General features: G+C 41.4%; 2 protein-coding genes across 2 annotated transcripts; both read left to right on the forward strand.

The window, feature by feature from the left end:
- The first annotated feature begins 15,400 nt into the window (after positions 1 to 15,400).
- Positions 15,401 to 87,493, forward strand: LOC145397475 (cytochrome P450 2L1-like). Its single transcript, XM_080270529.1, has 10 exons — positions 15,401 to 15,493; positions 25,334 to 25,433; positions 26,498 to 26,631; positions 45,977 to 46,195; positions 68,753 to 68,952; positions 72,578 to 72,695; positions 73,882 to 74,062; positions 77,990 to 78,107; positions 83,151 to 83,295; positions 87,291 to 87,493. The coding sequence occupies exons 1-10, from the start codon at positions 15,412 to 15,414 to the stop codon at positions 87,491 to 87,493; spliced, it is 1,500 nt and encodes a 499-aa protein (XP_080126655.1). The 5' UTR covers positions 15,401 to 15,411.
- Positions 87,494 to 130,424: 42,931 nt separating this feature from the next.
- LOC145397476 (cytochrome P450 2L1-like) lies at positions 130,425 to 141,762 on the forward strand. The gene is made up of 8 exons (XM_080270530.1): positions 130,425 to 130,551; positions 131,898 to 132,116; positions 133,154 to 133,353; positions 134,260 to 134,377; positions 135,541 to 135,721; positions 135,909 to 136,026; positions 136,742 to 136,847; positions 141,560 to 141,762. Exons 1-8 carry the CDS (start codon positions 130,425 to 130,427, stop codon positions 141,760 to 141,762), a joined length of 1,272 nt encoding a protein of 423 aa, XP_080126656.1.
- Positions 141,763 to 144,179: the final 2,417 nt, after the last annotated feature.

The following is a 144,179-nucleotide window of genomic DNA, read 5'->3' on the forward strand; positions in this document are numbered from 1 at the left end:
GCATGGACCTTGCATGAGGGGAACAAGTCAAGAGTGAGAGCAGTGGAAATGAGTTACTTGAGAGGAGCATATGGAGTGACATGGAGGGACAAGTTGACGAATGAGGAAGTGAAAGAACGTTGTGGGGTGGATGTGGATGAAGTTGAGAAGATTAGGAGAAAATTAATATACTGAGGTGGTTTGGACATGTGGAGAGAATGGGGAATGAAAGACTGACTAAGAGGGTGTATGTAGGTGAGGTGGAGGGAGGGAGAGGGAGGGGATGACCGAGGATGAGGTGGAGGGATGGAGCTGAGAGGTATATGAGGGAGGGGAGAGTGAGTTAAGGGGAGGGTAGTCAAATGGTGGGTGACAGAGCGACTTGGAGGCGTTTTGTCTGCGGCCACCCTTTGCGGAATTAGGGCGTCGGGTTATAGATAGATAGATAGACAGACAACTATTGTCTCTTTCTCATGCACCGTTCTTCCTCTCTCTCCAGACTACCGTACCTGGAGGCAGTGATTCATGAGGTGCACCATATTGTCTCTCTGGTCCCTTTGGCCGTCGCCCACGCCGCCTCTGCAGACATCATGCTGGACGGGTACGTCATTCCCAAGGTTAGTGACCGTGATTCGAGTCCATGAGACCCGTATTCTAGGAGGCTCCATAGTAGTCTTCCTAAGCGATTTATCATGCTTATTATGCCTTCAACACTGTACTGTACTGTATGCTGTTTATAATATTTCAGTATTGCAGCATTAACACAGAAGTGGATATTGAGGCGTTGTGTACAAAATAAACAAGAAACACGTGTTGCGAATATCCGGAGCCACTTAGAATAGCCAGGAAGATTATTAAAAAGAATAAGAAAAATATAAACAATTCATATAGTTGTTATGGAGAAAATAAGGAAAAATCTTTGAATATACACAATATCCACATTATTATTATTATTATTATTATTAACAGCCATGATAACGATGCTGGTACTGTTTTCACTTTGTGTTAGTGTGTGTGTGTGTGTGTGTGTGTGTGTGTGTGTGTGTGTGTGTGTGTGTGTGTGTGTGTGTGTGTGTGTGTGTGAGTGAGTCTGTTAGCACGATAACTTAGCAACCGCTCAAAATATCATCACAAAATTTTACATGTGTGTACTAGGGATGAAAATCTCGGACGAGTTCGAAATTGGTGAAGGTAGGTCATGGTCAAGGTCATATTCCGAGCTACGCTAGATATGTGTCGGCTTGCGGCTGGTATGATTCCCTCATTGGAGGGGAATCTAATTCTTCTTCTTCTACTTCTTCTTCTTCTTCTTCTTCTTATTATTATCATCATCATCATCATCATCATCATCATCATCATCATCATCATCATCATCATCATCATCATCATTATTATTATTATTATTATTATTATTATTATTTTATTATTATTTTTATTATTATGATTATGATTATTATTATTATTCTTACCAAGGCACAATCGTTGTTCCTCACTTTGAGTTCTGCCACAAAAACACTATGTTCTGGGACCAACCAAACGAATTCAACCCAGACCACTTCCTCAACCCAGACGGCTCATTTAACAACAGGAAGGAGGGGTTTCTGCCATTTGGAATTGGTATGTTGATGATAAGGAAAGAAAAGGCAAAGAAAAATAATAGTCATCATTATCATCGTCATCATCATCACTTACTATTATTGACATTATGCTATTTTTACTTTAACTTTGCCAGATTCTTTTTTCATATTTTTCCAGCTTATTTCTTGTAGTGTTTGTGAGCCCGGAAGTGCAGCAGTGTGTGGATGAATGGAAGGAGGTGTCATCGAGACTGATGTCGGTGAAAGCGAAATTTGAACGTGAGTTGTGGGTGTTTGTGAGTGCATATGGGCCTGGTAGTGAAAGGGATGAAGAAGAGAGGGGGTCTTTCTGGAACGATGTTGATGAGTGTCTGCAGACTTTTGGAGCGAATGTGAATCTGTTAATGATAGGAGAACTGAATGCTAGAGTGGGAAATATAACAGTTGAAGGTGTAGTTGGTATGCATGGTGTGCCTGGAAGAAATGAAAATGGGAAACGAATGATAGGGATGTGTGTTAAGAGAGAGATGGTGACTGGAAATACCTTGATTGAGAAGAAAGATAGAAGTATACATGCGTGAGACAGGAGGATGCAAGGGTTGTTGATAGAGCACTGATGAACTATGTGGTTGTGTCCAGGAATGTAGGAGGAAGATTGTTCGACGTGAGAGTTTTGGGAGGGGAGGGTGTAGGTAGGTGGAGGGAAAGTTGAGAGAAGGTAAGAGATGGGTAAGAGCTAGGAGAGTTAGGTGTGGCAGGGAGATTTTGGAAGTGAGTGAGTTGTGTAAAGGAGAGAAAATGATAGCATCAGGAGAAATTGAAAGATGAGTGGAACGCTTTGAAAGATCAGGAAAATAGCAGTGTGGAGGAGGAATGGCAGTTGTTTAAGAGTGCTGTGGTGGGGCATGAGAAAGATGTGTGTAGTGTGAGACGGGTGGATGGTGGTGAAAGAAAGGGAAGTGAATGGTGGTGCGAGGATGTAAGAATGGCTGTGGCTGAGAAGGAAGTGCATATGAAGTGTGGCTGCAGAGGAAGGATGAGGTGTCATATGAGAGGCATAAGGAAAAGAGGAATAGGGCGAGAAGGGCTGCGTGTGATGCTAAAGTGACAACAGATAAGAGGTGGGGTAGGCTGTTGACGGAGAATTTTCAACAGAATAAGAAAATATTTTGGAAGGAGGTGAAAAGGGTGCGAAAAGGAAAGTCTGGGAAGGAAGAGCAAGGAAAAGGAGAGGATGGAAGATTTTCATTGAGATGGATGCAGTTGTGGTATGTGGGGGCACTCACCATCCACTCACTCGATGTAGTGCTGCTGTTGGGTGTCTGCCCTTTCCTCTCCTCCATCCCGCTTTCCTTCCATCGTCTTCCGCCTTCCTTTCCTTCATTCTTTCCATGTCCTTCTGCCTGCGGGTAACTTTACACTTCCTCTTCTGTCTTTCTTTCCTTCATTTTTTCCTCTTCCTTCTGCCTGTGGGTGCCTCTACACTGAGTAACAAGCCAAATGGTTTCTTGTACACCAGGAAACCATTTACTACACTGGGTGGTAACCATATAACCATTATGGCACTCCAATCGGACTGAACTGGTGAAGGTTTATATCCAAGGGATGGTTGGGGTTGATTGCTCATATAATGCCACTCAGGGATGAGTTAGGCCAGTCACTCTTATCTTAAATGTCGGGGCCGACTGCCTAGCCCCGGGCTCCTACTCACCTCATGGGGCAATGTAGGATTGGATGAGGGATGGATGGATGCATGGATGCAGTTAGGGAGAGATGGGCAGAGTATTTTGAATGATTGTTAAATGCAGAGGAGGAAAGGAGGCTGAGATTGTGGCAGATGGAATGGTGCAAGGAATAAATTTGTTGGGAGAGCTAAATGATTCTTTGATCACGATGGAGGAAATGCAGGAGGTAGTAAAGATGAAAACAGGGAAAGCTGGAGGTATGGATGGGTGTGCTATGGAATGTCTGAGAGGTGATGGAATGACTATTGTTGAGTGGTTAGTATGACTGTTGAATGTGTGTTTTGTGAGAGGTATGGTGCCAGTTGACTGGGCAAGTGCTTGTGTGGCTCTGTTGTATAAAGGTAAGGGTGATAAGAATGAATGTACTAGCTTCAGAGGTATAAGTCTCTTGAGTGTTGTAGGTACGGTGTATGGTAGTATGCTAATTAAAAAAGTTAGAGGGTACAGAGGGAGTGATTGGTGATGAGCAGTGTGGCTTTAGGAGAGGGAGGCGATGCGTGGATCAGGTGTTTGCTGATAGACAGGTGTGTGAAAAGTAGCCAAAGGTAAAGGTGAGTTTTGGGAGTTCATGGATTTAGAGAAAACATATGATAGAATTGATGGGGAGGCTTTGAAGATTGTATGAACTTGATGGTAGGTTGCTAAAAGGAATGAAAAGTTTTTATGTAAATAGTAGAGCATGTGTAAGAGTGGGAAATTCGGTGAGTGATCGGTTTCCCGTGAGAGAGGGGCTGCAGCAGGGATGTGTGATGTTGCCATGGTTGTTTAATATTTATATGGATGATGTTGTAAGAGCCGTGAATGAAAGAGTGTTAGGTGGAGGTTTGAGTTTGGTGAATGTTGATGGTAGTGAGTGGAATATGAATCAGCTGCTGTTTGCGGACGGTACTGCACAGGTGGCTGATTCAGAGGAGAGATTGAGAAAGTTGGTAGAGGAGTTTGGAAAGGTGTGTGAAAGGAGGAAATTGAGAATAAATGAGAATAAGAGTAAAGTGATGAAGTGCATGAGGTTGGTAGATGGTAGGGGGATGAACATAGTTTTGAATGGTGAGTTGCTTGAGGAGGTAGTGTTTTAAATATTCAAGATCACATGTTGCTGTGGATGGAGGAATAGATGCAAAAATGAAGTTTAGAGTGAATGAAGTACGAAAGGTGATGGAAGGAATGAAGAAAGTGTTTAGATGTTGCTCACTTAGAATGGATGTAAAATGGAAGCTGTATAAGGGTGTTGTGGTACCGACTGTGTCATATGGGGCTGAAACATGGCGTATGAGTGTAGCAGAGAGGAAAAGTTTGACTCTAATGGAGATGAGGTGTCTGGGGAGTATGTGTGGAGTGACACATATGGATTGAATGAGAAATCATGAAGTGCGAAGGAGAACTAGAGTTGTGCGGGAGTTGGTTGATCAAGTTGAGCAGAGGGTGTTGCGATGGTTTGGGCATATGGAGAGAATGGGTGATGAGTGACTGGTGAAAAAGATAACTGGATCGGATGTGATAGGTGTAAGGCTGAGAGGAAGACCACGAATATGATGGATGGACATTATGAAGAGAGCGTTGGATGCGAGAGGGATGTCAGTTGAGCAAGGAAGAGTGATAAAAATGACTGGAGAGAGATTGTGAATGAACAAATGATGAGGCAGCCCTGAGGCGATTTTCTCCTGCATTTGGTTTGATCAACCGATCAGGTCAGGTGCAGGTAAGGGGATGGGTCCATTATGATGTGGCAGGGCTAAACCAGCTCTGTTGTCTGGCCCTGCTGTAGATGTCGATGACAGCGCTGCACAGTTGACCCTCGTACGGTGTGGTGCGGTGACGATCTGTCCCATCTCCCCTTGGGGTTCAGATCCGAATGAATGTGTTTGTGTGGATGAGTAAATTGGGAGTGTGACTTCCTGTCTCGGCTACCTACCTTTCTTAGGGCAAGCAGCCTAGGTATATATCCCATTGGATTCCAGGGGTGCTGGGCGAGGCGTGGCACTGGGTGGGTACTAAGCGTACCGACCTCCGCATATCGGCTCATAGTCGCAAAGCTCATAGGTCCCTACCCGGGGGTTCCCTACTTTATAAGGACTTGAAGAATCCCAATTCTGTCCAATATTCCGGACACTGGGCTCCAATGGGTTAGAAATCTTGTAGTTCAGAGGCTAGACAATGCTATGATTCTCCTTTCTTGCCACAGCACTTCTTCATGATTAACATCCTCTTATGCTAATCTTATGTTATAACTCAGCATTCATGATGGAAGATGGGATATTTTTGGCCCGGGTAGAGTGAAAGGGTTATAGTCTTATCATTCAGTATCATTATTCTGGCTATTTTTCCAGTCCACACCAGGTCTTATTCCAGTCCCCACCAGCTCTTATTACAGTCCATACCAGGTCTTATTCCATCCCCCACCAGCTCTTACTCAAGTCCAAACAAGCTATTATTCCACTAAAAACCAGCTCCTATTCCACTACACACCAGCTCTTATTCCAGCCCAAAGCAGCTCTTATTCCGGCCCACACCAGCTCTTACTCCAGTCCGTGCCTGTTTTTACTCCAGTCTTTATTACAGCTTATATTCAAGCCTTCACCAGCTCTTATTTCAGCCCACACCAGCTCTTATTCCACCCCAGACCAGCTCTTATTCCAGCCCACACCAGCCCTTATTCCAGCTCATACCAGGCCTTCTTCCAGCCAACAGAAGCTCTTATTCCAGCGAACACCAGTTCTTATTCCAGCCCACAACAGCTCTTATTCCAGCGAACACCAGTTCTTATTCCAGCCCACAACAGCTCTTATTACAGTCCGTACCAGCTCTTATTCCAGTCCATACCATCCCTTATAGCAACCCAAATCAGCTATTATTCCAGGCAACACCAGCTCTTATTCCAGTCCTCACCAGCTCCTTCTCCAGTCCACTCCAGTTATTATTCCAGCCCACATCAGCTTTTAGTCCAGCCCACACCAGCTCATATTCCAGCCCCCACCACCCATTATTCCAGTCCACTCCAGCACCTATCCCAGCCCACAACAGCTGTATTTCCAGCCTTTATTCCAGCTCTTTTTCGAGCCCACACCAGATCATATTCCAGCCCACACCAACTTTTATTCCAGTCCACACCAGTTTTTTTTTCCTGTCCTTATTCCACATCTTGTTACAGCCCACACCAGCTCTTATTCCAACCCACACAAGCCCTTATTCCATCCCACAATAGCTCTTATTCCAGCCTTATTCCAGCCCACACCAGCTCTTATTCAAGCCCTACCTGTTTTTATTCCAGTCCTTTTTCCAGCTCCTTTTCCAGCCTACATCAGCTCTTATTCCAGCCCACACCAGTTCGTATTCCAGCCAAGACCAGCTCTTATTCCAGCCCATACAAAGTCTTATTCCAGCTCACACCAGGTTTTGTTCCAGCTCACACCAACTCTTATTCCAGTCCACACCAGCTTTTATTCCGGCTCACACAAACTCTTATTCCAGTCCATACCAGCTCCTATTCCAGTCCACACAATCCCATTAGAGCCCACATCAATTCTTATCCCAGTCCACAGCAGCTCTTATTGTAGCCCACACCAGCTCTTATTCCAGTCCGCACCAGCTCTTCCTCCAGTCCATACCATCAGTTTTTCCAGGACATATAAGCTCTTATTCCAGGCGACACCAGCTGTTATTCCAGTCCACATCAGCTCTTACTCCCTCCCACACCAGTTCTTATTCCAGCCCACACCAGCTCTTATTCCAGCCCACACCAGCTCTTTTTCCAGCCCTCACAAACTCTAATTCCAGTCTATATCGGCACCTATTCCATCCCATGCCAGATCTTTTTTCCTGCTCTTAGTCCAGTGCTTATTTTAGCCCACACCAGCTCATATTCCAGCCCACACTCAGTCTTCTTCCAGTCCACACAAGCTTTTTCTAGTCGCTATTCCACCTCTTTTTACGGCCCACACCAGTTCCACTTCCAATCCACAGCAGCTCTTATTCCATCCCCTACCATGTTCTTATTCAAGCCCACACCAGCTCTTATTCAAGCCCATACATGTTTTCGTTCCAGTCCTTATTCAAGCTCCTATTTCAGCCTACACCAGCTCTTATTCCGGCCCACAACAGCTCTTACTCCAGCCAAGACCAGCTCTTATTCCAGCCCACACCATCCCTTATTCCAGCAGACACGAGCTCTTATTCAAGCCCACACAAGATCTTACTCCAGGCCACACCAGCTCTTTTTCCAGCCAACACCAGGTCTTATTCCAGCCCATACCAGCATTACCTCCAGCATTCACCAGCAATTATTCCAGCCCACATAAACTCTTATTCCAGTCCACATCAGTTTATTCCAGCCGACATCATCTCTTTTTCCTGTTTGCACCAGCTATTATTCCAGCTCACACCAGCTGTTATTCCAGTCCACACGAACACTTATTCCAGCCCACGTGAGCTCTTATTCCAGTCCACACCATCCCTTATTCCAATGCACATCAGCTCTTATTCCAGCCCACACAGGTTCTTTTTCCAGCTCACACAGGTACTTATTCCAGCCCACACCACTTCCTTTTCCAGCACTTTTTACAGCTCTTATTCCAGCCTACACCAGCTTATTTTCCAGCCCACACCAGCTCTTATTCCAGCCCACACAGGGTCTTCTTCCGGCCCACACCAGTACTTCTTCCAGCTCACACCAGTTCCTTTCCCAGCACTTTTTTCAGCTCTTATTCCAACCCACACCAGCTCATATTCCAGCCCACACCAACTATTACTCCAATCCACACAAATATTTCTCTAATCCTTATTCCATCTCTTGTTATAGCCCACACAAGCTCCTATCCCAGCCAACACCAGCTCCTTCTATAGTACACACCATCTCCTATTCCAGCCCAGACCAGCTCCTATTCAAACCCACACCAGCTGTTATTCAAGTCCATGCCAGTTCATATTCCATTCCACACCAGTCCTTCTTCCAGTCCACACCAGCTCTTTTTCCAGCCTACACCAGCTCTTATTCCAGCCCACACCAGTTTTTATTCCATCCCATGCCAGCTCTCGTTACAGCTCACGCCAGCTCTTATTCCAGCCCACACCAGCTCTTCTTCCAGTCAACACCAGCTCTTCTTCCAGCCTACACCAGATCTTCTTCCAGCCCACACCAGCTCTTCTTCCAGCCCACACCAGTCTAACTCCAGTGAACACCAGCTCTTATTCCAGCTCACACCAGCTCTTTTTCCAGCCCACACCAGAACTTATTTTGGCCCACACCAGCTCCTTTTCCAGTACTTATTCCAGGTGTTATGACAGCCCACACCAGTTCATATTGCAGCCCACACCAAATTTTATTCCAATCCTTATTCCAGCTCTTGTTATAGCCCACTCCAGCTCCTATCCCAGCCAACACCATCTCTCACTCCTGCATGAATCAGCTTTTAATGCAGCACACACCCGCTCTTATTTCAGCCCACACCAGCTGTTATTCCAGCCCACACCAGTCCTTATTCCATTCCACACCAGCTCTCACTCCAGCCCACATCAGCTCTTATTCCAGCCCACACCAGCTCTTATTCCAGACCACACCAGTACTTGTTCCAACCCACACCAGCTCATATTCCTGTCCACATCAGCTCTAATTCGAGCTGACACTAGTTCTTATTCCAATCCACAATCAGCTCTTTTTCCAGTCCATGTCAGCTCTTATTCCAATCCACACCAGCTCTTATTCCAGTCCACACCAGCTCCTATTCCAGTCCATATTAGCTCGCATTCCAGCCACACGAACTCTTATTCCAGCTCACACAAACCCATATTCCAACCCACACCAGGGCTTATTCCCGCTCACACCGGCACTAATTCCAGCCCACACAAGCTCTTATTCAACCCTTTATTCTGCCTCTTATTACTGCCCACACCAGTTCTTATTCCACCTCATTTCCACCTTTTATTGTCCACACCAGCTGTTATTCCACCCCATTTCCACCTTTTATTGTCCACATCAGCTCTTACTTCACCTCTTATTTTACTAATTATTGCAGCCCACACCAGCTCATTCCAGTCCATAGCAGCTCTTATTCCAGCTCACAGAGGCTCTTATTCCAGTCCACAGCAGCCCTTATTCCATCCCACACCAGGTCTTATTCCACCCATCATTCCAGCCTTTATTCTAACCCCTAGCCCAGTCCACACCATCTCTTGTTCCAGTCGTCATTAGTTCTTATTGCAGCTCACATCAGCTCTTTTTCCATTCCACACCAACTCTTATTCAAGTCCACACCAGCACATATTCCAGTCGACACCAGCCCTTATTCCAGTGCACACCAGCTCGTATTCCAGCCCACTGCAACTCATATTCCAGCCCAAACCAGCTCTTATTCCAGTGCTCACCAATCATTATTGCAGTCCCTAATCCCGTTCTTATTCCACCCCACACCAAATCTTTTTCCAGCCCATGCCAGTTATTATCCCAGCCCACGCAAGCTCTTATTCTAGCCCAAACCATGTCTTATTCCAGCCCACCCCAGCTTTGATTCCAACCCACACCATCCCCTATTCCTGGACACACCAGCTCTTTTTCAGTCTAAACCAACTCTTATTCTAATCCACACCAGCTTTTGTTCCAGCCCTTTTTCTAGTTCTTATTTAACCCCACACCAACTCCTATTCCGGTCTACACCAGCTCTTATTCCAGTCCACACCAGCTCTTATTCCAGCCCACACCAGCTCTTATTCCAGCCCAAACCAGGTCTTTTTCCAGCCCACCCCAGCTCTTACTCCAACCCACACCATCCCCTATTCCAGGACACACCAGCTTTTTTTCAGTCTAAACCAACTCTTATTCTAATCCACACCAGCTTTTGTTCCAGCCCTTTTTCTAGTTCTTATTTAACCCCACACCAACTCCTATTCCGGTCTACAACAGCTCTTATTCCAATCCACACCAGCTCTTATTCTAGTCCACAGCAGTTCTTATTCCAGCACACACCAGCTCTTTTTTCAGTCCTTTCCAGCTCTTAATCCAGTCCACACCAGCTCTTATTCAAGCCAACACCGTGCTTATTCCAGCCCACACCAGCTCTTATTGGAGCCCACAACAGTTCTTATTCCACCCCATATTTCACCTATTATTCCATCTCTCACCAGCTCTTATTCCACCCCTTATTCCACCTCTTATTCCAGTCCACACCAGCTCTTATTCCATACCCTTTATTAAACCTCTTATTCCAGTCCACACCACCTCTTTTTCCAGCCCACACAAGCTCCTGTTCCATCCAACACCAGTGCTTTTTCCAGCCCACACCAGCACACTATTCTAGTCCACACCAGCTCTTATTCTAGCCCACACCAGGTCTTATTCCAGCCCACACCAGCTTTTATTCCAGTTCACACCAGCTCATATTCCAGCCCACACAGGCTCCTTTTCCAGCCCACACCAGCACTTATTCTAGCCTACACCAGTTCCTTTTCCTGCACTTATTCCAGCTCTAATTCCAGCCCACACCAGCTCATTTTCCAGCCCACACCACTCTTATTCCAGTCCACACCTTTTTTTTTCCAATCCTTATTCCACCTCTTGTTATAGCCCACACAAACTCCTATCTCAGCCAACACCATCTCTTACTCCAGCACACACCAGCTCTTATTCCAGTCCAGACTAGCTGTTATTCCAGTCCACACCAGTGCTTATTCCAGCCCACACCAGGTCTTATTCCAGCCCAAACCAGCTCTTTTTCCAGCCTACACTAGCTGTTATTCCAGCCCACACCAGTCCTTATTCCATTCCACACCAGCTCTTATTCCAGTCCACACCAGCTCCTATTCCAGTCCAGACTAGCTGTTATTCCAGTCCACACCAGTGCTTATTCCAGCCCACACCAGGTCTTATTCCAGCCCACACCAGCTCTTTTTCCAGCCTACACTAGCTGTTATTCCAGCCCACACCAGTCCTTATTCCATTCCACACCAGCTCTTATTCCAGTCCACACCAGCTCCTATTCCAGTCCACAGCAGCTCTTATTCCAGCCCACACTATTTCTACTTCCAGTGCACACCAACTCTAGTCCAAGCCCAAACCAGCTCTTATTACAGCCCACACCAGCTCTTATTCAAGTCCACATCAGCTCTAATACCAGCTGACATTAGTTCTTATTCCATTCCACACTAGCTCTTGTTCCTGTCCACACCAGCTCTTCTTCCAGTCCACACTAGCCTGTATTCCAGCCCACACCAACTCTTATTCCAGCCCACAGAAACCCATATTCCTGCCCACACCAGCGCTTATTCCAGCCGACACCAACACTTATTCCCGCCCACACCAGCTCTTATTCAACCCTTTATTCCACCTCTTTTTATTCCACTCCTTTTCCCACCTTTTTTTGTCCACACCAGCTCTTATTCCACCTCTTATTTCACTTCTCATTCCAGCCCACACCAGCTCATTCCAGTGCACAGCAGCTCTTATTCCAGCCCACACTAGCTCTTATTCCATCCCACACCAGCTCTTATTCTAACCCACAGCAGCTTATATTTCACCCATTATTCCAGCCACTTTTCCAACCCTTAGCCCAGCCCACACCATCTCTTGTTCCAGTCATCATTAGGTCTTACTCCAGCTCACATCAGCTCTTTTTCCATTCCACAGCAACTCGTAATCCAGTCCACCCCAGCACGTACTCCAGTCGACACAAGCTCTTATTCCAGTGCACACCAGCTCTTATTCCAACACACCCCAGCTCATATTCCAGCCCAAACCAGCTCTTTTTCGAGTCCACACCAATCATTGTTCCAGTCCTTATTCCCGTTCTTATTCCACCCCATACCAACAGTTTTTCCAGCCTACTCCAGTTTTTATTCCAGTCCATACAAGCTCTTATTCCAGCCCAAACCATGTCTTATTCCAGCCCACCCCAGCTCTTATTCCAACCCACACCATCCCCTATTCCAGGACACACCAGCTCTTTCTCCAGTCTAAACCAACTCTTATTCTAGTCCACACCAGCTTTTGTTCCAGCCCTTATTCTAGTTCTTATTTAACCCCACACCAACTCCTATTCCAGTCTACAACAGCTCTTATTCCAATTCACACTAGCTCTTATTCCAGCTGACATCAGCTCTTATTCCAGCCCACACCAGTGCTTAATCCAGCCCACACCAGCTCTTATTCCGCCCCTTTTTCCAGCCTCTGTTTCAGTCATTCATCCAGCCCACACCACGTCTTTCTCCATCCCACACTAGCTCATTTTCCAGCCCACACCAGCTCTTATTTCATTCTACACCAGACCTAATGCCACCCCTTATTCATCCTCATATTCTAGTCCACACCACCTCTTATTCCAGTCCACACAAGTTCCTATTCCAGCCTACACCAGCTCTTATTCCAGCCCACACCAGCTGTTATTTCAGTCCAAACAAGCCATCATTCCAGTCTACACCAGCTCTTATTCCAGTCCACACCAGCTTTTATTCCACCCCACACCAGCTCTTACTCCGGTCCACATCAGCTCTTATTCCACCTGTTATTCCAGCCTTTATTTCAACCCTACTTCCAACCACACGAGGTGTTATTCCAACCCACACCAGGTCTTATTACATCTCACACCAGTTCTTTTTCCAGCTCACACCATCTCTTATTCCTGCCCGCACCTTGTCTTATTCCAGCCCACACCAGCTCTTATTGCAGTCCACACCAGCTCCTAATCCACTCCACATTCCAGCTCACACCATCTCTTATTCCAGCTCTTATCCCAGCCCTTTATCCAGCTCTTTTTCCGTCCCATACCATCCCATATTCCAGCCCCTTCTCCCCAGGTCGTAGGGTGTTCCTGGGGGAGAGTTTGGCCAAGGTAGAGATCTTTGTGCTACTGACGGCTTTGCGCAGAATTTCACCTTCTCACCACCACAAGGAGAGACGCTGAAGACGGAGAGAGACCCTGATGTGTGTATGTGTGTGTGTGTGTGTGTGTGTGTGTGTGTGTGTGTGTGTGTGTGTGTGTGTGTGTGTGTGAGGGAGAGAGAGAATATGTGGGGGGTTTGGTTGTGGTTGTGGGTGTGAGTGCGAATGTGAGTGTGAGTGTGAGCGTGGGTGTGAGTGTGAGTGGGTGTGGGTGTGGGTGTGGGTGTAGGTGTGGGTGTGGGTGTGGATGTGGGTGTGGGTGTGTCTGTGAGAGAGAGAGAGAGAGAGAGAGAGAGAGAGAGAGAGAGAGAGAGAGAGAGAGAGAGAGAGAGAGAGAGAGAGAGAGAATAAAGAAAAGATCAGTTCCCAAGGCTGCATCACACACCTTGGATCCACATTCAGTGTGTAGTCACCTATACTCAGTATCCAATGAGGGAAGAAATAATTAAAAATCTAAGTTTAACACTATTTTATAACGTGGATTTTGTTTCATGTGGATTCTATTGCGATGCACGTAACTAAAAAATGGGATTTACTCATGCAAATATATAACTCTTCATATATCTTTTTATATCCGAATCTTTCTATCACTGTCTCTATATCTATATGTCTATTTATCTGTCTGTCTATCTATCCATTCGTGTCTCACATTAGTACTTATATATGGTAATATTAAATGATTTATCGTATGTTGATGTGTCTCATTAACCATCCTTTTATGTACCGTATCTCCATCTGCCTATCTGTGTACCCATCTATCTGTTTTTCCATCTGTCTATCTATTTTTCTTTATCTGTCCATCTCAGGATCCCTCTCACCATATGTATAACTGAGAAGTAAATTGTTAAACACTGAAGGTTAATCCTGTGTAAGTTTTTGCTGGGTCAAAAAGATGAGGAAATTGAGTTTCTGGAGCAATTAAAAACAAAGTTCTTTTTCTTTTTTTTTCTTTTTTTTACTCCAGTCAAAATTATGGATCAAGACCCGTATTCCCGTCGGCTTGTCGAGCTCCCTAGCACCTCTTCCTTAGCGATTAATTTTTGGATACAAGTTTGTAATATTAGTTTGTTATTTATGATGAGTATGGTGGTATTTGAATGATTTAAATGACAAGGATACTAAGGAGTAATTAGCAAAACAAATCGATTGGGAAGATGTGTTAGGGAGCTTCTTTAACCCATAAGAATACGAGCCCAATTCAGAAGTCAGGTTTGCCATATTGTTAAATATTAGAGGATACTCCTGCGGAAGATTTTGACGAGTTGAAAGATGTAAGAACTAAATTTTTGATGCATTTAAAAAAGATTACTTTCGCCCTAATCAGAGATATGAGCCAAGTCAGATATTAGGTGTTCCATTGCCTCATCCTTTGTGTGCTGCAGTAACTGCTGAGATGGACGCTGAGAGAAGAGAATGGAAAGGTGAAGGGTAGAATCATCAACATATGAGTGGATAGGGTTAGATGTACAGCTTAGAAGGTCATTGGTGAATAAAAGGCAGAGAGTTGGTGATAGGATAGAGCCCTGGGGAACACCACTATTGATAGCTCTAGGAGAAGAACGGTGGCCGTCTACAATAGCAGCTATAGAATGACCAGAAAGGAAGCTACTGTTGAATGCACAGACAGAAGGAGAGAAACCGTAAGAGGGCAGTTTCAAAATTAAAAAATTATGCCAGACTCGATCAAATGCCTTTGAGATGTCAAGTGCAATGACAAAACTTTCGCCAAAATCCCGAAAGGAAGATGACGAGGAGTCTGAAAGTAGGTGAGAAGATCACCAGTGGAGCGTCCCTGACGGAAACCATACTGACGATCAGGAAGAAGGTTGTCATTGGAATGATGCTTTAGGATATTCTTTTAAAGACTTTAAAATTATTTCTGAAGGCCTACTGTAAATGTTCTATACCACCTTGTTTTAATGTGTTTAGATATAATTATTCCTACTTCCTTACGTATATTTATTTAGAAATCAAGTGTTTCATTATACAGTGAACTACGCTCTATTTTCCACCCTGTTAACACTATCTTGGAGGGTACGAACCCCCCCACAGGTTCTGCCCCGGGATATCCCCAGCTGCCCCCTCCCATGCTCCCCTCAGCTCTGAAAGAATGATTGCGCGTGCGTGGAAAGGCGAGTCCAGCGTCCCGTGCACAGCATTCAGCACTCTTCGGTACAGCCGCGAGGAGAGAGAGAGAGAGAGAGAGAGACTCAAAGTGAAAGAGGGAGACGGAGAGAGAAGAGGCAAGATGGTGACCGAGTTCCTACTGTTAGTGTTAGTTTTCGTTTTCCTTCACCTTGCTTTTAAGAAACCATCGAGGCTGCCCCCAGGTAAGCGGTGACCATTCTAGGATCTTTTTTTTCTCTTTTTTTTGGGGGGGGGGGATGGATCAAAAAATTTCTCCCCCCCATTTTTTTAATTGCGAAAGCATCCAGGATCTGGTATGTTTGCTGTCCATTTCCATGTTTGCTGAGCTGTTTTTGCTGCAAGTTTTTAGATTTGTTGTGCTATTTTGGTTGTGTTTTAGTACTTGCTGTGCTGTTTTTTTTTTTTTTTTTTTTCATTTGCTGAACTATTTAGTTGTGTTTTTTACTTGATGAGATGTTTTGTTGTGTTTTTGCAGAGCCGTTTTTTTTTTTTTTTTTTTTTTGCTGAGGTGTTTTGTTGTGTTTTTTTATTTACTTGCTTGTGCTTTTTGTCTTGCTGAGTTTTTTTCTTTTTTTTGCTGAACTGCTTGGATTGTTTTTTAGATTTACTGAGATGTTTTGTTGTTGTTTTTTTTTATTTGATGAGCGGTTTTGGTTGTTTCTTGATTTCCTGAGCAGCTTTAGTTGTATATGGTGAGACTTCGGGACCATGACATTTGCAAGATTATGGCTGAGACTCAGGATGGCCATTCATCTCCCTACCATCATTTAATCTACAACTTTCAGTGTATAGAATGCTAATAATGGCAGTATCAATATCGTATCCCTTAACGGCGTAATATTCATTCTCATACTCAAGGCCTGACGCTCTTCACACCAGAACAGGACTCAAATTTCTCAGAGATCCCTCAATCTCGAAGACCTTGACCTTGTCTAGCGTGTTCTGTGTGTGTGTGTGTGTGTGTGTGTGTGTGTGTGTGTGTGTGTGTGTGTGTGTGTGTGTGTGTGTGTGTGTGTTTACCTTTAACTTCAATGTGTTCCTTCCTTTGTGATTCTAATTTCCCAACGCTTGTTATATTCTTGACATATCTCCATTGTACTTCTATATCTTCATTCTGCTTTCCTTCTCAGTTGTTTTCCCTATCATCATTCTGCGATCCTTTCTTCGTTGTTTTCCTATGTTCGCTATACTGCTGTGTTCCCATCCTTCACTGTGCTTCTTGGCTTTCACTGTACTATCCAGCTTTCACTGTATTTCTCGGCCTTCACTGTAATGCCACAGCTTTTACATGTATACACACTTACGTTCAGCAAGTCAGAGGTGAAACTGCTTATTATCCCACTAAATACAGTTAACACTTAGGGATTGTCAGTCACATTGGTCTATGGCCAGAGAAACATAGCAAGCCTATCTAAGCTCAGGAATATTAGCTAGCAGAGGAAAGCGACAAGTAGGAGAGATGTAATATTTGGGCAGCAGAGGAAAGTGACAAGTAGGAGAGATGTAATATTTGGGCAGCAGAGGAAAGTGACAAGTAGGAGAGATGTAATATTTGGGCAGCAGAGGAAAGTGACTATTAGAGAAGGTGACATATTAGGCAAACTTTTGTATCAGTGGAAAGAGAAACATACCAAGACTCAGCTTAGGAATATTAGCCAGAAAAGGAAAGTGACAAGTAGAAGGGCCGAAATATTAGGGCAGAGAAATAAACCAAGCCTCTCCCAGCTCATAAATATTAGCCAGCAGAGGAAAGTGACAAGTAGAAGAAGTGAAATACCAAGTCAGACAAACATACCAAGTCTCTCTCAGCTCATAAATATTAGTTAGCAGAGGAAAGTGACAAGTAGAAGAGGTGAAATATTAGGGCAGAGAAACATACTAAGCCTCTCTCATCTTAGGAGTATTAGCCAGCAGAGGAAAATGACAAGTAGAAGAGTGAAATATTAGGGCAGAGAAACATACCAAGCCTCTCTCAGTTCAGGAATATTAGCCAGCTACGTTAATGGCCAAATGTTGTCAGATTGGTTGGTAAATTTGACTAATAACCAAGGAGACTTTTTCCCAGCTCATAACCTCTTTCAATTCCATTAATGACCATATTTGTCAGACTGGAGGGTTAATTTGACTACAAACCAAGGAGGCTGAATCTTAGCCCATAACTAAGTCCTATCAAACTTCCCTCAGCTGATAACCAAGGCATGTATTCTCGTCGGGTAAGGAGGCTCCATAACACCTCTTCTTTAGCGATTTATTTATGAATACGTTTGGTTACTATCCTTCTGTACGTTGTTTATGCAGAGTATGCCGATATTAGAAGCATTTATATAACACGGGGGGGGGGGGACTGTAAAGTGTTATAAGCAAAGTAAATCACTTAAAGAAAGGTGTTAGGATGCTTCCTTACAAGATTACCGGCCCAATCCACTACAGGCTCCTATGACTCACATAACCGAGGAAAATAATCTATTTATCTATTTGTCTGTCTATAGCCAGACGCATCAATCACGTAAGGGGTGGAAACAAACAAATCGCCTCCATATCACCCTGTTCCCTTCCACTACGCTACCTTCTCTCCGACTCACACCCGCCCTCTCATATACCTCCTCATTCCATCCCTTCCTCTCATCCTTGATCTTCCCCTCCCTGTTCCCCTCTCCAACCCGTCCTTGGACTCTTCCCTCTCCCCCCCTCCACCGCACTCACATAAACTCTCCTCATTAGTTTCTCGCTCTCCATCCTCTCCACATGACCAAACCACCTCAGTGTAATTCTCCTAATGCTCTCTGTTAAATCCACATCCACACCACAACGTTCCTTCACTCCTGCTAATTTAACTAGAATAACAATTAGCGATTTAAACCATTAAATAAATACAGGAATGATGGCGTCACTGCACGGTGTGGAGAGCTAGCTTTTAAGGCCACATTCTTCCCCTAAAAGACAACAACATCGTGGAGAGTATTGCGGACAAATTGCAACGTAGGAAGGTCACTCATGGGTCTCAGGGAACGGGACTCCTATACTTTTTTACTCAAACTTGGCTTTAAGTTCCCATGTGCCCATCCTCATCTCGTAGACTGACGCTAGATTAAGATGCCAGTCACGAAGAAGTGCTGTAGAAAGCTTGTAGAGCGGTATTATTGTCTCCGCCACAGAGCTACGTGACGCAAGCTGCAAAAGGACGATAATCTGGGCCAAGTTAGAACGATAAAGGGACAGAGGATATCTAGAGTATGGTGTTAGCTCTATGTAAATAATTAAATGTAGGGAGAGAGAGAGAGAGAGAGAGAGAGAGAGAGAGAGAGATGGGGAGGGAGAAAGAGAGAATGTGTTTGTAGTGGATTTTATTTGTAAGTCTTTCTATCATGTGTGTGTGTGTGTGTGTGTGTGTGTGTGTGTGTGTGAGAGAGAGAGAGAGACGGGGGGGAGGGGGGAGTAACACAGTGATAAGGTAATCCCGTTGCCATGCCAACCCATCATCACGTGACATCCAAATCATCAGGTGAAGACGTAACACAATTGCATGTCCGCCTCGACCACACTGTTCTTGTTGTTGTTGTGCTTTTTGTTGTTATTGTGTCTGCTGTTGTTGTTCTTCTTCTTTGTTGTACCTGTCGCTGTTGCTATTGTTGTTGTTGTAGTTTTTTATTGTTCTTCTTCGTCTTCTTTTTCCTTTCCTTCTTCTCCTTCCTATTGCTATTATTATTATTATTATTATTATTATTATTATTATTATTATTATCATCATCATCACCACTACTACTACTACTACTGCTACTACTACTACTACTACTACTACTATCATTATTAGAGGAGTTTGGAAGGGTGTGTGAAAGGAGGAAATTGAAAGTAAATGAGAATAAGAGTAAAGTGATGAAGTGTACGAGGTTGATAGATGGTAGGGGGATGAATATAGTTTTGAATGGTGAGTTGCTTGAGGAGGTAGTGTTTTAAATATCTAGGGTCACATGTTGCTGTGGATGGAAGAATAGATGCAGAAGTGAAGTTTAGAATAAATGAAGTAGGAAAGGTGCTGGGAGGAATGAAAAAGTGTTTAAATGTCGTTCGCTTAGAATGGATGTAAAGAGAAGGCTGTATGAGGGTGTTGTGGTACCAACTGCGTTATATGGGGCTGAAACATGGAATATGGGTGTAGCAGAGAGGAAAAGTTTGAATGTAATGGAGATGAGGTGTCTGAGGAGTATGTGTGGAGTGACGCGTATGGATCGAGTGCGAAATGATGAGTGCGAAGGAGAACTGGAGTTGTTCGGAAGATGGCTGGTAGAGTTGAGCAGAGGGTGTTGCGATGGTTTGGGCATATGGAGAGAATGGATAATGAGCAATTAGTGAAAAAGATAACTAGATCTGATTTGAGAGGTATAAGGCTGAGAGGAAGACCACGAATAGGATGGATGGACAATGTGAAGAGAGCGCTGGATGCGAGAGGGATGTCTGTTGAGCAAGGAAGAGTGGCTGTGCATGACAGAAATAAATGGAGAGAAATTGTGAATGAATAAGTGATGACGCAGCCCTGAAGGGATATTCTCACGCATTTGGTCTGATCAGCTAGTCAGGTCAGGTGCGGGTAAGGGGATGGGTCTGTTATGATGTGGCAGGGGTAAACCAGTTCTGCTGTCGGGCCTTGCTGCGGATGTCACTGATTGCATTGCGCAGTTGACCCTTGTGCGGTGTGGTGCGGTGAGGATCTGTCCGTTCTCCCCTTTGGGGCTAAGATGTGAATGAATGTGTTTGAATGGATGAGTAAATGGGGAGTGTGTCGTCCTGTCTCGGCTACCTCCCTTTCCTTGGGGGAAGCAGCCTAGGTATATAGATAGATAGATAATTATTATTATTATTATTATTATTATTATTTTATTATTATTATTATCATTATTATTATTATTATTATTATTATTATTTTATTATTATTATTATTATTATTATTATTATTATTATTATTATTGATATTATTATTATCATCATCATCATCATCATTATCATTATCCGGACCTCCTTTCCCACCCAAGGGAAGGGTGAGGAGTAGCAATGTCCAGATAGCCCATATTTGCCCAATCCAATGGGACACGCTTCCATTCACTCATCATTCAAGCCCCCGGAATCGTAGCTCTTTCGGATACTCGAAAAGCATTCACCACCTTCTGTAGCTTCACATAAACCTATCAGATTGAGTCAATCCGGACGTTGCCACGTTAAAAAAGGGTGCCAAAATCCCTGATCATGCACTTCTCACAACATTCATCCAGCCAGCTCGACCTCTTGTCACTTCCCTAGCTTCACCGACTTCCAAACCTTTCTTTCTCACACACTCATCCACCATATCTCTCCACCTTCTCCATGGCTTGCCTCGCCTTCTCCCTCCTTCAAATTCGCTCAGATATACCTTTTTCACCACTCTTTTGTTATCCATTCTCTCCACATGACCATACCATCTCAGTACACACTCTTCGATTCTGGTGTCCACCGACTTCCTCACTCCACACCTTTCACGAATCGCATTATTTCGTATCCTAGTATAAACCCTCTGAACTCCACGTACATTCCTCAGCAGTCCCACCTCCACTGCTGTCACTCTTGACTTTTCATTTTCATGCCACACCACATGTTCAAGCTGCCACTAACACTCCCTCATGTAAAACTCGCGCAGCTGCAACACTCATGCCTCTGTTTCTTATCAAGGCCTTCATTGCACCAGCTAATTTTCTTCCTTGTGTTACTCTGCTTTCAACTTCTTTTGAACATTTTCCTCTCTTTTCTATCACTGTACTCAGGTATTTGAACTCTCTCACTAGCTCCAGTCTCTCTCCATTCACGTAACATCACATTGGGAGTCACCTTCTCTCTCAACAACCATTACTCTCAAGGCACGACGCTCACACACATCAGCAAAACTCTACACTAGCCTACCAAGTTCTTGTCCGGTACTTGCAAGCAGTACTGCATCATCAGCATACAACAAATTTTAGATATTTAATATTATTATTATTATTACTATTATTAATATTATTTTTCGTATTTTTATAGTTATTATTATTATTATTATTATTATTATTATTATTATTATTATTATTATTATTATTATTATTTTTATTATTATTATTATTATTATTATTATTATTATTACTCTCATGCGGTACCGTTGTGGTGTTACGTTTTAGCTCACTGTTTTTTCTTTACAATATGGAAAAAACCAAGAAGTATCAGAGGAAAATGGAGATAAAATTTTAAACATATGTGAAAACTCAAGGTCAGAAAAAAATGATAAATTACTGGATGTGACGGAAAGAGTGCGGGAAAATACTCTGAGATGTTTTGGCCTTGTGAAGAGGACGTTGACTGAGAGACTGACTAGGAGAGCATATGTGGTTGAGGTTAAGGGGAAGGGAGAGGGGGAGACCGAGGATGAGATGGAGCGGTGGGGTGGAGAGAGTGGGGAGCGAGAGACTGTGAATGAGGTGGAGAGGGAGACCAAGGATGATAAGAAGGATGGAATGGAGAGGATAGTGATTGAGCAACTGACTAGGAGAGTGTATATGAGTGAGGTTAAGGGGGGAGGGGAAAACCAGGATGAGATGGGGGAATGGAGTGGAGAGATATAAGTTGTGTGAGTTGGAGGTAGGGCATACAAATGGTAGAGGACAGGGCGGCGTGGAGGCGATCTGTCTGTGGCTACCCATTACTGGATTAATGAGTTTGGCTATAGATAGTTACATAGACAGACAGATAGATAGATAAATAGATACACACATAGATAGATCGGCAAAAAGACAATAGTACAGTTCTGCATCCATTACATAGCAATTCTTCGTGACTAGCACCATATGTTACTGTTAATCACTTGTTTCTATATTCAAGATACAGAGATGGCAGTTTTACAACTATACTCTGTTCACTGTGACTAGGCGTGGAACTGCTATCTTTCCATCTAGAATGCTGAGCCGTGACATCTAGGTCACATAAATGCATTCAAGAATGTGACCATAAATTCGATGTGGTAATTCTTCCGGGTGGTGATCCGCTTTGTGAGGCGACGTGAATCATGACTGGAATTTCAATGTGGTTGTCGGACGCTTGCTTCTCCCTGATCTGACCTCGGTCCGCATTCTCACTGGGTGCGGAGGGACCCTAACACCTCTTCCTTAGCGATATATTATTTGTTATTTGACCGGCTAATATTGTTTGTAGGTCATTTATGCAGAGTATGGCGATATTGGAAGGATTTTTGTAACACGGGAGAGGATAGCAATGTGTAATGAGCAAACCAAATCGCTTGGGAAAAAGTGCTTGGGAGCTTCCCTAACCGACGAGAATATGTACCCCTGACATCAACGCAGACATTACCGATATTTTTGTTGTTGTTGTTGTTGGTTGTTGTTTGTTGTTGTTGTTGCTGTTGTTGTTTGTTGTTGTTGTTGCTGTTGTTGTTTGTTGTTGTTGTTGCTGTTGTTGTTTGTTGTTGTTGTTGCTGTTGTTGTTTGTTGTTGTTGTTGCTGTTGTTGTTTGTTGTTGTTGTTGCTGTTGTTGTTTGTTGTTGTTGTTGCTGTTGTTGTTTGTTGTTGTTGTTTGTTGTTGTTTGTTGTTGTTGTTTGTTGTTGTTGTTTGTTGTTGTTGGTTGTTGTTGTTTGTTGTTGTTTGTTTTTGTTGTTGTTGTTTGTTGTTGTTTGTTTTTGTTGTTGTTGTTTGTTGTTTGTTTTTGTTGTTGTTTGTTTTTGTTGTTGTTTGTTTTTGTTGTTTGTTTTTGTTGTTTGTTGTTGTTGTTTGTTTTTGTTGTTTGTTGTTGTTGTTTGTTTTTGTTGTTTGTTGTTGTTGTTGTTGTTGTTTGTTTTTGTTGTTGTTTGTTTTTGTTGTTGTTTGTTGTTTATTGTTGTTGTTTGTTGTTGTTGTTGTTTGTTGTTGTTGTTGTTTGTTGTTGTTGTTTGTTGTTGTTGTTTGTTGTTGTTGTTTGTTGTTTGTTGTTGTTTGTTGTTGTTGTTGTTGTTGTTTGTTGTTGTTGTTGTTTGTTGTTGTTGTTTGTTGTTGTTTGTTGTTGTTGTTTGTTATTTGTTGTTTGTTGTTGTTGTTTGTTGTTGTTGTTTGTTGTGTGTTGTCGTTGTTTGTTGTTGTTGTTGTTTGTTGATGTTTGTTGTTTGTTGTTTATTGTTTGTTGTTGTTTGTTGTTGTTTTTGTTGTTGTTTGTTGTTGTTTGTTGTTTGTCGTTGTTTGTTGTTGTTTGTTGTTTGTTGATGTTTGTTGTGGTGGTTGTTTGTTGTTTTTGTTTTGTTTGTTGTTTTTTTGTTGCTGTTTGTTGTTTGTTGTTTGTTTTTGTTGTTGTATATCGTTCTTGTTTTTGTTGTTATTTGTTGTTTGTTGTCTTTTTTTGTTTTTGTTTTTTTTGTTCTTGTTCGTCTGTAGCGGGTTAATTATGAGTAAATATTAAATGTTACAGATCCACTTGGTGTTGAGGGTCGATGCAAACTGTAGAAGAGTTAGTGACTCTATTCGTAACACTTCTTTCCAGCTTGATGCGTACAGGACAGTCAGGTGTAATGAACAATATAAATAGCTTAGGAAATGGTGTTAGGGAGCCAGGAGGGTGCAGAGACAGCCTGCCCAGGTGGTATGACGAGTGAACAGGGAGTGGGGACCAACTGAGTTGGTAAAGTGTGTAAATGTTGGTCAGATCTTTAAATGTTGATCTCTCTCTCTCTCTCTCTCTCTCTCTCTCTCTCTCTCTCTCTCTTGCCAGACGCCATAATAACGAATGTTAGTCAAATCTGTAAATGTGTGTAAAATGTGTTGAGTAAATGATGCTACCACACACATCTGCTACATCCTCTAATGAAGTATGTAATGAATGAGCAGGAAATACTCATTTACATATACTATAATGACTTAGAATAAATAATTACTTGGATGGTAATAAGGAGTGCAACCAGTATATGTTGTTGCTGTTGTTGTTGTTACCTCCGCAGACGAAAGCTGGAGTAGAGTATGTATTCACCCTGCTTGTCTGTCTGTGCGCAAGATACCTCAAAAAGTTATCGATGGATTTGAATGAAGTTTTGTGGATATGTGGGTCTTGGGCCACGGAAGAGTTGATTGCATTTTGGTGATGATCGGAGTTGTGTGGTATAAATGTTGGAGGAGGCATCCGCTCTCTGAATGCGCTTACAGAACTTTGTTTATTTTTCTACTTTCAAATGTTCTTTCTAACGTCCAGCAAATCTGAGTAAATACTACTAGTTTCTTTTCCTAACTTAGTGATTTAACATCCTTTTTGCGGATTATTTCACGTAGTTCGTTGGCACATCAGAGCAACATTAAGGCTCTACATCCTTTCCACGGAACTTCTTCGTGACCTGCATCATCCTCTTTTGCTAATCTATTCCTACAACTCAGCATTCTAAATGGAGAGGTAGCAGTTTTAGGCCATGTTTAAAAAAAGTGAAATGTTGAGTAGCAAAAAAAAAAAAAAAAAGTCTGTGTGTGTGTGTGTGTGTGTGTGTGTGTGTGTGTGTGTGTGTGTGTGAGAGAGAGAGAGAGAGAGAGAGAGAGAGAGAGAGAGAGAGAGAGAGAGAGAGAGAGAGAGAGAGAGAGAGAGAGAGAGAGGCGAGGTCATTGAGTGTGACATCAGGGATACGAGACTGAATAGAAAGGTTGCTAGAGATCGAGCAGAGTGGAGAGCAGCCATGAGGTGACCAAGGTTGACTCACGCAAGTATGTAGGAGCCTTTATAAATGAACATTGATGATGATGATGATGATGATGATGACAGTACCAACTATTAAGTATCTATCATTAATGCTTCATATGGACATGGGGCTACAACAAAAATAATAACACCAACACCACCAACAACTACTACCACTACTACTCCTACTGCTACCAACACCATTATTTGGCTACTACACTTGTTACCACAACCACCACCACCACTACAACTACTATTACTACAACTACCACTACTACTACTACTACTGCTACTACTACTACTACTACTACTACTACTCGTCTCTCGCACACAGGCATCTGGGGTCTTCCTATACTGGGGAAGCTGCCAGACACCTCGACGTCTTTGGCCGAGCAGGTGAAGAAGCTGAGGCCAATTTACGGAGATATAATTACGTGAGTCGCTATACACCATCGTCTTCTTCCTCCTCGCCTTCTTCCTCTTCCTCTTCCTCGACATCGTCCTCTTCCTCATCCTCCTCGTCCTCTTTCTCTTCCTCTTCCTCCTCTTCCTGCCCGTCCTCCTCCTCGTCCTCGTTCTACTCTTCCTCCTATTTATCTATCTACCTATCTATCTATCAATCTATCTATCTACACCCATGGTAAAAAGCGTCTGAAAGACAGAAAGAAAGAAACAAACAAGAAAGAAAGAATATGAAAATAAAGAAAAAAACAATACAATTTAATCTCTCCACACAGCCGTTCATTCAACACTATCCTCTCCACACGGCTGGTTATTAAGTAGTTTCCTCTCTACGCAGCTGGCTATTAAGTAGTTTCCTCTCCACACAGCTGGTTATTAAGTAGTTTCCTCTCTACGCAGCTGGCTATTAAGTAGTTTCCTCTCCATACAGCTGGTTATTAAGTAGTTTCCTCTCCACACGGCTGGTTATTAAGTAGTTTCCTCTCTACGCAGCTGGCTATTAAGTACTTTCCTGTCCACAAAGCTGGTCATTCAGTTGCTTCCTCTCCACACAGCTGGTTATTAAGTAGTTTCCTCTCCACACAGCTGGTTATTAAGTAGTTTCCTCTCCACACAGCTTGTTATTAAGTAGTTTCCTCTCCACACAGCTGGTTATTAAGTAGTTTCCTCTCCACACAGCTGGTTATTAAGTAGTTTCCTCTCCACACAGCTGGTTATTAAGTAGTTTCCTCTCCACACAGCTGGTTATTAAGTAGTTTCCTCTCCACACAGCTGGTTATTAAGTAGTTTCCTCTCCACAAAGCTGGTCATTCAGTTGCCTCCTCTCTACACAGCTGGTCATTCAGTAGTTTCCGTTCCACACAGTTGGTCAATATGTAGTTTCTCTTCACAAAGCTGGTAATTCAAAAGTTTCCTATCCAATCACCTGGTCATCCAGTACTTTCCTTTTCACAGAAGGGGTCAGAGGTTTCCACTATACACAGCTGGGCAATGGTTTCCTCTCCTCACAGCTGGTCAATCACTCTGTCTCCCGCAGATGGCGCATGGGCAGTCGGGTCAATGTCTTCTTGTGCAACTATGAGGTCATCAAGAGAGCGATGGCAAAGCTGGAGTTGTCAGACAGGCCAGACTTGTATACCTACACTGCATTCAGCAGTGGCTCCATGTTGGGTGAGAGAGAGAGAGAGAGAGAGAGAGAGAGAGAGAGAGAGAGAGAGATTGTACCTGACATTTACTTACATTGAAGGGCATTTGCCATTTTTCTGAAGGCTAATTCTGTCTTCAGTTAATATAGTGTTGCCGATTTTTGTGTCGTCCACAAATTTAGAAATGAAGTTGTTTAGGCCAACATCTATGTCGTTAATATACATAATAAATAGGACTGGTCCCAACACCGATCCCTGAGGAACACCACTGGTCACTGGAGCCCAGTCTGACTCCACTCCATTTATAACGACTCGTTGCTTTCTCTCAACCAGCAACGTACCCACCTATGAATATTTCCGTCAGTGACAAGTGATCTCACTTTTGTCATTAGTTTATCATGCGGGCACTTTGTCAAAGTCTTTCTGGAAATCTAAGTAGATTATATCAACTGACCTGGTACAATCATTCATTTTAAAAAGTGTATCGCAAAACTCAATTAAATTTGTCACGCATGATCTCCGTGGTCTAAAGCCATGCTGGCTGTTCCTAATTACGTTATTAGTTTCTAGGACAGAGAGAGAGAGAGAGAGAGAGAGAGAGAGAGAGAGAGAGAGAGAGAGAGCAGCAAACAAACGGACAGACAGACAGGCAGATATATATATATATATATATATATATATATATATATATATATATATATATATATATAGAGAGAGAGAGAGAGAGAGAGAGAGAGAGAGAGAGAGAGAGAGAGAGAGAGAGAGAGAGAGCGGCAAACAAACGGACAGACAGACAGCAGACAGACAGGCAGATAGATAGACAGATAGATAGATAGATAGATAGAGACAGACAGACAGACAGACAGACAGACAGACAGACGACAGACAGACAGACAGAGACAGAGACAGACACACAGACAGACAGGTAGAGAGAGAGAGAGAGAGAGAGAGAGAGAGAGAGAGAGAGAGAGAGAGAGAGAGAGAGAGAGAGCGGCAAACAAACGGACAGACAGACAGACAGACAGACAGGAAGAAAGGTTGAAGGAGAGAGAGAGAGAGAGAGAGAGAGAGAGAGAGAGAGAGAGAGAGAGAGAGAGAGAGAGAGAGAGAGAGAGAGAGAGAGACAGAGACAGACAGACAGAGACAGACAGAGACAGAGAAACGGACAAGCTGACAGACAGGCAGACATACAAAGAAAGACAGAGAGAGAGAGAGAGAGAGAGAGAGAGAGAGAGAGAGACAGACAGACAGACAGAGACAGACAGAGACAGAGAAACGGACAAGCTGACAGACAGGCAGACATACAAAGAAAGACAGAGAGAGAGAGAGAGAGAGAGAGAGGGAGAGAGAGTTTTTATTCATCTCATGATTAGACACTTCTATTCACTCTTATCTAAATTACTACAGAATGGTCCAATGATACCTCTCTACCATAAACTTACTTGGCGGATTGTTCTGTGTTGCGAGGACGGCTTAGTATGCTTCTAAGAGACTGGGTGTGACGGTGGGGGTAGGAAATGAGTAAATGATGCAGGATAGACATCGATAACAGTCTGCTTGTGTGGGCGTGGGTGTGGCAGTTTGAGTAGGAAATGACTAAATATTTCAAGATAGACACTGATAATAGTCTGCTTGTGTGGGAGTGGGTGTGGCAGCGGGAGCAGGGAATAAATAAATGATGCAGGATACACATTGATAACAGCCTGCTGGTGTGGGCGTAGGTGTGGCGGCGGAAGTACTAAATGATTAAATGATGCAGGACAGACACTGATAACAGTCTGCTGGTTTGGGTGTGGGTGTGGCAATGGGAGTAGGAAACGAATAAATGATGCAGGATAGATACTGATAACACACTGCTGGTGTGGGCGTGGGTAAGGCGGTAGTAGCAGGAAATGAAATAATGATGCAGAAAAGAAACTGATAACAGTCTGCCGTTTTGGGCGTGGGTGTGGCAGTGGGGGTAGGAAATGAATAAATGATGTAGGACAGATACTGATAAGAGTGTGCTGGTGTGGGCGTTGGTGAGGCGGTAGAAGTGGAATATGAATAAGTGATGCAGGATAGACATTGATAACAGTCTGCTAGTGTTGGCGTGCGTGTGGAGGTGGGGATAGAAAAAGAAGAAATGATGCAGGATAGACAATCTGCTTGTCTGGGCGCACCCAGGAATTTTCTAAGGGAGGGGCGTAGTGAGGTGAGGTCAGGTAATCCGATAATTACCGGGAGGTCACATCCACGTTTAGAGTCAGAGAGCTGCTGGCTCATGTGTTACTTTTTGTTTGTACTTGCCAGTTTTTCATATTTTGCTGTTATCGAAGTAAATATATATAAATTTTTAAAGGACCCAGAGAGCAAGGAGGGGGGCCCAGGTCCTCCCCCTCCCCACCGGGTGCGCCCTATGGGAGTGGCAGCAGGAGCAGGAAATGAATAATTGATGCAGGATAAACATTGACAGTTGATTGAGCCGTCTCCACAACACACAAGACATCACCTGGCGAAGTGCAAGAGAGCATTACATACTGACACCCTCTAAGGTTAAGGAAGGTCCCAAACACGTATTCCTAAGCGGCATGTTTTGTTTATTATACCATACTGTCGGTCCCAGTGTTGCATAAATCATTCTAATATCGCCATACTCTGCACAGATAACGTACAAAAGGATATAAACCAACCGTATCCAAAAATAAACAGCGAAGGGAGAGGTGTTTGGGAGCTTCCTTAACGGACGAGAAGATGGAGCTTCATCTCCATCTGATTTATTAGACTTTCGGCTGTCTGATCCTTTTCCATAGCAGTTCTTCGTGTTAGCCTGATATATCAGTGTTAGTCAAATGTTACGATTCAGCATTCAAGATGGACAGTTTCAGTTTTAGGTCAAGTTAGTGTAAACATTACATATAACAGCAACATCCTCTAAGCTAAGCATCATCTTCAAAAGCACCATCGTGTGAGAGAATAATTTTTGCTTCGCCCTCTGCCAGTTTCAAGACTTGGGCATGGGACTGCACATACTTTCTCTCTACTGGATAAAATCTTTAGGAATCAACTAGCAAAAAGTAAAATATCATAAGCACATAGAAGAAAATGGTTGAGGAGACGAAGGGGTGTGACTCTCGATTCTTGTAGTAGGAGTTAAAGATGAATACAGGGAGTTTATCTTGATTTATTATTTTCAGAGAAAATCTTAAGTTGAGCAGTGTATGTATTACAGAGACTGAATACACTAAGTAAGTCTAGTTGGACCCCTCTTCTTGTTCACTCTCTCCACTACCTGTCGGTTCTAATGCTAGCCTCCTTCTGAGCTCTGCTTCCTAAATTCTGGTGTAGCAGGGGTCGTGTCACGTGTGTTACACTGTTGTTGGAATGTTCTAGAAACCTGTGTGTGAGTATGTGTGTATATGTGTGTATGATCACTAGGCATTGTTCGTATGCTATCTCGCTGACACACTACCTATATCATCCCCTGACTTGCTGCTTCCAGTGTATTGTCAACATTTCCTCAGTTACACTTGCAAGATCATTTCCCGTTCCCAGGCTTGCCTGGTGCTCTGTCTATTGCTACGACTCTAAGCTTTACTTTCCATCCTTATAACCATCTGACCGCGTTGGCCCAGAGTCATAAGCAAAAGAATGAACCACCTCAATATTGGTGTTCACTAGAACATGTAATTTTAAAGAGGTTCAGGGGAAAGAATATAAATATTTAACTTTCTTTAATAACAAAAAGAAATTTACGCCATCTACCATACTTAAAGATGAGAATTATGAAAACCCAAAACCCACTTAATATACAAAAGCCATTAAAATATTAACCTAAAATATTACAATCATGGCTTTCACTTAAAGCTAAAGGGAAAAAAAAAATAAATAAATAAAGATAAAGAAATTGGAACTGCAGTATGAATTCTGGTTCACTATAATTCCGAGCTTATGAAATACAGTATAAAATAAAATTACCACCCACAGCCGACCAAAAGGAGACAAATGCTTAACAATTACAATTACAATAATTGTCTCCAACCGTTATACATTACCAGTACAAGTTATCCACAGCAACACACTTCTCTCTTATCTATCAAACCTCTATTGGTAGACAAAAGATTCCGAAACACCAGGCTGGAGATGGATTAAACAGGTGGAGTGACCTAACCCCGGCAGTAGATCTGAGTCAACTCTCAAGCCTAAGGTTTTCCCAGACTAGGTAAACTCGGACTGGGGATTCATACAAATTCAGTCTCCATGGAGTCGAGGCCTCAGCCAATATTCTGTGCACTAATAATTAATGAAGCTTCGAGGCAGCAGATGGTGAAGAAAGGGACGAAAATACACTTCCTGGGGTTCAAAGTTTCGGCGTCGTTCTCAGGGTTTCAGGAAATAGCTATTCCCGAATCATCCAGGCCAGACCGTAACACTATCTATCTATTTATCTATCTATCTATCAAGTTTTCTATAATTAATTGTATTTATAATATGGAGTCCTAACATTGCTCAGTCACGCGCTGGAGGTCCTCCGACAGTAATTATCATTGACATAAGCTAATCTATTAGTACATAATATTGATAATAATATTGTATACATATAATCTTCATAGTAAATTGCAATGATCTAGCAATATTACATTTTAAACAAGTTGTATACATATTTGAATAAATGCACTAAAGGTAAACTATTTAACTGTAATACAGTATGTACATGGGTTATTATAGTGAAATGCATACATGCAAGAAAAAAAAAAGATTAAAATTAAGATTATGGTAAGAGTTATTAATATTTCATTTAAAGATAATGCTACTGGTGTGCCATACTTCTATATCATGGGCCATTCTTCTTTGTATTTTTTTGTTATATATATATATATATATATATATATATATATATATATATATATATATATATATATATATATATATATATATATTAATTAATACTATGTACAAAATATGTACACTTCATTCAGGGGGGTTAACTTGGATGTTAACTCTACCCCCACTAAATACTGACTCCAAATTTGCAATTCTTGCATGCATTCTGTGCATTGCGAACAGCAGTACTGCAAATACAATGCAGAAGATTATAAAGACAGTAGGTGCTGGGCTATACACATAATATGGGTTGAACATACTCAAACTCAAATCTTCCCAGGGCTTCATTGTTTCATTGATCAGTTGCATAGTTTCAAACTTAGGTGAAGTCAACTTAATACTTGTGCTCATGTTTAAGTCCATATCAGGCAGTGGGTGGAAATGTTTGTGTGTATGATTGAGAATGGCGTAGTGATTGATGGTGGATAAAGTGGACATGGATGGTGTAAATACCGCACAGTAGTCTGGTGCTATGTATAATCCTGAAGCTGAAGTATGAGATGGTGGTATATCTGGACAGACTATGTAAACTGATGTGTTATGAGTGAAATAAAAAAACTGTGAGTGTCCGATGCGTTGATGGTGTACAAGTTTATCTGGAGGAAAAGTGAAGTTGCAATGATTATGAATATTGTCATTTCTGATGATAGCCATTTCACAAGGGACTATCAGTAGGCTGAAACGTGAAAATGTACGCAGGACAAAGATGAACAGCAAGTAAGAATGTGCGTCACTTTCGTTCAATCGTTGATTCACTTGCAAAAGTGACAGTGTTCCGTCTCTTGGAGACCATGATGAGTTCGGTGTCTGTGTTGATGTTGATGATGACCAAAGTGTTGTTATTTTTAGAGGGGAAGGGGTGTATTTGGTATACTGTGAACAGGTCTTCAGTTATGAATGGTACATGAACTACTACTGATGTTGGTGTTAGTGTTGCTTCTAAATATGGATAATATTGAATGAATTCCCTACTTCGGAACAAAGACTTCAATTTATGTTTATGTATGCCTTGACTAATTATCTGACGTAGCTCATGAACTGGGAGTAAGTCAATTGTGATCTTGCCATCACCAGCATTCGAAATTCCTTGCATAAGTGCCCTGTAACGAACTCTAGTGTTGTCTAATTGTAGTAGAATTGTGTCAATATGTTCTGTGATGATCAAGAAGTGTTGGAAAAGTGTTATGTTACCTTCCATTTCATTTATTTTATCTACACTTTCGAGAGCTATGTTTTCTACCTTTTTCAGATTTTTCACAATTGTCTTCATTGCTGAGTTATGTTCTGTGATGAATTTATCTTGGTATGTTAGTACCTGAGCTGTTTTATTAAATTTGTTGTTTATTTCTTTAAGGTCATCCTCTGTAGCCAATCCAAAGATGTTCCCAAGAACTGCGCCACCCAGGTCGAACAAACCGCGCTTTTGGCGAGTACGTGTGATGTTCCTGTCGCTCAATACCTCCGTTCCATAAGATGGGAGATCTTGGATCATGATGAGCATAGTTGACTTTGCCTGTTCTATTTTCCATTTCGCTAACTTCACTATTTCATTCACTTCCTTTGTGTTATGTGCTTGTGAAACATAGCTTCCTATCATGAAGTCCAGGGTTCGCATAGGTTTCACGAGATTTTTTAGATAAGAAGGTAATTCATACAAGTAATCCAGACTTATTTTATACTCATGACGTCTTTTACGATTGAAGTCGTGGCCGTTGGAGCTATGAGGCATCCTTGTCGTACTATGTGTTGGGGGTCTAAGTGCGCATATCCTCTTGCTATGTAGAGGAGAATCCATAGCATAAGTCCCTTCATCGCTACCTACTGAAAAAAAAAAATCTATTAATTTCCTATTATGGGCATGCTGTAGTCGATGACAGTGATGATGTGCGTTACGGTTGATTGTTATTTCATTTATAGGAGTTTAAATCGATATTTAATTCTCGTAAATGATGTACTGTAGATTTTATTGGAACAGTTGCACCTATGTTTGATTGCTTGGTATATGACCTTAATTTCTTTTTGGAATCATTGTTGTTTTCTTGCTTGGTTTCTTGAGTTACGTTCGCCTGTTCGGTTGTATCCGATGCTGAATAATTATTGGATAGCACCCTTGAAACTCGTTTTAAATGGTCAATATGAACTTGTTTCTCTTCGCCAGTTGACAGTGACTTAATTAAAACTTTGTTTGCTTTTATGTTAATTACTCTGTATGGGCCCTCAAATTTTGGGGATAATTTATTGTCTCTCGTATGAATGATACCATAAACAATGTCTCCTAAGCTGATAGGTGAATCTCTTGCCTTCTTGTTAAATGCCTCCGTCATTCCTTCCTTGGACATCGTTAATTATTTTTTGACTCTTTTGTGTATGTCCTAAATTCACGTAAACGGAGTTTAGAGTAATCATCGTAATTGTATATGGGCAGACTGTCACCTTCCAGGAGCTCATATGGTAATTTTTTATCTGTTCCATATATAATGAAATGTGGTGTGTCACCTATGGATTTATTTATAGGTCCATTAATTGACGCTGCTACTCTGGGAATCCAATCATCCCAGCTTGCATAATTTTCACTGAGAATGTGTCGTAGCACATCTAATACTTTTTTGTTTTGTCTCTCTACTAACCCATTAGATGCTGGGTGATAGGCTAAAACGTTAACCTTTTTGATGTTGTATTGTTTACATATTTCTTGTAAGATCTCAGAATTAAATTCTCCTCCATTATCACTTATTAGTATCTTTGGGGTAGTAAAGCGACATATTATTATCTGTTATTGCCTTTACTACTGTCTCTGCTCTTTTATCTTTAATTGGAGCTAAAATGACATAACGGGAAAAATGATCCGTTGCTACGAATAAGTATAGGTTATTATTGTATGATAATGGCATCTTGAGTAAATCAAAAGCGACAACGTCCCATGGTTGATGTGGTACAGGGTAATTACCCATCGGTGCAGGTGTGATTGGGTATCCTTTGTGTTTTGCACATGATTCGCATCTGTCTATATGATTGTTTATATCTTTTCGTAATGAAGGCCAGTAATATAACAGCTGGGCCTGTTTGAATGTCTTATCCTTTCCAGGATGTCCTGCATGTGGGCTATCGTGTATCGTTCGTAATACTTGGGATATCATGACTTTAGGTACTACCAACTGGTTAGTATTTCTTTGGCATTTTGGTTGTTTCGGGTTAATCTTGTATAATGTATTATTGACCATTGTGAATTGTTCGAGTGGGACATGCAGTTTGGGTAATTGTATGTCATCTCCACTTTCTAACTTGTATATAACTTTAGACCATATTGGGTCATCGTGGTTTGGGATATTTCCTTTGAGATCTAATGCCACGACCTGAATTGTGTTCGGGTTCCTAGATAATGCGTCAGCTACTATGTTCATTTTACCTTGTATATAATGAATTTGTACATGGTTTGGCCATGTGGAGAGGATGGAGGGTGAAAGACTGACGAAGAGAGTGTATGTGAGTGAGGTGGAGGGGGAAAGAGGGAGGGGGAGGCCGAGGATGAGATGGAGAGATGGGGTGGAGAGGTATATGAGAGAGGGGTGTGTGAGTTGGGAGCAGGGGAGTGAAATGGCGGGGGACAGGGCGACTTGGAGGCGATTTGTTTGTGGCCACCCCAAACGGGATTGAGGCGTCTGGCAATAGGCAATAGATAGTTTTCAACTGTACATTTCCATCTTGCTCTCCTCCCAGAAAGGAGTTTTTCTTTAAACATACCCACTAGTGGTTTATGGTCGGTGAAAGAGTGGATTTCTTAACCATATACCAAATCTCGAAACTTTTGTAATGCAAAAACCACCGCATGTGCCTCTAAGTCTGTAGTGCAATAATTTTTCTCTGCACCTTTTGTTTGTCTGCTGGCAAATGCACTTGGTTGATTCTTTCCTCATTTATCTTCCTGCATCAGTACAGCCCTTAATCCTTTAACTGATGCGTCTGTACAAATAAGAAATGATTTTGTGTAATCCGGATATGCTAAACAAGGTGCATTTGTTAGTTTAATTTGTAGATTGTTAAATGCCCTTTTTTGTTCTTCCCATTGGAATATAGCATCTTTTTTGAGTAGTTGGAATAGAGGAAGGGCTATATGAGAGAATTGTGGTACGAATGACCTATAGTACCCAGCTAGACCTAAAAATTGTCTAACTTCGTCAGTCGTAGTGGGTTCAGGAAAATCTCTCACTGCCTGTATTTTGTCATCAGTGGTGTGAATACCATTAGAACTTAATTTGTGGCCTGAGAAATTTATTTTATTAAAGCAAAATTTGCATTTAGAAAGCTTAATTTTTAAACCAGCATCACTAAGATTTTGTAAGAGTAAGTCTAATTTCTTGAGATGATCCGTAATATTTTTCGTTGCGATTACATCGTCAAGATAAACAAATATTCCTTGTTTGAAAATTCCGCACAATACGTAATTCATAAGACGCTGGAATGTGCCTGGGGCTGTCCTCAGTCCCATCGGCATCCTTGTATATTGGTAGTGGCCTCTATTTGTGGAAAAGACAGTATTTACGTGACTCCTCTTCAACCGGTATTTGGTAATAGCCATTTAGTAGATCGTTTGTTGAGAGTATATTATTCACCGGTCCAATATTCTGTAGAACGTCGCTTAGCAATGGCATGGGAAATCGGTCTGGGATTGTGTGATTGTTTAGTTTACGGTAATCTACTACCGCACGCATTTCTCCATTTCGTTTGGGCACGAAGAATAATGGGGTCTTCAACGGGGAGACTGAAGGCTCAATAATTCCAAGTTTTAACATTTCATCGACATACTGATTTGCAAGTGTACGTTGGGAGTGTGGGATGCGGTAGGCTGGTACCAAAATTGGTAGTGTTTCTGGGTGCACATTAATCTTGTGATTAATCAGGTTAGTACACCCTAATTGTTCTCCGGATAATGCTACGGTGTCGTATGTGTTTCCAGCAGGGTTAACAAATCATTTTCTTCATCAGATTCACCTGAGTGAATTAAATTCTCTTTTATGCTTTCTCTATCCGTATATTTTATCTCACTTGTCACTGCAGCTATAACCATTTCCTTCACAGGGGCGGGACATTTTTCGATATTAACTAGGCAAGTCCCCCTTTTCAACTGAACTTCCCCATTCATGTGATTAATTATGAATATCTGAGTTTGCCCTTCGTCGTTCATCTGACATAATGCGTTTTCTACTGACAATCCCTTTACTTTACATAATTCTTCTAAGACAAGAACAGTACTATTCCGTAATTTGCTCTTTATGGTAACTTTCATATAGGAATTAGGTGGTATAACTAAATCATTGGTGAGATGGGTGGGAAAAACTGATAAATCAGTACTGTTAGCTGGGTCTCTAATTATGGAGGCTGGGACTGGTGTTGTGAGTGGATCTATACGCTCATCTGTTTGTGTATGTTTGTTTAAGCTTTTAATATTACCAATTCTTTTTGGTTCTCTTTTACTAATCGGTGAGGGCTCTGATGGTATTTCCTCTGTTAATTCATTGTCAAAGTCTATTCCATTCATTTGTGGGAGTAAAGTTATGTTCTCTGCTCTCATGCATCTTAAGCCCAGTAACATATGAGCTTTAATTGCTAAATTTTCAACGATATAGAAAAATGCAGAGAATGGTCTTGTAGTCTCTGTGAAACTGATATTTAACCTTATCATACCTTTTACTGTAATTTTTTTCCCATCTACCGTATATAAATCTAAATCAGCTTCTTCCAGAAAAGTTACTTTCTTCTTATTTTTAAGAATTCTATTTATTTCTTCATGTGTTGTTAAGTTCACTGGAGAGCCCGTGTCTAAAAATAAGGAAACGTTTTGATCCTCACGTACAGCTGGTATCAAGATACACTCATTTCCCAACATGCCTCCTATGTGAATTTTAGACATGCTTTTCTTTACGTTTGTTTTTTGTCATGACTTGGTCTTCACCCGATTTGAACACAGACACAATTTTTTCTACTGTTTTGCAGTTACTGGTCCAGTGCCCTTGGCATCTATGATGCCTACAGTAAGGACCAAATTCTTGTGTCTTTTGTCTATCCTCTTCTGTTTTGATAAAGCATTCATACCTTGTGTGTCCTGGTTTTGCACAATAATGACATAGAATGGACCTATCTCTTGACTGTGACCTAAGAGGTGACTTCCCATATGTAGTGTTGTTTGTGGCGCGAGATCTGCTCGGGCTGCGTGTAAACTTATGAAACTGCCTGTAGCCTGGTGTTTGTGATCGAACCCTCGTCACGTTTAGTTGTTTGCTCTGCCTGCTTTCGGGTCGCGATTGATTTTGTTCTCTGTTTTGGGTCGGTGTTGATGTTTTCACAGCTGATACTGTCTCAGGTACTCTCATTGTACTAGAATGTGCAGGTGTGTCGACCATACCTGCTTTACTGCACTGCATCTCTACCTCGTTCATTAAGTCTAGTAAGCACATGCCTGGGGTGTACGCGATCGTCTTGGCGATCTTAAGGGTCCTATCAGGTAATTTACACAAGGCAGCTGCATAACCAATGATGTCCACGACGAGGTCTGAGGACATCTTTCCATCATCTGTCATCCAATTTGAGTTTTCCAAAGTAACTAACAATGTTCTTTTGATTGTGGAGACATCAGCAGTTATTTCACTGAGCACATGGTTTGTAGTGTGCTCCCTTACAAGATCTACAATCTTAAGCAATTCTGGAATTATACCTGGCAAGAAGTTCATACCTCGAAGGAATTTTTCAAAAATTCAGTTTTAAATTCATCATATGTCCTAGCCTTGAGGAGCTTATCTGATCTCAATAAATTGCTTGCTGGACATCTTTCCTGGCTTATGGAAGATGAAAAAATGGCCCCTGGGGGTAGGGGGCTTTTTCAAGAATACTCCCCCAGTATCCCTGCTTGTCGTAAAAGGCGACTAAAAGGGTTGGCGGAGGGTTAGTGCCCCTCCCCGGAAAACAACTAACTAAAAAAAACAACAATAAGCCTCGGACAAGGACTGACCAAACGATGACGACCAAGGACCGGACAAAGGACATGGTTATCGGAACGTGGAATGTAAGGGGAGCGAATGATGATGTGAAAGAGAGAGAGATTGTCCAGGTGCTTGAGGGTGCGAAAGTGGATGTATGTGGAATAACTGAAACAAAATGGAGAGGAGAAAGTGTGAGAGAATGGGAATATGGATGGGGTATATGTGCAGGAGTAGGTGTGAATGAGAGGGCAAAGGAAGGAGTATGTATAGTTGTGAGTAAAAGATGGAAGAAGAGCATAAGACAGTATGGATCAGTTGGGTCAAGGATTGTGTGGGTAAAGTTGAAAGTTGGAATACAAATGTGGGCGATTGTGTGTGTGTATGCGCCAACGCAAGATCGTGCTAGAAGAGTGAGAGAAGAGTTCTGGACAAATGTAGAAGTGTGCATGGAAAAGTTTGGAAGGAATGAGAGAGTGTTTTTGATCGGTGATATGAATGGTAAAGTTGAGAATGTGAAGGTGCATGGAATAGTTGGTGAGTGGGGTGTGCCTGCTGAGACAGATGAGAATGGGAGTGCGTTAGTGGACATTTGTGCTGGGAGGGGGTTGGTGATAGTCAATACCCTCTTCAGGCATAAAATGATCCACAGGTATACATGGCAAGTGATGAGAAGGGTGGGTGGTGAACTGAATGAAAGGAAGGCAATGATTGATTATGTGTGTGTGTGGATGAAAGGATGCGAAGATGTGTAATGGATGCAAGAGCGTATAGAGGTTGGGGGAGTGGACTTTCTGACCACTACTTGGTGGTGGCCAGAATTAGAATTCAAGTGAGATGGAGGAATAGAAGAAAGGAAAGACGAGAGGAAGGAGTAGTTGCAAGGAGAGTGGAAAGGCTACAAGAGGATGAGAAAAAGGCAGAATATAAGAGAGAAGTGGAGGAACGATTGGGCAAATATGAACTGGAGCAGATGGGAGACGTGGAAGGTGTGTGTAGGATATTTGCAGAAGAAATATGTGCAGCATGTGATGTGGTGTGTGGAAGGAAGAGAAGACGGAGGGGGGTGCAAGGAACAGCGTGGTGGACTGAAGAGGTGAGACAGGCTGTGGCACAAAAGAAGAAAGCATACAATGAATGGATGAGAAATAGGGGCGTGGAAGAAGCTGAGAGGCGGAAGAGAGTTATATGTAGAGAGAAAGAGAGAGGTGAAAAGATTAGTAAGAGAGAGTAAGAAGAGAGTGGATGAGGAATTTGGAAGGAATTTGAGTGTAAAGTGGAGGGACTGTAAGTAAATGTTCTGGAAAGAGGTGAAAAGAGTAAGACAGGGTGGAAGTGAAGTTAGCAGGGGAGTGAAAGATAAAAATGGTAGATTACTAGTGGAGAAGGGAGAAAAAGTGAGCAGATGGAGAGAACACTTCAAGGAATTGTTGAACATAGAGGATGGAAGTAATGTGAGTATAAGTGGCTGGGGAATGGCTGGGAGAAGGAGGGATGTGAGAAGACAGGAAGAAATCAGTAGGATAGAAGTTGTGGAAACAATGAAGAAAGTTAAATCGGGGAAAGCCCCAGGAATTGATGGAGTGTGAGGTGAAATGCTGAAGCATGGGGGAGAGATAGTAGCAGAATGGATGTGGAAGATGTGCAGATTGGCCTGGGAGGAAGGTAGAGTCCCGGAGGATTGGAAGTCAGGTATAATTATTCCCTTGTACAAAGGAAAAGGGGAAAAAGAAGTGTGTGGTAATCATAGGGGCATTTGTCTTCTTAGTATAATAGGAAAAGTGTATGGTAGGATACTTATTGACAGAGATAGAGAAAGAACAGAGAAATTAGTTGGAGAAGAACAGGGAGGCTTTAGGAAGGGAAGAGGTTGTGTAGATCAGATATTCATTCTTAGATCTTTAGTGGAAAAGTTTCTAGAGAAGGGAAAGAAGTTGTATGCGGCTTTCATAGATTTCGAGAAAGCATATGACAGGGTGGATAGACAAGGATTGTGGAAAGTGTTAAGAATATATGGAATAGACGGGAAGTTGTTGAATGCTGTGTAGAGTATGTACAATGGTGCGAAGGCTGCAGTGTGTGTGAATGGTGAACTAAGTGAATTTTTCTCTTTGAAAGTTGGTTTGAAACAGGGATGTGTCATGTCTCCATGGTTGTTCAATCTGTATATGGATGGGGTAATAAAAGAGGTACAAGGTAGGGTAGTGGATGTTGGAGTAGCCCTGGTGAGAGAGGATAGTGTTTGGAAACTCCCTGTACTGTTGTTTGCAGATGATACTGTGTTGTTGAGTGAAGACGAAGGGGAGCTGCAAGGATTGGTGGATGAGTTTGGGAGAGTGTGTAAGAAACGGAATCTAAAGGTGAATGTAGGGAAGAGTAAAGTGATGGTCTTTGAGAGAGGTGAAGTCAGTGAATTTACAGCGAGGTTGGATGGTGAGGAATTGGAAAATGTGAGTACGTTTAAGTACTTGGGTAGTGTGATGAGTAAGGATGGAGGTTTGGAGGGTGAAGTGCGTGAAAGGGTACAGCAGAGAAGAAAGGTTGCTGGTTCTTTGAAAGCAGTGATAAGAAACAGGGAAGTGAGCATGGAAGTGAAAAAGTTACTACATGACAGTATTGTGATACCAACTCTAATGTACGGAAGTGAAGCTTGGACGTTGTTGGAAGGACACAAGTCAAGAGTGAGAGCAGTGGAAATGAGTTATTTAAAAGGAGCCTGTGGAGTCACATGGAGAGACAGGCTGACGAATGAGGATATAAAGGAGCGTTGTGGTGTTGATGTGCATCTGATAGGAAGCGTTATGAGGAACACACTGAGGTGGTTTGGCCATGTGGAGAGGATGGAGGGTGAAAGACTGACGAAGAGCGTGTATGTGAGTGAGGCGGAGGGGGGAAGAGGGAGGGGGAGGCCAAGGATGAGATGGAGAGATGGGGTGGAGAGGTATATGAGAGAGGGGGGTGTGAGTTGGAAGCAGGGCAGTGAAATGGCGGGGGACAGGGTGACTTGGAGGCGATTTGTTTGTTGCCACCCCAAACGGGATTGAGGCGTCTGGCGATAGGTAGATAAATAGATAGAAAAAATGGCAATTTTCTCTTGCTCATCGAGGATGTGTCTCTTGATGAACATTTGTTCGCACTGACTGACCAATGAAATGACGTCAATACTATCTTTTTTTGTGCCAGAGAATTTTGGGGCAGTTTTATCTTCATGGTAAACATAAACATGAGGTGGAAAAGTTTGATCCGCGGTATTTGTTTCGTTATTTATTTTCACTGTTTGCTCTGGTAATTTAACTTGGACTTGTTTATCGTTGTGTGAGGGAATGGTGGAATAGGTTCGGCCTGAACGGTGAACCCTGTTAAGTATATTGGCATACGTGTGCAAGTCAGCAACAAAGTCCTCACTTGCTACGTCAGAGGGGTTTCCCACTCATCATCTGGAACTGACGTATTTGTTTCTTGATCTTTAGTTTGTGATGAGTTTTGTACAATGGGTGTGTTGCCTTGGTGCTCTCCTAATTGTGTATTTGTTGTTGGAGCTAATTGTTTTTCATCTGGTATTAATGTGGGTGGTGGCAAAAATATCCCTGTGATTAAGGTCTGGTGTTATGAAATACGCCTTTTGTTTATGTCTTAACTAAATAGATGAGTAAATGAGTTGTAATAAATGATAGATAGTGAGTGTATATGTGTATATATAGAAATAAGTAAAGGAGTTGAATATACCTAATTTTAGCACTGAGAAGAAATGAGTAAGTATAATTTCACCCACTTGATACAGATTGGAGAGGCGTGTCGATGCAACCGTCGATCTCGGAAGAAAAATGCAAGGTTGATTGAAGATCTCTTGATAATTCTAGTGCTGTGTTGATGGATGATATTACTCAGGAAATTCCATGGCCTGGTGCTTGTGGTTAACAGCTGTAGTCACAGGCAAACCTCTGCATAGAACGTCGAATTTCCAACTCAATACTTTGGAAATAAATGAGTATGAGTAGGAGCTATGTGAATAATGAGTAATGAGTAGTGGGTGAGAAGTGCCTGGTGTAAGTCACACGTTGCTTGGCGTGGCCTTTTGTCAGCAAACTCGTGTGGTGATATCATCTCAGCAGATACACATGGTGACGTCGGCTTCCCACACTGGTAGCTGTGCTGAGTAACTGAGTAGCGATGCGTAACTTGGGTGAAGAAAGGTGAGTAAGATGCATTATAAATGTGGCTCTGATGTTTTGCTCCGTGTCTTGACCTCTGCGTCAGCGATGGAGGTAGGTGGGAGAGAGTGTTGGGGTTTTGTGCGCTTGTTGCTTTGGTCTCTTTTTTTCTCTACTTGCTTTGTTTTTTATTCTTCTTGCTGCTGTTTGAAGTTACGTGAAGATTATAAAGTTGTTTTGTAGACTTATAGGCTCATAGGCTTGTAGGCTGTATTTTGTAGGAATTCACTGTAGTACTGAAGCTAATCTTGTAGAGTCTCACCTGCTTTTGTAGAAATTCACCGTTGATTCGTAGACGAGGTCCGTACGTTTGCTGCCAACCAAATGTGACTCTTGATTCTTGTAGTAGGAGTTAAAGATGAATACAGGGAGTTTATCTTGATTTATTATCTTCAGAGAAAATCTTAAGTTGAGCAGCGTATGTATTACAGAGACTGAATACACTAAGTAAATCTAGTTGGACCCCTCTTCTTGTTCACTCTCTCCACTACCTGTCGGTTATAATGCTAGCCTCCTTCTGAGCTCTGCTTCCTAAATTCTGGTGTAGCAGGGGTCGTGTCACGTGTGTTACACTGTTGTTGGAATGTTCTAGAAACCTGTGTGTGAGTATGTGTGAATATGTGTGTATGGTCACTAGGCATTGTTCGTATGCTATCTCACTGACACACTACCTATATCATCCCCTGACTTGCTGCTTCCAGTGTATTATCAACATTTCCCCAGTTACACTTGCAAGATCATTTCCCATTCCCAGGCTTGCCTGGTGCTCTGTCTATCTATCTATTTATTTATCTATCTATCATGTTTTCTATAATTAATTGTATTTATAATATGGAGTCCTAACAGGGGAAGACAGGAAGAAACAGCTCCTGTGAGAAGAGTGAAGAATTTGCAAGATAGTGAGAAAATGGCAGAGTATAAGAGCATAGTGGAAGAAAGATTGGGAAGGTATGAGCTATAGCGGATGGAAGGGGTGGAAGACGTATGTAAGATATTCATGGAAGAGATAGGCGCAGCGTGTGAGGTGGTCTGTGGAGTGAGGAGATGCAAGGGTGTGCAAGGGACAGCATGGTGGAATGATGAGGTGAAACGAGCTGTGGAGCAAAAGAAGAAGGCATATAGTGAATGGTTAGCGAGTAGAGGTAGGGGAGAAGATGAGCAGGAGAAGGGGGTTGTAAGATTCTTGAAGGAGAGTAAGAAGAAAGTGGATGAAGAGTTTGGGAGGAATCTAAGTGTGAAATGGAGGGAAAGTAAGAAATTGTTTTGGAAGGAGGTAAAGAAAGTAAGGCAGTGTGAAAGGGAAAATAGTAGGGGGATGAAAGATAGGAATAATAGATTGTTGGTTGAGAAGAGAGAGAAATTGAGGAACTGGAAGGAGCACTTTGAGGATTTGTTGAATGTAGAGAGAGACAGCAGTGCGAGTATCAGTGGTTGGGAGAAGAAGAGATGAGAGGAGGAAGGAAGAGATCAGTAGGGCGGAAGTAGTGGAAGCAATGAAGAAGATCAAGTTGGGAAAGGCCCCAGGAATTGATGGAGTGTATGGTGAAATGCTGAGGTATGGGGGTGAGATTGTTGTGGAGTGGATATGGAAGTTGTGTAGATTGGCTTGGGAAGAGGGAAAGGTTCCAGAGGACTGGAAATCAGGTATAATTGTTCCTTTATACAAAGGAAAAGGGGAGAGAGAATTATGTGGTAACCATAAATATATGGTAGAATACTCTTTGATAGGGTTAGGCATATGACAGAGGAGCTAGTTGGAGAAGAACAAGGGGGATTAAGGAAGGGAAAAGGGTGTGTAGATCAGATATTTGTTCTAAGATGTTTAGTGGGGAAGTATCTAGAGAAGGGAAAGAAAGTGTATGCTGCCTTCATGGACTTGGAGAAAGCTTATGACAGAATAGATAGGCAAGGTATGTGGAAGGTATTAGGAATATATGGACTGGAGGGGAAATTGTTGAGTGCTGTGAAGAGTATGTACGAAGGAGCTAGGGCTACGGTGCGAGTGGATGGTGAGCTGAGTGAGTTCTTGGATCCCATTGTGGGACTGAAACAGGGTTGTGTGATGTCTCCATGGCTGTTTAATATATACATGGATGAGTTGTAAAGGAGTTGCAAGGTAGGGCAGTGGATGTGGGGGTGGCTCTAATGAATGAAGGTGAGATTTGGAAGATTCCGGTGTTGCTGTTTGCTGATGATTCAGTATTGATGAGTGAAGATGAATGGGGGTTGCAAGGTTTGGTGAATGAATTTGGGACAGTGAGTAGGAGGAGGAAGCTGAAAGTTAATGTAAACAAAAATAAAGTTATGGTGTTTGAGAGGAATGAAGTCACAGAGTGTGCAGTGAGGTTGGATGGTGAGGATATGGAGAATGTGAGTGCATTCAAGTAATTGGGTAGTGTGATGAGTAAGGATGGAACTTTGGGGGATGAAGTGCGTGAAAGGGTACAGCAGGGAAGGAAGGTTGTTGGTTCACTGAAAGCAGTGATGAGAAATAGGGAGGTGAGTATGGAAGTTAAGAAGTCACTGATGATAGTATTGTGATCCCTATCCTGATGTATGGAAGCGAGGCGTGGACCTTGCAAGAGGGGAACAAGTCAAGAGTGAGAGCAGTGGAAATGATTTACTTGAGCGGAGCATGTGGAGTGACATGGAGGGACAGCTTGACGAATGAAGAAGTGAAGGAATTTTGTGGGGTGGATGTGGATGTGGTTGAGAAGATTAAGAGAAATACACTGAGGTGGTTTGGACATGTGGAGAGAATGGAGAATGAAAGACTAAGAGGATGTATGTAGGTGAGGTGGAAGGAGGGAGAGGGAGGGGTAGACCGAGGATGAGGTGGAGGGATGGAGTTGAGAGGTATATGAGGGATGGGGGCGGGAGTTGGGGAGAGGGTAGTCAAATAGTGGGTGACAGAGTGACTTGGAGGCGTTTTGTTTGCAGCCACCCTTTGTGGGATTAGGGCGTCGGACCATAGATAGATAGATAGATAGACATAGAGAACAATACTATCATGCTCTACCACATGCACCATCTTCAGCAGTGGGACCTAGAGGCAATAATTCATTGCTTCACCCTCTGTCCACTTTGAGACTTGGGCATGGGACCTCACATGCTCTCTTGCTACTGAATGAAGCCATTAGGAATGCGATAATAAAGTTTAGCTTATGTAAACTACTGCCAACATCCTCTATTCCTCTAGCATCATCTTCAGAAGTAGGTCCTATAGTAGAATTTTCGCTTTGCCCTCCATCAGCTTCAAGTCTTGGGCATGGATCCGCACACTACAGCTGAATATATACAACTAAACTTACATCCTCTACTTCAGGCATAGCCTTCAGCAATGGGGCCCTGTGGCAGAAGAATCGTCGGTTTGCCCTTCGTCAGCTTCGGGACCTGGGCATGGGGATGACTCGCTTGGAGGAAATGATACAGAGGGAGGCAAGGTATCTGGTGCAAGACTATATGAAGCACACGGGCGAGGAAAAACCACTCCCTCTCTCTCTAGGGGTGGCCATATTGAATGTGGTGTGGAAAATGGTTGCTGGTGAGTTTAACACTAGAACAACATTCACTGTATTTGCTGGACCCTCTAAAAGGCATGACTAAAAGACATGTCAACCAGTATTATGAGAAATTTAGGTATGGACTTAGGGAGGACGTGGCAACATAAACCCCTTCTCCAGTTCATACACAGACTGAAAGTAGTCAAGGAGGGGCCCGGACGTCGCTTAGCAGAAAAACTAGTCTCATTTGCTTCTATTAAGTTACATGTCTTTTTTAGTCATATCTTTTTGTGACATGTATGCAAAATTTGTATGTAACATAAACTATGCCCGTGGAAGTTCTGAACACGATTCACGTAAGGGTTCTAGTCCTACAGTATGACAATATAGTCGCGGTCTGGTTGACAAGCAGTGGCTCACTGGTGCAGGATACATAAACAAGGCCTAAAAAGAACTCCAAAAGGGTCCTAAACAATTGTATGATTAGGTTTCGTCGCCTAGCATCTTGTTAGCCACAGAGAAGAATGCTGGAGCCGTCCTGGGTGCTCTTATCTTGACCACTTCTCTGTTGGGTACAACAGCTTAAGTGACTAAGATACCTTAAATCGTTCAGAGACAAGTGTGATTGCACTGTAAGTTGACCCCTGCTGCTAACAGGGTCTGACAAATATACAGTATTGTATAACAGTAAGAGTGGTAGTGGTACAGTAGTAGTAGTGCTGGTGGTAATAGTAGCAGTAGTGGTGATAGTAATAGTATTAGTAGAAATAGTAGTAGTAGTAGTAGTAGTAGTAGTAGTAGTAATAGTAGCAGTAGTAGTAGTAGTAGTAGTAGTAGTAGTAGTAGTAGTAGTAGCAGCAGCAGCAGCAGCAGCAGCTGTGGTAGTATACAAGTAGAAATAGTGTGCTTGACCATGAAATGCCTGCAGGGTCATTGTCACGAATTTGTGCGATTGTGTATTTATACAAATTCATGACACTGTACTTTAGTGAGAAAACCACAAACTTTAGTGGAATTCCAACTGGGCATCATTCGGTTCAACCGTCCTCGTATGCACTTCGATCAGGATGGTTTTCAGAACATTTGTCACTGTTTCATAAGTGACCATTCTTATGCACGACATTAGTGCTTTCACTGAGTGATTTTATTGCGTGTGTATATCGTTCGCCCTCTCTCCGTTGACCATTGAAGTTATGCCACGTCTACTTTTGGCAAACATGGTCAGCCTTTACCTCTCTTTCCAATTTGAACTTAGTCAGCTTTGGATCGCCTCGAGGATAGGATCGTTTGTGCCCAGTGTAGAGCAGCGTCTCCATTGTACAGCGATTTCCTGGATCTACACCTAGACGGTGATCAGTGAAGTGGGCTTGTAGCAAATAGCAGCGCTTGGTGTTCATCACGCAGACGCCCAGTCTTTCGTAGCTTCAGCTCCATTCCCTCCACTGACCAGTATTTCAGTTCGTTTTTCTATGCTTAAGTCTGATTAGCTTTTGAATGAGCAAGTGAGTGTATTTCCTTTGTTATTTGAATTCATGAGTCCCTCTGTGACCATGAATTCCCCATCTGATTTCATTTTGAAATTCATATAGCATAAATTTATTTTATTGTAATAAAAAAATATATAGTTCTTTCAACTTAATGTAATTAGAATCGTGTTTTATTTCTCCACATTAAGCTTATTTCAGTTTGCCGCTCCTAGTTTGCACAAACTCCTTACATTGTTCATAACTGGTATTTAGGCCAATTCTTTTGTGTCAAACTTAAATCCATTGTGCCAGCCAGGAGTTAAGCACCAGCAAGAACCTGTCCATTATGATTAGTTTTAGTTATTGATTGTCAGAGGTGGAGTCACTTTCTCAAGAGGCTAACAGTACTAACAATCAGCATTCGTGAGTAATTAGTCTCTGCTGTGTACTGTTGAGAAAGTTTATAAATTCTCGTCCTTAGAGAATCGGTGAACTAAGCCAGAATATAGTAAAACTCACTACTTGATTTTCACATCAGTTCCTTGTCTCTACTTTCGAACAATATCTAAGCATTTTATTCCTAAATATACACCCCCCCGTGACATCTGGCGACATCATTCCAGGATATTAACCCCTAGCTCTAAAGTTATTAACGAAATAATACTCACTCACTTATAACTAGGTATTTGTTATCATTAAAGTCTATAGGCATTATCTTACTGGTGGTTATTGATTCATCTCTATTAATTTTACGTAATAGTTTTCCCAGTCAGTTGCGTTTTTTTATCTTTCTTTACCATTTTAACTAGATAAAACTGGTCACCAAAGCCTGTGCCTATATTCTTTATTTTTTATTATTACCATTTCTCTGTGAAACATCAGTCAGTACTCAGTCTTTAGTCCACTCAGCCTTAGTTGAGTTAGCATCATCGCTACTAATATATATATATATATATATATATATATATATATATATATATATATATATATATATATATATACAGGAAGCCAAAGATGTGGGGCTTACCAATCCTCAAGGAATTTAAAGAATATGTGCTCTCACGGTTTAGTTATGAACAGCAGCATGAGAGTGATGCCCATGATGAGCGTAGAATTCAACAGGAACATGAGCGAGAACAGTGCGAGGAACGTGAGAAAGAGTGTGAACACGAGCGAAAACAATCTGAACAACGCGAGAGAGAACGCTAATATGAGCAAGAACAATGCGAGGGAGAGTGCGAATATGAACGAGAACATCGTGAGAGAGAACACGAACACGAACGTGCCAAGCGCGAGGCACGTGAGAAACATGAATTTGAGATGCTGAAGCTCAAGTGAGACTCCTTGGCTTCAGGCACATCTGGTGCAGCTGACCCGAGCTCCACGAGTGCTCTTCCTGCACATGTTCTGGCAACCCAACGCCTCAAGCTTCCTTCATACAAGGAAGGCAAGCAAATCGAGCCATTCATAGCTTGTTTCGAAGACATGGCACAGCTGTACTAGCAGGATGAGGCAGCTAAGCGGCTCCAGTTTCTTAGCTTGTTTGAGGGCCCTGCCCTCGATATTCTCCACAGAATTTGTGGAGACAATCTCACGTATGAGATGATGAAGGCCACACTCATCAAAGGGTACAGTCTCACAGTTGACGACACTAGGAGTCAGTTTATGAGGGCACGTCTACAAAAAAAGGAGACTACTGTTCAGTTCCTCGATCGGCATACTGCTTACTTAGATGAGTGGATGGAGAAAGATGAGATCCCTTGCACACGAGAGGGGATAATCGACTTTATGCTGTGCATGCAGCTAGAAAAGTCATAGCCTGCTGAGCTTATGGCTCAGCTTAAGATCTGCTAGGTAAGGGATGCCAGCCAAATGGTGGAGAAGGCTGATGCATTCTTCACTGTGTACGGGTACCAAACTCGTAAGCAACAGACCTGGAACAGGAAAGCTGACAAGTCTGGGAAGCCATCTCAGACTGAACCCCAGCATCAAGGCTGTTCTCAGAATAATGGCCAAGGTCCAAACAATTGCAGAAGAAGGACCAGGGGCAAAATACGCAGAAACCCAATTGGAAGGGGTACAACAAGTACCCTAACCAGAAGCAGCAGCAGCCACGCAATTACCAGACAGGACAATCCTTCTCAGCACCCGCCCCAGTGTATCAGAGGCAGGAGGCAAACGCAACCTTCATTCCTCAACAGCAGTACAGTGGTATCGTCCCTAGCAGGACATGTATTTCCCCACAATGTGCTAGTCCCCCAGCGACAGTGAACCCTCCTCCAAAGATGGTCAACGTTCCATCTCCCCAGACAGTGAGTATGACCCCTCGGGTATCTAATTCTCAGGGCACCATGTTTGCTGCATCGTTCATTCAGCAGCCTTATCAATGGCTGGCTGCTTCCTCCACAGGCCCTCCCACAAGTAACAGTGCCTTTCTTGTTCAGCCAGGGTTTCTGGGAGGCGTTCCTGTAAAGGTCCTGAGAGACAACAGTTCCTCAGGTTGCTCTGTCAGGCAGAGTCTAGTTTGGCCTGAAGAGTACACAGGTCGACAGATCCAAGCTCAGCTTATTGATGGGTCAGTGAGATTGTTCCCTGAGGCACATATCCAGGTAGCATCTCCATTTTACACTGGTGCGACACTTGCGTTGTCATGTCAGAACCTTTGACCTTATTATAGGCATCATACCAGGTCCCATGTATGGTTGCACCATAGATGACGCTACTCAGACTTCGGAAGCAGTAACACGAGCCATGGCCGAGGCTCCAAACTGTGTCATACTGGTGACCATTGCATCGCCGCAAGATCTGATTTGTAGCCAAGATGTTGTCCAAGAACATTATTCTGACACGACACTTGCTGCTGTGCAGAAGAAACAAAAGGGTAGAGTGATTAAGTATTCACGGGGAGGTCAAGCGAGGTTCCTTCATAAACAAGGATGGCTCTACCGTGAGTCACGAACACCCCAGGGCGAGGTTCAACTGCAGTTTGTCATTCCCGTGAAGTTTCGCCAAGCAGTGGTAAAATGAGCTCATTGTTCAGCCTCAGATAGGTTACATGGGCAAAATGAAAACCCAGGGCCATATCCATGCTGACTTTTTCTGGCCAGGAATGGGACAAGAAATAGATAGCTTTGTGTGTTCCTGCAATGTGTGCCAGCATACCACTAATCAGGGACATGTCCTTCCTGTGCCATTGGAATCCACCCATAATCTCTGAGTCAGTTGAAAGAGAGGGCAGTGGTGATGTGGAAGCAGATCTGACGTCTCGCCCGTTGGCCCCACAGGACACATTATGTCCAGGGCCTGTACATACATATGTACAACAGGTTAAGGGGAAAGTGTGAGACCCCGTAGGGGCAATCCGAGGCTGTGTCTGTGTCACGAGTTGGTGCGATCATATATCTAAACAAACTAGTAACATTAAACTTTGGTGGGAAACCGCGAATTCTAGTGGAATCCCAGTATTTATCACTCAGTCAACCGCCACGTATTCACCTGATCGGGAGTGTTTTCAGAACAATTTTTCACTGTTTCATAAGTGATTGTCTTCGTGCGTGACATTAGCACCTCCGCTGAGTGATTTCTTATGGACGTGTTTTGCTCATTCTAGCCGTTAGCAAGTGCGGCTCAACACTCACCTCTCTCTCACGATTTGAACTCAGTCAGGATTTGAGCGCCGTGGAAGCAGGTTAGCAGGGTGTGTGGCAGCATCCTTCCTCAGCCAACGCCCAGTCATCCGCTTAGTCCAGTCTCTGACCAGTATTTCTTTTCGTTTTCCTAGGTTTAAGAGTTTAGCTTTTGAGTGAGCGAGTGAGTGCGATCTTATTTTGAAGTCATTTGAGACGCATGTAATGTAAATTTATTTCATTGCAATCAATAAATTTACAATTCTCTTCCCTTGAGCTTAATGTAATGTAAACTCGTGTTTCATTACTTAGGCCAGTCCTTTTTATTAACTCAAATCCGTTGTGCCATCTAGGAATTAATTGCGCCAGCAAGAACCTGTTTATCATTAATAGCATTAGTTATTGATTGTCAGGGGTGGAGTCACTTTCTCCAGAGGCCAACAGTACTAATAAACAGCACGTGTGAATAATTAGTCTCTGCTGTGTACTGTAGAGAAAGTTTATAAATTCTCGTCCTTAGTGAATCGGCGAAGTAAGCCGGCATTAAGTAATCATTGCTTGATTTTCACAAGTCAAGTCTTTGTCCCTGTTCTTAAGTATTATTGAATATTATTCCTTAATATTACATACTCTTAAAAACCCCGTGACATTTGGCGACCTCATACTAGGATATTAACTCCTAGCTCTAAAGCTATTCACGAGATAATACTCACTCACTCATACTTAGGTAATTATCATTAAAGTCTATACGCACTATCTTACTGGTGATTATTAATTCAGTTCTATTGATTTACGTAATAGATTTCACAGTCAGTTGTTTGTTTAATTTTCTTTCTTTACCAGTTTAATTGGATAAAACTGGTCACCATTAACCTGTGCCCATATTCTTTATTCTCGATTATTGGCATCTTTCTCTGCAATTGCAGTCAGTACTGAGCCTCTAGTTCACTTAGATTGACTAACGCGAAATAGAACGCGAATACGAGCCAGAACAGCGCGAGGAATGAGAGAGAGAATGAGAACAGGAGCGAAAACAATGCGAACTCGAGTTAGAACATGAGCGAGAACAACGAGAACACAAACATGCCAAGCGAGAAACACGCGAAAAACATGAAATTGAAATGGTGAAGCTCAAGCGAGATTCCTTGGCTTCAGACACATCTGGTGCAGCTGGCCCAAGCTCCATGAGCGCTATCCCTGCACATATTATGGCGACCCCACACATTAAGCTTCTTCCATACAAGGAAGGCGAGCGAATCGAGCCATACATAGCTCGTTTTGAAGACATGGCTCAACTGTACCAGCTGGATAATGCAGCTAAGCAGCTTCAGTTTCTTAGCCTGTTTGAGGGCCCTGCCCTCGAAATTCTCCACATAATTCATGGAGACAATCTCACGTATGAGATGATGAAGGCCGCACTTGTCATAGCGTATGGTGTCACAGCTGACAACGCCAAGAGTCAGTTCATGAGGGCGCGTTTACAAGAAAAAGAGACTGCCGTTCAGTTTCTTGACCGGCTTACTGCTTACTTAGATGAGTGGATGGAGAAAGATGAAACTCCTTCCACGCATGAGGGGATAATTGACCTTATGCTGCACACGCAGCTAGAAAAGTCGTGGCCTACTGAACTTATGGCTCAGCTTAAGATCTGCCAGGTAAAGGATGCCAGCCAAATGGTGGAGAAAGCTGACGCATTCTTCACTGCATACGGGTATCAAACTCACAAGCAGCATACATGGAACAGGAAACCTGATAAATCTAGGAAACCATCTCAGACTGAACCCCAGCAACAAGGCCGTTCTCAGAATAATGGCCAAGGTTCAAAACTGCAGAGGAAGGACCAGGGGCAAACCACTCAGAAACCTGAGTGGTAGCGGTACAACAAGAACCCTAACCAGCAGCAGCATCAGCCACGCAACCGACTGTCGGGACTGCTCTTTTCAGCACCAGCTCCTTGGAGGCAGGAGGCGAACGCAGCCTTCATTCCTCAGCAGCAGCACGGTGGTGTTGTCCCTCGCAGTATGGGTACTTCCCCACAGTTCACTAGTCCCACAGCGACAGTGAAACCCCCTCCACAGATGGCCAATGCTCCATCTCCCCAGGCAGTGAGTACGACCCCTCGGGTATCTAATTCTCAGGGCACCATGTTTGCTGCATCATTAATTCAGCAGCCTAATCAGTGGCTAGCTCCTTTCTCCACAGGCCCTCCCACAGGTGACAGTGCCTTCCTTGATCAGCCAGGGTTTGTGGAAGGCATTCCCGTGAAGGTCCTGAGAGACAATGGGTCCTCAGGTTGCTCTATCAGGCAGAGTCTAGTTCGGCCTGAGGAATATACAGGTCGACAGATCCAAGCTAACCTTAATGATGAATCAGTGAGATTGTTCCCTGAGGCACGTATCCAGGTGGCATCTTCATTTTACACTGGTACGACAGTTGCAGTTGTCATGCCAGAACCCTTATTTGACCTTATCAAACCCGGTGCCAAGGATTGTTGCACCGAAGATTACACTACTCAGATTTCGGCTGCAGTAACACAAGCCATGGCTGAGGCTCCAGACTGTGTCACCCCGGGGACCATTGAATCGCCACAGGATCTGATGTGTAGCCAATTTATTGTTCAAGAACAACATTCTGACCCGACACTTGCTGCCGTGCGAAAGAAACAAAAGGGTAGAGTGATAAAGTATTCACAGGGAAGTCAAGCCAAGTTCCTTCGTAAACAAGGACGGCTGTACCATGAGTCACGAACACCCCAGGGCAAGGTTCGACTGCAGTTTGTCGTCCCTGCAAAGTACCGCCAAGCAGTGTTAGAATGGGGTCATTGTTCAGCCTCAGGAGGTCACATGGGCAAAAGGAAGACCCAGGGCCGTATCCGAGCTGACTTTTCCTGGCCAGGGATGGGACAAGAGATAGATAGTTTTGTGCATTCCTGCAATGTGTGTCCACATACCACTAATCAGGGACATGTCCTTCCTGTGCCGTATGAAACCACACCCATAATCTCTGAGTCAGTTGAGAGACAGGGCAGTGGTGAAGTGGGTGCAGACCTGACGTCTCGCCCGTTGGCCCCACAGGACACAGTATGTCCAGGGCCTGTACATACATATGTACCATAAGTTAAGGGGGAAGTTTGAGAACCCCGCAGAGACAGTCCGAGGCTGTGTATGAAATACCTTGTGGAACGTCTCGAGCTGTGGGCCTCTCTGAGGATTCCCGGAGAATGCACATTATCTACATGAGTGGTCACACCCACAGTGGGTGTTAAAAAGTGACCTGCCCGAGACTGCATAGGGATTCTCAGCTTCTTGTCATTAATCGTAAGTGTAGTGTTAGGTTAACCAGTAAACTGTTTGTTCTAAGAAATTTGTGAATTCAAGAACTGGCACGTTTCCTAGTTAATAAGCGTTAACCAGTAAACTACAAGGGTTCTAAGAGATTTGTAAATCCAAAGACTACATTTCCTAGGTAATTAGAACATAAGTACTGATTGCTAGGCAGAGAGAGAGAAATGACACTTTTGATGCTCCACCTTGATTCCTTTCGCAGGTGCAGCTGGTGGGTGCAGCATTGTCGTGCGATCAGCTGGTCGTCCCTGTCGCATGCTGCCGCCCCTTCTGTTCTGCCTCGTCGTCATTATTTATTATTAATTTGCATTATGTAATTTTACACGTAGGTACAGTTACACCACAACTGTTACATCTACACCGTGTATTACATGCATCACGCTACATAACAATTAGTTGTTAATGTAAATGTAGCAAACTTTTCGCTCAGTTTGACCTGAGTACAGGATTTTTCACTGTCGTCACGGAGTTTTTTCCCTCAAGCTTGCTTCCATTAACGTAAATACAAGGTTTTTCACTCACTGGCGACTGTGACTTTCTCCTGTAGCAGGATAACACACACACACCACAGTGTGAATCTTGTGTGGCTGAATTAGGATTTGTATGTATATTGAAATTTTTTTCCTGAGAAAAAAATTCATTTTGATGGGGCATAATGTCACGAGTTGGTGCGAACATATATCTAAAAAAACTCGTAACATTAAACTTTGGTGGGAAACCGCGAATTCTGGTGGAATCCCACTATGTATCACTCAGTCAACCGCCACATATTCACCTGATTGGGAGTGTTTTCAGACAAATTTTTCACTGTTTCATAAGTGATCATCTTTGTGTGCGACATTAGCACCTCCGCTGAGTGATTTGTTATGGGCGTGTTTCACTCAGTCTAGCCGTTAGCAAGTGCGGCTCGACACTCACCTCTCTCTCACGATTTGAACTTAGTCAGGATTTGAGCGCTGTGGAAGCAGGTTAGCAGCGTGTGTGGCAGCATCCTTCCTCAGCCGACGCCCAGTTCCCGTCGCCCCCATTGTTCAGTTCCTGAATTCCCGCCTAGCGTGACTTGGCGAGAGGCTCAGCGTGTGCAGCGTCCTTCCTCAGCAACGACGCCCAGTCATGTGCTTAGTCCACCCTCTGACCAGAATTTCTTTTCATTTTCCTAGGTTTAAGAGTTTAGCTTTTGAGTGAGCGAGTGAGTGCAATCTCCTTATTTTGAAATCATTTGAGACGCATGTAACATAAATTTATTTCATTGTAATCAATAAATTTGCAGTTCTTTTCCTTTGAGCTTAATGTAATGTAAACTCATGTTTTATTTCTCCATGAAGCTTATTTCACTTATAGCTCCTAGTTTGCATAAACGCTTTGCATTATTCATAACTGGTACTAATTAGGTCAGTCCTTTTTATTAACTCAAATCCGTTGTGCCATCTAGGAGTTAATTGCACCAGCAAGAACTTGTTTATCATTCATAGCATTAGTTATTGATTGTCAGGGGTGGAGTCACTTTCTCCAGAGGCCAACAGTACTAATAAACAGCACGTGTGAATAATTAGTCTCTGCTGTGTACTGTTGAGAAGGTTTAAAAATTCTCGTCCTTAGAGAATCGGCGAAGTAAGGCACATAAAGTAATCATTGCTTGATTTTCACAAGTCAATTTTTTTGTCTCTGTTCTTAAGTATTATTGAATATTATTCCTTAATATTACATACTCTTAAAAACCCCGTGACAGTCTGAATTACCTTGTGGAGCACCTCGAGCTGTGGGCCTCTTTGAGGATTCCCGGAGAATGCATATTATTCACATAAGTGTTCATACCATGTTGGGTGTTAAAATGTGATCTGCCCTAGATTGCATAGGGATTCTCAGTTTGCCAATATTAATCTTAAGTGTCGAGCTAGGTTTAACCAGTAAACTGCCTGTTCTGAGAGATTTGAGCAATACAAGGACTCTGTTTCTGGTTAATAATGTGTCCATTAAGAAAATAACGGTGTACCTTTTGTAGCATAAGTACTGACAACTAGACAGAGAGAGAAATTATAATTTAATAAAAACTGTTTGTCACATTGACGCTTTTGATGCTCCTGTGACTCTCGATTCTTGTAGTAGGAATTAAAGATGAATACAGGGATTTTATCTTGATTTATTATCTTCAGAGAAAATCTTAAGTTGAGCAGTGTATGTATTACCGAGACTGAATACACTAAGTAAGTCTAGTTGGACCCCTCTTCTTGTTCACTCTCTCCACTACCTGTCGGTTCTATAGCTAGCCTCCTTCTGAGCTCTGCTTCCTAAATTCTGGTGTAGCACGGGTCGTGTCACGTGTGTTACACTGTGGTTGGAAAGTTCTAGAAACCTGTGTGTGAGTATGTGTGTATGTGTGTGTATGGTCACTAGGCTTTGTTCGTATGCTATCTTGCTGACACACTACCTATATCATCCCCTGACTTGCTACTCCCTGTGTATTGTCAACATTTCCTCAGTTAACTTGCAAGATCATTACCCGTTCCCAGGCTTGCCTGGAGCTCTGTCAATCTATCTATTTATCTATCTATCTATCATGTTTTCTATAATTAATTGCATTTATAATATGGAGTCATAACATTGCTCGGTCACGCCACTGGAGGTCCTCCGACAGTAGTTATCACTGACATATGCTAATCTATTAGTACATAATATTCATTATAATATTGTATACATATAATATTCATAGTAAATTGCAATGATCTAGTAATATTACTTTTTAAACAAGTTGTATACATATTTGAATAAATGCACTAAAGGTAAACTATTTAACCGTAATACAGTATGTACATGGGTTATTATAATGAAATGCATACATGCAAGAAAAAGAAAAATAAAATTAAGATTATGGTAAGAGTTATTAATATTTCATTTAAAGATAATGCTACTGGTGTGCCATACTTCTATATCATGGGTCAATCTTCTTTGTACTTTATATATATATATATATATATATATATATATATATATATATATATATATATATATATATATATATATAATTAATACTATATACAAAATATGTACACTTCATTCAGGGGGGTTAACTTGGATGTTAACTCTACCCCCACTAAATACTGACTCCAAATTTGCAATTCTTGCATGCATTCTGTGCATTGCAAACAGCAGTACTGCAAATACAATGCAGAAGATTATAAAGACAGTAGGTGCTGGGCTATACACATAATATGGGTTGAACATACTCAAACTCAAATCTTCCCAGGGCTTCAATGTTTCATTGATCAGTTGCATAGTTTCAAACTTAGGTGAAGTCAACTTAATACTTGTGCTCATGTTTAAGTCCATATCAGGCAGTGGGTGGAAATGTTTGTTTGTATGATTGAGGATGGGGTAGTGATTGATGGTGGATAAAGTGGACATGGACGGTGTAAATACCGCACAGTAGTCCGGTGCTATGTATAATCCTGAGGCTGAAGTATGAGATGGTGGTATATCTGGACAGACTATGTAAACTGATGTGTTATGAGTGAAATAAAAGAAATGTGAATGTCCGATGCGTTGATGGTGTACAAGCTTATCTGGAGCAAAAGTGAAGTTGCAATGATTATGAATATTGTTATTTCTGATGATAGCCATTTCACGAAGGACTGTATCAGTAGGGTGAAACGTGAAAATGTACGCAGGACAAAGATGAACAGGATGTAAGGATGTGCAGCACTTTCGTTCAATTGTTGATTCACTTGCGAAAGCGGCAGTGTTCCGTCTCTTGGAGACCATGATGAGTTCGGTGTCTGTGTTGATGTTGATGATGACCAAAGTGTTGTTATTTTTAGAGGGGAAGGGGTGTATTTGGTATACTGTGAACAGGTCTTCAGTTATGAATGGTACATGAACTACTACTGATGTTGGTGTTAGTGTTGCTTCTAAATATGGATAATATTACATGAATTCCCTACTTCGGAACAAAGGCTACAATTTATGTTTATGTATGCCTTGACTAATTATCTGACGTAGCTCATGAACTGGGAGTAAGTCAGTTGTGATTCCTGCCATCACCAGCATTCGAAATTCCTTGCATAAGTGCCCTGTAACGAACTCTAGTGTTGTCTAATTGTAGTAGAATTGTGTCAATATGTTCTGTGATGATCGAGAAGTGTTGGAAAAGTGTTATGTTACCTTCCATTTCATTTATTTTATCTACACTTTCGAGAGCTATGTTTTCTTCCTTTTTCAGATTTTTCACAATTGTCTTCATTGCTGAGTTATGTTCTGTGATGTATTTATCTTGGTATGTTGGTACCTGAGCTATTTTATTAAATTTGTTGTTTATTTCTTTAAGGTCATCCTCTGTAGTCAATCCAAAGATGTTCCCAAGAACTGCGCCACTCAGGTCGAGCAAACTGCGCTTTTGGCGAGTACGTGTGATGTTGTTCCTGTCGCTCAATACCTCCGTTCCATAAGATGGGAGATCTTGGATCATGATGAGCATAGTTGACTTTGCCTGTTCTATTTTCCTTTTCGCTGACTTCACTATTTCATTCACTTCCTTTGTGTTATGTGCTTGTGAAACATAGCTTCCTATCATGAAGTCCAGGGTTCGCATGGGTTTCGCGAGATTTTCTAGATAAGAAGGTAATTTATAAAAGTAATCCAGACTTATTTCAGTACTCATGACGTCATTTACGATTAGAGTCGTGGCCGTTGGAGCTATGAGGCATCCTTGTCGTACTATGTGTTGGGGGTCTAACTGCGCATATCCTCTTGCTATGTAGAGGAGAATCCATGGTATAAATCCCTTCATTGCTACCTACCGAAAAAAAAAATCTATTAATTTCCTAATATGGTCATGCTGTGGTCGATCATAGTGATGATGTGCGTTACGGTTGATTGTTATTTCGTTTATAGAAGGAGTTTAAATCGATATTTAATTCTCATAAATGATGTATTGTAGATTTTATTGGAACAGTTGCACCTATGTTTGATTGTTTGGTATATGACCTTAATTTCTTTTTGTAATCATTGTTGTTTTCTTGCTTGGTTTCTTGAGGTACGTTCGCCTGTTCGGTTGTATCCGATGCTGAATAATTATTGGATAATTCCCTTGAAACTCGTTTTAAATGGTCAGTATGAACTTGTTTCTCTTCGCCAGTTGACAGTGACTTAATTAAAACTTTGTTTGCTTTTATGTTAATTACTCTGTATGGGCCCTCAAATTTTGGGGATAATTTATTGTCTCTCGTATGAATGATACCATAAACAGTGTCTCCTAAGCTGATAGGTGAATCTCTTGCCTTCCTGTTAAATGCCTCCGTCATTTCTTCCTTGGACATCGTTAATTGTTTTTTGACTCTTTTGTGTATGTCCTAGAATTCACGTAAACGGAGTTTAGAGAAATCATCGTAATTGTATATGGGCAGACTGTCACCTTCTAGGAGCTCATATGGTAGTTTCTTATCTGTCCCATATATAATGAAATGTGGTGTGTCACCTATGGATTTATTTATAGATCCATTAATTGAGGCTTCTACTCTGGGAATTCAATCATCCCAGCTTGCATAATTTTCACTGAGAATGTGTCGTAGCACATCTAATATTTTTTTGTTTTGTCTTTCTACTAACCCATTAGATGCTGGGTGATTGGCCAAAACGTTAACCTTATTGATGTTGTATTGTTTACATATTTCTTGTAAGATCTCAGAATTAAATTCTCCTCCATTATCACTTATTAGTACCTTTGGGGTAGTAAAGCGACATATTACATTATCTGTTATTGCCTTTGCTACTGTCTCTGCTGTCTTATCTTTAATTGGAGCTAAAATGACATAACGGGAAAAATGATCCGTTGCTATGAATAGGTATAGGTTATTATTGTATGATAATGGCATCTTGAGTAAAACAACAGCGACAACGACCCATGGTTGATGTGGTACAGGGTAATTACCCATCGGTGCAGGTGTGATTGGGTATCCTTTGTGTTTTGCACATGATTCGCATCTGTCTATATGATTGTTTATATCTTTTCGTAATGAAGGCCAGTAATATAACAGCTGGGCCTGTTTGAATGTCTTATCCTTTCCAGGATGTCCTGCATGTGGGCTATCGTGTATCGTTCGTAATACGTGGGGTATCATGTCATTAGGTACTACCAACTGGTTAGTATTTCTTTGGCGTTTTGTTTGTTTCGGGTTAATCTTGCATAATGTGTTATTGACCATTGTGAATTGTTCGAGTGGTACATGCAGTTTGGGTAATTGTATGTCATCTCCACTTTCTAACCTGTATATAATTTTAGACCATATTGGGTCAAGTCTTTGTGCTTTCGCGATATCATCGTGGTTTGGGATATTTCCTTTGAGATCTAATGCCGTGACCTGAATTGTGTTCGGATTCCTAGATAATGCGTCAGCTACTATGTTCATTTTACCTTGTATATAATGAATTTGTACATTGTAGTTTTCAACTGCACATTTCCATGTTGCTCTCCTCCCAGAAAGGAGTTTTTCTTTAAACATACCTACTAGTGGTTTATGATCGGTGAATAAGTGGATTTCGTAACCATATACCAAATCTCGAAACTTTTGTGATGCAAAAACCACTGCAAGTGCCTCTAAGTCTGTAATGCAATAATTTTTCTCTGCACCTTTTGTTTGTCTGCTGGCAAATGCAATTGGTTGATTCTTTCCTCATTTATCTTCCTGCATCAGTACAGCCCCTAATCCTTTAAATGATGCGTCTGTACAAATAAGAAATGACATTGTGTAATGCGGATATGCTAAACAAGGTGCATTTGTTAGTTTAATTTGTAGATTGTTAAATGCCCTTTTTGTTCTTCTTCCCATTGGAATATAGCATCTTTTTTGAGTAGTTGGAATAGAGGAAAGGCTATATGAGAGAATTGTGGTACGAATGACCTATAGTACCCAGCTAGACCTAAAAATTGTCTAACTTCGTCAGTAGTAGTGGGTCTAGGAAAATCTCTCACTGCCTGTATTTTGTCATCAGTGGTCTGAATACCATTAGAACTTAATTTGTGGCCTAAGAAATTTATATCCTTAAAACAAAACTTGGATTTAGAAAGCTTAATTTTTAAACCAGCATCACTAAGCTTTTGTAAGAGTAAGTCTAATTTCTTTAGATGATCTGTAATATTCTTCGTTGCGATTAAAATATCGTCAAGATAAACAAATATTCCTTGTCCTAAAATTCCGGACAATACGCAATTCATAAGACGCTGGAATGTGCCTGGGGCTGTCCTCAGTCCCATCAGTATCCTTGTATATTGGTAGTGGCCTCTGTTTGTAGAAAATACAGTGTATTTACGTGACTCCTCTGCAACCGGTATTTGATAATAGCCATTTAGGAGATCGATTGTTGAGAATATATTATTCTCCGGTCCAATATTCTGTAGAATGTCGCTTAGCAATGGCATGGGAAATCGGTCTGGGATTGTGTGATTGTTTAGTTTACGGTAATCTACTACCGCACGCATTTCTCCATTTTGCTTGGGCACGAAGAATAATGGGGCATTCCACGGGGAGACTGAAGGTTCAATAATTCCAAGTTTTAACATTTCATCGACATACTGATTTGCAAGTGTACGTTGGGAGTGTGGTATGCGGTAAGCTGGTACAAAAATTGGTGGTGTTTCTGGATGTACATTAATCTTGTGATTAATCAGGTTAGTACACCCTAATTGTTCTCCGGGTAATGCTACGGTGTCCCTGTGTTTCCAGCAGGGTTAACAAATCATTTTCTTCATCAAATTCACCTGAGTGAATTAAATTCTCTTTTATGCTTTCTCTATCCATAGATTTTATCTCACTTCTCACTCCAGCTATAACTATTTCCTTCACAGGGGTGGGACATTTTTCAATATTAACTTGGCAAGTCCCCTTTTTCAACTGAACTTCCCCATTCATGTGATTAATTATGATTATCTGAGTTTGCCTTTTGTCGTTCATCTGACATAATGCGTTTTCTACTGACAATCCCTTTACTTTACATAATTCTTCTAAGACAATAACAGTACTATTCCGTAATTTGCTCTTTATGGTAACTTTCATATAGGAATTAGGTGGCATAACTAAATCATTGGTGAGATGGGCTGGAAAAACTGATAAATCAGTACTGTTATCTGGGTCACTAATTCTGGAGGCTGGGGCTAGTGGTAGGAGTGCATCTATACACTCATCTGTTTGTGTATGTTTGTTGAAGCTTTTATTATTACCAATTCTTTTTGGTTTTCTTTTACTGATCGGTGAGGGCTTTGATGGTATTTCCTTTATGAATTCATTGTCAAAGTCTATTCCATTCATTTGTGGGAGTATAGTTATGTTTTCTGCTCTCATGGATCTTAAGCCCAGTAACATATGAGCTTTAACCCGCCCCGTCCCGTCGACGTATGGGTACGTTGCAACATTTTGCATTTGTCAGTCTCGGCGACGTACTGGTACGTCGTGCAATTGGAAGGTCCCTAATTTGCACAATTTTCAATTTTTGCGCGTGATTTTTCGTAGGTATACACGGAACACCTTCCTCTATTCCTCTACAAGATGCCAAGCAGAGACAGTGCCTTACACCGCATAACCTCTCCCTCCCCCCCTCATGCCATTGTCTCGGCAATTCACCTCTTACCAGTGACCTGGCCAGTAAAGATATTCAGGGCCAGAGTAATTCCCCAGTCGACGACAATGTGGAGGACAAAGTTTACATAGCATTAGAAGAAACAGTCAGAAATAATGATCAGGTAATGTGGCAAAAAAAGGTCAGGTATGGTGATTAGTTAGTGAGTGAAACAATGCTTATAATGCTTAAATTACTGCTTGAAAACCAATATACTCTCATACTACATATAAATTCGTACCAAGTAAATAAATAAATACCGTTTATGAGTTGTGTGAAATAGTTACCCTCCCATAGAACTCGTTTTCTTTGGTGCCAGCATGTTAGAAAACCCAATCAGGTAATGAGGAACTCCTACCAGGATCGAGTATTTTAAACCTCAGGTGAGCGATTTCTCTATGAATTTTCGATGTTTCTCACCAATAGCGGAGGTTTTAGCCAAATTTTTTTTTTTCGAAAATACCTCGGGACTGGGGTATGTCGGAGGTGCGGAAAACCTCGGGACGTGACGGGTTAATTGTTAAGTTTTCAACGATATAGAAAAATGCAGAGATTAGTCTTGTAGTCTCTGTGAAACTGATATTTAACCTTATCATACCTTTTACTGTAATTTTTTTTCCATCTACCGTATATAAATCTAAATCAGCTTCTTCCAGAAAAGTTACTTTCTTCTTATTTTTAAGAATTTTATTTATTTCTTCATGGGTTAATAAGTTCACTGGAGAGCCTGTGTCTAAAAATAAGGAAACGTTTTGATCCTCACATACAGCTGGTATCAAGATACACTCATTTCCCAACATGCCTCCTATGTGAATTTTAGACTTGCTTTTCTTTACGTTTGTTCGTTTTTTGTCATGACTTGGTCTTCCCCCGATTTGAACACAGACACAATTTTTTCTACTGTTTTGCAGTTACTGGTCCAGTGCCCTTGGCATCTATGATGCGTACAGTAAGGACCAAATCCTTGTGTCTTTTGTCTATCCTCTTTTGTTTTGATAAAGCATTCATTCCTTGTGTGTCCTGGTTTTGCACAATAATGACATAGAATGGACCTATCTCTTGACTGTGACCTACGAGGTGACTTCCCATATGTAGTGTCGTTTATGGCGCGAGACCTGCTCGGGCTGTGCGAAAACTTATGAAACTGCCTGTAGCCTGGTGTTTGTGATCGAACCCTCGTCACGTTTAGTTGTTTGCTCTGCCTGCTTTCGAGTCGCGATCGATTTTGTTCTCTGTTTGGGGTCGGTGTTGATGTTTTCACAGCCGATACTGTCTCAGGTACTCTCATTCTACTAGAATGTGCGGGTGTGTCGACCATGCCTGCTTTACTGCACTGCATCTCTACCTCGTTCATAAAGTCTAGTAAGCACCATGCCTGGGGTGTACGTGATCGTCTTGGCGATCTTAAGAGTCCTATCAGGTAATATACACAAGGAAGCTACATAACCAATGATGTTCACGACGAGGTCAGGGGACATCTTTCCATCATCTGTCATCCAATTGAGTTTTCCAAAGTAACTAACAATGTTCTTTTGATTGTGGAGACATCAGCAGTTATTTCACTGAGCACATGGTTTGTAGTGTGCTCCCTTACAAGATCTACAATCTTATGTAATTCTGGAATTATACCTGGCAAGAAGTTCATACCTCCAAAAAATTTCTTCAAAAATTCAGTTTTAAATTCGTCATATGTCCTAGCCTTGAGGAGCTTATCTGATCTCAACAAATTGCTTGCTGGACAACTTTCCTGGCTTATGCAAGATGAAAAAATGGCAATTTTCTCTTGTTCATCGAGCATGTGGCGCTTGATGAACATTTGTTCGCACTGACTGACAAATGAAATGACGTCAATACTATCTTTTTTTGTGCCAGAGAATTTTGGGGCAGTTTTATCTTCATGGTAAACATAAACATGAGGTGGGGAAGTTTGATCCGTGGTATTTGTTTCGTTATTCATTTTCACTGTTTGCTCTGTTAATTTAACTTGGACTTGTTTATTGTTGTGGGAGGGAATGGTGGAATATGATTCGCCTGCACGTTTCACTATATCAAGTATATTCTCATAGGTATGCAAGGCAGAAACTAAGTCCTCACTTGCTATGTCAGGGGGGGATTCCCACTCATCATCTGGAACTGATGTATTTGTTTGTTGATCTTTAGTTTGTGTTGAGTTTTGTACAATGGGTGTGTTGCCTTGGTGCTCTCCTAATTGTGAATCTGTTGTTGGAGCTAATTGATTTTCATTTGGGATTAACGTGGGTGGTGGCGAAAATATCCCTGTCATTAAGATATGGTGTTATGAAATGCGCCTTTTTTTATGTCCTAACTAAATAGATGAGTAAATGAGTTGTAATAAATGATAGATAGTGAGTGTATAAGTGTATATATAGAAGTAAGTAAAGGAGTTGAATATACCTAATTTTAGCACTGAGAAGAAATGAGTAAGTATAATTTCACCCACTTGATACAGATCGGAGAGGCGTGTCGATGCAACCGTCGATCTCGGAAGAAAAATGCAGGGTTGATTGAAGATCTCTTGATAATTCTAGTGCTGTGTTGATGGACGATATTATTCAGGAAATTCCATGGCCTGGTGCTTGTGGTGGTTAACAGCTGTCACAAGCAAACCTCAGCATAGAACGTCGAATTTCCAACTCAATATTGTGGAAATAAATGAGTATGAGTAGGAGCTATGTGAATAATGAGTAATGAGTAGTGGGTGAGAAGTGCCTGGTGTCAGTCATATGTTGCTTGGCGTGGCCTTATGTCAGCAAACTTGCGTTGTGATGTCATCTCAGCACATGGTGACGTCAGCTTCCCACACTGGTAGCTGTGGTGAGTAACTGAGTAGCGATGCATAACCTGGGTGAAGAAAGGTGAGTAAGACGCGTTATAAATGTGGCTCTGGTGTTTTGCTGTGTGTCTTGACATCTGCGTCAGCGATGGAGGTAGGTGGGAGAGAGTGTTGAGGTTTTGTGTGCTTGTTGCTTTGGTCTTTCTTTTTCTTTACTTGCTTTGTTTTTTATTCTTCTTGCTGCTGCTTGAAGTTACGTAAAGATTATAAAGTTGTTTTGTAGACTTGTAGGCTCATTGGCTTGTAGGCTGTATTTTGTAGGAATTCACTGTAGAACTGAAGCTAATCTTGTAGAGTCTCACCTGCTTTTGTAGAAATTCACCGTTGATTCAGAGACGATGTCCGTACGTTCGCTGCCAACCAAATGTGACTCTCAATTCTTGTAGTAGGAATTAAAGATGAATACAGGGAGTTTATCTTGATTTATTATCTTCAGAGAAAATCTTAAGTTGAGCAGTGTATGTATTACAGAGACTGAATACACTAAGTAAGTCTAGTTGGACCCCTCTTCTTGTTCACTCTCTCCACTACCTGTCGGTTCTATAGCTAGCCTCCTTCTGAGCTCTGCTTTCTAAATTCTGGTGTAGCACGGGTCGTGTCACGTGTGTTACACTGTGGTTGGATAGTTCTAGAAACCTGTGTGTAAGTATGTGTGTGTATGGTCACTAGGCTTTGTTCGTATGCTATCTTGCTGACACACTACCTATATCATCCCCTGACTTGCTACTTCCTGTGTATTGTCAACATTTCCTCAGTTAACTTGCAAGATCATTTCCCGTTCCCAGGCTTGCCTGGAGCTCTGTCTATCTATATATTTATCTATCTATCTGTTTTCTATAATTAATTGTATTTATAATATGGAGTCAACACTCCACCTTGATTGATTTCGCAGGTATAGCTGGCGGATGTAGCAATTTTGTTGTGCAGATCAGCTGGATGTCTCTGCCGCAAGCTGCCGCCTCATCTCTTCTGCCTCGTATCCATTTACATATTATACCACATAGGTACAGTTACACTACAGCTGTTACATCTACGCCGTGTATTACATACACCACGCTACATAACAATTAGTTGTTAATGTAAATGTGAACTTCTCGCTCAGTTTGACCTGAGTACAGGATTTTTCACCATCGCCATGGAGTTTTTTTCCTCAAGCTTGCTTCAGTTAACGTAAATACGAGGCTTTTTCGCTCATTGGTGACTGTGATTTTCTCCTGTAACAGGATAGTACACACACCACAGTGTGAATCTTGTGTGACTGAGTTAGGATTTATATGTATATCATAAAATTTTTCGGAAGAAAATTTTTGATTTTGATGGGTTGTAATGTCACTACTTTGCACGATTGTGTATTTATAAAAATTCACGACATTGTACTTTAGTAAGAAAACCATGAACTCTAGTGGAATTCCCACTGGGGATCACTCAGTTCAACCGTCCTTATATGCACTTCGATCAGGATGGTTTTCAGAACATTTGTCACTGTTTCATAAGTAACCAGTCTTATGCACGACATTAATGCTTTCATTGAGCGATTTTATTGCGCGTGTATATTGTTCGCCCTCTCTACATTGTCCATTGAAGTTATGCCACACCTACTTCTGGCAAACACGGCCAGCTCTAACCTCTCTTCCCAGTTTGAACTTAGTCAGGTTTGGATCGTCTTGAGGATAGGATCATTTGTGCCCAGCGTAGAGCAGCGTCTCCATTGTACAGCGATTTCCTGGATCTACACCTAGACGGTGATCAGTGAAGTGGGCTTGTAGCAAATAGCAGCGCTTGGTGTTCATCACGCAGATGCCCAGTCTTTTGTAGCTTCAGCTCCATTCCCTCCACTGACCAGTATTTCCGTTCGTTTTTCTATGCTTAAGTCTGATTAGCTTTTGAATGAGCAAGTGAGTGTATTTCCTTTGTTAATTGAATTCATGAGTCCCTCTGTGACCATGAATTCCCCATCTGATTTCATTTTGAGATTGATATAATGTAAATTTATTTTATTTTAATCAATAAATCTACAGTTCTTTGAGCTTAGTATAATTAGAATCATGTTTTATTTCTCCACATTAAGCTTACTTCAGTTTACCTCTTCTAGTTTGCACAAACTCCTTACATTGTTCATAACTGGTATTTAGGCCAATTCTTTTGTTTCAAACTTAAATCCGTTGTGCCAGCCAGGAGTTAAGCACCAGCAAGAACCTGTCCATTATGATTAGTATTAGTTATTGATTGTCAGGGGTGGAGTCACTTTCTCAAGAGGCTAACAGTACTAACAATCAGCATTCATGAGTAATTAGTCTCTGCTGTGTACTGTTGAGAAAGTTTATAAATTCTCGTCCTTAGAGAACCGGCGAAGTAAGTCAGTATAAACTCACTGCTTGATTTTCACAAGTCAATTCCTTGTCTCTACTTTTGAGCAATATTTGGCATTTTTAATTCTTAAATTCACATCCCCCCATGACAGTCGTGTACCTCCTCCTCCTACTCCTCCCTCTTCTCCTCCTCCTCCTCCTCATCATCATCATCATCATATATCTTTTAGCTGTTCTTCCATATTCTCGGTCCACCATTCTTTCATCAAACTTTGCTTCCACACTGTTTTTGTTCCTTCAACTTTCCTTCTGCTCTACTTTTGCTCCACTTCATCTTTGACGTTCCCACATTCATTTCTTTCCTGCTTCTCGCCCTTCCTCTCCTTCTTCCCCAGATGTGCGTTACGAAATGGAAGACCCAAGAGGACAGGAAGCCGTCGAATTAGTCTGCTCTGCCACCGAATCTCTTCAAGGTCCAGTCTTCCTCTTCAATGTCTTCCCTTGGCTTCTTAAAGCAGCCCCTCCCTTCCTCAAGAAAAAACTGGGCTACGATAAACTTCAGAGATTTGCGGAGCGAACCCTGGATAAAGTTTCTGTGAGTAAACATTAGGGTCAGCTATGTATTGCGCCTCTTGGTGGGAGATTCAGGTTAGAGCTTGAAGTCTTTTTCTCTAACGCTCCTGGCTACACACAACCCAGAGAGTGTAGCCCAAAACGTTAGAGAAAGGAACGGTTTGGGCTACATAGAACCCATCCTTTGAGAGTGCAGCCCAAAACATAGAAGAAAATAAAGAATTGAAGCTCTGTGTCTACCTCACATCCAACATTTCCACTTGTATTGGATCATCTATGTATTACATCTCCCTTGTCAATTTTTTACATTGTGGGAATGGCTCAGTCTGCTGATGTGGGTGTCGGAGTGGGTTGCCCATGCACGTTGAAATGCCACAGCTAGTTACAGGTTACATTTGCTTGTAATAAAACTACCAGTGATTAGCACTCTTCTTCTTCTTCTTCTTCTTCTTCTTCTTCTTCGTCCTCCTCCTCCTCCTCCTCCTCCCCCTTCTTGTCATGAAGATATCCTATGGAAATCATGTAGAATCGCAGCATTGTCTTTTTCTGCTGCTGAGCTATGCAAAATAAGTTGCAAAAGGATGAAACTCTTGGCTAAGTTAGAAAGAGACAAAAAAATAATAATAATGCAGTAACGAATTGGATAATGGAGAATGGACAACTTAACCCCTACACTGCGGGGATGTTTTTGCGCTCCTTGCTTGTCCCGCGAGGATATTCGCTCTCCGTCTGATTTTTTAAAAATATTTGCCAAAAATCAGTTATTAGTCCTAGAATATTATAATTATATATGCATATGACATACCTTCAGCTTTCTCCTGGGTTGTTTGTTGAGCCTTCGTCAAGTACCATAGGACTTGTGGAGACTTCTGAAGCTGGGTAACGAAGTCTCCACTTTACACTTCCCGACACCCCGTAATATGATTACCACAGCCTGATATTATCACTAGAAACACTATTCTACGATTTTCAAATAGTTAATTAGAATCCATAATAAAAAAAAAAAAATGAAAGCAATAGAAATTACGAGCGCGTATGAGCTTCCCACTTGCGCTCATTCCCCGCTGGTATTCTGTCATTTATTATTCATAAAAACACTCATACTTTATTTTCCTATTACTTTATAACACACACACACACACACACACACACATATATGTATATATATATATATATATATATATATATATATATATATATATATATATATATATATATATATATATATATATATATATATATCTGCAGTATTTATCCATAAGTTTCCTTCAGTAATAGTAGTTTATTGTTACTGTAGGCATTCAATTTCTCTTTCAGTAAAATACGTAGAGAGCCAAGGTTTCACTTTCACTGTCATAACTTCAAGTATTTGTACTCATATTCTTATATTACTAATTATTTACATTTCAATTTACGTTTTTTATTGTATTTTCAATATTTACACTTCTGTTTTACTTACACTATGTTATGCACTGTCACTTGCAGTAACTTATCAAACTATATTACACTGTTTCATCATATTTACATCCATTGCTTTCACTTGCTATTTACACATTTTTTCCTTATTATTTACACATTATTTACACATTATTTACAGTTTCCACTTGCACTTTTAGAACTTCTTCAGGCTGTGGTAATCAAAAAAGCAGGTAACACAGAGGGGAACCTGGCACTCAGCGCACTGCCAAGAGGTGCGTTTGTGCTCAGGTGTGTGTCTGGTGGTATGTGCACACACCTGGCACCTGCGGATCGCAGCCTTCCTCTTTGTTGTGGCAGGCATTTGCACCAGTCTGTGCCGATCCATGTACGCCCAGTATTCTTCCAACTCATTCTTCTTTGAATGTGGCATGAGAAGCATGAGGACGATGAACACATACAGCTCCTGCACTCCCAGCACGGTCCACTGTTGCATTTTCGCTGCACCTGCACCACTTGCAGCACGTTGTGACTCGTACCTGTTTGTCTCATCACATACGTGCTGCATGACTTCATCATCGAGGAAGGCCAAAAGGAAGTCCACACACCCAGCATCCTCGTCAAGAGTGAAGGCAGGCTGTATCCCCGAGGAACTCTCGTCGAAATGGAGTTGTTCAGGGACGAAATCGAAACCTTCCGTCCACACGAAGGCTTCCAGGATTCCCAGTCATAGCGGTGTAGGGTGGGTGAAGGTGGAGGGTGGCTGTGAGGCAGACTGGGCTGTTTCAAGGTCACTCTCACTGACCCTAGGTTGCCGCATAGTACTAGCAGCCCTTACTCTACTTGCTGCTCCACTTTTATGAGTCAGGGATTTACCTCTTCCTCTACGGTCTGCCTTCACTGTAGGTGCTGGTGGAGACTCTGACGATGAAGACTCAGGAGAAAATTCCGCTGAAGATGAGGAAGAAATTAGTGGAGTGGGGCTGGGGGAGTGGGGAGGTGATTCACCTCGGGACTCATGGCGGGCTGGGTCACACGGGGCCATTGTTCTGGGGCTAACCTGCCTCCTTTTCACTCCATTTCCAAATTCCTTCCCTTGCTGCACTAAGGACTCCTTTCCCTTGGAGCTAGAGATAACTTGGGACACTGAAGCACTCGTACTTGGAGTTTCTGTCACGATTTCCTCCCCAGGCTCATCACACGATTCACCCGAAGGATCAAAGTCACTATCCATCATTATCATAGGTAATTCTGCCAGTTCACGTTCCACTACTGAGTCACTTAGTCCTTTACTGCTTCCCACACGAGTTTTTCTAGTGGCAGAGGTCACAGGGCCCTTTGCAATGGGCGCAGAAGCGGCGGAAATGGCAGGGCGCAAGTGCGACATACTTTCACCTCAGAGGACGACAAGGACCTGAATGACGCAGTGTATATGGGCAGGTAAGGGTTGACAATGTCAGTAGGGTGATAGCTGCTAATTTATATGCTATGAAATGATTGGTAGGATATCTCGACAATACATAAAAAAAATAGGTAGTTCCAGGTGAATGTAAATATCACTTAGGCTTCCCCCTACCTTTCTTATATATATTTTTATTTCGAGAATAGATTTTACGGCATATTTCAAGGAGAAATTACCTGGGAAAATTAGCGAATGAGTGCACGTGAGGTGTTGTCAGGTGATAATTAGCCAATTCCAGGCGTATGGCACTATCACTTACCTTAATTCTTTTTTGTATATATTGTTTTGTATAAGAATAGGGCATAGGGTTTATTTCAATGGATGAAATCAGTGGAAAATTCCGGGGAAGATTTGCTTAGCGCACTGCTGCCAGGGAGGCGAGAGGAGAGGGTAATGGAAGGGAGGTAGGGAGGGGAGTCAAGAAAGGGGAAAAATGGCTAAATTGTCAGCAATGGATAGAAGTACAGATGACATTAAGAGCGCTGACTATTGTTGGATATTGGCACTACTGATAGATGATACAAGCCACCACTTGTAAGCCCGGGAGAATTCAAAATAACACAGAATCACAAAAGTGACCCCCCACGGTATGATCCATTGCGTCCGAGCGTCATGAAAGTGACGCCCCGCGGTTAAGGGGTTAACAAAGATAGGCAACTCAAGGACATATTAACAAGGATGGACAACTCAAGGCTATAATAACAAGGACATGCAACTCAAGGATATCTTAAAAAGGACAGGTAACTCAAGGCATGGTGTGGTGTTGCAGGAGGTGTTGAAGAATCACAAGGACACACTCGACCCGTCTCACCCCAGGGACCTCATCGACCAGTATCTGATAGAGATGGATCACAACAAGGGAGAGGCCACGGACGCTCCATACACGGGTGAGATTATGTCCCACTGGACTCTTTGTGACAGCTATCTCTAAGTGATTTATTTAAGGATGAGACCATGGATGCTCCCGACACAGGTGAGGTTAATGCCAGAATTCTAGGTGCTTAGGAGGTGTCTAAGCCTGTTCCTGCACAATATATAAGGTGATAAAGCTATGATGGTAGGTTAAAGTTCAAGGTCACAGGGAGAGGTCAACTTAAATAATTTTAATTTGATTAAAACCAAACTTTGTGGAAGGACTGAAGATATGACAAGAATACGGGACTCAGTTTTGATAACAATCTGTTAAGGATCAAAGTCACAGGCTAGTGTCAGAGAGTAAGGAGAACTGAGGCAGATATCACCTTATCAGAACAAAACATTTATTTATTTATTACATTTCAAGAACTGGACCTACACGTAATGATAACTGACTTACTGTTTGCTGGGCTCAAGGCTATGGTATCCACACTGCAGTGTGGCATCTTAAATCTTGCCAAGTATATTTTTGTTAGGCTCATAACTTTAGGCAAATAACTTTCTCACTTCAAATTGCCTTTTTTCATTATCGGATCTGTGTGTAATGTTATGTGACTTGCGGTATGCTGTGATCAACACCATCATATCAAGGTCTGTATTCTGGTCAGTTGAGGAAGCTACCTAGCACCTCATCCTTAGTTTTTATTTTTATTTTTTTGGATACCACTGGTTACCATCAATATGTACATTGATTACACTTAGTATTGTGGTATTTGAAAGGCTTAAGTGAAACAGAGGATAATGACAAAGCGTAATTAGCAAAATAAGTTGCTTGGGAAGAGATTTTAGGAAGCTTGCTCAACTGACAACGAGATGGGCCCAGCTTTCCTCTGAACAGTACCAGAATATTCTGCCTACATTCAGACCACTGGTTATCCTTTTCACATTTTTCAAAGTTGGATTTGGGTGTTATGATTATTGACTTACTGTTTGCTGAGATTGAGACTATCATATCCATTCTGTGCTGGACAGTACCAGAATATTCCATGCACATTCTAGTCACTGGTTATCTATTTCATATTTGTCAGAGTTTGATCTGGGTGTTATGATAATCAGTTTAATGTTTGCCCGAAATGAGACCAGAATTACCTCTTCTGGGCAGTACCAAAATATTCTGCCTATATTCAAATCGCTAGTTATCCTTTTCACATTTTTCAGAGATGGATTTGCGTACTATTATTATCGACTTACTGTTTGCTGGGATTGAGACCACCTTATCCACTGTGCGCTGGGCCATCTTGTATTTGGCCAAGTTCCCAGAGGTACAGGCCAGGGTGCAGAGGGAAATAGATCAAGAGGTCCCGAGACACAGCCTTCTCTTCTACTATGAGAGGAACAAGTAAGAGAGTTTGGTGGCAGAATTTCACTGTTTGCCTGTCTGTCTGTCTGTCTGTCTGTCTCTCATAAGATTCCCAGTTCCAGCTTTCCCTGTAACTGCCAGAGGGCCACGTAAGAGCTCGATTCTTCTGAAATCTCTACAAACATCGGCTTTCCTGTTATTCTCTGACTAAATATATCTGCACTGTTTACTTATCTCCTAATTCTACTATTAAAAATTCTTTGACTATCTTACTTCTATGATAGAACACATTCTATCCATTTCTCCTTTCTCTGAAATCTCCATTCTACGAGATTTCAATGTTCACCACCACCTTTGGCTCTCCTCTCCTTTCACTAATCCACCTGGTGAACAAGCCTACACATTTGCTATCCTTAACCCTTTAAATGTGGATCATCGCGTTTGCGACGCTCGGCGAAAAGGTCATAACGGTGGAGCGTCGCATTTGCGATTCTAGTAAATTTTGAATAACTGCGGGCAAGCAGGCTCCAGCTGGTATTGTCTATCAGTACCACCACCCTTTAGCTACAATTAACATACTTTACCTTTGTACTACTGACCTCCGTTGTTGCCAAGTATCGCGTTTTTCCCCCCTCCCCCCCTCACCATGGCCCGGCCAGCCTGGCTGTGATACATGGCAGCGCTCTGACTGCTCAGAACTGTAAATCTGCACTCTCCTCTCACAAGCAGTTTATGCTAATAGGAAATGCTTGTTTCCCCAGTTGTAACACTAGCTTTTTTTCGCACGGTTTGCCCCTGTTTAGCGTCAGTTTACCGCAGGCTTTCAAAGTGACATTATGGCGAGTTCTAGCTCTTCCGAGTCAGTGCAAGCGGCCGACAGGAACGAGAATAAAGTGACGGGCGTAAGGCAGTACAAAAAGCGCGCCGCGGTCATCTTTTGGGAAGTAATATGATTGAAAATAATGTAGTATACATGTTTTTAGCTGTGAAAATGGAAATGTTTGTTGAGTGACGGGAAGACCGCTGCCGCGCTGCATGTTGGCCGTACGCTCCGTTGATTTTAGCCTTATTTTCAGTGCTTATTGTACAAATACAGATTCCAAACTACCTTTACATTGTAGTATAAAGTTTACTGTGACAGAATGAGGCTGTGGTAGAGGGGAAATCGGGTTGCTGGAGGTGTGAAAGTGAAGATTTGGTTACCCAACTTTGCAAGTCTCCACAAGTCCTTGGGTAGTTCACGAAGGCTCAACACCTATCTCTGGAGAAAGCTGAATGTAAGTACTATCTGCCACAAGTATAATGTTCTAGGGTTAATCTCTGATTTTTGGCTAATATTTTCCTACAGGTACTCAGATCGCGATACAACCCCGCCACTCGGGGGAGGTCGACTGTTCACGGCCGCGTTTAAAGGGTTAATGACCTAGAGCAGCTTGTACAGCACCCTACCCGTAACCCTGACTGCCTTAGAGAGAGCTTCAACATACTTGACCTCTTCCTTACAATCAATCCTTCTGCTTACACTGTTAATCTTTTCTCTCCGTTGGGCTCCTCTGATCACAACCTTATCACCTTAACCTGTCCTATCGCTCCAGTATGGCCTCTGGACCCTCCAAAGAAACTTCATCTGTGGCACTTTCTAGCTGCAGATTGGGAGGTCCTCGGTCAGTACTTCTTTGATTTTCCCTGGAATGATTATTGCTTCCATGCCCGGGAGCCATCTGAGTGGCCCTTGCGCATTACGGAGGTTATTCTCTTAGGCATGGAAGCATACATTCCTTTCACATATCCTTTGACTAATGCAAGAAAGCCTTGGTTTAATCACACTTCTTCTAATGGTGTCTGCAACAAGGAGATTGCCTATAAATGGTACCGGAGCCAACCCACCTCTGAATCGCATCTTTTATACGTTTCTGCCCGGAATCGTGCTAAATCTGTTCTTCGCTCTGCAAAAAATAATTTCATCCATACTAAATGCTCTCTACTCTCCAACTCGAATTCTTCCCTCTCCTTCTGGCACCTTGCCAAAAATCTTTCTAACAACTTTGCCTCGACATCCTTCCCTCCCCTTTTCTACTCTGATGGCTCTGTAGCTATTTCTTCTACTGATAAAGCAGATCTCCTCGCTCGGACTTTCTCCTTCAATGCCACCTTAGATGATTCCAGTGCTGTTCCTCCATCACTTCCCCCCTCTGACTTCCTTATGGCTGACATTAAAATTTCTTCAGCTGATGTATTTTCTGCCATCACAGGCCTCAGTACTAATAAGACTATGGGCCCTATGGAGTCCCTCCTGTTTTCCTCAAGAACTGTCCATCTGTGCTTACTCCCTGCCTAGGTAAACTCTTTTGCCCTTGTCTATCAACTTGTACCTTTCCTTCTTGCTGAAAGTTTGCTCTTATTCAGCCAGTCCCAAAGAACGGTGACCATTCCCAACCCTGTAACTATCGTCCAATTGCTTTAACATCCTGTGTCTCAAAAGTTTTCGAATCAACTTTTAATAGAATAATTTTAAAGCATCTGTCCTATCACAACCTTTCTGATCGTCAGTATGGGTTCCGTCAGGGACGCTCCACTGGCGATCTTCCCACCTACCTTTCAGACTCCTCGTCATCCTCCTTTCGGGACTTTGGCGAAAGCTTTGCCATTGCACTTGACATCTCAAAGGCTTTCGATCGAGTCTGGAATAAATCTATAATTTCCAAACTGCCCTCTTACGGTTTCTATCCTTCTTTCTGTGCCTTCATCTATAGCTTCCTTTCTGGTTATTCTATATCCGCTGTTGTAGACGGCTATCATTCGTCTCGTAGATCTATCAACAGTGGTGTTTCTCAGGGCTCTGTTTTATCATCAACCCTCTTCCTTTTATTCATCAATGATCTTCTAAGCTGTACATCTAACCCTATCCACTCATACTCCGATGACTCCACCCTTCACCTTTTCATTTGGTTCCCGCAACGTCCATCTCAGCAGTTACTTCAACAAATAAGGGATAAGACTATGGCACACCTAATGTCTGACTTGGCTCGTATCTCTGACTGGGGTAAAAATAATCTGGTTGTTTTTAATGCATCAAAGACTCAGTTTTTACACCTATCAACCCGACAAAATCTTCCACAGGTATCCCTACTAAAATTTCATAAGATTCAGCTTAATCCTGCTTCATCCTTGAACATGCTTGGGGTTTCATTTACTCGGGACTTATCTTGGAAAGATCATATTACATCTCTTGTAAAATCTGCATCCAAGAGATTAGGTGTGCTAAGCCAACTCTGTTCCTTCTTTACCCCTGCACAATTGTTGACTCTATACAGGGGTTTTATACGCCGCTGTGTGGAGTACAACTCTCATGTGTGGGGAGGCTCCCCACATACAGCTCTTCTCAATAAGGTGGAGTCAAAGTCTTTTCGTCTCATTAACTCTCCTCATCTTACTGACTCCATTCAACCTTTGTCTCTTCGTCCCACTGTTGCATTTTTATCTCTTCTCTATCACTACTTCAATGGTCATTGCTCTTCTGAACTGTCTGCTAACATTCCTCCACCTCTACGACGGGCGTGTAGCACCCGTCTAGCAGAAAACTCTCATCCCTTTTTTGTCCAAGTCTCTAATGCAAGAGTTAACCGTTACTCCCAGCCCTTCATTTATGCAACAGGTCAACTCTGGAACTGTCCCCCTCTGTCTGTGTTTCCTGCTTCCTATGATCTCCAGTCTTTCAAACGCAGTGTGTCCAGGCACCTCGAAATGATCGGATCTTGAATTTGGCTCTCTCTTGTATTTTGTTTTTCTCTTGGAAGGAACAATAATTGCGGGCTCGCGGCCTTTGGTTCCTTCTTCTTCGCATAAAAAAAATTGGCGACAACTTTTCGCTCTCTCTGTCTCTGTCTCTGTCTCTGTCTCTCTCTCTCTCTCTCTCTCTCTCTCTCTCTCTCTCTCTTATGTACAGTTCTTCCTCTCTCTCCCCAGACTACCGTACTTGGAGGCAGTGATTCATGAGGTGCACCGTATTGTCTCTCTGGCACCTTTTGCCATGGCACACGCTGCTTCTGCAGACATCATGCTGGATGGGTACCTCATTCCCAAGGTTAGTGCCCATGATTCGATTCCATGAGACCCGTACTCTAGGAGGCTCCATAGAACCTCTCCCTAAGCGATTTATCATGCTTATTATGCCTTTAATGCTGCCCAGTATTGTATGCTATTTATATAACTTCAATATCGTATCAATAACACAGAAGTGCATATTGAGGCTCTGTGTACAAAATATACTGGTAAGGAACAAATGATGCAAAATATCCGAAGCCACTTAGAACAACCAGGACGAATATTACAAACAATAAATAAAAAATAAAAACTTCATGTTATTAAAGTAGTTAACGAGAAAAAAAGGAAAAATCTTCGAAAATACACAATATCCACATTATTATTATTACCAGCCGCAATAGCAATGCTGGTATTGTTTTCAGTTTGTGTGTGTGTGTATGTGTGTGTGTGTGTGTGTGTGTGTGTGTGTGTGTGTGTGTGTGTGTGTGTGTGTTCTTACCTAATTGTTCTTACCTAATTGTATCTTTACAGGAATGAGTCAAGCTCGTACTGTCCCGTGTCTTAAACCATATTTATCGTACATATCCTTAAATTTGTGAATTGTTTTGGCACACACTATTTCATTCGGTAGTGCATTCCATTGATCAATTGCTCTGTTTGGGAAACTGAATTTCCATAAGTCTTTATCACCTCTCTTCTTATGCAGTTTTTTGCAGTGTCCTCTTGCTGATGCTTCTCCATATGTTAAGTAATCATTTATGTCTATTTTCTCCTTCCCTGATATGCACTTATATAGCATTATCATGTCACCTCTTTTCCTTCTCTCCTGTAGTGTTGGTAGATTCAGTTTATTTAGTCTTTCTTCGTAGCTTAGGTCCCTTAAGCTTGGTATCCATCTTGTAGCGGCCCTTTGAACTTTTTCAATCTTGTCTATATGCTTTTTGAGATGAGGACTCCAGACTACTGATGCATATTCCAGGGTTGGTCTAATGAATGATGTTATTATCCTTCTTAGCATGTCTTCATTTATGTATGTGAATGCTATTCTCATATTTGCAAGCAGTGTATACATGTTCCGTACCTTCTCGCTGATGTGGTCAGCCGGAGATAGTCTGTTACTGATAATCACACCTAGGTCTTTCTCTCTTTCTGATGTGTATAGGGTTTTATTTCCTAACTTATAATCCCAATCAGGTCTTTTTCCACTTTTACCAAACTTGATTACATGACACTTGTCCACATTGAATTCCATTTGCCATGTACTACTCCATTCATGAAGTTTATTTAATTCTTCTTGTAGCTCTTTACAAGAGTCTGTGTTAGTAATTCTCCTTTGTATTTTTGCATCATCTGCAAACATATTCAGATAGCTCTCATTTCCAGTGTTACTGTTTATATCATTTATATACACTAAAAACATGATTGGTGCCAGCACTGAACCCTGTGGTACTCCACTAGTCACTTCTTTCCATGATGAGTAGTTTCCTCTTAGTACTGTTCTCATTTCTCTTTTTATGAGAAAGTCTTGCATCCAACAAAACAGTTTGCCTCGAATTCCTCCTTGATGGTACAGTTTCCATAAAAGTCTTTGGTGTGGTACTGTGTCAAAAGCTTTCTTGAAATCTAAATAGATACTGTCCACCCATCCTTCCCTTTCCTGTATTGTGTTTGTTACTCTGTCATAGTAGCTCAACAGATTAGTAACACATGATTTTCCTTTTCTGAAACCAAACTGTCTTTCTGTTATCATACTGTGTTCTTCTAGATGATTTACCCAAGCTTTTCTTATAAGCTTTTCTAATACCTTGCTTACAACACTGGTCAGTGATACTGGTCGGTAGTTGAGTGGATTTTGTCTATTTCCTTTCTTGAATAAGGGGACAATATTTGCTTTTTTCCAAATATCAGGTAGTTTACCTTGACTCAAGGATTTCTTGAAAATTAAAAATAATGGTTTACTTAACTCCTTTGCACATTCTCGTAATACCCAACATGAAATTTCATCAGGACCACTTGCTTTTCCTCTGTCTAATCTACTTAACTCCTCCTGTATTACTTTTTCTGCTATTTGTATATCTCGTAGTATGTGTGGACATGGGTGTTCCACATAGTCCCTCTCAAAATTTTTTTCTTCTGTAAAAACTAATTGGAAATTCTTATTTAGTGCTTCACAAATATCTTTCTCTTGTGTATAAGTGATTCCCTCGTCCGTAATGGATTGTATTATATCTTTTACTTTGGTTTTGCTTCTGATATACCTAGCTGTAAAACAGCTTTGGTTGATCACTACTTTTATTTATTATATCCTCCTCAAACTGTTTTTGGGCTTCCCTCCTTATTCTTGTATAGTCGTTTCTTGCCTGTTTATAATTATTATACGCCCTTTCACTATTGTGTCTTCTGTATCTATTCCACAACAAATCTCTTCTTTCTTTTGATATTTTACATTCTGAATTGAAACATTTCTGTATTTTCTTATCTGCTTCTTTGTGCTGTGGGATGTACTTCTGGACTCCTATTTCATAAAATTCACAGAATTTTTTATATACAGCATTTAAATCTTGTCCTCTAAGCTCATTTTCCCAATCAACTTCTAAGAAATACTTCTTTAGGTCTTGTTAATTTCCCTTTTTATAGTTTAGGCTCTTTTTGTAACTGTCATTGCTGTTTACTATGTCATATGCTATCCTGAAGTTATAATTTAGTACTGCATGATCACTTTTGCCGAGTGGAGGGTGATATATTAAACTGTCAATATCATTTTCTTGCCTAGTAAATATTAGATCTAGCACTGAAGGTACATCAAGTCCTCTTTTTCTGGTGGTTTCCCTCACATGTTGCATTAGGAAAAACTCTTGCACGAGATCCAGGAGCTTTTGGTCCCAACAGCTTTCTTGGCTAATTATATCTAGAGTATTCCAATTTATATTTGTATTGAAATCCCCAGTTAGTATAATTCTTTCCGATTTCTCTTCCATTTTATGTAGTAATGATCTTATACTCTGAATTGTACTCTCTGCCAGGTCCTCATATTCGTCTCTTTCCCATGTGTTTGATCTGGGTGGCATGTACAAATTGGCTACAATTACTTTACCTTCAGATGTGTTGATCTCTACTGCAATCAGTTCTACTTGTGATGGTATATCTAGTTTTATTTCATTGACTTTTAGATTTTTCTTAGTTAATATTATAATTCCTCCTCCTTTTTTTTTTAAATTTCTGTCTCTTCTCCATATATTGTATTCCTCTAAGTTTAGTATGTCATTGGATATCCTTGGTGTTAATTTTGTTTCAGTTAGGCATATTATTTGTGGTTCATTTTCTCTGACATAATCATTCATCTCTAGTAATTTAGATACCATTCCATCCACATTTGAGTACATCAACTTTATCATCTTGTTTATATACTTGTCATGACATGGTTCTACTACCTTCCTCCTTTTTCTTCCATCCTGTTTGTGTACCACTTTCGTACCTGCAATCCTATTACTTTGTAAAAAAATTTCTTCTTCTCCTCTTCTGATCTTCCCTCATTTTTTGTTTTTGCTTCCTCCCTTTTCTCTTTCAGTAATTCCAGTTCCTCTTGTGTTAGGCATCTTTTTATCCATACATTTTTGAACTCCTCTTTTTCCATAAGATTCTTTGCATTTTTTAGTATCTCTTCCACAGTGTTTACACTCTGGAAAGTCACCTTTAGAGGTCTTGTCTTGCTTTTCTCGTATTTCCCTAACCTTTTGTGTTCCTCTATGTCTTTACTACAGATTTCCTCTGATACTTCTTTCAGTAAGCTCATTACATTTGCCATCTCCTTTTTGTCTCTTGTGATCTTGTTTTTTACTTCTTCCTCTTCTATACCAGTGATTACTATAGATTTGTTTATATCTACTGAATCTCTGACTAACTTTGGATTGTTTTAGATTATTCTTTTCACTTCCTTTTTAATGCTTTTTTCCTCCACCCTTGTTTCTAAGTCTTTCTTTACTTTCACCATTTCAGCATACGTGGTTTCTACATCATTTTTGTAGCTTTGCACAGCTTCATTCACCTGTGTTATCTTCTCCTCAATATCACTGCTCTGGTCCATAAGACTGCTTGCTTGCCTAATTGTCTCTGTGTCATTTTTGAACTCTTCCATAACACTCTCGTGATTGACTACTGTACTTGCCATTTCACTCACTTTCTTCCTAAGCGTACTCAATTCCACTGTTAGTTCACTGATGGTTGTGTCTTTCTTATTGGCCTCCCTTCCTAGTTTTTCTATTTCTTCCTTTTGCAAGTGCATTTGCTTCTTTATTTCATCAATTTCATTTTTGAAAGCCATTTCTAGTTTGTGTACACGTTCAACCAGTCTATTGTGAGTCTCCACTTCAACCAGTTCTTGGTAGAAATCATCATTTTGCTTTTTACTTTTATCCCTTTTCTCTTCCAAATTTGCTTTACTAAAGTATGTATCCATTTTGCAATACTAAAAGAACAGAGTATGTACTTACAGAGTATGTACAGTTTCCCCGTGTTGCTGTAGTCTAAACAAAGCTCAGCTGACTCAGCGCATTTTTTCCTCTTGGTTCTTTTTTCTTTTTGAACAAGTCTTGTTTAAACTTATTTTTTTTTTCCTTTTAATAATGAAAAATCATTTAGTCTAACCTGGTACAGAGCTTGACTCATACAAAGATACTAATTTAGGTAATGCCACTGGCCGTGTTGGTTCGGTACGGAGCGCCGATGTCGGACGTCTGCCTCGGTTGACTCCCTGTGTGTGTGTGTGTGTGTGTGTGTGTGTGTGTGTGTGTGTGTGTGTGTGTGTCTGTGTGTGTCGGTTTGCATGATAACTTCTCAACCGCTCAAGATATCATCGCAAAATTTTCTTGGTGTGTAATGGGGATGAAAATATTGGACGAGTTCGAAATTGATGACAGTAGGTCAAGGTCACGGTCATATTTCGAGCCGCGCTAGATATATATCGGCTTGCTGCTGTTGTGAGTCCCTCCTTGTTGGAGCCTCTGATTATTATTGCTTTTATTATTATTATTATTATTATTATTATTATTATTATTATTATTATTATTATTATTATTATTACCAGGGCACAGTAGTTCTTCCTCATTTGGAGTTCTGCCACAAAGACTCTCAGTTCTGGGACCAACCAAACGAATTCAACCCAGACCACTTCCTGAACCCAGACGGCTCATTTAACAACAGGAGGGAGGGGTTTCTGCCATTTGGAATTGGTAAGTTGATGATAAGGAAAGAAAAGACAAAAAAAAAAAAAATCATTATCATCGTCATCATCATCACTTACCTTTACTGACACAACTATTTTTACTTTAACTTTGCCAGATTTTTTTTTTCATATTTTTCCAGCTTATTTCTTGTGGTGTTAGTGAGTCTGGAAGTGCAGCAGTGTGTGACTGAATGGAAGGACGTGTCATCGAGACTGATGTCGGTGAAAGTGAATTTTGAACGTGAGTTGTTTTGTTTTGTTTTTTTAGTGTATATGGGCCTGATAGTGAAAGGGATGGAGAAGAGAGGGAGGGTCTTTCTGGAATGATGTTGATGAGTGTCTGCATAGTTTTGGAGCGAATATGAATGTGGTAATCCTAGGAAATCTGAATGCTAGAGCGAAAAACGTAGCAGTTGAAGGTGTAGTTGGTATGCATGGTGTGCCTAGAAGAAATGAAATTGGAGAATGAATGATAAGGATGTGTGCTGAGAAAGTGATGGTGATTGGAATTACCTTGTTTGAGAAGAGAGATATATATAAGTATGCATGGGCGAGACAGGAGAGTGGAAAGGTTTTTGATAGAGCATTGATGGATATGTGGTTGTGTCCAGGAATGTAAGAGGAAGATTGTTGGATGTGAGAGTTTTGAGAGGGGAGGGTGGAGGTATGTCAGACCACTACCTGGTGGAGGGAAAGTTAAGAGTAAGTAAGAGATGGGTGAGAGCTAGGAGACTTAGATGTGGCAGGGAGGTTTTGAAAGCAAGTGAGTTGGGTAAATGAAAGAAAATGATAGAGTATCAGGAGAAATTGAAAGACAAATGGAACGCTGTGAAAGATCAGGAAAATGGTAGTGAGGAGGAGGAAGGCAGTTGTTTAAGAGTGCTGTGGTAGGGCATGGGGAAGAGGTGTGTGGTGTGAGACGAGTGAGTGATGGTGTAAGAAAGGGAAGTGAATGGTGGTGTGAGGAAGTAAGTATGGTTGTGGATGAGAAGAGATGCACATATGAAGTGTGGCTGCAGAGGATGGATGTTTAACATGAGAGGCATAAGGAAAAGAGGAATACAGTAGGGTGAGAAGGGCTGTGCATGATGCTAAAGTGGCAGCAGATGAGATGTGGAGTAGGCGGTTCACTGAGAATTTTCAACAGAATAAGAAAGTGTTTTGGAAGGAGGTGAAAATTGTGCGAAAGGGAGAATCTGGAAAGGAAGAGCGAGGAAAAGCAGAGGATGGATGCATATTAAATGAGATGGATGCAGTAAGGGAGAGATGGGAGGAGTAATTTGAGACAGTTAAATATAGAGGAGGAAAGGGAGGCTGAGATTGTGGAAGATGAAAGGGGGGAAGAAAACAATGTGCTGGGAGAGTTGAATGATTCTTTGGATACGATGGAGGAAGTGCAGGAGGAAGTAAAGAAGATGAAAACAGGGAGAGCTTCAGGTATGGATAGGTGTGCTGTGGAATGCGTGAAAGGTTGTGGAGCGACTATTGTTGAATGGTTAGTAAGAGTGTTCAGTGTGTTTTGTGAGACGTATGGTGCCACTTGACTGGGCAAGTGCTTGTGTGGTCCCGTTGTATAAAGGTAAGGGTGATAAGTATGAATGCACTACCTTTAGGGGTATAAGTCTGTTGACTGTATAGGTAGGGTGTACGGTAGAGTGCTAATTAAGAGAGTTAGAAAGGGTACAGAGGAAGTGATTGGTGATATCAGTGTGGCTTTAGGAGAGGAAGGGGATGCGTGGATCAGGTATTTGCTGTGAGACAGGTGTGTGAAAAGTATTTAGCAAAAGATAAGGATGTGTTTTGGACGTTTATAGATTTAGAGAAAGCGTATGACAGAATTGATAGGGAGGCTTTGTGGACTGTTTTAAGACTGTATGGACTTGTTGGTAGGCTGCCACAAGGAGTGAAAAGTTATTCTATAAATAGTCGAGCATTTGTAAGAGTGGGAATGGATGGTGTAAGGGAGGTAATTGCAAGAGTGTTAGGTGGAGGTTTGAGTCTGGTGAATGCTGATGGTAGTGAGCGGAATCTGAATCAGCTGCTGTTTGCGGATGATATTGCACTGGCGGCTGATTCAGAGGAGAGATTGAGACGGTTGGTAGAGTAGTTTGGAAGGGTGTGTGAAAGGAGAAAATTGGGAGTAAATGAGAACAAGACTACAGTGATGGAGTCTACGAGGTTGGTAAAGGGTAGGGGAATGAATATAGTTTTGAATGGTGAGTCGCTTGAGGAGGCAGAGTGTTTTAAGTATTCAGGGTCAAAAGTTGCTTTGGATGGAAGAATAGATGCAGAAGTGAAATTAGAATGAATGAAGTAGGAAAAGGGATTATAGAAATGAAAAATGTGTTTAGATGTCGTTCGCTTAAAATGGATGTAAAAAGAAGGCTGTATGTGGGTGTTGTGGTACTGACTGCGTTATATGGGGCTGAAACATGGAATATGGGTGTAACAGAAAGGATAAGTTTGAATGAAATGGAGATGAGGTGTATGTGGAGTATGTGTGGAGAGACGCATATGGATCGAGTGAGAAATGATGAAGTGCGAAGGAGAACTGAAGTTGTGCTGAGGATGGCTGATCGAGTTGCGCGAAGGGTGTTGCGATGGTCTGGGAATATGGAGAAAATGGATGATGAGCGATTGGTGAAAAATATAACTGGATCAGATGTGAGAGGTGCAAGGCTGAGAGGATGACCACAAATAGGATGGATGGACGGTGTGAAGAGAGCTTTGGATGTGAGAGAGATTTCTGTTGAGCAAGGAAGAGTGGCTGTGCGTGATAGAAATTACTGGAGAGAAAATGTGAATGAATAAATGATGACACAGTCCTGAGGGGATATTCTCCCGCATTGGTATGCTCACTTGATCAGGTTAATGAGGGTAAGGATCGGTCCATTACGATGTGGCTGGGGTAAACCACCTCTTTTTTTTATGTGAGGAAGAAGGAACCAAAGGCCGCTAGCCCGCAATTATTGTTCCTTCCAAGAGAAATACAAAATACAAGAGAGAGCCAAATTCAAGATCCGATCATTTCGAGATGCCTGGACACACTGCGTTTGAAAGACTGGAGATCATAGGAAACAGGAAATACAGAGGGAGACAGTTCCATACTTGACCTGTTGCATAAATGAAGGACTGGGAGTAACGGTTAACTCTTGCATTAGAGAGTCGGACAGAAAAGGGATGAGAGTTTGCTGCTAGACGGGTGCTACGCGCCCGTCGTAGAGGTGGAGGAATGCTGTCGTTCCCTGCTGAAAGTGTTTCTGACTGCTCTGTGCAGTTGACCTTCATGCGGTGTGGTGCGGTGAGGAACTGTCTCTTCTGCCCTTAGGGCCAAGATGTGAATGAATGTGTTTGTGTGGATGAGTAAATTGGGAGTGTGTCGTCCTGGCTCGGCTACCTCCCTTTCTTGGGTGAAGCAGCCTAGGAATATAGATATATAGATTTCTTGCAGTTCAGAGGCTAGACAGTGCTATGGTTCTCCCTCCTCTCCACAGCACTTCATGACTATAATCCTCTTATGTTAATCAGCTGTTATAACTCAGCATTCAGGATGGAGGGATTGCAATTCTAGGCCAAGGTAGATTGAAAGGGTTCCAGTCTTATCATTCACTATCAGTATCCCGGCTCTTCTTCTAGTCCACACCAGCTCTTCTTCCAGGGTACTCCAGCTCCTATTCCACTCGATACAAGCTATTATTCCAGTCCATACCAGCTGTTATTCCAGTCCACACCAGCTCTTATTACAGTTCACACCAGCTTTTATTCCAGTCCACACCAGGTCTTATTGCAGCCCAATCCAGTTCTTATTCAAGCCCACCCCAGCTCTTATTCCAGTCCACATCAGCTCTTACTACAGCCGATACCAGCTCTTATTCCAGCCCACATCAGCTCTCATTCAAGTCCACACCAGCTCTTAGTCCAGTCCACACAAGCTTTTATTCCAGCCCACACCAGCTCTTATTCCAGTCCACACCAGCTCTTATTCCAGCCCTCTCTCCAAAGGTCGTAGGGTGTGCTTGGCTGAGAGTTTGGCCAAGGTAGAGATCTTTGTGCTTCTGACGGCGTTGATGCAGAATTTCACCTTCTCACCGCCGCAGGGAGAGACGTTGAAGACGGAGAGAGAGCCACACGTGCTAACCATCAATGCTCCGAAGCCGTACAGGGTGGTAATTGAGGAGAGGCAGAGCGTGGAGAGGAAGGAGTAGAAGGGAAGGAGAGAGAGAGGGGAGGGAAAAGTTGTGTTGTGTGTGTGTGTGTGTGTGTGTGTGTGTGTGTGTGTGTGTGTGTGTGTGTGTGTGTGTGTGTGTGTGTGTGTGTGTGTGTGTGTGTGTGTGTGTGTGTGTGTGTGTGTGTGAGAGAGAGAGAGAGAGAGAGAGAGAGAGAGAGAGAGAGAGAGAGAGAGAGAGAGAGAGAATAAAAAAAAAAGGTCAGCCCCCAAGGTTGCATCACACACCTTGGATCCACATTCAGTGTAGAGTCACCAAAAGTCAGCACTACATCCAATGATGGAAGAAACATTTAAGAACCTGTCCAATTTTAACACCATTTTAAACAGTGCGTTTGATTTCATGCACTTTTTATTTTGATACATGTAACTAGAAAAAGGGATTTACTGATGCAAATATATTTCTCTTCATACATTTATTTTTATATCCGTATCTATCTATCGGTCTAATTTTTCTGTCTACCTATCAATCAATCTATCTACCTGTCTATTAATCTGTCTAACTATCTATCCACCCATGTCTTATTTCAGTATTTATATGTACTTATATTAAACGATATATCTCAGGATGATATCTCATTAACCATCCTTTTATGTACCCCATCTCCATCTGTCTATCTGTGTGCCCATCTATTTGTTTATCTATCTATCTTTCTATGTATTTATCTCAGGATCCCTCTCACCACAGTAAATTGTTCACTCCGATGAAAGATTTTGACGGGTCAACGATTTCTGGGAATTGAGTTTTTGATGCAATAAAAACAAGGATTTTTTTTTTTTTACCCAATCAGAATTTTGGACCAAGACCCGTAATGCCGTCGGTTAGTGAAGCTCCCTAGCACCTCTTTCTAAGCGATTTGTTTTTGGATACAACTTGGTAATATTAGTTTGAATGTTATTTATGATGAGTATGTAGATATTTGAATGATTTAAATGACAAGTACAGTAAGGAGCAATTAGCAGAACAAATCGATTAGGATGAGGTGTTAGGGAGCTTGTTTAACCCATAATAATAGGAGCCCAAGTCAGAAGTCAGGTGACCCATATTGTTAAATATTAGAGGATACTCCTGCGGAAGATTTGGACGAGTTGAATGATGAAAGAACTAAGTTTCTTATGTATTACAAATAACTTTAATTTTACCAATCAGAGATATGTTCCAAGTTAGACATTAGGTGTGCAATAGCCTCATACCTTGTTTGCTGAAATAACTGCTGAGATTGATGCTGAGAGAAGCGAATGGAATGGTGAATAGTGGAATCATCAGCATATAAGTGGATAGGGTTAGATATACAGCTTAGAAGGTCATGGATGAATAAAAGAAAGAGAGCTGGTGATAGGACATAGCCCTGAGGAACACCATTATTGATGGTTCAAGGAGAAAAAAGTGGCCGTCTACAACAGGAGCCATAGAACTACCAGAAGGGAAGCTAGAGATGAAGACACTGATAGAAGGATGGAAACCGTAAGAGGGCAGTTTGAAAAATTAAAGATTTATGCCGGACTCGATCGAAAGCCTTGAAGATGTCAAGTGCCTGTGGCAAAGCTTTCGCCAAAATCCCGAAAGGTAGATGACCAGGAGTCTGAAAGGTTGGTGAGAAGATCGCCTGTGGAGCCTCCCTGACAGAACTCAAATTGACGATCATGAAGAAGGTTGTGACGGGAAAGATGCTTTAAATTATTTTTGTTAAGACTGTAAAATTATTTCTGCACTGTATATAAATGTTATACACAGCCTTGTTTTAATGTGTTTAGATATAATTTTTCCTACTTCCATATATATATTTTATTTAGAGATCCAGTGCTTCATTATACAGTGAACTAAGCTATGTTATGTTTTCCACCCTCTTAACACTATCACGGAGGGCGCGGACCCCCCCTCAGGTCCGGCTCCGGGTTATCCTCAGCTGCCCCCTCCCATGTTCCCTTCTGCCCTGAGAGAGTGATTGCGCATGCTTGGAAGGGAGGGTCCTGCGTCCCGTGCAAAGCATACAGCACTCTTAGGTACAGCCGCGAGGAGAGACAGTGCAATCAGGAGAGAGAGAGAGAGAGAGAGAGAGAGAGAGAGAGAGAGAGAGAGAGAGAGAGAGAGAGAGAGAGAGAGAGAGAGAGAGACTCACAGAGCAAGAGGGAGACGGAGAGAGACAGAAGAGGCAAGATGGTGACCGAGTTCCTGCTGTGCGTGTTAGTTTTCGTTTTCCTTCACCTTTCTTTTAAGAAATCATCGATGCTGCCCCCAGGTAAACAGTGGTCATTATAGGATTTTTATTTTTCCTTTATTTCTGGGGGGGGGGGCCTTGAAGGGTCCAAATATTTCCCACTTTTATTTTTTTATTGGAAAACCACACAGGGGCTGGTATGTTTGCTGCCCACTTCCATCCTTGCTGAGCTGTTTTTGCTGTATGTTTTTAGACTTGCTGTGCTATTTTTTTTTTTTTTTGTTACTTGCTGTGATGTTTTGTTCTTTCATTTGCTGAATTGTTTAGTTGTGTGTTTTTTTTTTGTCGATATGTTTTGTTGTTTTTGTCTTGCTGAGCCGTTTTTGTTGATTTTTTATTTGCCGAGCCATTTTCAATGTGTGTTTTTGTTTGCTAAACTGTTTTCTCCGTGTTTTCTGTTCTGCTGTGTTATATTGTGTTTTTCACTTACTATGCTGTTTTCTTGTGTCTTTCGACATACTGAGCTGTTTTATGATTTTTTTATCTGCTGAGCTTTTTTTTTTTTTTTTTTTACTTGCTGAGTGTTTTTCGTTGTTTTTTTTCTTGCTGAATTGTTTTTCTTGCGTTTTGTTATTTGCTGAGATGTTTTGTTGTGTTTCTTTGTTTACTGAGCTGTGTTGGTTTTGTTCTTTGTCTTGTTGTTTTTTTTATTTTCTGAGCTGGTTGAGCTACATTTTTTTTTTATTTGCTGAGCTGTTTTGTTGTGTTTTTCCTGATTTGCTAAGCTGTTTTGTTGTTTCTTGATTTGATGAGCCGTTTTGGTTGTATGTGGTGAGATTTTGGGTCCAGGACAAATGTAAGATTATGGCTGAGACACACGGTGGCCATTTGTCTCCCTACTATTACTTAATCTACAACTTTCCATGTATACTATGATAATAGCGGCAGTATCAGTATCGAATCTTTTAACGGCGTAATATTCATGTTCATATTCAGGCCCGATGCTCTTCACACCAGCACAGGACTCAAATTTCTCAGAGTTCCCTGCATCTCGAAGACCTTGTTCTTCCCTTGCGTGTTTTTTTTTTTGTATATACCTTTAAGTTCAATGTGTTCCTTCCTTTGTTATTACAATTTCCCTACGCTTGTTTATATTGTCGTGATATCTATATTGTCCTTCTATTTCTTCATTCTGCTTTCGTCTCTCATTTGTTTTTCAGATCATTATTCTGCGATCCTTTCTTCGTTGTTTCCCTATCTTCACTGTTCTGTTGTGTTTCCCTACCTACACTGTGCATCCTGGGTTTCACTGTACTTTCCAACTTTCACTGTATTTCTCAGCCTTCATTGTAATGCCCTGCCCTTGTACACAGGGGTCCGATGTGTTTCATACTGAACAACCTGGCTGTCTCGCTAGGGTTGGTAAGCCTGACAGTGGGTGAGTTGCCAAATAGCACTAGGTAGAAATATGCATGGGAGAAGCAATGGATATAGCTTATAATAAATATGCAACAAACACACGCAGGGATACCAATGGAGGAGGATGTTATCAAAAACCTTCATTCGTGTGTCATTTTATATCGCGCAGAAGGTGTAACGATAGTTTTTTTGTTGTGTGTACGTATCTACATATATACATATAGTAAGTCAGAGATGAAACTGCTAATTATCCCACAACATATAGTTAACACTTAGTGTTTGTCAGTCACATTGATGTATGGCCAGAGAAACATACCAAGCCTCTCTCACCTCAGAAATATTAGCCAGCAGAGGAAAGTGACAAGTACGAGAGGTGAATGTTAGGGCAGCAGATGAAAGTGACAAGTAGGGAAAGTGAAATATTAGGCTAACTTTTGTATCACTGGACAAGGAAACATACCAAGCCTCTCTCAGGTTAGAAATGTTAGCCATCAGAGGAAAGTGACAAGTAGAAGACGTGAAATATTAGGTCAGAGAAACATATCAAGCCTCTCTCAGCTCAGGAATATTAGCCAGTAGAGGAAAGTGACAAGTAGAAAAGGCGATATAGTAGGGCAGAGAAACATTCCAAGCCACTCTCAGTTTAGGAATATAGCCAGCAGAGGAAAGTGACAAGTAGAAGAGGTGATACATTAGGGCAGAGAAACATAACAAGCCTCTCTCAGTTTAGGAATATAGCCAGCTCAGTTAATGGTCAAATGTTTTCAGACTGGAGGGTAAATTTGGCTAATTATCAAGAAGACTCATTCCCACCTAACCTCTTCCAGTTCCATTAATGACCAAATTTGTCAGACTGGAGGGTTATTTTGACTAGAAACCAAGGAGGCTGATTCTTATCTCATAACTAAGACTTATCAAACTTCCCTCAGATGATAACCAAGACATGTATTCTCGTCGGATAAGGAGGTTCCCTAACACCTCTTCATTAGCGATTTATTTTTGAGTATGTCTGGTTAATATCGTTTTTTACGTTGTTTATGCAGAGTATGGCGATAATAGATGGATTTAGGTAAAACAGAGGAGGACTGTAAAGTGTTATAAGAAAAATAAATCACTTTGGGAGCTTCCTTACAAGAATACGGGCCCAACCAACTACAGGCTCCTATGACCCACGTAGCTGGGGAAAATAGCTTATCTTTGTAACTGTCTATTAATCTATCTATAGCCAGACGTATCAATCACGTGAGTGGCAACAAACGAATCGCCTCCATGTCACCCTGTTCCCTTCCACTTCGTTACCTTCCCCCTAACTCACACATCCCTCTCATATACCTCCTCACTCCATTCCTGTATCTCATCCTCGATCGACCCCTCCTCTTCCTCCTTCCACCTTATCCTCGGTCTCCCCTTCCCTCTTCCCCTCTCCACCGGACTCACATGCACTCTCCTCGTTAGTTTCTCTCTTTCCATTCTTTCCACATGGCCAAACCACCTGAATGTATTTCTCTTAAAGCTTTCTATTACATTCACATTCACACAACAACGCTCCTTCACTTCTAATAATTTTACTAGAATAAAAATTAGCGATTCCGACCATCAAATAAATACAGGAAGGATGGCGTCACTGCACGGTGTGCAGAGCTGGCTTCTTCAAGGCCACATTCTTCCCCTAGAAAAACAACATGATGGAGGGTATTGTGGACTAATTGCAACGTAGGAAGGTCACTGGTGGGCCTCAGGGAAAGGGACTCCTATACTCTTTTTCCTCCAACATGGCTTAAAATTCCCATCTGCCCATCTTCATCTCGTAGACTGACGCTAGATTAAGATGCCAGTCACGAAGAAGTGCTGTGGAAAGCTTGTAGAACAGTATTATTGTCTCCGCAACAGAACTACGTGAAGCAAGCTGCAAAAGGACAAAAATCTGGGCCAAGTTAGAGTGAAAAAGTGATAGAGGATATCTAGAGTATGATGTTAGCTCTATGTAAATAAATTAAATGCAGAGAGAGAGAGAAAGAGAGAGAGAGAGAGAGAGAGGAGGGGGGGAAGAAGAAATAATGTGTTTGTAGTGGATTTTATTTGTAAGTCTTTCTAGCATGTGTGTGTGTGTGTGTGTGTGTGTGTCTGAATGTGCGCGCGTTTGATAGAGAGAGAGAGAGAGAGAGAGAGAGAGAGAGAGAGAGAGAGAGGGGGGGGGAGTAACACAATGGTCAGGTTGTCATAAAATGACTTTGTAGTTACTTGTAGAGAAGTTATATATATTAGACTTGTGGACGAGCGGTTGTTATACTTGAGTTGTTTGTACGTTGATAATCTTGGTTCCCATTTGTCATGCAATGACAGGAGAGATAAAGAAGAGTATGGGACTATTTTTATTTGTCTTGGAAATATTAACAAGTCTCTCGCACACGAGTGAGTATAAGTAGAGTCCCTGTCTCCCTGTCTCGCTCACTCTCTCTCTCTCTCTCTCTTCCAAGTTGCTAAGCCTTTCTCCCCACTACCTGCCGATTCTATGGCCTCTCTTCTTCTGAGCTCTCTTTCCTAAATTCTGGTGAAACAGGGGTTGTGTCACGTGTGTTCACTGTGGTTGGAAAGTTCTAGAAGCCTGTGTGTGAGTATGTGTGTATGTGTGTGTATGGTCACTAGGCTTTGTTCACCTGCTGTATCGCTGACAAACTAACTGCATCATCTCCTGACTTGCTACTTCCTAATCTGTCGTCAGCTTTTCCTCAGTGTAACTTGCAAGATCATTTCCCATTCCCAGGCTCGCATAGAGCTGTCTATCTGTCTATTTATCTATCTATCTATTATGATTTGTAAATATAATATGGACTCATAACATTGCTCGGTCCACGCAGCTGAAGGTCCTCCGACAGCAATTATCATTGGCACATGCTAATCTATTAGTACATAATATTGATTATAATATTGTATACATATAATATTCACAGTAAATAGCAATTATCCAGAAATATTACATTTTAAACAAGTTGTATACATATCTGAATAAATGTATTAAAAGTAAACTATTTAAATGTAATACAGTATGTACTTGGGTTATTATAGTGAAATGCATACATGCAAGAAAAAAAATAGTTTAAAATTAAGATAATGGTAAGAGTTATTGATATTTCATTTAAAGATAATGGTACTGGTATGCCATACATGGGTCATTCTTCTTTGTATATATATATATATATATATATATATATATATATATATATATATATATATATATATATATATATATATATATATAATTAATACTCTATACAAATATGTACACTTCATTCAGGGGGGTTAACTTGGATGTTAACTCTCCCCAAACTAAATACTGTCTCCAAATTAGCAATTCTTGCATGCATTCTGTGCATTGCGAACAGCAGTACTGCAAATACAATGCAGAAGATTATAAAAACAGTAGGTGCTGGGCTATACACATAATATGGGTTGAACATACTCAAACTCAAATCTTCCCAGGGCTTCATTGTTTCATTGATCAGTTGCATTGTTTCAAACTTAGGTGAAGTCAACTTAATACTTGTGCTCATGTTTAAGTCCATATCAGGCAGTGGGTGGAAATGTTTGTGTGTATGATTGAGGATGGGGTAGTGATTGATGGTGGATAAAGTAGACATGGCTGGTGTAAATACCGCACAGTAGTCTGGTGCTATGTATAAACCTGAGACTGGAGTATGAGATGGTGGTATATCTGGACAGACTATATAAACTGATGTGTTATGAGTGAAATAAAAAAACTGTGAGTGTCCAATGCGTTGATGGTGTACAAGTTTATCTAGAGCAAAAGTGAAGTTGCAATGATTATGAATATTGTCATTTCTGATGATAGCCATTTCACAAGGGACTGTATCAGTAGGCTGAAACGTGAAAATGTACGCAGGACAAAGATGAACAGCATGTAAGGATGTGCGGCACTTTTGTTCAATCGTTGATTCACTTGCAAAAGTGACAGTGTCCCGTCTCTTGGAGACCATGATGAGCTCGGTGTCTGTGTTGATGTTGATGATGACCAAAGTGTTGTTATTTTTAGAGGGGAAGGGGTGTATTTGGTATACTGTGAACAGGTCTTCAGTTATGAATGGTACATGAACTACTACTGATGTTGGTGTTAGTGTTGCTTCTAAATATGGATAATATTGCATGAATTCTCTACTGCGGAACAACAGCTTCAATTTATGTTTATGTATGCCTTGACTAATTATCTGACGTAGCTCATGAACTGGGAGTAAGTCAATTGTGATCTTGCCATCACCAGCATTCGAAATTCCTTGCATAAGTGCCCGGAAACGATCTCTAGTGTTCTCTAATTGCAGTAGAATCGTGTCAATATGTTCTGTGATGATGGAGAAGTGTTGGAGAAGTGTAATGTGTCCTTCCATTTCATTTATTTTATCTACACTCTCGAGAGCTATGTTTTCTGCTTTTTTCATTTTTTTTCACAATTGTCTTCATTGCTGAGTTCTGTCCTGTGATGAATTTATCTTGGTATGTTAGTACCTGAGCTGTTTTATTCAATTTGTTGTTTATTTCTTTAAGGTCATCCTCTGTAGCCAATCCAAAGATGTTCCCAAGAACTGCGCCACCCGGGTCGAACAAACCGCGCTTTTGGCGAGTACGTGTGATGTTGTTCCTGTCGCTCAGTACCTCCGTTCCATAAGATGGGAGATCTTGGATCATGTTGAGCATAGCTGACTTTGCCTGTTCCAGTTTCCATTTCGCTAACTTTACCATTTCATTCACTTCCTTTGTGTTATGTGCTTGTGAAACATAATTTCCTATCATGAAGTCCAGAGTTTGCATCGGTGTTGCAAGTCTGTCTAGATAAGTAGGTAATTCATACAAGTAATCTAGACAAGTAATCTAGGAGAGAAGTTGTGGAAGCAATGAAGAAAGTTAAATCGGGGAAAGCCCCAGGAATTGATGAAGTGTGTGGTGAAATGCTGAAGCATGGGGGAGAGGTAGTAGTAGAATGGATTTGGAAGATGTGCAGATTAGCCTGGGAGGAAGGTAGAGTCTCGGAGGATTGGAAGTCAGGTATAATTATTCCCTTGTACAAAGGAAAAGGGGAAAAAGAAGTCTGTGGTAATCATAGGGGCATTTGTCTTCTTAGTATAATAGAAAAAGTGTATGGTAGGATACTTATTGACAGAGTTAGAGAAAGAACAGAGAAATTAGTTGGAGAAGAACAGGGAGGCTTTAGGAAGGGAAGAGGTTGTGTAGATCAGATATTCATTCTTAGATCTTTAGTGGAAAAGTTTCTAGAGAAGGGAAAGAAGTTGTATGCGGCTTTCATGGATTTGGAGAAAGCATATGACAGGGGGGACAGACAAGGATTGTGGAAAGTGTTAAGAATATATGGAGTAGATGGGAAGTTGTTGAATGCTGTGAAGGGTATGTACGATGGTGCGAAGGCTGCAGTGCGTGTGGATGGTGAACTAAGTGAATTTTTCTCTCTGAAAGTTGGTTTGAAACAGGGATGTGTCATGTCTCCATGGTTGTTCAATCTGTACATGGATGGGGTAATAAAAGAGGTACAAGGTAGGGTAGTGGATGTCGGAGTGGCCCTGGTGAGAGAGGATAGTGTTTGGAAACTCCCTGTACTGTTGTTTGCAGATGATACTGTGTTGTTGAGTGAAGACGAAGGGGAGCTGCAAGGCTTGGTGGATGAGTTTGGGAGAGTGTGTAAGAAACGGAATCTGAAGGTGAATGTAGGGAAGAGTAAAGTGATGGTCTTTGAGAGAGGTGAAGTCAGTGAATGTACAGCGAGGTTGGATGGTGAGGAATTGGAAAATGTGAGTACGTTTAAGTACTTGGGTAGTGTGATGAGTAAGGATGGAGGTTTGGAGGGGGAAGTGCTTGAAAGGGTACAGCAGGGAAGAAAGGTTGCTGGTTCTTTGAAAACAGTGATAAGAAACAGGGAAGTGAGCATGGAAGTGAAAAAGTTACTACATGACAGTATTGTGATACCAACTCTAACGTACGGAAGTGAAGCTTGGACGTTGTTGGAAGGACACAAGTCAAGAGTGAGAGCAGTGGAAATGAGTTATTTAAGAGGAGCCTGTGGAGTCACATGGAGAGATAGGCTGACGAATGAGGATATAAAGGAACGTTGTGGTGTTGATGTGGATGTGATAGGAAGCGTTATGAGGAACACACTGAGGTGGTTTGGCCATGTGGAGAGGATGGAGGGTGAAAGACTGACGAAGAGAGTGTATGTGAGTGAGGTGGAGGGGGGAAGTGGGGGGGGGAGGCCGAGGATGAGATGGAGAGATGGGGTGGAGAGGTATATGAGAGAGGGGGGTGTGAGTTGGGAGTAGGGCAGTGAAATGGCGGGGGACAAGGCGACTTGGAGGCAATTTGTTTGTGGCCACCCCAAACGGGATTGAGGCGTCTGGCAGTAGATAGATAGATAGAATCTAGACTTATTTCAGTACTCATGACGTCCTTAACGACTGTAGTCGTGGCCGTTGGAGCTATGAGGCATCCTTGTCGTACTATGTGTTGGGGGTCTAAGTGCGCATATCCTCTTGCTATGTAGAGGAGAATCCAAAGCATAAGTTCCTTCATCGTAACCTACCGAAAAAAAAATCTATTAATTTCCTAATATGGTCATGCCGTGGTCGATGATAGTGATGATGTGCGTTACGGTTGATTGTTATTTCATTTATAGAAGGAGTTTAAATCGATATTTAATTCTCGTAAATGATGTACTGTAGATTTTATTGGAACAGTTGCACCTATGTTTGATTGTTTGGTATATGACCTTAATTTCTTTTTGGAATCATTGTTGTTTTCTTGCTTGGTTTCTTGAGGTACGTTCGCCTGTTCGGTTGTATCCGAGGCTGAATAATTATTGGATAATTCCCTTGAAACTCGTTTTAAATGGTCAATATGAACTTGTTTCTCCTCGCCACTTGACAGTGACTTAATTAAAACTTTGTTTGCTTTTATGTTAATTACTTTGTATGGGCCCTCAAATTTTGGGGATAATTTATTGTGTCTCGTATGAATGATACCGTAAACAATGTCTCCTAAGCTGATAGGTGAATCTCTTGCCTTCTTGTTAAATGCCTCCGTCATTTCTTCCTTGGACCTCGTTAATTGTTTTTTGACTCTTTTGTGAATGTCCTGGAATTCACGTAAACGGAGTTTAGAGTAATCATCGTAATTGTATATGGGCAGACTGTCACCTTCCAGGAGCTCATATGGTAATTGTTTATCTGTTCCATATATAATGAAATGTGGTGTGTCACCTATGGATTTATTTATAGATCCATTAATTGAGGCTTCTACTCTGGGAATCCACTCATCCCAGCTTGCATAATGTTTCACTGAGAATGTGTCGTAGCACATCTAATAGTTTTCTATTTTGTCTCTCTACCAACCCATTCGATGCTGGGTGATAGGCTAAAACGTTAACCTTTTTGATGTTGTATTGTTTACAGATTTCTTGTAAGATCTCAGAATTAAATTCTCCTCCATTATCACTTATTAGTACCTTTGGGGTAGTAAAGCGACATATTACATTATCTGTTATTGCCTTTGCTACTGTCTCTGCTGTCTTATCTTTAATTGGAGCTAAAATGACATAACGGGAAAAATGATCCGTTGCTACGAATAAGTATAGGTTATTATTGTACGATAATGGCATCTTGAGTAAATCAACAGCGACAACGTCCCATGGTTGATATGGTACAGGGTAATTACCCATCGGTGAAGGTGTGATTGGGTATCTTTTGTGTTTCGCACATGATTGGCATTTGTCTATATGATTGTTTATATCTTTTCGTAATGAAGGCCAGTAATATAACAGCTGGGCTTGATTGAATGTCTTATCCTTTCCAGGATGTCCTGCACGTGGGCTGTCGTGTATCGTTCGTAATACTTGGGGTATCATGTCATTAGGTACTACCAACTGGTTAGTATTTCTTTGGCGTTTTGGTTGTTTAGAGTTAATCTTGTATAATGTATTATTGACCATTGTGAATTGTTCGAGTGGGACATGCAGTTTGGGTAATTGTATGTCATCTCCACTTTCTAACTTGTATATAACTTTAGACCATATTGGGTCAAGTCTTTGTGCCTTTGCGATATCCTCGTGGTTTGGGATATTTCCTTTGAGATCTAATGCCGCGACCTGAATTGTGTTCGAATTCCTAGATAATGCGTCAGCTACTATGTTCATTTTACCTTGTATATAATGAATTTGTACATTGTAGTTTTCAACTGTACATTTTCATCTTGCTCTCCTCCCAGAAAGGAGTTTTTCTTTAAACATACCCACCAGTGGTTTATGGTTGGTGAATAAGTGGATTTCGTAACCATATACCAAATCTCGAAACTTTTGTAATGCAAAAACCACTGCAAGTGCCTCTAAGTCTGTAGTGCAATAATTTTTCTCTGCACCTCTTGTTTGTCTGCTGGCAAATGCAATTGGTTGATTTTTTCCTCTTTTATCTTCCTGCATCAGTACAACCCCTAATCCTTTAACTGATGCGTCTGTACAAATAAGAAATGATTTTGTGTAATCTGGATATGCTAAACAAGGTGCATTTGTTAGTTTAAATTGTAGATTGTTAAATGCCCTTTTTTGTTCTTCTTCCCATTGGAATACAGCATCTTTTTTGAGTAGTTGGAATAGAGGAAAGGGTATATGAGAGAACTGTGGTACGAATGACCTATAGCACCCAGCCAGACCTAAAAATTGTCTAACTTCGTCAGTCGTAGTGGGTTCAGGAAAATCTCTCACTGCCTGTATTTTGTCATCAGTGGTGTGAATACCATCAGAACCAAATTTGTGGCCTAAGAAATTTATTTCCTTAAAGCAAAATTTGCATTTGGAAAGTTTAATTTTCAAACCAGCATCACTAAGCTTTTGTAAGAGTAAGTCTAATTTCCTGAGATGATCCTTAATATTCTTCGTTGCGATTATAATATCGTCAAGATAAACAAATATTCCTTGTCCTTAAGATATGGTGTTATCAAATACGCCTTTTGTTGATTTATGTCCTAACAAAATAGATGAGTAAATAAGTTGAAATAAATGATAGATAGTGAGTATATAAGTGTATATATGGAAATAAGTAAAAAAAAGTTGAATATAGCTAATTTTAGCACTGAGAAGAAATGAGTAAGTATAATTTTACCCACTTGATACAGATCGTAGAGGTGTGTCGATACAAAAGTCGATCTCGGAAGAAAAATGCAGGTTTGATTGAAGATCTCTTGATAATTCTAGTGCTGTGTTGATGGACGATATTACTCAGGAAATTCCATGGCCTGGTGCTTGTGGTGGTTAACAGCTGTCACAAGCAAACCTCAGCATAGAACGTCGAATTTCCAACTCAACTGTGGAAATAAATGAGTATGAGTAGGAGCTATGTGAATGATGAGTAATGAGTAGTGGGTGAGAAGTGCCTTGTGTCAGTCACACGTTGCTTGGCATGTCAGACTCGCGTTGTGATGTCATCTCAGCACATGGTGACGTCGGCTTCCCACACTGGTAGCCGTGGTGAGTAAATGAGTAGCGATGAGTAACTTGAGTGAAGATGAGTGAGTAAGATGAGTTGTGAATATGGACTTGGTATTTGCTTCGTCGTCTTGACCTCTTCACTCCTGCGTCAGCGGTGGGGGTTGGGGGACGGTAGCAGAGAGAGGAGGGTGAGGTCTGGTGGTTGTGAATTGTGAGTCGTGTCTCACTTTCCGTTTGTTTGTTTTGTTTTTCTTCCTTTTCTTTACTTGCTTTGTTTTTTATTCTTCTTGCTGCTGCTTGAAGTTACGTGAAGATTATAGAGTTGTTTTGTAAACTTGTAGGCTATTTGCATTGTAGGCTGGATATTGTAGGAATTCACTGTAGAACTGAAGTTAATCTTGTAGACTGTCGCCTGCTTTTGTAGAAATTCACTGTTGATTCGAAGACGAGGTGCGTTCTTTTCGCTGTTACCAATTGTCATAAAAAGACTTTGTAGTTACTTGTAGAGAAGTTATACATATTAGACTTGTGGACGAGCGGTTGTTATACTTGAGTTGTTTGTATGTTGATAATCTTGGTTCCCATTTGTCACGCAATGACAGGAGAAATAAAGAAGAGTATGGGACTATTTTTATTTGTCTTGGAAATATTAACAAGTCTCTTGCACACGAGTGAGTATAAGTAGAGTCCCTGTCTCCCTGTCTCGCTCTCTCTCTCTCTCTCTTCCAAGTTGCTAAGCCTTTCTCCCCACTACCTCCCGATTCTATGGCCTGTCTTCTTCTGAGCTCTCTTTCCTAAATTCTGGTGAAACAGGGGTCGTGTCACGTGTGTTCAGTGTGGTTGGAAAGTTCTAGAAGCCTGTGTGTGAGTATGTGTGTATGTGTGAGTATGGTCACTAGGCTTTGTTCATCTGCTGTATCGCTGACAAACTAACTGCATCATCTCTTGACTTGCTATTTCCTAATCTGTCGTCAGCTTTTCCTCAGTGTAACTTGCAAGATCATTTCCCATTCCCAGGCTCGCATAGAGCTGTCCTATTGTCTGTTTATCTATCTATCTATTATGATTTGTAAATATAATATGGACTCATAACAAGGTAATCCCGTTGCCATGCCAACCCATCATCACGTGACATCCAAATCATCAGGTGAAGACGTAACACAATTGCATGTCTGCCTCGACCACACTGTTCTTGTTGTTGTTGTTGTGCTTGTTGTTGTTATTGTGACTATTGTTGTTATTCTTCTTTATTGTACCTGATGCTGTTACTGTTGTTGTTGTTCTTCTTCTTTTTCTTCTTTTTTTTTTTTCTTCTTCTTCTTCTTTTGTATTTTTTGTCGTCTTCTGTTTCTTTTCCCTCTTCCTCTTCCTATTATTATTATTATTATTATTATTATCATTATTATTATTATTATTATTATTATTACAATTAGTAGTAGTAGTAGTAGTAGTAATAGTAATAGTAGTAGTAGTAGTAGTAACACCATTATTATTACACTCATGCGGTACCGTAGTGGTGTTACGATTTAGGTCATTTTTTTTTTTTAACCTTAAGGAGAAACTAGAGGAGGAAACGGCTCCAAACTTCGCATAATAACCAAGGCGCATCCGAGGAAAATGGAGATAAAATTTTAAACATATGTGAAAACTCAAGGTTAGAAATCAAATGATAAATTATTGGATATGACTGAAAAAGTGCTGAAAAATACACTGACATATGTTGGCCTTGTGAAAAGGATGATGACTGAGAGATTGACTACGACAGCGTATGTGAGTGAGGTTAAGGGGAAGGGAGAGGGGGAGACTGAGGACAAGATGGAGGGATCGGGTGGAGAAGGTGGGGAATGAGACTGACAGGGAGAGTAGGAGAGTGTATGTGAGTGAGGTGGAGGGGGAGACCAAGGATGAGAAGAGGAATGGAGTGGAGAGGATGGTGATCGATAGACGGACGAGGCACTTTAGCTGAACTAGCCCCACCAGCATTTGATAAATGGCGCTCTGCGATGCAACGAACTTTAAATGACTAGGGGATTAGCATTAATGTGCTCATATTGCGTTTAAGAGCATTGCGTTTGGTAGATTAATACCCATATTTACCCCACGATTTTAGATGATATGTGGTGCGATGTTCAAGGTCATTGTCCTTTTGACACTAGGATTTGTGTTTGCGGGCAGGAAAGTTAAAGGAAATGACCATTTGACACAAGGATTTTTTTTTCCAGGTAGATAGTTAAAGTGTGCAATTACTTTTATGATGAAAAATACTTATCGTACGTTATACCTGCTTTGATAGGACGGACAGGGAAAGGCGAATGCTGAATAACCTTTTTTCTCTCATTCTTCCCTTAAAACAAATCATATACTCATTCTTTTTTTAATCGATGTGAAGATGCACTCGACAAGTTGGTGATGATTGCCTTAATGCAACATGTCCGAATAGCATCTTTGTATTTGGGTTTGTAAATAAGTTTCGATTCACATTACCGGCAATTTTTTGAAATACAGCTATGTTATTCGGACATGTTGCATTCAGCCAATCATCACAGATTATTTGTCAAGTGCATCTTCGCCTCGATTAAAATAATGAGTATAGTTATGGCAGGGAATCGGTCGTAAATATATTTGAATTCGGGCCCACTTGTGACAGAAGCGAACACATTTTATACAGTAAAGGTTCTGATATCCATGGTGTTCATCTCTTACGACCATGTTATTAGCTTCTGTAAGATTTTCATATAACCTTCACTAATCCCTTCACAACTATAGGTCCTTCCATATTTGAATTTAGTTGCCTAGTGGTGTTTTGAGTTAAAGAAAAACAATAAAAAGATCATATTAGTATAAGCACTAAAACGAGACTGTGATACTGCTGATGACCCACAAACATCTGACGAAGTTTCTGAAACACATGATGATACAAGAACATTATTGGCTTCCTTGTATCGCTGATGACTAAGTTCTGTAATATTCGACGCTAAGTACACCTAAAAGTGGCAAGAATAAAAAAAAAAATAATAATACACTCAGTTCTAATAATACTGCTGTATTATTACATCAACAAAACTGTGTACCAACGAGAGAAATGCAAGAAGGTCACTAGTTTTCATCATTTGTTTATTCTCCTCCTCACCCGAACTGTATGTTTATTCTACTTAAATTTAATGATACTCTTATTAAACCCCATCAGTACGATGGTGTCCTTAATTCAGGCTCCTACGATTCACACTCAGCTGAATGAAACGTCCGTCATTAGTTGGAAGAAAATACTTTAAATGACTCTAACATAAAAGTGTTAAAGTTTAGCCTTGCAAGCAACCAATGATAATACTCAGCATAGGAGGAACTCATCGAACAGGAGAGATCAGATTTATGCCTCCTTCACCCTTTCAGGTCTCCTCCGAGCTAAATAAAATAATCCAATGGTAGAAAGAATTAGTAAAAAGGAAAAAAAAATCACCGTTCTGAAATGAAGTGTACTGAAATTAACACTCACGGATGCATCAACTGTAACACTATAATTAAGCTTATAGCGGATGATTGAACTGAGGTGAATGGTCCCGGTAACCTTGGATTCTCTAATAGTTTCATTATTGTTTCATTGATGCGTCAGTTCGAGTAATTAATTTGGGTTAACAATAGGCTGCTTTTACCTGCGGCGATAGCCAGAAGGACAAAGAGTGGCCAACGTTCTTCTTCTTCGGTTTCTCCTGCTTCTGACAGATTTGTTAAAAGCCCTTTGGAGACATAAAATTGGTGCCAGATATGGTAAATTGACATGGAGAATCCAAATTCGCCATCGGCTGACAGCTGAGGTGGCGCCATCTGACGACGACTTTGTTAAAAATGCTTAATAATGGCTACGAATTTCAGTATGCACCTTACTATGCATACTTTCTTTTCATGCAATACACTACTCCATTCTTTCTTCTCACGCTTCATACTATATCCTTCTCTTTAACTTGACCTGAAATTTAGATCTCAGTATCTTAAATGTTGATCTGTCACTGCTGATCAATATTATGGCATAGTCATAGTCACAAAACAATGGTATGGAAAGTATGTAGATTAGCATTATTACCCTAACCTGTCACCGAGTTACGAGAATTAAGCTGCAAAGGACAAAAATCTCTGACAATAAGGAGAATCCGAGCTGGTACAGTCTCTTACCACACCAATAATTATAGAAACTCTGCAAGTACCTATCAAAATAAAATCAAGCTGTTCTCCTAAATAATTAATGGTACAGTGTAACTATTCCCCTCGTTTCTGTCATACTCCCATACACAATCACCTGGCATTAGCTGACCATGAGAGAATTTGTGGTCCCAGGATCATTGGACTCTCGATAATTTTCTTCGCGTGTTAGGTGGAAGAGAAAACTAAAGCTATACAGACTATGAAAGTGGTGAAACAGAGACAGAAATATGCCAGTGTTTACCTTTATTAGCTTACTGTAACGACAGTCATGATTCTCCCCTCCCGTTCAATAGAAATTCTCGTTATGTGCCGATAAACCACAGTCCGACACTAAAATATTAACCCAAACACTTCAGTAAAAATTTTGTATTAATAATCTCGTCATTACCACCCTCTCCGCTGCAACATTATTTCGCAATTGTTTTCCATAAGAGTATCATTAACTTCTTCATTAATTCCTGCTGACCCAGTGTTCGTCCCGGACACTTAATGGAAAAATGCAACTACGGTGAAATATGGGTGTGTGGCTTGATTCTGTTGTTTAATTATTTTAACATGATATCCTCAACATTTTTCTGTTTTCGTTACAAGTAAAAATGCAGCTAGGGAAAGAGAAAGCTTAGGATGAATGTCTGACGACTGCACGAGTCATTAAGGCAGATAGTAACTCTTTGTTACGCTCCAGTCTTCTAGTATATGACGGTATTACAATCGTATTTACGTTCAGGTACCCTACTCTACTCCTGGGTGACAAAGGACAATGGAGAAACAATTGCCTAGCAGGCTCACAGGCCTGCATTATCGACAAGAACAACAGTTAGAACATTATATTTAAAACATGAAGTTATCTGAAATTCTATTTAATCTGTTTTCTTAGTGTTACTATGAACTTGTAGTGATTGCTGACGAAAAACAGTTAAATTTGGTACGAAAGGTGCTATGGTGGGAATGAATGCATTAGGAAGACAGACATTTAAAAAGAGTGATAAAATGGAACGAGGTATGTGGGAATTGCATATCAAGAGGAAATGAAAATGGTTTAGGAGATGCATAAAAGCGGCTGATCGTGAATGAAAATAATTATGTCAAAGAAGATTACTTTTTCATATGCACAGAATATCCATGAAATATGAGTGATGGGTGTGCCCACCATACACTCACTCGATGTTGTGGTTCCATCAGATGAATGTTCACTGTGACAAACCAAACGGTTTCCTTTAATCCAAGAAGCCAATGTACTGTGCTAAATGGTAGCCAAGTAGCCATCGAGAAAACAACTAGTGTTCTAGTGGGTTTTGGTACTATAGCCAGAGGTGGCCCATAGTGATTATTGCCCGGGAGTGGATGAGGTTAATAATTGCTCGCATGTTGTCAGTCAGGGACAAAAAACTGGTCAGTCTCACCTTCAGTATCTGAAGTAAATTGGAGCATATCTGGAGTGAATTGCTTTGTTCTGGTCTACAATGTTCCTGATATTATAATAAAGGACTGATGATGAATGGTGATATTTGATGCAGGGAAACACTACATGAGGCTTGTTATTCTTAGATGAAATTGGTCTTTCATTACACGACTAAGCAGTAAAACTGGGCAGTTCTGCTTTTCACTATACGCTATGTATTACTAAGCGCTTTTTTCTCTTTCCTTGGGCTTTTAATGAGCATTTTATTCAGTACCGATGAAGAGAATGGAGTCAAGGGCTTTTCGTCTCAACTTCCATCAGCCTATTCCTCTTCTCTGTTACTGCACCTCTCGCTGTTCGATCGCTACTGTTTAGTCTCTTGTAATTTGCTTGCACTCCTCTTTTTACGGCAGGCACGCAGCACCCGTCATGTTACGCACACTCTTACTCATATTGTATTCAGCTCTTAAATAACGATCAACCAGTACTCTCACTCTTTCATAATATTCAGTTTGTCAAATATGGTACTGTGTTAACGATGGAATGTCGAACAGACAGAAAAGCAGTGATTCTATTTTACAGATCTTTATCTATTACTTGATAAAACTTACTAAACAGAAACGTGGTACGATATCAGTAAAGGCTTTTCCAGGTGTTTTCCTAATAATTCTGGAATTCTTCCTTAGCTTTTTACTCTGCCTATGGCCTCCCGTCTTTTACATGCATTATGTCCAAGCATCTCGAAATGAAGGAATCTTGATTTATCTTGATTTATTTTTCTTTTTTCAGATTTATTGGAAAGGATGAAGTATAGCCAGTTCTCCGCCTTATTTTCTCCCGAAAACTGTCTTATTATCGTATATAACTAGATAAAACAGCAGTATTCTCAAAGCCTAGAATAGCCTGGAAGGAAGAAGAATATGGAACCTCAAGTTTGACCCATGTTTGGTTTGTCGATCCCAAGCTGAAAACTTCATTACTCAGAAGGTAAACCTGATTACTGTGGTCGCACATTCTTCAGGATCCTCCTTCAGTTTCTATTTCCTCCTATTTCCTTCTATATTCCTCCTCTCTAATTCTTTATTACACCTGTCTCTTTCTTTCCTCCTCCTCTCTAAGTGTTTCCTTCTCGATGTCTAGCCTCTTCCCTCCTTCCTTCTTCTTCACGTGATACCATGTACAACAGTCTGTTTTCCTTAGCCTTTTCTCTTTCTATATTTCCTAATCGTTGTTTTACTTCTTTTTCTCATCTTCATGCAATACCATCTCCTTCCTTCTCCAAGTCTCTCTCTCTCTCTCTCTCTCTCTCTCTCTCTCTCTCTCTCTCTCTCTCTCTCTCTCCCCTCCACCATTTTCCAACCCTTTCTATTCTCTGTTGTTTTCAGCTATTTCACCACGGGTCGTCTCTTGTACACCTCGCATTCTTTTTCTTCCCTCCTTACTTTTGTCTTACTTTCCTCATTCCTGTTGCGTCCTACCTACTCTTACAGTCGATTGGCATTGTTTTAAACTTTCTTTTTCTTTATTTTCTTCCCCTTCGTCACCACTTGTACCCCCTGTTTCTCCTATAACCCTCCCATTCTCTTCCCTTAAGTTTTATTTTCATCATTTTTCCTGGTCCCTGTCTCCCCAGCACTTGCTGGTCTGGGCTTTTCTGTTTTTTTAATGGAGTAATACATTGTTTCATTATTACATTTACACTCCATCTATTAAATGCTGAAAAATGATTATGTACTCGTAGCACAGTAAAAGTTTATGCAGTCGTGAAAACATGAAAACAAAAAAGAAAAAAAAAAGTAGGAATAATTTCATCTCTACTCACAATCGACAATGTTGGAATGGTACCTGCGTAGCTTGCGATTAGTCCCCTAGTTGGATAAGCAGCTTATGATTTCATCTGCTTTGCAGCCTTTTGGGAAAAATAGCTCTTTAATTATGATAATTACTGGAATTACTATGAAATTACCATAGATCATGACGCCCAGTTTCACACTTTACACAAACTTGTCAAAAAAGAAAAAAGATGACTGATCATTTCAGTGTGCACTTTATGGCTCTGTTTCCATTACTGCAGCTGTTTTAAGTGACTTAGTCTGAGTTACAATAACTGTGGTCAGAATTATCGATCTATGCTGGAACCGAGAAATTATGGAACTCTCTGAGAATTCCAGGAAATCTGCAGGACTCTAAAAATCGAATCACCGAGTTTTGAAAGATGTTCACTCTCTCGCTGTGTATGGTAATGATTTGTTTTTTTTAGAACAAAACAGAGGAAGGAATAACAAATGAATTGAAAAATAATCCATACACCAGATTACTGGTCTCCTCCGTTCATAAAAAAAATCTGTAACAGTTGGTCTTGAACGGCTGTAGGTTGAAGTGTGGGGAGAAACAACTCTCGGGAAGCGAGTTCCAGGGAGAAGAAGTTCGGGGAATAAAAGAATTCTGAGTCGATAATTAGATAATTATGTCCGTGACTTAAAAAGTGGTCAGTAATTGTGATTAGTTTTTGGCAGGGCAGTAAATTATGCAATACATTACGCAATATTTCTTGAAGTTTGTTGGACTCTGAAGATCGTACTATTGGCTTTCGACTGTCAATGATCACTTTCTCGTTATTTAAAAAATCTGGTCTCTGACTCAAATTTCGTTACCTTATTTATTGTCTACCCTGTAATAAATAGCCTCGAAAGGACCAGTATGTCTGTTGCTGCTTGGTTTCCTTTGTACAACTCTGTACTTTTTTTATTCCCTGTACATTTTTATTCTCTGTACTTTATTTTTATTCCTCTACACATAGTGTAGAGTCACCTAAAGTCAGCACTACATCCAATGAGGGAAGAAGTATTTAAAAATCTGTTCAATTTAGCACCATTTTGTACAGTGGATTTGGTTTCATGTGGATTTTATTGCGATTCATTTAACTAGAAAAAGGGATTTACTCATGGAAATATATTACTCTATATATATCTATTTTCATATCTGTATCTATCTATCACTTTAACCATCTATGTCTTTATGTCTATTTATCTGTCTGTATGTAGTTATGTTAAACGATAAATCTTATGTTGATGTGTCTCATTAACCAACTTTTTATGTACCATATCTCCATCTGTCTATCTGTGTACCCATCTATTTGTTTATTTATCTATCTATCGATGTTACTACCTGTCTATCTTAGGATCCCTCTCACCACATACATAATTGGGCAGTAAATTGTTAAACAGTGACGGTCTCCTGTGTAAGATTTTCCTGTCTTAAAAAGATGTGGAAATTGAGTATTTGACGCAATAAAAACAACTAAGCTTTTTTTTTTTTTTTCTTTTTTTTACCCCAGTCAGAAGTATGGACCAAGACTCGTATTACCGCCGGTTAGTGAAGCTCATTAGCACCATTTCCTTACCGATTTATTTTTGGATACAGCTTAGTAATATTTGTTTGCTATTTATGATGAGTATCGTGGTATTTGAATGGTTTAAAGGACAAGGATAGTTAGGAGCAATTAGCAAAAGAAATCGATTAGGAAGAGGTGGTAGTGAGCTTCTTTAACCCATAAGAATACGAGCCCAATTCAGAAGTCAGGTTTGCCATATTGTTAAATATTAGAGGAAACTCCTGCGGAAGATTTTGACGAGTTGAAAGATGTAAGAACTAAGTTTTTGCATTAAAAACAAGATTACTTTTGCCCCTATGATAGATATGAGCCAAGTCAGACGTTAGGTGTGCCACAGCCTCGTCCTTTGCTTGCTGAAGTAACTGCTGAGATGGACGCTGAGAGAAGCGAATGGAAAGGTGAAGGGTGGAGTCATCAGCGTATGAGTTGACAGGGTTAGATGTACAGTTTAGAAGGTCAATGATGAATAAAAGGAAGAGAGTTGGTGATAGGACAGAGCCCTGAGGAACACCACTATGGATAGCTCCAGGAGAAGAACGGTGGCCGTCCACAACAGCCTCTATAGAACGACCAGAAAGGAAGCTATAGGTGAAGGCTCAGACAGAAGGATAGAAACCGTAAAAGGGCAGTTTGGAAATTAAAGATTTATGTCAGACTCGATCGAAAGCCTTTGAGATATGAAGTGCAATGGCAAAGCTTTCGCCAAAATCCCGAAAGGAGGATGACAAGGAGTCTGAAAGGTAGGGAGAATATCACCAATTGAGCGTCCCTGACGGAATCCATACTGACGATCAGGAAGCCCGTTGTGAAAGGAGGGATATTTTAAGTTATTTTTGTTAAGACTTTTAAATTATTTCTATACTGTTATTTCTATACTGTAAATGTTATACGTTGCCTTGCTTTAATATGTTTAGATATAATTATTCCTAATTCCTTTTATATATTATAATTAGAAATCCAGTGTTTTATTATACAGTCAAAAACGCTATGTTGTATTTTCCACCCTCTTACACCATCTTGGAGGGTGCGGACCTCCTCCCTCCTCAGGTCCGGCCCGGGGTTATCCCCAGCTGCCCCCTCCCATGCTTCCCTCTGCCCTGAAAGAATGATTACGCATGCGTGGAAGTGATGGTCCTGCGTCCCATGCACAGCATACAGCATTCTTAAGTACAGCCGCGAGGAGACACACTTCACAAGAGAGAGAGAGAGGCACAGAGGCGAGGCACACATAGAGGAAGACGGAGATAGAAGAGGCAAGATGGTGACCGAGTTCATCCTGTTCGTGTTAGTTTTCGTTTTCCTTCACCTTGCCTTTAAGAAACCATCGAGGCTGCCCCCAGGTAAGCAGTGGCCATTCTAGGATAATCATTTTTCCATTTTTTTCTGAGGAGGGTAAGGAAGGGATCAAAAAACTTCCCCAGTTCTCCTTCATTAGGAAAACATCCAGGAACGGATATGTTTCCTGACCACTTCCATGTTTGTTGAGCTGTTTTTCCTGCAGGTTTTTTTACTTGCTCTGCTTTATTCTTTGTGTTTTTTTACTTGTTGTGCTGTTTTGGTTGTGTTTTTTCATTTGCTGAACTGTTTTTTTCGTTTTTCTTTGTTGAGCTGTTTTTTGTCTTGCTGAGCAGTTTTGCTGTTTTTTTTTTTTTTTTTTAATTTGCTGAGCTGTTTTGGTTGCGTTTTTTGTCTTGCTGAGCTGTTCTTTTTCTTTTTTCTCTTTTTTTTTTTTACTTGCTGTGTTATTTTGATAATTTTGCTTGTGTTATTTTTACTTGCTGTGCTATTTTAGTGGCGTTTTTTTTTTTTTTTAATTTGCCGAGCCGTTTTGGTTGTATGTGGTGAGAAATCGGGCACAGGACACAGGCAAAATTATGGTCGAGACACACGATGGCCATTTATCTCCCTACCATCACTTAATCTACAAATTTCCGTGTACAAAATGGTAATACCGGCAGTATCATATCGTATCCACTAACGGAGTATTAGTCATGTTTATATTCAAGGCCTGACGCTCTTTACATCAGCACAGGACTCAAATTTCTCAGAGTTCCCTGCATCTCGAAGACTTTGATCCTCCCTTACGTGTTCTGTGGTTTGTTTTGTATGTAGCTTTAAGTTCAATGTGTTCCTTCCTTTGCGATTCTAATTTCTCTACACTTGTTTATAATCTTGATAGATCTCCATCGCGCTTCTATACCTTCCTTCAGCTATCCTTCTCAGTTGTTTTCTCTATCATCGTTCTGCTTTCCATTCTTCGTTGTTTCCATATCATCACTATACTATTGTCTTTCCCTATCTTCACTGTACTTCGCGGTTTTCACTTTACTTTTCAACTATCATTGTGTTAGGAAGAATACTGCCACCGTATTCCCTACGTGTCGTAAAAGGCGACTAAAAGGGCAGGGTGAGGGGACTAGGGACCCCCTCCTCTGTTTTTTAGTTCCTAAAAAGAGACAGGCCAGAGAAAGGGATGGGGGATGGAGTTATCCTCGTACCCTGAAGATTGGGTCTATGAATGTGGGTGGATGTAGTACGATTGAGGCTAAAAGGGAGGAGATTGGGAAAATGTTTGTGAGAAGAAAGTTGGATGTGTTAGCTTTGAGTGAAACGAAGATGAAAGGGAAGGGGGAGTCTATGTTTGGAAGTGTGAATGGAAGATTGTCAGGTGTTGATAGAGGAAGGGCAAGAGAAGGTGTGGCCTTGTTAGTGAGTCCGGAAGTACAGCAATGTGTGATTGAATGGAAGGAGGTGTCATCGAGACTGATGTGGGTGAAAGCGAAATTTGAACGTGAGTCGTGGGTGTTTGTGAGTGCATATGGGCCTGGTAGTGAAAGGGATGAACAAGAGAGGGAGTCTTTCTGGAATGATGTTGATGAGTGTCTGCAGAGTTTTGGAGCGAATGTGAATGTGGTAATGATGAGAGATCTGAATGCTAGAGTGGAAAATGTAGCAGTTGAAGGTGTAGTTGGAATGCATGGTGTGCCTGGAAGAAATGAAAATGGGGAACGAATGATAGCGATGTGTGTTGAGCGAGAGATGGTGATTGGGAATACGCTGTTTGAAAAGAAAGATATTTATAAGTATACATGGGTGAGACAGGAGGGTGGAAAGGTTGTTGATTGAGCTTTGATGGACTATGTGTTTGTGTCTAGGAATGTAATAGGAAGATTGTTGGATGTGAGAGTTCTGAGAGGGGAGGGTGGAGGTATGTCTGACCACTACCTGGTGGAGGGAAAATTGAGAGTAGGTAAGAGATGGGTGAGAGCTAGGAGGGTTAGGTGTGGCAGGGAGGTTTGGAAGTGAGTGAGTTGGATAAAAGAGAGAAAAAGATAGAGTATCAGGAGAAATTGAAAGATGAGTGGAACGCAGTGAAAGATCGGGAAAATGGCAGCTTGGAGGAGGAATGGCAGTTGTTTAAGAGTGCTGTGGTGGGGCATGCAGAAGAGGTGTGTGGTGTGAGACGTGTGGGTGGTGGTGTAAGAAAAGGAAGTGAATGGTGGTGCGAGGAAGTAAGTATGGCTGTGGCTGAGAAGAGACGTGCATATGAAGTGTGGCTGCAGAGGAAGGATGAGATGTCATATGAAAGGTATAAGGAAAAGAGGAATAGAGCGAGAAGGGCTGTGCGTGATGCTAAAGTGGCAGCAGATGAGAGGTGGGGTAGGCGGCTGACAGAGAATTTTCAACAGAATAAGAAAATGTTTTGGAAGGAGGTGAAAAGGGTGCGAAAGGGAGAGTCTGGGAAGGAAGAACGAGTAAAAGCAGAGGATGGAAGAATGTTAATTAAGATGGATGCAGTAAGGAAGAGATGGGCAGAGTATTTTGAAAGATTGTTAAATGTAGAGGAGGAAAGGGTGGCTGACATTGTGGCAGATGGAAGGGTGCAAGGAATAAATGTGTTGGGAGAGTTGAATGATTCTTTGATCACAAAGGAGGAAGTGGAGAAGGCAGTAAAGGAGATGAAAACACGGAAAGCTGCAGGTATGGATGGGTGTGCTGTGGAATGCCTGAAGGGTGGTGGAGTGACTATTGTTGACTGGTTAGTAAGATTGTTGAATGTGTGCTTTGAGAAAGGTATGGTGCAAATTGACTGGGCAAGTGCTTGTGTGGTCCCGTTGTATAAAGGCAAGGGTGATAAGTATGAATGTACTAGCTTTAGGGGTATAAGTCTGTTGAGTGTTGTAGGTAAGGTGTTTGGTGGAGTGTTAATTATGAGAGTTAGAGAGGGTACAGAAGGAGTGATTGGTGATGAGCAGTGTGGCTTTAGGAGAGGGAGGGGATGCGTTGATCAGGTGTTTGCTGTGAGACAAGTGTGTGAAAAGTATTTAGCGAAAGGCAAGGATGTGTTTTGGGCATTTATGGATTTAGAGAAAGCGTATGATAGAATTGATAGGGAGGCTTTGTGGACTGTTTTAAGATTGTATGGACTTGAATGTAGGTTACTAAAAGGGGTGAAAATTTTTTATGTAAATAGTAGAGCGTGTGTAAGAGTTCGAAATGCTGTGAGTGATTGGTTTCCCGCGAGAGTGGGGCTGCGACGGGGATGTGTGATGTCGCCTTGGTTGTTTAATATTTACATGGATGTTGTTGTAAGGGAGGTGAATTCAAGAGTTTTAGGTGGAGGTCTGAGTCTGGTGAATGTTGATGGTGGACAGTGGAAACTGGAGCAGCTGCTGTTTGCAGATGATACTGCACTGGTGACTGATTCAGAGGAGAGATTGAGACAGTTGGTAGAGGAGTTTGGAAGGGTGTGTGAAAGGAGGAAATTGAAAGTAAATGAGAATAAGAGTAAAGTGATGAAGTGTACGAGGTTGATAGATAGTAGGGGGATGAATATAGTTTTGAATGGTGAGTTGCTTGAGGAGGTAGATTGTTTTAAATATCTAGGGTCACATGTTGCTGTGGATGGAAGAATAGATGCAGAAGTGAAGTTTAGAATAAATGAAGTAGGAAAGGTGCTGGGAGGAATGAAAAAAGTGTTTAAATGTCGTTCGCTTAGAATGGATGTAAAGAGAAGGCTGTATGAGGGTGTTGTGGTACCGACTGCATTATATGGGGCTGAAACATGGAACATGGGTGTAGCAGAGAGGAAAAGTTTGAATGTAATGGAGATGAGGTGTCTGAGGAGTATGTGTGGAGTGACACATATGGATCGGGTGCGAAATGATGAAGTGAGAAGGAGAACTGGAGTTGTTCAGGAGATGGCTGGTAGAGTTGAGCAGAGGGTGTTGCGATGGTTTGGGCATATGGAGAGAATGGATAATGAGCGATTGATGAAAAAGATAACTAGATCTGATGTGAGAGGTGTAAGGCTGAGAGGAAGACCACGATGCGAGAGGGATGTCTGTTGAGCAAGGAAGAGTGGCTGTGCGTGACAGAAATAAATGGAGAGAAATTGTGAATGAATAAGTGATGATGCAGCCATGAGGAAATATTCTCCCGCATTTGGTCTGATCAGCTAGTCAGGTCAGGTGCGGGTAAGGGGATGGATCTGTTATGATGTGGCAGGGGTAAACCAGTTCTGCTGTCGGGCCCTGCTGCGGATGTCACTGATTGCATTGCGCAGTTGACCCTTGTGCGGTGTGGTGCGGTGAGGATCTGTCCGTTCTCCCCTTTGGGGCTAAGATGCGAATGAATGTGTTTGAATGGATGAGTAAATGGGGAGTGTGTCATCCTGTCTCGGCTACCTCCCTTTCCTTGGGGGAAGCAGCCTAGGTATATAGATAGATAGATAGATTTTACATATATACATACACGCGTACAGTAAGTCAGAGATAAAACTGCTTATTATCTAACTACATATACTTAACACTTAGGGATTGTCAATCACTTTCATCTATGGCCAAAGAAACATACCAAGCCTCTCTCAGTTCAGGAATATTAGCCAGCAGAGGAAGGTGACAAGTAGGAGAGGTGCAATATTAGGGCAGGAGAGGGAAGTGAGAAGTAGAGAAGGTGAAATATTAGGCTAACTTTTGTATCAGTGAGTATTAGCCAGCAGGAGAAAGTGACAAGTAGAAGAGGTGAAATATTAGGGCGGAGAAACATACAAAGCCTCTCTCACCTCAGGAACATTACCCAGCAGAGGAAAGTGACAAGTAGAAGAGGTGAAATATTAGGGAAGAGAATCATACCAAGCCTCTCTCAGTTTGGGAATATTAGCCAGCTACGTTAATGCCCAAATGTTGTCAGAATGGAGGGTAAATTTGACTAATAACCAAGGAGACTCATTCCCGCCTCATAACCTCTTTCAGTCCCATTAATGACCAAATGTGTCAGACTGGAGGGTTAATTTGACTAGAAACCAAGGAGGCTGATTCTTACCTCATTACTAAGACCTATCAAACTTCCCTCAGCTGATAACCAAGGCATGTATTCTCGTCGGGTACGGAGGTTCCCTAACACCTCATCCTTAGCGATTTACTTCTGAATATGTCTGATTAATATCCTTTCGTGCTTTGTTTATGCAGAGTTTTGCGATATTAAATGGATTTATATAACACAGGGGAGGACTGTAACGTGTTATAAGCAAAATAAATCACTTAAAAAAGGTGTTAGGGTGCTTCCTTACAAGAACACGGTCCCAACCCACTACAGGCTCCTATGACTCACGTAGCAGAAGAAAAATCATCAATCTATATATCTATTTATCTATCTATAGCCAGACGCATCAATCACGTAAGGGGTGGCAACAAACAAATCGCCTCCATATCACCCTGTTCCCTTCCATTACGTTACCTTTCCCCCAACTCACACACCTTTCTCATTTACCCCCTCACTCGATCCATGCCTCTCATTCTCGATCTCCCCCTTCCTCTTCCCCTCTCCACCTCATCCTTGATCTCGCCTTCCCTCTCCCCCCCTCCACCGCATTCACATACACTCTCCTCATTAGTTTGTCGCTCTCCATCCTCTCCACGTGGCCAAATCAGCTCAATGTATTTCTCTTAAAGATTTCTATTACATGAACATTCATACAACAACGCTCCATCACTTCTAATAATTTAAGTAGAATAAAAATTACCGATTCCGACCATCAAATAAATGCAGGAAGGATGGCGTCACTGCACGGTGTGGAAAGCTGGCTTCTTCAAGGGCACATTCTTCCCCTAGAAAAACAACAACATTTAGGAGAGTATTGTGGACAAAATGCAACGTAGGAAGGTCACTGGCGGGCCTCAGGGAACGGGACTCCTATTTTCTATTTACTCAAACGTGGCTTAAAATTCCCATCTCCCCATGTTCATCTCGTAGACTGACGCTAGATTAAGATGCTAGTCACGAAGAAGCGCTGTGGAAAGCTTGTAGAGCGGTATTATTGTCTCCGCCACAGAGCTACCTGAAGCAAACTGGAAAAGGACAAAAATCTGGGCCAAGTTAGAGTCAAAAAGGGGTAGAGGATATCTAGAGTATGGTGTTAGCTCTATGTAAATAAATTAATTGTTTAGTCAAATTAGGCATATTTTAGCGAAATAAATCCAAAAGTTTATAAGAAGCTGAAAATTGGTATATAACTTCCTTAGACCTCTACATATAGCATATCAAAATTCCCCATTAATCCTCTCTGGGTTTCGTCCGCCACCTTGGAAAATGGCAGCTATTTTTTTTCGTTTCTCGCTATTTTCGTGAAAAGGGTTGGTCTGTTGAAAAAAAAAAATCTGTAAGTACATAATTAAAGAGCATTAAATTCTCTACAAATAAGGTTCTATGTATTTTTTCTCTATGAGTGACGGTTTCGACGGTACATTAAATTTCTGAGAGTGCAGAATGAAATATTTGTGTTCCTTTCCACACCACCGACGAGGTAGAGAATGTAGGCGCGTTTTTTTTTCTCTCTCTCTCTCTTTAATGTGGTATCCCCTTGAGGCTTAATCCACAGTATTTCTGCTTGCTTCTTAGTCACATGTGTAGTTCTTTCACTAAAAATTTTATATTCTTGCTGCTTTCCTTGGACGCTCCATTACAGTAGAGGTAGGTGGCAAAATACTTACTTCATTTGCATCTGAATCACTGCGGTTATCATAGCTAATGACCTGTGGTTTCTCATGACGACTTTCCTCTAATTCATAGCCAATTATGTGCTGGTTACCCTCGATATGTTCATCAGGATCTTCAGTGTCTCTGTCATCCGTACCGATAGCTGGAAATTCTGAATCATCCATTATTTCTTCTTCTTGAGAATGTGTTCCAAAGTTTGAACAGGAAATTCCTTGACAAGATACACATACAATCGAACATTTAAGACCACCTTTCACACAGCTGCACATCCGAACACAATTCTTTGTTCATGTGCAAAATGTTAATTGAAGTAACTTGTCAGGCGCTGGAGGTAAAGTTGTGGCAACAGGAACCAAACCATCGGTTTCTAGTGTCCATCCCCACTGCTCAGGGGGCAATGGAATGCTTTGCCAAAGTTGAACCCGGTGATGTACTCGAAGAAAATGTTGTTTTGAAGTTGCTGCTGTCGGGGGAAGTCTTTCAAGTTTTACTTGATTTTTACAGCGAACTGTTGCTTTCCGAAAGCACTTCAGTCGAAAAGAATTTAGACCTTTTTCCTCTTTGGTATCTCCGCAAAGGGCAATGAGTAACTTTTCTCCTGCGTCAGCTATTGCTTCCTGTGTTGATGACCTGCTATACTGCTGCATGTTCTCTTAATTCTTCTCGATTCTGTAAAAGTCTGAAAAACTTATGCTTTCCTTGTCCAAAGCAAGAGGAAACTGTCTCACAGCCAGTTGCAACATGAAGGAAAAGGATATAATTTTTCAGCGAGATAAGGAAAGCTTATAGCTCAGATTGTACTGTCTTGCAGGCACTCTGCCACGACCAGGTTTCAGGAAAATTATGTTTCTGTTTTCTGGTGTCAAAGTAGTCATAAGTACAAGAAGGTCAACATCTTCTCCAAGAACAGCAACGGTTTTTGTAGCATTGAAACACTCATGTATAGCTGTCTGAATAATTCACAAATCTGCATCGTCAGTTGCTTGTTTCACTGAAATGTCGTTCTCAGTTAGTTTTCCTGAAAGTTGACTTATAAATCTTAATTTGTTATGCTCATTTGCTAGGAACTTTTCTTGACTAACAACAACTTTGGTCTCACACCCGAAGAGGATATCTGTGCTTCGGTGTATGCGAGATCGTCGTTGTCTCTCAGCGTTTTTTGTACTAGATTTTGTGTCAGTGTATCCATCAAACACAATGGATGCATTTGTGTGGTAATGCTGTTTGATGTAAGAGATGTATGCATCGTAGACTTCATCATAGGTCAGTTCTTGTATGTGTGCTGGCCATGTAACACGATGAAGTAGAAAACCACCATCAGCGATGAAAACTGCATCATCCATGTTTTGAATACATGTGCTAATGTTATTGAAAACACTATAAAGTGCAGATTTGTTTGTATTTCTCATTCCGTGTTCAGTAAATAAAGCAGGTGGCATTGGAGCAAGTTCATACGCAAAATTAGTTTGCAAATCATCAGCACTATCCAATGTGTGTATTATTCTTTGAAAGAGAAGAGTTGTACCAACAGGAACTACATCTTCTCGAAATTTGACACCTGAATTTACTGTTGCCAGGGGTAGCACTCTGATGTTGCGCTTTAATTTTACATCACAATTTTTTTTTCCAATAAATGCATTCATAAAATCCAACCCAACTTCATAACTTTTGTAGCAGTTTACATTACCATCACCAATCATTCCTGTTGCAACTGACATAATCTGCATGATTTCTGAGAAAGGTGGACGAGATAGAAACCATTCCCGAAACTTTTCTGTATCTTCAATGTCTTTCACAATTCTCGAAGGTCGAAGTTCAATGTGTTGCTCACTCTATGAAATTCTTAATCCACAAATCTCTTCAACTTTAGTGCATGTTTCACCTGAAGCTGGCATTCCAAGCATCCACCGACTCAACACACTGTCAGTTATCCCTCGCCCATGTGGCAAGCCACCTGAGGTCTTCATGGTCCTCATTAGTATTTGCTCCACTGTCAGATCTGTCCATAGATCGGTCCATTTCTTGTTTGAGCGTCTAATTGTAAAAAAATCCTTTCTCTGTGAACTTGACAAACTCTTCCTCAGGCATACGTTGATGTAAATTATGCATGTCTTGCAGGTAAAGGTGACATGATTTTGAATAAGCTAAATGATCGGCTGCATGCAAGTGAGGTATGAACTTCTGAACACACATTAGGTGTAGACCCCAGTTTCCTAGTCTTTCAGCCTCAATGAAGTGTAGCATCACAGTTACCACCTCAAAATACTGTATCCAAAGCATCGCCGTTTTGCCTCTTGTGGCAACTTCTTGCAGACGAATGTTAAATTCCCTTACAGTCATGCTGCAGGTAATTCTCTTATTGATGCTGCTGCCAAAGTATGATTTTCGTACTGCTGCAGCATGGTTAGCACTTCTCTTTTATCCTCACTGGAGATTGTTGTCACGTCATCTAAAAGGAGTTGGTCCAGTTCAGCATGTGTTATCTGGTGTGCTTGAACAGCTTTGGCAAAGCTATGTCCTGTCATCATTTTTTCAGTGGATTTAGGAGCATAATCCACTACCTGCCATGATGTACCCAATGGAGCCCATAAATGACATTAACAAGTGGAGGTCGCCTAGCCGCAAGAAAACATTACTTAAATTCAAGCTGTCTTCAGAAGAAGACAAAATCTCTCTTGCCTTCCAATATAATGGCTGGTCAAAGGTAACACACGTTACACTCTTATTCTCCTTTTGTCAGCTGCAAAATGTAACACACTGTTAATTGCATCAAAAGAGGTCGCTTTTAAATTTAGGAAGGGCAATAAGCAAATGGACGCTGTATCAAAGTCCTCACTGCTTGTGACAGCCTCCATGAAACCATTCCAGTGTGGAAAACCCTGAAATTTCAGCCACTTTCCACTCATCCATAACAGCTGACAAGATGATATTAAGAGTGTATCACTAGGACATTATTTAAGTTTTTTCAAATCCTCAGTTTCATTATTTTTCAGCCAACTCTCACTATGCCTCATGAAGGGTTTCACTGGAATAGATGAACATGAAGAATTTCTATAGCAGATTGCATTTTCTTAAGTCTTTCGTGAAGTCAGATTTAGGCATTGATCCTGCTGGTGCTACACATTCAATGCCCCCCATGCTGTGAAATGTGTGATATCCATCTATAGTATGCACATCAAAATCTGCGTTATCAAACACAAACTGTATGAAACTATCAGCCAGAATAGTAGGTGGGGTAGATTTCATGCAGGAAGCTTCAAAGAGTTGTGCTTCATTATACCCTGTAGAGAAGCCATGCTTATGAAGAAAATGCACCAGGAGTCTAGATCCAAATTTCCTATGTACATAAACGGCAACTCCGAGTACAATAGGAGAGATGAAAGTCCTTGGTCTCACTGCTGGTAGAATTTAATGAGCTATCGCAATACATAACCTGTGTCTGTGTTTTGCGTCTCCTTTTCCGCCTTTTTCAATAAATTCGTGTAGTAACAGCTGAAGAGAACCAGATACATTATTTTCGACGTCATTAAAGAGTCCTTCAGGAGACAGATAGTTGTAGGGGTCATGCAACATTGACTTAATGTCCTCTTTAATTATAGCTGCTGCAGTTCTAACAATCCTCAGTCGCTCTTCTTCCTCATTATCAATCCTTTCTTTATACCAAGAATTACTTAGTATTTTGTGTCCTGAATTGCGAGAACACACGATGGGTGTTTTTTATGGAGGCTGGTTATGATTATATCTCCTCCGTACTTTACTTCTAATATCGTTTTCAGATATCTTGCGCTCTCTGGCAGGATTAGTTAAGATGCATTACATCCACCAATTCCTGCAAAATAAACTGACAGTCTTCACTATCTTCCATGTAGGAACAGACTTTCTCAAAGGCAGTTATTATATCTTCATTTTCCGGTCAACCACGTTTGCCCGATGGAGTTAACTGCTGATTTTTCACAGAGAAAAACTTACAATATGATTCATGATATATAGCTTCTTCTGTGACCAAACACTGAACACCATCTACCACCGCTTTTACTTTTTTGCCCCATTCATCTTTTCGCTCATTAGCTTTATCCAACACATTTTTCCTGAACTCTAAAGAAATCACTTCACATATCTTCTGGCGTCTACTGAAAGTTTTTTTTCTTCTCTGTTTCACCACAACAAACTCCAAAGCAAAATACACAGTTTTTTCTTGAAATTAAATTTAGCTTGCTTTGACCTTAGTTTCTGCAAAAAAAAAAGCGACTCTTTTTTTTCAGTTGGTTAGTTGTGTCCTTTCTTGTAGCAGCTGTAATACTCTTTTCTCTAGTATAGTCTTTTCTGCACTGAACATGTACCCTTATACAGTTGTTAAACTAGTCCACTGCTGCCATTTATTATCTTCTCTCTTCTTACTAGCTTCAACAAGCGTTGACATGCCTTTCTTAACACAGACAGTTTCACCCTCTTCCAAGCTGTCTTCACAAACTGGACAAAATCTACATTGTTCTGTTTTTCTCTCCATTTCTACACAATATTCTGAAAGAAAACAGAGAGAAACTGAGTTTATACTACAGTTCCAACATGTAGTAAAAATAAAGCAAACAATGACTGATACACAACAGAAAGGAAGTGATTAAACTATGAACAGATCAGCAGAAAATGGAATATAAGGGCAAAAAAAAAAAAAAAATGAATATCTTTAAAATAATCACTCGAAGAGAACAAACGTATAGTATCTTTTTTGTAGAGAATTTAATGCTCTTTAATTATGTACTCACATTTATTTCATGAGACCAGCCGTTTTCACGAAAATAGCGAGAAACGAAAATTTGGAGGCCATTTTCCAAGATACCAGACGAAGCTCAGGGTGGATTAATGAGGACTTTTGGTATGTTATTTCTAGAGGCCTAAGGAAGTTTTATACCAATTTTAGCTTCTTATAAATTTTTGCATTTATTTTTCCTAATTTGACTGGACTATAAATGTAGAGAGAGAGAGAGAGAGAGAGAGAGAGAGTGGAGGGGGGAAAGAGAATGTGTGTTGTGGATTTTATTTACAAGTCTTTCTAGCATGTGTGTGTGTGGGGGGGAGGGAGGGGGAAGAAGAGAGAATGTGTGTGTAGTGGATTTTATTTGTAAGTCTTTCTAGCATGTGTGTGTGTGTGTGAGAGAGAGAGAGAGAGAGAGAGAGAGAGAGAGAGAGAGGTGGAGGGAGGAAGAGAGAATGTGTGTGTGGAGGATTTTAATTTGCCTATCTAGCATGTGTGTGTGTGTGTGTGTGTGTGTGTGTGTGTGTGTGTGTGTGTGTGTATGAGATAGAGAGAGGGAGAGAAAGTGAGAGAGAGAGAGAGGTTGGGGAAGTAACACAATGGTCAGGTAATCCCGTTGCCATGCCAACCCATCATCACGTGACATCCAAATCATCAGGTGAAGACGTAACACAATTGCATGTCCGCCTCGACCACACTGTTCTTGTTGTTGTTGTTTTGCTTGTTATTGTGTCTATTGTTGTTATTCTTCTTTATTGTACCTGTTGCTGTTACTGTTGTTGTTGTTGTTGTTGTTGTTCTTCTTCTTCTTCTTTTGGTTCTTCTTCGTCTTCTTTTTCCTTTCCTTCTTCTCCTTCCTATTATTATTATTATTATTATTATTATTTTTATTATTATAATTGTTACTAATATTATTTTCCTTCTTCTTATGATGATGATGATGTTGATGATGATGTTGATGATGATAATTATTATTATTATTACACTCATGCGGTACCGTAGTGGTGTTACGTTTTAGCTTACTCTCTTTTCTTTACATTATGGAAAAACCAAGGAGCATCGGAGGAAAATGGAGATAGAGTTTAAACATATGTGAAAACTCAAGGTCAGAAAAAATGATATATTATTTGATGAGACTGAAAAAGTGCTGAAAAATACTCTGAGATGTGTTGGCTTCGTGAAGAGGATGATGATTGAGAGACTGACTAGGAGAGCGTATGTCAGTGAGGTTAAGGGGAAGGGAGAGGGGGAGACCGAGAATGAGATGGAGGGATGGAGTGGAAAGGTTGGAGAATGAGAGACTGACAAGGAGAGTAGGAGAGTGTAAGTGAGGTGGCGGGGGAGACAAAGGATGAGATGAGGGATGGAGTGGAGAGGATGGTGATCGAGAGACTGAAGATGAGAGAGTATGTGAGTGAGGTTAAGGGGGAGGGAGAGGGGGAGACCGAGGATGAGATAGAGGGATGGAGTTGAGAGGTTGGGGAGCAAGAGACTGACTAGAAGAGTGTATGTGAATGAGGTGGACAGGGAGATCAAGGATGATATGAAGGACGGAGTGGAGAGGATGGTGACTGAGAGATTGACTAGGAGAGTGTATATGAGTGGGGCTAAGGAGGAAGGGGAAAACCAAGGATGAGATGGAGGAATGGAGTGGAATGATATGAGTTGTGTGAGTTGGAGGTAGGCTATACAAATCGCAAAGGACAGGGCAGCGTGGAGGCGATCTGTTTGTGGCTACCCCTTACTGGATTAAGGCGTCTGGCTATAGATGGAAAGATGCATAAATGGATGTATAGAGACATTGATAAATTGAAAGATACAAGGATAGATAGATTGATAAGTAGATTAATAGATAGGCAAAAAGATAATAGCACGGTTCTGCTCCCATTCCACAGCACTTCCTCGTGACTAGCACCATATGTTACTGTTATTTACTTGTTTCTATATTCAAGATAGAGAGATGGCAGTTTTACAACTATACTCTGTTCACTGTGACTAGGCGTGGAATTGCCATCTCTCCATCTAGAATGCTGAGCCATGACAGTAGGTTAACACTAGAATACGGTGCTAGTCACGGAGAAGTGCTATGGGAAGAAGGTAGAGCCAAAGCATTGTCTTGTTCCGCCACTGAGCGACGTGAAATAAACGACTAAAGACGAATATTTGCCAAATATAAAAGAATGAAAGATGAAGTAATCACAGCATAATTATTCCTACAAAAATGAATCAATCAGTAAATCAAAAAAATCAATCAATCAATAAAACAACCAAGGTCACATAAATGTATTCATGCATGTGACCATAAATTCGATGTGGTAATTCTTCCGGGTGGTGATCCGCTTTGTGAGGCGACGTGAATCGTGACTGGAATTTCAATGCGGTGTTCGGACGCTTGCTTCTCCCTGATCTGACCTTGGTCCGCAGTCTCACTGGGCGTGGAGGGACCCTAACACCTCTTCCTTAGCGATTTATTATTTTTTATGTGACTGGCTAATATTCTTTTGTAGGTCATTTATGCAGAGTATGGCGATAATGGAAGGATTTTTATAACACGGAAGGGGACAGCAAGGTGTAATAAGCAAATTAAATCTCTCGGAAAAAACTGTTAAGGAGGTTTCATAACCGATGAGAATATGTACCCTTCACATCAATGCAGGCATTACCGATATTTTGTTGTTTGTTGTTATTGTTGTTTGTTGTTATTGTTGTTGTTTGTTGTTTGTTGTTGTATGTTCTTCTAGCTGTTGTTTCTTGTTGTTTGTTGTTGTTGTTTCTTGTTTGTTTTTGTTGTTTGTTGTTGTTTGTTGTTGTTGTTTCTTGTTTGTTTTTGTTGTTGTTTGTTGTCTGTTGTTGTTGTTTCTTGTTTTTTTGTTGTTTCTTGTTTTTGTTTGTTGTCTTTTTTTGTTTGTTGTTATTGTTTGTTGTTATTGTTTATTGTTGTTGTTGTTTGTTGCCGTTGCTGTTGTTTCTTGTTTTTGTGCATTGTTGTTGTTGTTTGTTCTTTGTTGTTTTTGTTTGTTTGTGTTTGGTGTTGTTTGTTTTTGTTTTGTATATTGTTTATTATTGTTTTGTTGTTGTTGTTGTTGCTGTTTATTGTTGTTTGCTGTTGTTTGTTTGTTGTTTTTGTTTGTCATTGTTTGTTGTCGTTTGCTGTTGTTTGTTTGTTGTTGTTGTTTGTTATTGTTGTTTGTTGTTGTTTGTTATTGTTGTTTGTTATTGTTGTTGTTTGTTGTTGTTGTTGTTTGTTGTTGTTGTTGTTTGTTGTTGTTGTTGTTTGTTGTTGTTGTTGTTTGTTGTTGTTGTTGTTTGTTGTTGTTGTTGTTTGTTGTTGTTGTTGTTTGTTGTTGTTGTTGTTTGTTGTTGTTGTTGTTTGTTGTTGTTGTTGTTTGTTGTTGTTGTTGTTTGTTGTTGTTGTTTGTTGTTGTTGTTGTTTGTTGTTGTTGTTGTTTGTTGTTGTTGTTGTTTGTTGTTGTTGTTGTTTGTTGTTGTTGTTGTTGTTTGTTGTTGTTGTTGTTGTTGTTTGTTGTTGTTGTTGTTTGTTGTTGTTGTTGTTTGTTGTTGTTGTTTGTTGTTGTTTGTTGTTTGTTGTTGTTTGTTGTTTGTTGTTCTTGTTGTTGTTTGGTGTTTGGTGTTGTTGTTTGCTGTTGTCTGTTGTTTGTTGTTGTTTGTTGTTGTTGTTGTCTGTTGTTTGTTATTGTTGTTGTTGTTTGTTATTGTTTGTTGTGTTGTTGGTGTTTTGCTGTTTGTTGTTCCTTGTTGTTGTTTGTTGTTTTTTCTTTCTTATTGTTGTTCTTGTTTGTTTTTCTTTGGATTATTGTTTCTTATTGTTCTAATTTGTTGTTGTTTCTTTGTTGTTTTTGTTTGTCATTGTTTGTTATTTGTTGTTGTTTGTTGTTTTAATTGGTGTTTGTTGTTTGATGGTGTTTGTTGTTGTTGTTTTTATTATTTGTTGTTTGTTGTTTTAATGTGTTTGTTGTTTGTTGTTGTTGCTTGTTGTTTTTTTATGTATATTGTTGTTTTTGTCGTTTGTTCTTTTTTTTTTATTATTGTTTGTTGTTTTTGTTGTTTGTTGGTGTTGGTTGTTTTTGTTGTTGTTTGTCTATAGCAGGTTCATTATGAGTAAATATTAAGTGTTACACATCCACTTGGTGTTGAGGGTGGATACAAACTGAAGAGACGGATATAGTAACTACACTACTCAAAACAATTATGGGATCAAGATTTTGATTTGTGATATTTCAGAATCTATGCTTTGTCTAGGTTCAGAATTGCTTATGGGTATTCCCCGATATGTTAGCAATGAAAGGCAATGTTCTGCAAGGAATCTAAACGAGAACTTTATTGTTGGAACAAGCGAGTACCAGATAACCCCCAAAACAGAAATGAACAAGAGATAGGTTCAGCCACGGAATGTCTCAGAATTGTCTTAAAAACTGGTTCTGAAGTCTCTAATAATGAGTGTAACCTCCTCTTGCCTGGATGCACTCCCGACAACGACGAGTCATGCTCCGAGTCACGCGTCGTATGGCGTCCTGGGGGATGTTCCCCCACTCTGCCACCAAAGCCTCGGTAAGTGCTGGAACGCTATCAGGCCGAGGTTGGCGAGCATGTACCCTCCGTGCCAGCATGTCCCAGACATGCTCGATGGGATTGAGGTCTGGTGAGCGTGCTGGCCATTCCATTATGGCGATCCCTTGCTCCTGGAGGAAGTTCATCGAGACACGTGCAGTGTGAGGGCGAGCATTGTCCTGCATGAAAAGGAACTCCTCTCCCACAGCTCCAGCAAAAGGCCTTACCACAGGGTCCAGTATCTGTTCCACATATCGTGCAGCTGTCAGGGTACCGCCATTCAGCACAACGAGGTCTGTGCGTCCCTCAATGCATATGCCCCCCCAGACCATTACGGAACCACCACCATACCGGTCATGTTCCACAATGTTGCACGGTGCGTACCGCTCTCCAGCATGTCTCCACACTCTGATACGGCGGTCGTTGGTCGAAACACTGAATCTGCTTTCATCTGAGAACAGTACTGGGGTCCAGTGGCGCAACTGCCACTGTACGTGATCTCGGGCGAACTCCAGACGTGCTCTTCGGTGAGCTGGGGTCAAAACTGGGGCCACAACAGGTCGTCTAGCCCGAAGGCCGTCCTCGTGAAGACGGTTGTGCAGTCTGGTTTGAGACACGGACCCCAGTCGCCCGTTGGAAGTCGTTTTGCAGTGCCCGGGCAGTACTCTGTCGATTCCGGGTGGCCAGCACTCGCAGGTAGCGGTCTTGTCTGCGGATGTCATGCGTCTGCGACCTTTCCCAGGTCTTCTGGTGTACAGTCCGTCATCATGGTATCGTCTCCAGAGCCAGTTGATGATGCTAGGAGACACTCCAAGGCCTTGGGCAACCCTTCTTGGGTGTGTCCTTCCTCAAGCATCTGTAATGCTCGAGCCGCCTCAACTATGGACAAATACCGCCGCCCACACTTAGTGATGACAGGGAAACACAACAAAATCACCCAAAGCCAGAAACACCTCATGTTGATGCTGACTTTGACCAATTCTACCCAATGAAAAATGAAATTTTCACTCTTTATATAGAGGTAGGGTGACACTCCCATTTTTATTGACATACTCACAAAGGACAACTCAACTCACACAGATGTATTCGGTTCCTCAATCAATGCTCAGCTCACAACACTATTTCTGAACTCAAACAAAGCATAGATTCGGAAATATCACAAATCAAAATCTTGTTCCCTTAATTGTTTTGAGTAGTGTATATTCCTAACACTTCTATCCAACTTGAAGCATACAGGACAGCAAGGTGTAATGAACAAAATAAATCGCTTAGGAAATGGTGTTAGGGAGCCAGGAGGGTGCAGAGACAGCATGCCCAGGTGGTATGCCTGGTGAACAGGACGTGGGGACCAGCTGAGTTCGTAAAATATGTAAATGTTAGTCTCTCTCTCTCTCTCTCTCTCTCTCTCTCTCTCTCTCTCTCTCTCTCTCTCTCTCTCGCCAGACGCCACGATAGCGAATGTTAGTTAAATCTGTAAATGTGTGTAAAATGTGTAAGTAAATGATGCGAACACATAGAGCTGCCACATCCTCTAATGAAATAATGAATCAATAGCAAATACACTGATTTACATATAATGACTAAGAATAAATATTTATTTGAATGGTATTACGGAGTGAGATCAGTGTATGTTGTTTTTGTTCTTGTTACCTCCGCCGACGAAAGCTGGAGTAGAGTACGTATTCACCCCTGTTTGTCTGTCTGTGCGCAAGATATCTCAAAAAGTTATCGATGAATTTGAATGACGATTTGTGGATATGTGGGTCGTGGGCCAAGGAAGAGTCGATTGCATTTTGATGATGATCTGATTTGTGTGGTATAGGCTAAGCGTTGGAGGAGGTATGCGCTCTCTGAATGCGCTTACCTTGTTTATTATTGTAATTTCAAATGTTCTTTCTAACGTCCAGCAGTTCTGTGTAAATACCGGTAGTTTCCTCATCTTAACTTGGTGATTTTTCGTCCATTTGCGGATTATTTCACGTAGTACGTTGGCAGAGCAGGGCAATATTACGACTCTACATCCTTTCCACGGCACTTCTTCGTGACTAGCATCATACTCTTGTGCTAATCTATTGCTACAATTCAGCATTCTAGATGGAGAGGTGGCAGTTTAAGGCCACATTAAAAAATAGTGACAGATAAAGTATCAAAAAAGAAAAAAATAGGAGGAAACGGTGAGGTCATAGAGTGTAACCTAAGGTATGTGAAACCGAATAGAAAGGCTGCTAGTGATCGAGCAGCGTGGAGAGCGGCCAAAAGGTGACCAAATTCGACTCAAACAAGTATGTATGACCCTTTGTAAATGAACATTGATGATGATGATGGTGATGGTACCAACTGCTATATATACGTCTTTCTCTCATGTTTCAGATCAACATGGGGCTACAACAACAACAACAGCAACAACTACTACTACTACTACTACTAAACCATATTCTGGCTACCATAATTATTACCATCACCATTACCACGACTACGACAACAACAACAACAACAACAACTACTACTACTACTACTACTACTAAACCACTATTTGGGTACCACCATTGTTACCATCACCACCACCACCATTACAACTACTACTACTCGTACTACTAATAAACTACTACTAGACGCACTACTATCACTACTACCACCAGCACTACTACCAACACTACTACTACTGCTACTACTACTACTACTACTACTACTACTGCACGTCTCGCACACAGGCATCTGGGGTCTTCCTATACTGGGGAAGCTGCCAGACACCTCGACGTGTTTGGACGAGCAGGTGAAGAAGCTGAGGCCAATTTACGGAGATATAATTACGTGAGTCGCTATACACCATCGTCTTCTTCCTCCTCGCCTTCTTCCTCTTCCTCGTCTTCGTCCTCTTCCTCCTCCTCCTCGTCCTCCTCCTCCTCTTCCTCTTGCTGTTCCTCCTCTTCCTCTCCCTCCTTCACCTCCTACTCGTTCTCCTGTGCCTTTTGCTTATCTGTCTACCTATCTGTTTATCAATCTATCTATCCACACCCATGATAACAAGCGTTTGAAAGACAGAAGGAAAGAAAGAAAATGAATAAAAAGAGAAAGAATGAAAGCGAAAATAATGAAAAACAGTAAAATTTAATCTTTCCACACAGCTGGTCAATAAGCAGTTTCCTCTCCACCCAGCTGGTCATTCAATAGTTTCCTTTCTACATAGCTGGTCATTCAATAGTTTCCTCTCCAAACAGCTGGTCATTCAATAGGTTCCTCTTGACACAGCTGGTCATTCAATACTTTCTTCTCCGCACAGCTGGTCATTCAGTAGTTTCATCAACACAAAGAGCTGGTCATTCAGTAGTTTCCTCTCCACACAGCTGATCACATGAAAGTTTCCTCTCCACAGAGCAGGTCATTCAGTAGTTTCCTCTCCACACGTCATGGTCATTTAAAAGTTTCCTCTTCACACAGCTGGTCATTCAGTAGTTTCCTCTTCACACAGCTGGTCACTAGTTTTCACTCATCAGCTGGTCACCCACTCTCTCTCCCGCAGATGGCGTATGGGCAGTCGAGTCAACGTCTTCTTGTGCAACTATGAGGTCATCAAGAGAGCGATGGCAAAGCTGGAGTTGTCAGACAGGCCAGACTATCAAACCTACAATGCATACGGCAGTGGCTCCATGCTGGGTGAGAAAGAGAGAGAGAGAGAGAGAGAGAGAGAGAGAGAGAGAGAGAGAGAGGCAAACAAACGGACGGACAGACAGGCAGATAAGGAGAGAGAGAGAGAGAGAGAGAGAGAGAGAGAGAGAGAGAGAGAGAGAGAGAGAGAGAGAGAGAGAGAGAGTGTTTTTATTAATCTTATCATTAGACACTTCTATTCATTCATATCTAAATCACAACAGGATGGTCCAAGAACACCTCTCCACTATCAACTTTTGTCGAACTAGTGTGTGGTGCGTGGACGACTTAATATCCTTCTAAGAGCATTGGTGTGGCGGTGGGAATAGGAAATGAATAAGTGATGCAGGATAGACATTGATAACAGTCTGCTGGTGTGGGCGTGGGTGTGGCAATGGGGGTACTAAACAGACAAATGATGCAGAACAGACATTGATAACAGTCTATTGGTGTGGGTGTGGGTGTGGCAGTGGGGGTTGGAAATGAATAAATGATGCTGGATAGATAATAATAACAGTCTTCTGGTGTGGGCATGGGTGAAGCAGTAGGAGTAGTACTTGTATATGAATAGATGATGCAGGCTAGACATTGATAACGATCTGTTGGTGTGTGTATGGGTGTGGCAGCGTGAGTAGGAAGTGAATAAATGATTCAGGATAGACCTTGATAACAGTCTGCTGATGTGGGCGTGGGTGCGCCGATGGGAGTAGGAAATGAATTAATGATGCATGATAGACATTCATAGTTGATTGAGAAGTCTCCACAACATTGCATACGGACACCATCTATGGTAAAGAAGCTCCCAAACACCTATTCCTAAGCGGCTTATATTTTTTTATTACACCTTAATGTCGGTCCCCGTGTTGTTTAAATCATCCTAATATCACCATACTTTGCACAGATAACGTACAAAACGTTATAAACAGCAGTATCCAAAAATAAATCTCGATGAAAGTAACACGGACCTTCATCTCCATCTGATTTACAACACTTTTTTGGCTGTTTGATCCATATCCATAGCACCTCTTCGTGACTAGACTCATATATCAGTGTTAGTCTAATGTTACGATTCAGCATTGAAGAAGGGCAGTGTCAGTATTAGTTAAGTTGGTGTAAACCGTACACAGAGCAGTAACATCCTCTACCCTAAGCATCATCTTCAAAAGCAGGATCATGGGAGAGAAGAATTTTTGCTTGGTCCTCTTCTGGTTTCAAGACTTGGGCCTGGGACTGCACATAGTTCTTCTCTACTGTATAAATAAATAGGAATCAATTATCACAAAATACCACAGCTGAATATATACAACCAAATATACAACTAATATATACAACTAAACTTACATCCTCTACTGCAGGCATAGCCTTCAGCAACGGGGCCCCATGGCAGAGAAATCGTCGCTTTGCCCTTCGTCAGCTTCGGGACCTGGGCATGGGGAAGACTTGCTTGGAGGAGGTGATGCACAGGGAGGCAGGGTATCTGGTGCAAGACTATAAGAAGCACACGGGCAAGGAACAACCACCCCCTCTGTCTCTTGGGGTGGCCATATTGAATGTGGTGTGGAAGATGATTGCTGGTGAGTTGAACACTAGAACAACGTTCACTGTATTTGCTCGACCCTCTAAAACGTATGAGTAAACTAAATGTCGGTGGCTCAGTCGGTAGAGAGGTGGACTGCGGTCCTACCGGACCCAGGTTCAAATCCCAGCTGGGGCAGGGAACATTGTAAGGATTTGAATTTCATGTAGAGCAGACTTTACTGATCAACCAGAAGACCCGCCAACAAGTCGTAAAAATAGCCTCGCTAATACCAATAGACCACTCCCGTATGAGACAGCCCTAGCATGTATTCAATATGGACGGTGGGTGTTAGTGCCGAAGTGGTGACATGTAGACATGTATGATGTGTAGGAGGACTACTATGCCTTGGGAGCAGGCTATGAAGCCTATGCCCAGAGTCAATAACATTAAAAAAAAAACAAAGCCGTAAATATAAGAAATTTGGGTATGGACTGAGGGAGGACGTGGCCACATAAACCCCTCCTCCAGTCCATTAGAAGACTGAATGTAGTCAGGGAGGGGCCCGGTTGTCTCTCTTGCTGAAAAAATAGTCGCATTTACTTCTGTTAAGTTACGTGTCTCTTTTAGTCATATCTTTTTGTGACATGAATGCAATATTTGTATATAACATAAACTATACTCCTGGAAGCTCTGAGCACGATTCACGTAAGAGTTCTTGTCCAAGAGTATGACAATACAGGCAGGATCTGGTTGACAAGCAGTGGCTGACTGGTGCCGGATACATAAACAGGGTCTGAAAATGTCTCCAAAAGGACCCTAAACAAAGGTATGATCAAGTTATCTTCGCCTAGCACATTGTTAGACACAGAGACGAATGCTGGAGCTGTTCAGGGTGCTCTGCACTGGAGCAGTTCTCTGCTGGGATACAGCAGCTTCCATGTTCTGGGTCCACCATTCTCTCATCAAACTTTGCTTCCATACTGTTCTTATTCGTTCAACTTTCCTTCTGCTTTGCTCTTGCTCCACTTCATCTTTGACATTCCCACATAAATTTCCTTCCTGTTTTTTGTCCTTCATCTGCTTCTTCCCCAGACATTCGTTACGAAATAGACGACCCGCGTGGACAGGAAGCCATCGCGTTAGTCGTCTCCATGCACGAATCTCTTCAAGGTCCAGTCTTTCTCTTCAACCTCTTCCCTTGGCTTCTTAAAGTAGCCCCTCCCTTCCTCAAGAAAAAACTGGGCTACGATAAAGTTCAGCGACGGGTGGAGATAATCCAGGATAAAGTTTCTGTGAGTACCCATGAGGGTCGGTTATATATTGAGTCTCTTGGTGGGAGATTCAGGTTAAAACTTGAACTCTTTATTTTCTCAATGCTTTGGGCTGGACAGACCAGACAGATCATAGACAACGTAACCCAAAACGTTAGAGAAATGAACGTTTCGGGCTACACAGAACCCATCTTCAGAGAGTGTAGCCCAAAACGTAAAAGACAATAATGACTTGAAACTCTGTGTCTTCCTCCCATCCAACATTTCCACTTGAATTGGATCATCTGTATATTACATCTCCCTTGTGAATTCTTTTACGTTGTGGGAATGGCTCAGTCTGCTGATGTGGGTCTGGGAGTAGGTTATCTAAGCACAATGAAATGCCACACCTAATTATAGGTTACATTTACTAGTAATAAAGGTAGCAGTGATTAGCATTCTTCTTTCTTCTTGTTGTTTTTCATTTTCTTCTTATCTTTTTCTTCTTCCATCTCGTCCTCGTCCTCGTCCTCCTCCTCGTCCTCCTCCTCCTTGTCCTCCTTCTCCTCCTCCTCGTCCTTGTCCTCCTCCTCCTCCTCTTATTCGTCTTCTTCTTGTCACCAAGACATGATATGGACAGCATGTGGAGTTGCAACAATGCACAGTATTTTTGTGCCACTGAACTAAGTAAGATAAATTGCAAAAGGATGAAACTCTGGACCAAGTTAGAAACAGAGAAAAACAAATAGTAAAATATCGAACTGAATAAAGGTGGATGGAGAAAATTAACAAAGACAGGCAACTCAAGGACATTTTAACAAGGACAGGCAACTCATGGCCATATTAACAAGGACGCGCAACTCAAGGCCATATTAACAAGGAAGGGCAAGTCAAGGACATACCGTATTAACAATAACACACAACTCGAGGCATAGTTTGGTGTTGCAGGAGGTGCTGAAGGATCACAAGGACACACTGGACCCGTCTCACCCCAGGGACCTCATAGACCAGTACCTGATACAGATGGACCACAACAAAGGAGTGGCAACGGACGCTCCATACACAGGTGAGTTTAAGTACCACTGTAGGCGTCGTGACACCTTTCCCTAAGTGATCTATTTAAGGGTGAGGCCATGGATGCCCACTACACAAATGAGATTAAAGGCAGTATTCTAGGTGGCTTAGGGGGTATCTAGGCCTGTTCCAGCACAATATAAAAGGTGTTACATATAAAATCCTATAACGATACATCAAAGGTCAGTCACTGGGCAAGGTCAACCAAAATAATTTTTATTTTATTTAGACCAAACTTTATCGAACGGTTGAGGATATGGCAAGAATAAATGGATTTAGTTTTGAGTATAATCAGTTAAAGATCAAAGTTACACTATAGTGCCACACAGCAAGGTCAACTCAAGCAGTTTTGATCTTATCAGAATCAACCTTTTATTTATTTATTGCATTGTCAGAATGTCACTGTTTGCAGGGTTCAAGGCTATGATATCCACACTGCGCTTGGACATCTCTAATTTTGCCAAGTATAATACTTTAGCTAGGCTCACATTCCAGACAAATAACTTTCTCGCTACAAATTTCCTTTCTCATTCCTGGATTTCTATGTAATATTAGCTGACTTGAGGTTTGCTGGGATCATCATCACCAAATCAAGATTTGTATTTTCGTCAGTTAAGGAAGCTCCCTGACACCTCATCCTAAGTTATTTATTTTTGGATATGGCTGGATAACATCAACTTGTATGTTAAGTACACTGAGTATGATGGCATTGGAAAGACTTAAGTGAAACAAAAGAGAATGACAGAGAGTAATAAGCAAAATGACCTGCTTGGGAAGAGGTCTTAGGCAGCTTGCTCAACTGATGAGAAGATGGGCCCAACTTTCCTTTGAACAGTACCAGAATATTCTGCCTACATTCACACCACCGGTTATTTTTTTCATATTATTCAGAGTTGGATTTTGGTGTTATGATTATCAACTTACTGTTTCCTGGGACTGAGACTGCCATATCAACTCTGTGATGGGCAGTACCAAAATATTCCACTTACATTCAAGTCACCAGTTATCCCGTTCATACTTATCAGTGTTGGATTTGAGTGTTGTAATAATCAGTTTAATGTTTACCCAAACTGGGACAAGAATAACCTCCTCTGGGCAGTACCAGAATATTCCGCTTACATTCAAATTGCCAGTTATCCTTTTCATATTCTTCAGAGCTGGATTTGCGTACTATGATTCTTGACTTACTGTTCGCCGGGACTGAGACCACCTTTTATACTGTGCGCTGGGCCATCTTGTATTTAGCCAAGTACCCGGAGGTGCAGGCCAGGGTGCAGAGGGAAATCGATCGAGAGGTCCCAAGAGACAGCTTTCTCTTCTACTACGAGAGGAGCAAGTAAGAGAGTTTGGTGGCAGAATCTCACTGTCTGTCTGTCTGTCTATCTTTCTCTCTCATAAGATTCCCAGTTCCAGCTTTTGATATGACCCGCCAGAGTTCCATGTATGAACATTAATTTTGGTGGTATAACTATTCTCTCTCTCTCTCTCTCTCTCTCTCTCTCTCTCTCTCTCTCTCTCCCCAGACTACCGTACCTGGAGGCAGTGATTCATGAGGTGCACCGTATTGCCTCTCTGGTCCCTTTGGCCATCGCTCATGCCGCCTCCTCAGACATCATGCTGGACGGGTACCTCATTCCCAAGGTTAGTGACCGTGATTCGAATCCAGGAGGCTTGTATTCTCGGAGGCTCCGTAGTCCCACTTCCTAAGTGATTTACCATGCTTATTACATCTTTAACACTATACTGTATTGTATGCTATTTATATAATTTAAGTATCGCAGCAATGACACAGAAGTTGATGTTGAGGCACTATGTACAACATAAATCAGTAAGAAACAAATGTTGTGAAATATCCGAAGCCACTTAGAACAGCCAGGAAGAAAATTAGAAAGAGTAAGTAAAAAATAAATAATTCATGTTATTAAAGTAGTTAAGGTGAAAATAAGGAAAATATCTTTGAAAACGCACAATATCCACATTATTACCAGCTGTGATGGAGATGTTGGTATTGATTTCAGTTTATGAGTGTGTGTGTGTGTGTGTGTGTGTGTGTGTGTGTGTGTGTGTGTGTGTGTGTGTGTGTGTGTGTCTTAGCACGATAACTGCGCAACAACTCAAGATATCACAAAATTTCATAGGTGTATAATACGGATAAAAATCTCGGACGAGTTCGAAATTGATGAAGGTAGGTCAAGGTTACTCATTTTCCGAGCCGCGCTAGATATGTATCGGCTCACGGCTGGTGTGATTTCCTACTTGGGGGTGCCTCTTATTATTATTATTATTATTAATTATTAATTATTATTATTAATACCAGGGCACAGTGGTTGTCCCTCACTTGGAGTTCTGCCACAAGGATTCTCAGTTCTGGGACCAACCAAATAAATTCAACCCAGACCACTTCCTCAACCCAGACGGCTCATTTAACAACAGGAAGGAGGGGTTCCTGCCATTTGGAAGTGGTATGTTGATGATAAGGAAACAAAAGGCAAAGAGAATAGTCATCATTTTCATCGTCATCATCATCATCTTCATCATCATCATTTATAATTATTGATACTATATTATTTTTACTTTAACTTTGTCAGATTTTTAAAAAATCTTTTTCCACCTTATTTATTGTAGTTTTAGTGAGTCCGGAAGTGCAACAGTGTGTGGCTAAATGGAAGGAGGTGTCATCGAGACTAATTTGGGTGAAAGTGAAATTTGACCGTAAATAATGGGTACCTGTGAGTGCATATGGGCCTGGTAGTAAATGAGATAGAGAATAGAGGGAGTCTTTCTAGAATGATGTTGATGAGTGTCTACAGAGATTTGGAGCGAATGTGAATGTGGTAATGATGGGAGATCTGAATGCTAGAGTGAGAAATGTAGCAGTTGAAGGTGTAGTTGGTATGCATGATGTGCTTGGAAGAAATGAAAATGGAGAATGAATGATAGGGATGTGTGTTGAGCGTTAATGGTAGCTGGAAATACCATGTTTGAGAAGAAAGATATTTATAGGTATACATGGGTGAGACAGGAGGGTGGAAGGGTTGTTGATAGAGCACTGGACTATGTGATTGTGTCCAGGAATGTAGGAGGAAGATTGTTGGATGTGAGAGTTTTGAGAGGGGGAGGTGGAGGTATGTCTGACCACTACCTGGTGGAGGGAAAATTGAGAGTAGGTAAAAGATGGGTGAGAGCTAGGAGAGTTGTGTGTGGCAGGGAGGTTTCAAAAGTGAATGAGTTGGATAAAAGAGAGAAAATGACAGAGTATCAGGAGAAATTGAAAGACGAGTGGATCGCAGTGAAAGATCAGGAAAATGGCAGTGTGGAGGAGGAATGGCAGTTGTTTAAGAGTGCTGTGGTAGGGCATGCGGAAGAGGTATGTGGTGTGAGACGAGTGGGTGGTGGGATTAGAAAAGGAAGTCAGTGGTGGTACGAGGAAGTGAGTATGGCTGTGGCTGAGAAGAGACGTGGATATGAAGTGCTGCTGCAGAGAATGGATGAGATATCATATGAGAGGTATAAGGAAAAGAGGAATAGGGCGAAATGGACTATGCATAATGCTAAAGTGACAGCAGATGAGAGGTGGCGTAGGTGGATGACAGTGAATTTTCAACAGAATAAGAAAATGTTTTGCAAGGAGGCAAAAAGGGTGCGAAAGGGATAGTCTAGGAAGGAAGAGCTAGGAAACGGAGAGGATGGAAGGATATTAACTGAGATGCATGTAGTAAGGGAGAGATGGGCTGAGTATTTTGAAAGATTGCTATATGTAGAGAAGGACAGGGAGGCTGAAACTGTGGCAGATGGTTGGGTGCAAGGAATGAATGTGCTGTGAGAGCTGAATGATTCTTTGATCACTGTGGAGGAAATGCAGGAGGCAGTAAAGAAGATGAAAACAGGGAAAGCTGTATGTATCGATGAGTGTGCTGAGGAATGCCTGAAAGGTGGTGGAGTGACTCTCGTTGAGTGATTAGTAAGATTGTTAATTGTGTGTTTTGTGAGAGGTATGGTGCCACTTGAGTGGATAAGTGATTGTGTGGTTCCGTTGTATAAAGGTAAGGGTCATAAGTATAAATATACCAGTTTTAGGAGTGTAAGTCTGTTAAGTGTTGTAAGTAAGGTGTATGACAGAGTGCTAATTAAGAGAGTTTGAGAGGGTAAGGGGGAAGTGACTGGTGATGAGTCAGTGTTGATTTAGGAGAGGGAGGGATGCGTGGATCAGGTGTTTGCTGTGGCACAGGTGTGTGGAAAATAGTTAACCAGAGGTAAAGATGTGTTTTAGGCGTTAATGGATTAAGGGAAAGCGTATGATATAATTAATAGGGCGGTTTTGTGGACTGTTTTAAGATTGTATGGACTTAAAGGTAGGTTGCAAAGAAGAGTGAAAAGTTTTTTTTTGTAAACAGTAGAGCATATGTAAGAGTGGGAAATTCGGTAAGTGATGGGTTTCCCATGAGAGAGGGGCTGCGGCAGGGATGTGTAATGTCGCCATGACTGTTTAATATTATGGATAGGATTGTAAGGGAGGTAAATGCAAAAGTGTTAGGTGGAGGTCTGAGACTGGTGAATGATGATGGTAGTGAGTGGAATCTGAATCAGCTGGTGTTGGCGGATGAATCAGCTGGTGTTGGCGGATGATACTGCACTGGTGGCTAATTCAGAGAAGAGATTGAGACAGTTGGTAGAGGAGTTGGGAAAGGTGTGTGAAAGGAGGAAATTAAGAGTAAGTGAGAGTAATAGTAAAGTGATCAAGTGTACGAGGTTGGTAGATGGTTGGAGGTGGAATATAGTTTTGAAGGGTGAGTTGCTTAAGAAGGTAGATTGTTTTAAGTATTTAGGGTCACATGTTGCTGTGGATGGAACAATAGATGCAGAAAGGAAATTTAAAATGAATGAAACACGAAAGGTGCTGGGAGGAATGAAAAAAGTGTTTAGATGTTGTTCGCTTAGAATGGATGCAAAGAGAAGGCTGTATGAGGGGGTTGTGGCGCTGACTACGTTTTATGGGGCTGAAACATGGAATATATGTGTAGCAGAGAGGAATAGTTTTAATGTAATATAGGTGAGGTGTCTGCGGAGTATGTGTGGATTGGCGCATATGGATCGAGTGAGAAATGATGAAGTGCGAAGGAGAACTGGAGTTGTGGAGGAAATGGCTGACTGAGTTAAGCAGAGGGTGTTGCGATGGTTTGGGCATAATATGGAAAGAATGGATGATCGGTGATTGGTGAATAAGATAAAGTGATCGGATGTGAGAGGTGTAAGGCTGAGAGGAAGACCACAAATAGGATGGATGGACAGTGTGAAAAAAATCGCTGGATGCGAGAGGGATGTCTGTTGAGCAAGGAAGAGTGATAGAAATGATTGGAGAGAGATTGTGAATGAAGAAATGATGACGCAGCCCTGAGGGGATATTCTCTTGTATTTGGTCTGATCAGCTGATCAGGAAAGGAGTGGGTAAGGGAATGGGTCCATTATGATGTGGAAGGGGTAAACCATCTCAGCTGTCGGGCTATGCTGCAGATGTAGCTGTCAGCACTGCGGAGTTCACCCTCGTATGGTGTGGTGCGGTGAGGATCTGTCCCTTCTCCCCCTGGGGCTAAGAAGCGAATGTATGTGTTTGTGTGGATGAGTAAATTGGGATTGTGTCTTCCTGTCTCGCCTACCTGCCTTTCTTTGGGGGAAGGAGCCTAGGTATATTGACTGATAGATTTCTTGTAGCTCAGAGCCTAGACAATACTATGGTTCTCCCTCTTTTCCACAGGACTTCTTCATGACTGGCATCCTCTTATGCTAATGTACTGTTATAACTCAGCATTCAGGATCGAGGGATGGTAAGTTTTGGCCAAGCTATAGTGTAAGGGATATATTCTTATTGTCATACACTATCATTATCCTGGCTCTTCTTCTAGTCGACACCAATTCTTATTCCAGTCAACACCAGCTCTTAATCCAGTCAACACCGGCTCATATTCCAGTCCACACCATCCCTTATTCTAGCCCACACCAGCTCTCATTCCAGCCCACACAAGCTCTTTTATCAGGCCACACTAGCCATTATTCAAGCCCACACCAGCTCTTATTCCAGCCTACACCAGCTCTTACTCCAGAACACACACAGCTCTTATTCCAGCCCACACCAGCTCTTCCTTCAGTCCACATCAGCTCTTATTCCTGCCTACACCACCTCTTATTCCAGCCCTTATTTCAGCTCCATTTCCAGACCACGACAGCTCTTAATCCAGTCCCAGCCAGTTTATATTTCAGTCCTTATTCTAACCCTTATTCCAGCCCACACCAGCTCTAATTCCAGCTCACACCAGTTCTTAATCCACCTTACACCAAAATATTATTCCAGTCCACACCAGCTCTTATTCCGACCCACAAGAGCTCTTTTTCCACCTGACACCTTCTCTTTTTCCAGCCTACACCAGCTTCTACTCCAGCCCACACCAGGTCTTATTCCAGCACACACAAGCTCTTTCTCCAGTCCGCACCAGCTTTTATTCTAGTCCACACCAGCACTTATTCCAGCCAATACATGCTCTTATTCCAGTCCACACCAGCTCTTTTTGCAGTTCACACCTGCTCTTATTCCAACACACACCAAGTCTTATTCCAGTCCACATCAGCTCTTTCTCCAGTTCACACCAGCTCTTAATCCAGTCCACACCAGCTCTTATTCTAGTTCACCCCAGCTCCTATTTCAGCCCTCACCAGCTCTTATACCCAACACCAGCTCTTATTCCAGCCAACACCAGTTCTTATTCCAACCAACACCAGTTCTTATTCCAGCCCACACCAGCCCTTCTTCCACCCCTTATTCCAACTTTTCCTCCCCCTCCCCCAGATCTTATTCCACCCCTTATTCCACCTCTTATTCCAGCCCACTCCAGCTCTTATTCCAGGCCACACCAGGTCTTATTCCAGCCCACACGATCTGTTTTTCCAGTCAACACCAGCTATTGTTCTAGTTCAAACCAGGTTTTATTCCAGTCCACACCAGCTCTTATTACAGCCCACACCTGCTCTCATTCCAGCCCACAGCAGCTCTCATTTCTGCCCACATTACATCTTATTCAAGTCCACATCAGCTCTTATTCCAGTCCACACCATTTCTTATTCTAGTCCTCAACAGCTCCTATTCCGGTCCAAACCAACTCTTATTCCAGTTCAACCTCCACAGGTCGCAGGGTGTGCGTTGGGGAAAGTTTGGCCAAGGTAGAGATCTTTGTGCTTCTGACGGCGTTGTTGCAGAATTTCACCTTCTCACCGCCGCAGGGAGAGACGCTGAAGGCGGAGAGAGAACCATACATATCACTTCTCAATACCCCAAAGCCGTACAGGGTGGTGATTGAGGAGAGACAGAGTGTGAAGAGGGAGGAGTAGAAGGGAAGGAGATAGGGGAGGGAAAAGGTGTGTGTGTGTGTGTGTGTGTGTGTGAGAGAGAGAGAGAGAGAGAGAGAGAGAGAGAGAGAGAGAATAAAGAAAAGATCAGTTCCCAAGGCTGCATTACACACCTTGGATGGACATTCAGTGTGTAGTCACCTAATCTCAGTATCCAATGGGGAAAGAAATAATTAAAAATATATCCAATTTTAGCACCATTTTAAACAGTGGATTTAGTTTCATGTGGATTCTATTGCGATACATGTAACTAGAAAAAGGGATTTACTCATGCAAATATATTATTCTTTATATATCTATTTTATATCCATCCATCTATCGGTCTTGCAAAGGTGGGGTGTGCATCTCCGACGGTTAGCCCATGGCGCCAAGCCGTCTACACTCGCATGATCGCATCTGCCATACCAACGGTTACCTTACCCCCTCCCTCGCCCTCAGTCACCTAATGTCGGGCAGGGAATATGTACGTGTAATGCCCAGCTCCGCGGTGCCTGGCTGTCTTGTTACCCATAGCATACCAGGCTCATTGCAAATGAGAAATATGTTTCGCTGAGGGTGGGGGATGGAGAGAGGATTATTGAGAGGAGCATGTGTAGTTAAAAGGAAAGACAGACTGACAAATGAGGAAGTGCAGGAGCGTTGTGGTGTTAATGTGAACGTGATAGAAAGCGTTAGGAGAAAATACACTGAGGTGGTTTGGCCATGTGGAGAGGATGGAGAGCGAGAGACAAGCGAGAAGAGTGTATGTGAGTGAGGTGGAGGGGGGGAGGAGAGGGAGGGGAGGCCTAAGATGAGATGGAAGGATGGGATGGAGGTATGTGAGAGAGAAGGCGGTGAGCCAGTGGCGTATCCAGGAAATTTGCCAGGGGGGGCAAACACTTGGAATATTTCCCCATAATATGTCACCACAAATTTTCCTAGATTTGATGTTTTATGTCATCAGAAATAAATTGACATAATTACTGTCGCATTTGTTCCAATGTCCTAAAGAAAAACTATCTTTTCCCCACGTATTCACAGCTTTCTTGAAGTTACTTTAAGTTAATAGCTAATAATCCTTTCAGAGGACAAGTATGTAAAAACACTCAGTACATAATGTTACCAGAGGTCTACTATTTCATTAGAGAGAAAATGGAAACACCAGCAATAAATTAGAACATAAGAACATAAGAAGAGAGGATAACTGCAGTAGGCCGGTTGGCCCATGCTAGGCAGCTCCTAGAAGAGTAACTGAACTACTAGAATGAGATAAGGATAGCAAAGAAGAAGGCTCTCCCACGCCCTCCAAACCCTCCAGCTGAAGCCGGCAGGAAAAAGTCAGAAAGAACACCACGCCGTATTGAAAAACTGGCGTGGACATTTTACAGAAGGCACTGGAGTTGCCCTAGCAAAGACATCTCCATGTCACTAGTATCCTTGGTCATCAGGGTACTCTCGTAGATGGTAGTATTATCGATACCTGCATGCTAACTTCCCTCCGTTCTACCTCAAAATTTTTTTTTTTTCTCGGTACCACAAATTTCTTGAGCACTTTTAGTACTGAAAAAATGACTGTCAACGCTATACTCTTGGTGCATCATTTACCTGCTATCTTTATCTCTCTGTGCATATAAGGAATTACAGCTATATTGCGTAATAACCTATGAAATTATAATGAATTATACCACACATCGGCACAGCAAGTACCATACGAGATGCAATGGCGTCCATACTATCTGTTTATGTTCGGAAATAAACCCTGTATTTTGATTGGCTGCTGGAAGAAAAATAGCGGAATGGATGGGCCAATGAAAACTCGAGATCTGGCGTGAGTGTCCCGAACACACACACTTTCCCACATTCGTATCGTTTTTTACTATTTTCCTTTGCGGTTCTCTCTCTCTCTCTCTCTCTCTCTCTCTCTCCACTTAGCACATATGCATAAATTCAAATCCGCTGCTGCAGCCACCCCCAGTCTGGTATTCTGTTTTGCACTACTGTTGTGGTGGTAGGCAGTAGAAATTCTGTTTTCCACTACTTATTCTTTTAGTTTGATTCTCACTGGCTCAGGCATCAGGGGTGGTGCATACGTCAAGACTGACCTAAGTAAAAATACATCTGCTTGGATTAAACTGTCTTAATCCTTGACTCAGGTGACCACGCGACCTGCCCCTCTCAGCAGGGAATGATTTTCATATCACCTGAACTGTACTGTGCTGCATTGAAAGGATTTTTCCATTAAGGAAAAAAAAAAACGGCGTAAAGCTATTCATCTTGAAAATTCTCACCTAGAAAAGTGGGGGGGACAAAAGATACTCTGTCCCCCAGGCTCCAAAAAAGGGGGGGGGGGATTGAGGTTCTGGCAATAGATAGATAGATTTTCCATTATGTGCTTGAAATCCAACTTGTGGGGGAGCCAT

Source organism: Coenobita brevimanus, chromosome 41 (assembly GCF_032717465.1).
Source record: "Coenobita brevimanus isolate Jiangsu-jjx chromosome 41, ASM3271746v2, whole genome shotgun sequence".
In the NCBI taxonomy this organism is placed as follows: domain Eukaryota; kingdom Metazoa; phylum Arthropoda; class Malacostraca; order Decapoda; family Coenobitidae; genus Coenobita; species Coenobita brevimanus.

Bases quoted from the DNA above. Each gene is read 5' to 3' on its own strand.
- LOC145397475 (XM_080270529.1), top strand. From the start codon at position 15,412: ATGGTGACCGAGTTCCTACTGTTAGTGTTAGTTTTCGTTTTCCTTCAC. The intron at 15,494-25,333 runs GTAAGCGGTGAC...TCTCGCACACAG, and splicing joins ACCATCGAGGCTGCCCCCAG to GCATCTGGGGTCTTCCTATA. The intron at 68,953-72,577 runs GTGAGTAAACAT...GTGGTGTTGCAG, and splicing joins GAACCCTGGATAAAGTTTCT to GAGGTGTTGAAGAATCACAA.
- LOC145397476 (XM_080270530.1), top strand. From the start codon at position 130,425: ATGGGCAGTCGAGTCAACGTCTTCTTGTGCAACTATGAGGTCATCAAG. The intron at 130,552-131,897 runs GTGAGAAAGAGA...CCTCTACTGCAG, and splicing joins CGGCAGTGGCTCCATGCTGG to GCATAGCCTTCAGCAACGGG. The intron at 132,117-133,153 runs GTGAGTTGAACA...CTTCTTCCCCAG, and splicing joins GGTGTGGAAGATGATTGCTG to ACATTCGTTACGAAATAGAC.